Below are 115804 nucleotides of genomic sequence, written 5' to 3'. Positions count from 1 at the left end.
GGTGTATTCCTGATTTAAGCATGGCCTGCGAGAACTCTTCGAGGTCGAGGCGACCGGACACGCTGCATTTTTGAACCAGCCGTTTTACGGCTTTGACCGCCGCCTCTGCATGACCGTTGGACTGCGGGTAATGTAGGGATGATATCGTGTGCGTCACGCCCCATCGCTCCAGGAAGGTGCGGGTGTGGCGGGCTGTGAACTGTGGCCCGCCGTCGGTCTTGAGTTGATTGGGGACACCGTAGACGGCGAACACCTCTCTCAAGTGGCTGACCAAGATCCTGGATGTCGGCTCACCGTCGATGGAAACGGCGATGGGCCATCCTGAGAGTCGGTCGGCGATGACAAGCCAGGACTTTCCCGCATGAGAGAAGAAGTCGGCGGACATCGTTTCGAAGACGCGAGACGGCTCTGGATCACTCAGCATCGGTTCTTTCTGCTGTGTGGGCAGGTACTTGCGACAGGCTGAGCACGCTGTGACGGTCTCGTGTACTTGCTGGTTGAGACCGGGCCAGTAGACAGATTGGCGAGCGCGTCGCTTTGTCCGTTCGATACCTTGGTGTCCGGCGTGGAGGCGTTTGAGCACGTCTCGTCTAAGGCTGCGTGGAACGAGAAGACGTGCGCCACACAGGATGATGCCGTCGTTGACGGAGAGATCTTCCTTCACCTGCCAGTAGGCTCGAAGACTGGATGGCAGGTCGGCTTTCTGGTCTGGGAAGCCGTTGAGGATCGTGTCTGCCAGTGCTTGATATTCCTCATCGCTCCTGGCAGCAGCACGGAGTTCATCCATGATCAGGTCAGGCGTGCCACCGTTTCCGTTGTGGTCCACCTCTTGGGCACTAGATAGTGCAACATTGTGGGGATGATGCCGGACTTCTGCTTCGGCTTCTTGGTCATCCTCCGTCGGGTCATCGATAGGAGCTCTGGAGAGGGCGTCTGCGATGCAGTGCATTTTGCCAGATTTCCAGACAGCCTTGAAGTGGTATGGTACCAGCTTCTCTCGAAGGCGGAGAAGACAGGGGTTCTCGATTTGGGCGAGTGACTTCTGGTTCAGCAGAGGGGTGAGAGGACGATGATCACAGATGATATCGAACTCTTTCAGTCCGGCTAGGTAGATAGTTCTTCTGAACTGCCTAACAGATGGCGGTCATCTCCAACTCAATAACGGCGTAGCGTGACTCTGCGTCAGAGACGATACGTGAGCCACACTGGATGAGGCGCCAGTTGCCGTCCTGGAGCTGGGGCGTTCCACGACAAATCGACAAGTGCCCTGCACCCTCATATTTTATTTTTTGCTTAAAATTGGTCTAATGGGTTGTGGTGGGCGGGGAAGCCAGCTGTGGCAAGGATTTTTTCTTCGAACAACGGTTTCCGAGATATAGCCTCGGGCAATTCCTGGATGTCGCGCTGCAGCCCTATGTTTGGCGGCCTATAACTCAAAAACTATTGGTTTTCTACGATAAAAACTTTATATGGTTCAACTCACAATCAACCAACAAACATTTTGGCTATCTCGGATTTTCAATTTTTGAAAATTTTGATCGCGTGACCTTTTGACCTATTTTTCGAAGAGTGACCTTGATATTTTCCCCACTGAAAGTTGCAACTTAATCTGATGACGAATAAAGCCTTATCAATTGTCATTTATATGCGAAAATAAGAAAGTGGATATCGCCCTGCGTTGACCTCAGGTCAGGTCATTTTTATGACCTGTCCGTTATTACGAGCGGGAGCGACAGCGAGATCTCGAGAATAAAGCAAGATAGCGACAAGCGGTAAACGGTGCAGGGTACAAATGGATAAGGTCTATAATTTTTACTCAGGTCATTTTCAGGTCAGGTCAAAGATGACGTCACAGGAGCAAAAGGAAGTCAAAATTGCGGCACCACATATATATGAAGTTTTTCTCGAATAACTTTCAAGGTATTCCAGCTAGGAACAAACTAATAGCACCATCGTGATCCTCTCGGCGATCCGCATCGAAACATATGTATGTTGACCTCGAAAGGTCGAAAGGTCAAAAGTTGACCTAAGGTCACGTGACCTAAGGCTCTGAAGAAGCGCGTACGACAGGCCATGCAGTCGTGTGGCGTCGGTGTGAAGGGCTGTTGGCAGGCCGGGCTTGAAGAACGCCAGGACCGGTGGTGACACAAGTGTCGCTTTGACGGCTTCAAAAGCCTGTTGGTGGACGCTGGTCCAGCACCAGTGGTTCTGGGGCCGGAGGAGGTCGCGCAGCGGGCTGGCAGCGCTCGCTGTGTCTGTTGAGAATGAGGCTAGCTGGTTGACGAGCCCCATGAAGCTGCGAAGATCGGTGAGGTTCTGTGGTACTGGGAAGTCGGAAATTGCGCGAAGTTTGCGCCGGTCCACGGTGTATCCATCTTTGCTGATGTTGAATCCGCAGTACTCGACTGTTGACTGAGCGAACTGAAGTTTCGTTGGGTTCAGAGTGATGTTGTGCTCCTTGCACCGCTCCAGAACAGTGATGACGTGCTTCAGATGGGATGCGTACGTGTCATCGTGACACAGGATATCGTCCGTCACCTTGCAAGTCCTGGGTATTCCAGCGAGTGCGACATCACCTCGGCGGTTGAACTCATCTCCAGATGAGCTGAGGCCTTGGACACATCTCTCGAAGCGGAATCTGCCCCACGGGGTGATGAACGTGGTCAGATCCTTCGACTCATCGGCGAGCGGTACTTGGAAGTAGCCGTTCTTCGCATCAAACTTACTGAAGAACTTGCTGCTCTTGTCGATGCTGGCGACTACTTCATTGCATGACGGTGGAGGATGAGCGCCACGCCGGACGTGCCTGTTCAACATCGTCAGGTCGACGCAGATCCTGACATCTGATTTGTCCTTGTTGCTGCCTTCTGCGGGTTTTTTGGGTACCACGACCAGAGGGTGGCACCACTCTGTCGGGTGTGTGACCTCAGATGATACCATCACGGAGGAGCTTGTCCAGCTGATCCTTGGTCTTTTCTCTCCAGGCGAACGGGATGGAGCGGGCAGCGGTGATGGCGTAGGGCTGGGCGTCATCGTTTAACACGATCTTCATTGGCCCGCCGATCATCTCCCGAAGTGGGCGGTTGATGTCGAACACCTCGACGAAGGCGTCCCTTAACATGCTGAGGTGCTGTTGCTTGACGTCCTCAGATGGTTCGCCTTGCGCTTCGTGCCAGGTCGGGTACTTGGCTTGAGTCGGCTTGCAAGAGGCTTGTGACAACCGTTCGCTCTGTGCTGATAGGCTGCTGTCGTCTTGATCTGATGAAGCAAGCTGGTGGACGTGTGATCCGGTTGATTCTGCGCTTCTGTCGTCTTCCATGCGATGCGTTGCATCTGTGCGGCTGATTTGCTTCGGGAAGTCGAGCGGCAGAATACCGAGTTCGACACACCGGGTCCACGACAGCAGAGCACCAGTGATGTGGGGGATGACGCAGACGGTGACGACCGATGTGGTCTCCTCACCCAGTCTGAGTGTGCACTGGAACGTTCCTCTGCAATCCAGTTTTTTCCCCAGCTGCTCCGAGCAGCTGATCTGGTGGCGGCGAGAGGCTGCTTACGTCGACGCCATATGCTACGGGCCTGTTGGACACTCATAGCGCAGACCTCTGCACCGCTGTCGGGTATCCATGGGATGACAGCATGTCCACGGGCGTGTTGTACTTCGAGGTCGACTTTCGGCGTCCGTCGCGCTGATAGACCTCGCACGTGGATGCCGTGCAAGTGACGTAGATGCCTTCTCCGTGGTGGTGACACCTCTCGCTGTGTGGTAGGCTCATGCACAGGCGGTTGCTGACGATCTGGTTGCCTGTTTTCATGCTGTCCAGAGCGTGATGTCCGAATCTGGTCACTTCTGCATACGTGGGAGAATGATGTAGTTTGTTGCACTTTGAGCACCGATGGTTACGGGCAGGACACATGGCCAGCTGCTGATGCCATTCGTCTCCGCAGAAACGGCATCGTCTCTCCGGCGTTGTGTCTCGGATCCGGGCCGAACCCACTGGGTCGGCTCCACTGCCGCGGCCCTCTGGTTCAGCTCGGCGGCTGCGGCTCGCTGACCTGGCGCAGCTGTAGCTCCGTGCGCCACGCCGGTAGGCTGACACGGCGTTGAGACGATCACCGGCGAGTGCTGAGGCGTTAACAAACGCGTTCTCACGCGCGCGGCAGATGTCGACGGTCTTCTGCAACGTGAGGTCCTTCTCCGAGAGCAGGGTTTGAACGGCCGTTTCGTCGTGCAGACCTGTGATGATGCGATCACGGAGTCGGTCTTCAGTGCAGTGTCGACAAAAGTCGCAAAACTCTGATATCTCCTTCAGCGCGATGAGGTAGTCGTCGAAGGACTCATCCGGCTGCTGGTTGCGACGGAAAAAGTCGCGTCTGTCCAGGATGACATTGCGCTGGCTCCTCAGGTGGTCTTCCATCGCTCGGATGGTGTCGTTTAGACTGGCTGTCTCTGTGATGTTGAGGCCGAATTTGATGATCCGGTGCCATTCGTCGTCAACCAGGCTGTAAAGTGATGCTCGCTGTTCCTCTTGCGTGAGCTGGTTGACTCCTGTCAGCATGTTGTAACCGGTGAGTCGCTCTTTCCAAGTGCAGAATTCACGGAGGCTGGCACCGCCAGAAAGACGCGGTGCTGGGGTTGCAAATGCCGGAAGCCGAGGACGAATGGTCGGAGTAACATCATTACCATTGTCGGCCGAAGCGGTGAGAGCGGTAGCTTGCGAAGCAGCAAGTGCTTCCAGACGTTCCTCCCGCCGATTAGAAGTCTCCGCTTGTTGGCGAATTAACTCCGTCAGGCTGACCAGGGCAGAAGCGAATTCCTCCATCATGCTGGCGAAAAACAGCGCGGGGCTGCCGGGATTTGAACCCGGGACACACGACTTCGAAACCGTGCGGCTCAGACCACTCGGCCACCGAGACCCCGATGCGCTGATGTGATCCGAGGTGTAACCAGCTCAGCGACGAACAGTCAAGCCGGTGGCGCGCGGCGGTCTTGAAAGCTAGCTGTGCCACGCCGCGACGGATCGAATCGAATCGTGAAGCACTCACTATTCGCCTCGAGACAGCGAAGTGGGTGACATCTGGTGGCAGGAATTTGCATAGGAGGAAGAGTGATGCCGAGCGGCGACGCGCGCGCAGTTACACGGCGAGAGTACGGTGGAGGGGAGTGTGGGAACTTTAGGTTGTAAGGGGTTGATTACTAAGTTTACATAGCAGATATGATATGGTCTATAATGCCTCAAAGTGTCAGACTCTTCGAAGGTACCTACCAAGCAAATGATGTCCGATAGGCCCATCTTCACGCTTGGTGGTACTAAGCTGGAGAACACCAACGAACAAAGAGCCTAGGTGTTATTGTTGACGCCTCGTTGGATTTCAACGAATTTATTAACCCTCGCCCGTTAGTTAAGGGGTCCGTTCGATCTACCCCCGTAGGGAAGGGGGGGGGGTCGAACGAACCCCCTCTCAGTTTCCCGCGAAATACTCGCGCAAAAAGCGGTCGATCGCGACGAAACTTCAGTACCCTCGCGTTAATCAATTTTACACCTATCTTGAAAGTTTCATGACTGATCCAAACGACCTTTGACCTGTGACCTACTTTTCGAGACCACGTTTGGCCGGAATCGCGATTCGGCGAATGTCAGCTCGCATTAGCCGCGCGTTTGCAGTCTTTTCGTGGTTTCAAGCGTTCAGCCATGTGATATGATGTTGGTCCCATGCATTAGGGTGGCTGTCAAGGTCACCTGAAGGTCAGGTCAGGTCACTGACCTTTGATGACCTCGGTTCACTTTTTCGAGTTTTACATGCTTCTAAGCTAGTTTTTGGAGCTGAATTCGAATATAGCAACCATATGAACATTTGCGACATGGGTGTAGAAACGTTTTCAAAGTTGGTGTGGAGTTTAAGTTGGTGGAGACTTTTTTTCTCTTTCTAGTTACATACTCTGTGGTATAACCCTAGTGTTGTATGCCACTGACTAGAATTAATGACAATGAACTACCATTGTTATATGACAAGGTATTTCATCCATTCCAAGATACTGATACTAATCTTGATCATGATGTTAGTAACGAATTCGAATCTATACGAACCAACTGTAAATATTACACTGTCACAACAAATAACAACACCTTTTCTCAAGACATTGAGAAACTTTCTATATTGCACCTCAATACTCGTTCTCTTTTAAGTGTTGAGAAATATGAAGCCCTGAATACCTTTCTGCATTCAACTGGTACACAATGGGACGTGATCTGTGTATCCGAAACATGGTTACACGATGATGTTGATAAATATCGCAACATACCTGGCTATACAGCATTCTTTCAAAATCGCACAGGTCGCACAGGTGGTGGCGTAGCTGTATATGTTCGTACAGCCAGTGTAGTTTCTACCATGCGTGTTCCCATTGACTGTCCAACTGGTACGGAAGCAGTAATTCTGCAGTGCTGTCTACCTTATTCTAAGGTAATTCTTGCACAGTTCTACAGACCCCCTGATACTTGTCCAGCTCTTTTTTGTGAACAGCTGTCAACTATACTCGACTCCATGGATATCTCATCCAGCACAATGATCGTCACTGGTGATTTCAGTTTTGACCTTTGCACGCTGGACAATGATCATGATGCGGAGATATTCTTTAATATGATGTTGTCCTATGGCTTTCTTCCTCTTATATCCCTCCCAACCAGACAATGTGAAACAAGACTATCTCTGCTAGACAACATATATTGTAACAACACATCACTTGCTAACGACACTGGAGTAATTTACGATGACCTATCTGACCACTTCCCAATATATGTCACCCTAAAAACATATAAACCAAGAAATACGAGACCGAAGAAACAAATCACATCATTTAATTATAACAGAATCACTGACCTACGAATGCATCTACAATCTGATTTACTACATCTCACTGATGTAACTGATCCTAACTTAGTTTGTGAAAAAATAATTCGAGCCTACTCAGATGGAATACAAAAGTTCAGCGCAACTTTTGTGCCGTCGCGGAAAAATACGCCTATAAAACCCTGGATCACGCCTGGTATCTTGGCCTCGATAGCCAGGAAAAATGAATTGTTTGTGTCAAAAAACAAAGAGCCGGTGCTTGAAAATACCAACAAGTATCGCAGATATCGCAATTTACTTGTGAAAATAATAAGAGAGGCAAAGAAAGCATATATTGAAGCTAAACTTAAAACATCGGACTCTAAGAACACGTGGAATATCATCAAAGAATTGTCCACGGGCTCCACCGAAAACATTAAATTGCCTAATGCGTTCAAAACCAACAGAGGCGTGGTGCAAGACACTAAAGACATAGTTGATAAGTTTAACACATTTTTCACGAACATTGGAAAGGAGCTGAAAAGTAAAATAAGAGATACTGAATGCAACCCAATTGATAACCTCCCTAACTTTGTGGGAATACCACTTCATCGATTCTCTCCCACGAACGAAGATGAAGTAAAGAAGATCGTAAACAATATGCGTAATGTGGGAAGTGCCATGACAACATAATCTAAGATATTCAAATACGTATGCATCAATACTTACTGAGATTGTACACTTCGTGAATCTCTGCCTTGATCAAGGTGTGTTTTCCCCCACTCTATTAAAAGGGCTGTTGTAAAACCAATCTTTAAGTCTGGGGATAAACAGTTATTCAACAATTACCGACCAATTTCGCTACTCCCGGTTATCTCGAAATTATTAGAAAAAGTGATTTTGCTCGATTAAGTGAACATTTGACTCAAAATAACATCATTTGCGACAATCAATTTGGTTTTAGGCAAGGTATGAGTACCTACATGCCTATCGTAATTCTCCAAGAAAAAATTGTAAGTGCTCTTGAAAACAACCAAAGCACATGTGGAATCTACCTTGACCTCCGCAAGGCGTTCGATACGGTGGATATCGAAATATTACTGTGCAAACTGTATAAATATGGTGTATGCAATGAAGCGCATATGATGTTAAAATCATACCTAAATGAACGCACTCAATGTGTACAAATTGATGATACTCAATCATCTATTCTTCCGATAAACATCGGAGTACCACAGGGATCTATTCTAGGTCCACTTCTTTTTATATTGTACATAAATGATTTTATCTCCATATGTGATGACCACATATCTGTACTTTTATATGCGGATGATACTGCCATTTTATAGAAGGTGAAAATGAAAACGTACTTCAAGCCAGATTAAATATACTAATGCCTAAAGTTGCTGAATGGTTCGCTTCTAACCAGTTGTCCTTAAATTCTGATAAATCGTATTATCAGATATATGCTAATAAACGAACAGATTTTGAGCTAGCAATTCAAATTGATGGTGCTGGAATTGCTCGTGCTAATACTGTTAAATACCTTGGTGTATTTATTGATGAAAATCTAAAGTGGAAATCACATATAGCCAAACTTCAAACCATATTGTCAAGGAACATCGGAATCATGAATAGGCTGAAGTACCTCTTGAGCTCAAAACACCTTTGTTGTTGTATCATTCTCTTTTCTTGAGTTATATTAACTACTGTTGCTTTATTTACACAAATACATATCCAACTAATCTGAGTGAATTAGAAAAGCTTCAAAAACGAGCGGTAAGAATTATCGATGGACAGCCGAGACTGGCACATACTTCGCCAATATTTAGGAAACTCAAACTCCTTAAACTTAGGGATCTTGGACAACAACAAATGCTATTACTACTGTTTAGAAAACTCAATGGAAGCCTGCCTACTGCTATTGCTGAGTTATTTGTAACCTCTGAATCTAGTAGAACAATTCGCTCCATTAAACATTTCCAAGAATCATTTACATATAGAGTCTATAAAACACACACTTTATCTTGGACTGGGCCTAGAGTTTGGAACAGAGTCATGGTGCCTTTGTTTCCTAGACTATCTACGGTACCCAATTCGAAATTCATTATCAAAAAGCTCTCTAAAGCTTTCTTCCTAAGTCAGTATGATTGATTCACTTAATACAGTAGCTTTCATCAATATACGCTTCTAGTAAAAAAATAGTACGCGTGTTTTTTTATGCACATTATTTAGGGATTTATTTTCTCCAACAAAACGATTTGCCTAAAAGAGACAGGTGTTGCGGACAGTGGACGGCAGATGTGGTCTGCTGTGGGGCCAGGCGGGCTCCGCCGGCCTGGCGGAGCCCTGAGTTGCCGAGCATTGGGCCCCCGCCCCTATGACCCATCCGGGCCAACCTGGGTACCGGTCCCACTTGAAAGGGACCGGTCGGCCGCCCGGGCGGGCGGGGTGCCGGCCTGTCGGGTCGGGTCGGCGCTCCCCTCGCCCGGGCGGTGGTTAGGGGGCACCCCCGGGAAAGATGATTTTCCGGGGGTGCGGGCGGGGGCTCGTGGCCCGTCTGGCCGTCAAACATTAAAACTACGTTTATTGTAGGGTAGTAGTTCTCTTGCCCGTCTTTCCTTCCCAACTGTATTCCTTCTCCGTTTTTTTTTTCTCGTTGATGTTACCTCTCATTTTCGTTATATTGCTTAAATTGCATTAATTTTCTACTCCAACCACCTCGGAACTGGCCTCTGTGGGCTGTCTGACAACAAGCTCTGCTTAGTTGGACAGCTTTACAGAGGCTCAGTGAATGACCTTGCTTGAATTTGACCAGAGATGACCATCTACGACCATCTTCCATGTATGTATGACTGCTCCCCCTCTAATCCCTTCCTCCCACTAACAATACCCTGTGTAAGTGTGCATCAGTGGGCGTTTCAGGCGTAGAAGGGCAGTCACCAACTGTTTTCAGTTGTGACTACTTTGCTTCTCTTAAGCTACTATATTAACAGCATGCATACTCCACTGATATCTCTCTCGTTTTTTTGCATTTTTTTGTTTTTTTTTCCTTACTCTTAGCTGGGAGTGCCGCGACTTATCATTTTAAGTTCACTGGTGTTAACGTAAGGTTCTGTGTGTCGATGGGATAGAGGGAGGGGGCACTCCTGGTCACCTGTTCATGGGTGGCGGTGTAGAAAAAAAAAAAAGTTTACAGCCATTCTCGAAAACTACCCCCATTTTTTGCCAACTCCAAAATCTCATGGGATCTGCATCCATCTCAGGGGGTACTCGGTCGGAGGTTGGGGGAGGCAAACTGCCCCGCTTGCCCTCCCCCCCCGTGGCGACGCTAATGGTGTTGAAAACCTTCGCTGGCTATAAGAGCTTAGAGGAGGTTTGAGCAACCACTGGAACAGACCCTATCATGCTCAAGCTCGGGTGGAAACGCCAATCAGCTCGTTTATCGCCTTGCCAATCAGCTCATAGACCCGGGAACAAGGGGGGGGGGAGCAAGGGCGATTGCCCCCAACTTAAGAGCCGAGGGGGTGACGTCTCCCAACATTCATGCAGCGAGGAAGGATCTTTCCTCTTTTTGATGATGACTACACCGAACAGTAGGTAAGCAGAAAACTGAAGTGATCGAATTTCAACTCGAAGAGAGGGTCCGTCATTGGAACAAAGCGTAAATACCGCTCAGTTTTCGGCCCTAAGAAGACCCTATCATCTTGCCCTATCTCTGAACTCATTCATAGTTTCGTCGCAACCGGCAAAACGCCAGAAAAAAGTGTAATATGCGTACAGGGCATGCATATCTTGGCTCCCTGTCCTTTGAGGTCCTGAGGACGATAGCGGAAATTCTGTGACGATAAACCAAGAGAGGTGGTCGAGGATCCTCCACTTTTTTTCTAATGGTATTTTCTCATGGTTCTTCCGCTCGCCGCAGCGCAGCTGTGCCGACACCATCAAACAGCAGTGGTTTCAGCAGGATGGAGACCATGCTTGCACCGTCCTGAAGACCAGGCATTGTCTCAGAGAGTGGATGTGAAAAGTTTTCCTTGCATATTATATCAAAATTTGGACCGAATTTGGAGTGGGAAGGGCTAAAATTAGTCTCGGCTAAATCAGTCCGGGCTCAAAGCCACCCACTCAACCATACGGACAAAATTTCTAAACAAAATAGGCTAACTTTTATTTCATACCAAAACGGCACATTTGGAAACCGTGAATGCTGGTCTTGTGTCTACCAGCAGCAGATTCGTGAATATCAATCCACTGCTAGATTGACGAGCATGCACGTTTCTGCAATGTTTAGGCAACAATATCTTCTAAATAAAAATTATTCACTTTTTAAATGTAGTATATCACAAAAAGGCAAGTAAATAAAGTCAAAATGAAGCCACTGCCAGCTTTTACAAAAAGAAATACCAAATGCATGAAAATTGTCTTTTCCTGATGAAGGAAAACTTTGCTATGGCGGGAATAACAAATTAGGTATCATTGCGCTATTGCAACGATTATGGCGCAGGTCACTTATGCACATGTGCTACAGCCGTCAAACCAACAATACATCATTCTTATTTTTTTAAATCGTAGAGCCAAAGCACATAGAGAAGGTAATTGTGCCCTGCTGAGTGCTGAATGTGAGGTTTGTTCAAAAATTGCTAACTTATTCCCCACATCTCGTCGAATACTGCTGTTTTCAGGCTGGGGATGACACCAGAGCGGGTAAAAAACCAGCATCTTGAGGGATAATTCTTTTACAAATAAAAACCAGGGTGGTTGTCCAATGATAAAGGCTTGATTAATGATCATCATTTTCATCATGCATATTGTGTAACTGTGATATCTAGTGGGTGCATGCTTACATTAAATGCTTCATAAGTTATTGCTTATTGCTGATTAAAAATGACATGCTTTTTGGATATTTTTCTTAAACCTAGAATGTGAAATATTTTTGTGTAGACTTGCAGATTTTGGGGTGCTTCTGCCAGTGAGGGGTGCATTTTTTGGCTCAGGGGATGCTCGAGCATTCCCATACCCCACTCCCCTCCCCCAATTATCCGCCTTTGTGGACTATGAAGAACCCATACTGATTTCTTCTGGCCTTGAATCATATTCTGCTGTTTTTTTTTTTTTTTACTCAAAAGTGCATGAGAAGTGTCACCACTTAAAGTTGGTGTGGAAAATCCACACCAACTTTCAAGTTGGTGTGGAGCTCTCCATACCAACCAAATACGAAGTTACGCCCATGATTTGCGAAGTAGTTTTGGAGCCTTCGTAACATGTTACCAAGATGTCAGAGGCGGTTGACACCTACTACAAATACTTAGCAGGACTTCTACTGGTTGACCTGACCTGACCTGACCCGACCTGGCCTAAATGCATGAAGACATCATCTGTGATCAAAACTAACATGATATTCGTGTGTAGCACCCCGAAAAACCATAACAGCTACCCTTTACAACGTTCTAACGGATCCCAATTTTCCCGACTTGTGGGTCATTGACCTGACCTGGAAGGTCAACGAATGACCTTGATAACCGATGATAACCAACTTGACTTGATGACAACCAACTTGATGACCTTGATAACCAACCGATGATACCCTACCTTAAAGTAGGGTATCATCGGCTTCCTCTCGTCACGGGCAACACGCTCGTTTTTTCCGCGAAGCTCTAGCTCGATCAGGGGCGAAACGGCAATGGGGGTTCAACGGACCCCCCCCCCCCCTATACGTTCGCGGCAGTGGAAAAACACCAATACGGACGAGGGTTAAGCTATGCACTCAACGAGCATATGCCAGCTGGCGCATAGTAAGGACTAAGGAGAACATTTGGAAAGCTGCGTCTGGCATTGTTTAGCCTCGCATACAAAACATTTGTTCGCCCCCACAATTCAAGTTGAATTTTGCCCCCAAGTATGGTCCCCTTATTACCTTATAAGAAATCTAATATCAAGAAGATTAAAGCAGCTCACAGAGCGGCTACCAGAAGAATTGAGTCTTACTGTCTAGTCTTAGTATCTAGAAGGTTCTTTCTTGTGGCACACTTGTTTTATTAGTGCGACGTTATGGGCGCAAAATGACCTTAGCAGTCGGCGCGCCCTAAAGCCTCAATCAACAAACAAACAAGAAGCATTGTGGGAATGCAAGGGTTTAAGTATCCAGAACGGCTGAACCGACTTAAGCTTACCACCCTAGAAGAGAGAAGACAACGGGGAGACGAGACTCACAAAATCCTCCATCAGCTCCATGAGTGTGACCTCACCCAACTATTTACCGTACAAAACCAAACAGAGTGAGAGTAACTCAAATTGTACAAGCCCCACCACTAGACGATGGCGAGGGAAAGGTCCTTCTCACGAATAGTCCTAAATAAATGGAATTCGTTAAGCCACCACATCAAGAAGGCAGAAACATCCAAATTCCAATCTATATAAACCAAGGTATGAGAAACATCAAGCAGACCGACAAGATTGGCCCAAGTGAAACCAGACTGACGCAAAAGAACATGTAATTTAAAAAAGATGTGGGCTACAACATAGACCTCGCCGTCTTCTTCTAGAATCCAAATAAACCTTGACTCTTGATTCTGATTCTTGTCTTGTCCACGCTGTGTGTTGATGAGAGCGGTAGCTATTCTGCCTTAGAAAAGCGCGAATATAAATACTTTTAAAATAAGGATCAAAATGCTGTCAAGTCCCACTCAAACCTCCTTAATCACCCTAAAAAACCAATGTTCCTATCTTGCGCGCCGCACTCAAAACGCGTACAAGCCTGGGTCCTGTTTCACCGGTGATAGCAGCACGCTACTATCAAATTGCGCGAGCTGACGTAATGTGATGACGTCACACTAATGATGTTTCGTGTAATCCGTGAGCTTTTTCATAGCTACGTTTGGAACAGATTGCTGTCTTGTTGAATAGGTTTGATACATTCGCACGGCCGTGAAGATGTTAGCAGCAATATTTGATGACATCATACAGTTTGACGACGCCATGGTTTGTAGATGTTTCCATGGAAACCCAATTTGACACGTGTTTTGACAGCAGCGTGCTGCTATCACCGGTGAAACAGGGCCCGGAATGTCTCATGCGCGCCGGGTTCGCTATCCCTCTTACTACACTAGCGCCACCCTCGCGCAGCGGCGAGTCTCGAGGCGAATAAGCCACTGTTCAACACAATGTAGGTACGTGCAGTGTAGGTACGTGCACAGTCCGACCGCGCCATGTTCTGATGCTTTATCGTGTATTCTGCGCACCACACGTTGATCACACACGAGGCAATCCAAAAACACTCTGCCGCTATCCCGCGTTCAGCTGTTTCGGCAAACAGCTGACTGGGAGCAAACAGCTGACTCGAGAGTCGAGGCCACTAAATAATGGCGTATGGTACACGACTGAGACCCGAACGACGTGGAATCTAGCATCGAAACTTGAGTACCGATTGTGTGACTTTTCGAAGCACAATAGCTGTAAATGTATTTTAAACATAATTATTGGAATTAATCATGAAAGCTTGTTGTCCTTTATCTCCATAAATTGTTTTAATTTCATGCCATTTTGTCAATGGTTAAGACTTTTACGTCACCGTTTAATAAGTAGTAAATGTAAATGTGTTTCACGGATTTCGGGTCTAAGTCTTTGCCCTTCTGTCCCGCTACGCCGTTACATCCCCGACTCGAATCCTGCCCCTGGCTCAGCTGTGACGCCCCAAGACACGACCGACGCTGAAACGCTCAATGACCTGACCCGACCGGTCAGCATCGCCTGTCCGAACAAAGACAGTCGTCCCGATTCAACCCCGTCACCAGACGACACAAAGCCTCCTATTGCGCACCAACCCGACAAGATATGCTTACGCCCGGTTTCCAGCCGGCAGGGTGTGAACGCGGCGACCTCGACCGGATGGCTCCGATGACTGGTTCGTCAGCGCTGGCCTCGCCACCCGAGCCAGCGGCGTTGTTGACAAATGTCAGCGCCGGCCGGCCCCGTGACGTCCGGTGTCAGACTGACTGACACCCCATCACTGCTGACGTCGCTGGGAGCCGCCGAACAACGAACTGACACCGGTCATCTGACATCATCGGGGGGGGGGGCCATCCGTGTCATCGCCGGTCTCCATTCTTCATCGCACGCTTCACCGCTCGGCTGGCACGCGCGCACGCCCGACGTAAGCCTGTAACAAAGTTCATTCCCAGCCCCCTGCCCTTACTAACAATGTCCTTTTATGGTCCTCGTTCCTTACCTGTGACGCCTGTCCTGACCCGCTTCTGATTGGTGTTATGATGTGACGTACATGTGTGACGTATGTATGACGCGTGGTATATGTCGCGCCGGACCGGGCCGAAGCCCCGGCAGTCGAGTGGGAGAGACAGCAACGACTCGGACCGAGTGAGGGCCGCTCCCTCGCCGGTCGCTTATCTTCACTTGTTCTTTTCGGCTCGTCATCTCGATCCAACTCATTATCTCGGACATTCAAATATAACGTGAAAAGTGAAACGCTGTATTTTTATCACGAACTTTATTACAAAATATTTGGTGCCTTACGACCCGGATAACGTCGGGAAAAGACTTTTAAAAGTTTCGCGCGTCATCGACTCTTCATCTCTGGCGGACTTCTGGCCATCTCATCTAGACATCTCTACGGACTACCAGACGGCGAACAGTGAGCCAATCAATCCTTTTCTTTCTTTCAAAACATTCTCGCTTTCATAACGTAGTATTTGTTATTTTTGGTGGTTTGTGTCTGTTTGTTTGTTTCTTTATTCATTGTCTTATTGAAAAATGACCGAGGCGTCAATTGTCACAGCAGCGCTTAACAGTGCACATTGCTTCAACAGACGGTAAATGACTTTTGAAAATACCTATCTCCAATTTTAGTGTTTTCTGAACCAAAATTTTGCGAGGAATCCGATGGTGTGGTCCCTGAAATCTGAAAAATTTCCATTTTGGAGATAGCACCTATTTTTTGAAAAGTAAATATTCGTCATGCACAAAAGTCAAATAAATTGAAAATATAATGAGTGAATATTTATACTAACACTAGAATGTATCGAACATGAATTAGTGATATATTTTAGCTGAGATGATACTATATCTGCTCATACATGTACATGAATTAGTACATTAACCCTCGTCGGCCGAGAAGGGGTGGGGCGGATGCCGCCTCATAGGGGTTTTTCGCGATAGCTCAAAACACGCTGTGGGAAAACAGCTGAAACTTGGCATACCTAATATTTTATTCATGCTGGATCTTTTGACACCAACTGCGTTTTCAGGTCAGGTCAGGTCACTGACCTATGACGTCATAAATGAACCTCTGCACGGTCCTCAGAAGTTGCAACTTTGCAACGCCCTCAGTGCCAGAGGAACTTTCACAGGAAGATGAAACTTACAGGACGTAGTATCCTTTAGAGGTCTCACAAATTGAATATCTCATATTTTTCCCAAATGTCACATGAGGTCAGTTCGGTCACGTGACCTCACCATAATAAGTCAATGGAGGGAAATATGAAAACTGTTATTTTGACGCCGGAAATTGTCTAAAAGCTGTCCCAAGCACATGAAATCGTGGCGTCATGCACTCTTTGTAAGGTCCGATCATGAAACCACGATTTCATGTGCTTGGGATAGTTTTAGATCATTTCCGGCGCCAAAATAACAGTTTCAATATTTCCCCCCATTGACTTATAATGGTGAGGTCACGTGACCGACCTGACCTCATGTGACATTTATGTTAAATCCGAGATAAACAAGTTGTGAGACCTGAGAAGGATACTACGTCCTGTAACTTTCATCTTCCTGTGAAAGTTCCTCTGGCACTGAGGGCGTTGCAAAGTTGCAACATCTGAGGACTTCGCAGAGGTTTATTTATGACGTCATAGGTCAGTGACCTGACCTGACCTGAAAACGCAGTTGAGGTCAAAAGATTAGGTATACCAGGTTTCAGCTGTCTACCCTAAGCGAGTTTTAAGCTATCGCGAAAAGCCCTATGAGGCGGCACCCGCCCCACCCCTTCTCGGCCGACGAGGGTTAATGTACTAGTTCATGTACATGTATGCGCAGATATAGTATCATCTCAGCTAAAATATATCTCTAATTCATATTCGACACATTCTAGTGTTGTTACAAAAATTAACTCATTATATTTTCAATCTATTTGACTAGTTATTATGCCTGACGAATATTTATTTTTCAAAAAATAGGTGCTATCTCCAAAATGGAAATTTTTCGGATCTCGGGGACCACACCATCGGATTCCTTGCAAAATTTTGATCCAGGAAACACTAAAATTGGAGATAGGTATTTTCAAAAGTTATTTACCGTCTTTTGGGGCAATGTGAGTGTAGTTCAGGAGAACATATATGGTTGATGAGTGTAGTTCAGGAGATCAGGATCTCAAGTCTCACCAAACATGTCAGGCCCTTCCATGGGGAAGGGACAGCTAAATTTTATCAATGGCTAACGGATATGGACCAGCTTTCGAACACAGTTGACTCATACGGGATGTGTGTTCTGGCCACCCTTACTCTCGGGGGACCAGCCGGGCTTTTCGTGGCCCGCCTGACAAAAGCTCACGTTTCCTGGACAGAACTACGAGAAAAGCTCAGGAAAAGGTACGGAGAGACGGAGGATCCTCGTATCTCAAACGAAAAAATCCGTCATATTAAACAGAACAAAGGGGAAGCAGTACACAACTTTGCGGAAAGACTTCGAGCCGCCGCGGCTGACATGTTTTCTGACATTGACAGCCCCGACGCCCAGGACGTACAGTGGATCTTATTAGGATCTCCAGACGTAACTAGATGGCGTTGAGCCTTAGTCGAGTCCATGTCAAATTCAAGGAGAGGTCACTACCGAGCTGGGCCCGATGGGGAGGTGGGCGGGGAGGAGGGGGGCGGGTGGCGAGGTCACGGTGCGGGTGACCTGTCAAACAGCCCCGGTGCGGTGGGGCAATGCCGTAGGCAAATGGCGCACTCCAGTGTTGTTCCATATCGCGGTGGTGGGCCGGGCGGCCAGTTAGCTTGGCAGCTTGGAAGGAAAGGATAATGAGGCATGGTTTTGCTGTGGCCGGTTCACCTACTGTTACTTATGATGCACCCAGAGTAATGCAAATGTGGCGTTGATAATGCAGCTGGCAATGGAATGCTAGCGAATGCTCCGAGCGCCTAGCTATAAGGATTAAGATTATTTATGTCTCCTGAAATTTTCATTGAATATAATTCAAGCACTAGAGAGATCGTATTCGTTCGCCAGTTTTTTGACCGGCTTACGTTTTTTGCGTAGAGCGCCCTTGGGCAAATATTTAGGCATAACGCAGGTGAGGTGATTTTTGTTTGCTGGTAAGACGCCCTTAGGGTCAAATCAAGCAGTGGCGGCGGAACACCTTTAATTAATGAAGTGGGGGCACTGCCGACTTTTGGTCCCATTCTTTCCATGCAACGCCCATGGGGCTAATGTTAAAATGCCAAAATCAAACGGGGGCACGGTGCCCCGATGCCCCCCCCCACCCCCTCGTTCCGCCACCACGTGAAATCAAGTCGCTAAGAGACGATGAGGAAAAGTGGACGAACGCCACATTTCTGTGCATGAAGTCTCGAGTTATAAAAAGCTAAAAGTTATTTTCCGTGTAAGCTAAAAAACAATATCAGTTAATAAAAATATTTGACCCGAAATTAACTTCTGTTTTATCTGACCATGATTGCATGTATGACCCCGGTCCAGCCTGGTTCAACTCGGCCCAACCTGGTTCGGCTCCCCCTTTTTTAATATAAATTTGGCCCGAACCTTTTGAATGGAAGGAATCACAAGGACAGAGTCCCCGCTAAGCTGAGCTTGTTAAGCGTTGAAACCTGCCATCTACCCTCCGATCAAGCAATTCCTGGTCTATTGCAGACTATGGTTTTGAGGTTTAGTCTATGCACAGTGGCCCTTTTTCAGAATTAGCACGCATAAATTCAAAATATTTTTTTTCTTCTTTTGAGTAACAAGCAGTCTAATCGTGTGCAAAACATTCCAAACTATCCAATGGTGCCATTTTTACCTCCTAAAAAATAATTATCTTTGGTAAAACTGACCGCAAAATCGAAGTTTGTGGAGAGGCGCGCGGACACCACCGGCGGACCCTAAAAAGTAGGGTGAGATGAACATCAATTTGTAAGGCTTTCGGTGAGAAAATATTAAAAATTAGTGGCATGGCTGTGAAGCTGAGTTTACGTAGAAGCCCTAGAAACCACAATTTTCATTGTGTAAACTTAAATAGACCACTTTTGCCGAATATTGTGGACACAATAACAGGACAATTATTAACTGGAGATGGCGGCATACATATGAAGCTTTATGTTAAGTAACACACTCTGGGACATATCGTATTATACATCGTTCGAATCGCCGATCTCTTCTGACCATGTCCACCAAAGGGCATCGCGCCATTTTGCGCCATTTTGCTTCTACGGTGAATAACGTGAGCCAGTTCAGTCCGCGAGCGGCTGTGGCTCCTATTCGATACGACTAAGCTCATTGACCTGGCTCGAAGCTGGTGTCACCTGGTGGGCGCCTAAATGTGGCTTGACTTTTGCCATAAGATGTGCTTATTGAAATGTCATATAGGCATAACGCTGTGCTCAAGAAAAACTGTCCGATTTCTTGTCGCGTTTGATGTCCAAGCCGCACAAGTCCCGTGGTCGGCTTAAGATCTAACGTCAAAAGCGCCTATGTGTTTGTATTGTTCGCGTCGCGCTGACCTTAGTTGCTGCCCGGCCGGGGCCGATTAACGGTGGCTGGCAACAGCTGCAGATGCGGTCACGTGACGCCCTGAGGCGTCCTGGCGGTCAGTGCAGCGCGGTCGGCTGGCGGGCTCGCCACACTTGCGTTCGGAGCGGCCTGGGCCGGCGGGCGAGCCGTGCGAACGTGCGCCAAATCTTGGGCCGAGCGGCCTGTCGCTGTTGGGCCGAATCTCCTTGGGCAGTTCGTTTCTTTTCTTGTCTTTGCATTGGCAGGGAATACGTCCTTGATCACGTGGTGATGTCTTGCACCACTTTCAGGTAATGTGGGAATTAATGCGTGCTAATTCTGAAAAAGGGCCACTGTGCTATGGCAAAATGGTCTGTGGTTTAGAGTCCAAATTTTAACGTGCGCACATAGCCGCGCACGGCCGGTCCCCTCGCTGACTTCGCCTGGCAGCGGCCTGCCACCAACCACAACCATACCCGGCAGGAGGCTAAAAAACGTCAAGCACACGTCGTGTTTCGAACCCGGACTTTTGCAACCGGGACGTGCGCCTTCACCACATGGCACATGGAGTCCAACGCTCTACCGACCGAGCAACCGGGACGGACATTTACCTTGGGGTTTCGCCTCGTGACATTGACAGACGTCAGACACTTTGGCCGAACTTTAGCCGAAACACTGAGCAAGCTGCGCAGGGCGATAGGTGCTCGTAGCGTTGCTCGTGCTCGTAGGTTGGGTAACCTGTGAGCTGAACGCGATGTCGTGAGTTCGAGCCCCACTCCCGGGTCTGGTTTTATCTAGACACAACCAAAACCTTTCCTTCTACTGCAACACAGCTAAGCACGATGACATCTTTCCCCAATATCTTTCCCCAATATCCTCCCCAAAAGTCAAAATTATCGCTTATAAACGTTTAGCTAAGTTTCATTTTTTAGGAAAATATTTTTGGTCATTTGTCTGGAGCCATTTCAACTCTTTTTTCTTTTCTGATTCTTTTCGACCCGATAAAACCCACCAAAACTGAACGTGCCAAATGAAAAATATCTTACTCAAATAACAGTTTAGAAAAGCCTCATCATGCATCATGAAAAACATCATGCAATTATTGACTGAAAAGTTGCATGATATGAATACGTCCTAGATTGTTTCAATTATCATTGTTCAACATTTTGGCTGGAACTGACGCTGCCTCTGGCTTGCCCGTTTGTTTGAGATAATGATTCCCTTCAGTCGCGTTCTTACCGGTTCCACATGAACAGGATACCACCATACCGGAGTGAAAGCACCCGCAACCATCATCCCCTCCCCTCAGCCTCGGCGCGGTGGCGGGCGGCCCTGGGCGGCCCACTCTCGGCGCTACGCACGACCCATGCGCCGTTTTACCGCGTCACTCCCCCTCCCTCCTTCCCCCACAATGACCGGTGACCTCACTTCCTTCGGGATTTGGACTCGCCCTACCCCGACCGTAGCGCCACGTGGTGGCTCTGGAGATCTTAAATAGACCCACTGTACTAACGGACACCTTTCAGCGGGGCCGAAAAGGCCTCTCCCCGTCCTTTTTTGCTGATATATCCTAAACAACTGCAGATATCGTCACCAAACTTTCAGGACTCCTCCGGGCATCCATTTTACACATTGCAACACAATTTTATTCCAAAGGCTATGATAGGTTGACCACAAATGACGTCAGAACGACGTCAAGTTCTGCCATGTTCATCATTTTCTGTTGATGGATGGGGTGGGGGCGCTTTGCACATGGGTGTGGGCGTATTACCCAGGGTATGGGGCAAAACGCCCTTTTGTAAGGGTATGCCAAAACCGTTTTGGGGGGTTAAATACCACACGCAGGTGTCTTTTCTTGGCCCTCTCAAAGCGTAGTAAAAAGAATGAGCTACATGATGCTGCCCAAAAGTTTAAGTAATCTGTGTTGGGTTGAGTGTCAGAAGGTTTCGCGCTTAAGGGGGGCGTTTTTGACCTACTCACCCTACTTCAGGAGATCAGGATCATGAGCTGTCGGACTTTTACGACGCACCAGTACGTACGCCGCACACTTTGGACCGACGTGACCCACGGGACCAGGCGACTGCTGATGTAGGTGACAGTTCAAATGACTCTATGGCGCCGCAAATTCTTTCGGAACCCCCTGACATTTCTGACAATAATTCAGAGGATTCTTCGGACAACGTACCTCTTGCTGAACTTCAAAGACGCTGGAAACGCCAATACTCTGATTCGGACCCTGAGGACAATATACCTTTGGCAAAATTAGCGAAACAATTATCCGAAGGTGCCACGGAAACACCTACTGAGACTCCGAGGGAATCGGTTAAAAGACCACGTATTCTGTCTGACACCCAAAATTCAGAGGATGAAACTTGGTCACCGCCCGAAAAATCTGGCAAATACGATGTAAGCAGTTCGGAATCTGAAACCTCGGACCTGGAAGGATCTGACGCTGGTGAATGTTGTGTGAGTTGAATGCAACTAACCCCGGTGTGAATGAGTCCAGTACAAAGCAATTGCAATGCAGGTGATTGAGAATTACGGATCCACAATGGAGAGAATGCTGGCTCAACTGTTGAAGTCATAGGATATGTTATAGGTTATATTTGTAGTTTACAGGCTAGTGCGCCTAAGTTTGGAATCTGGCCGTAGTGCCATTGGATTATGAATTATGTGTCATGAACGATGGCTTAGTGAGCCTATGCATTGTGTTATGGTGGAAGCGCCTCATGGATAGGACAAGGAACAGAGAAGTGTTTATGTGTTTGGAAAGATATATTGTGTCATGCTTTTAATGGACAGAGGACCATTTGGTTTATGTTAGATTTTCCCGTGCGTCATTTTGTCGCCAATGCGCTTGTGTGTTAATTATGTCGTTATCCGTCAGTGACTTTCGTTTGTGTGCTTACAGATATGGAAGCGAGAATGTTTATCCTACTGCCTCTTTTGCTGACATCTGCTGCGACACTTCTTCTTCTCACGTGCCTCTACATGACGTTCGCCTTCCGACTGAGACCCGAACGACGTGGAAACTAGCATCGAAACTTGAGTACCGATTGTGTGACTTTTCGAAGCACAATAGCTATAAATGTATTTTAAACATATTTATTGGAATTGATCATGAAAGCTTGTTGTCCTTTATCTCCATAAATTGTTTTAATTTCATGTCATTTTGTCAATGGTTAAGACTTTTACGTCACCGTTTAATAAGTAGTAAATGTAAATGTGTTTCACGGATTTCGGGTCTAAGTCTTTGCCCTTCTGTCCCGCTACGCCGTTACATCCCCGACTCGAATCCTGCCCCTGGCTCAGCTGTGACGCCCCAAGACACGACCGACGCTGAAACGCTAAATGACCTGACCCGACCGGTCAGCACCGCCTGTCCGAACAAAGACAGTCGTCCCGATTCAACCCCGTCACCAGACGACACAAAGCCTCCTATTGCGCACCAACCCGACAAGATATGCTTACGCCCGGTTTCCAGCCGGCAGGGTGTGAACGCGGCGACCTCGACCGGATGGCTCCGATGACTGGTTCGTCAGCGCTGGCCTCGCCACCCGAGCCAGCGGCGCTGTTGACAAATGTCAGCGCCGGCCGGCCCCGTGACGTCCGGTGTCAGACTGACTGACACCCCATCACTGCTGACGTCGCTGGGAGCCGCCGAACAACGAACTGACACCGGTCATCTGACATCATCGGGGGGGCCATCCGTGTCATCGCCGGTCACCATTCTCATCGCACGCTTCACCGCTCGGCTGGCACGCGCGCACGCCCGACGTAAGCATGTAACAAAGTTCATTCCCAGCCCCCTGCCCTTACTAACAATGTCCTTTTATGGTCCTCGTTCCTTACCTGTGACGCCTGTCCTGACCCGCTTCTGATTGGTGTTATGATGTGACGTACATGTGTGACGTATGTATGACGCGTGGTATATGTCGCGCCGGACCGGGCCGAAGCCCCGGCAGTCGAGTGGGAGAGTCAGCAACGGACTCGGACCGAGTGAGGGCCGCTCCCTCGCCGGTCGCTTATCTTCACTTGTTCTTTTCGGCTCGTCATCTCGATCCAACTCATTTTCTCGGACATTCAAATATAACGTGAAAAGTGAAACGCTGTATTTTTATCACGAACTTTATTACAGGCATTTTTTTGCCCCCCCCCCTCTTTAGTTTTTTCGATATATCTCGAGAACCGCTGTGCCGATCGTCACCAAACTTTCATTACCCTCCCGTGAATAGCTATTGCACATTGTGACCAAAATTTTTTCCAAAGGCTATGATAGGTTAGACGCTAATTTCTAATATGTGAGATGGTGCTTTTTGCCATGATGAATAGATATAAATATGTGAAAATGATCAATAACATGGCAGAAATGTAAAACTTTTATTGTAAAATAGGCCAAATATGAGAATGAGCTTTCGCTTTACAGCATCATCAGATTCATTGTTTTATGACATTTAAAAATTCTAGCTACACACAAAGTCTATCACGCGCTCAATGTTAGGTGGGAATATCGCAATGCAGATACATACATTCTTGACACGGACGATTTCGAACATAAATCTTATAGCACATATGTAGAAGTGTACAAAGGCAAACAAATAGGTTAAAGAATCGAGAGGCACGAAAGATATCGTTCACATCTAGATATCTGATTGGTAGAAGAGTGCTGGGCCGACAAGGCTATCACAGGGCTAGCCAGCAACAAATACGAGACTCCAGCCTAGGTACCCTCATGCGTCCGAAAGAATGTGCTTAGCATTACAATTGAGTACCTTTGAGTGTGTTAAGTGTGTGTGTGTGTGTGCGGGTGTGTGTGTAAAGGAGAGGGTTGTAACTTGTAAGGGTAGAGGGTGATGAAGAGTGTGGTCCTGATGTTTGTGTGTTGTGCGGGGCGTGGCGAATGAAATGAACTATCTAGTCAGTGGCCAAGAGCTTTGCATGGTGTTCAAACTAGGTTTAAGATTGCGTATGTGAAGTGATTCTTTAATTTTGATGTCAGCACAGTCCTTACCTCTATCCAGTATCTCAATTCTAAACGCATTGTTGAGATCCTCGTTGGGAAGCTGAGAGTGAGCATGTAGCGTGTGTTCCCCTAATGGTGTGTCTAGTTTACGCAAACGTGCATCGCTCAGGTGCTCGTTAAATCGGTACCGGACTGGTCTGGTGCATTCTCCTATATAAGTTTCGTCGTGTTGGGTAGTTTCGCACAGCTTACAGACTATCCTGTACACTACGCTTTTTGTGGTGCACTTCCCCGGTAGTCCATTTTCACAAGTATGGCACTTTTTGTTGCCGGATGGGCAGGGTGGTCTGGTAAGGGCCGAGGAGATCAGTTTTTGTTTGAATCGAGTTGTCATTAATCCAAATGGGCTTGACAGGAATTTTGGAGCCGCGGATAATGCCGTTTACTCGGCGTACGATCGTCTCATTGATGTAAGGTAAACGCATGTAGATCTGGTTTTCGTTGGCCAAAGTACGTGTTTTCTTGGTTCCTTTGCTGTACTTTTGTTTCCTAATTGAATGTTTGATAAGGCTCATAGGATATCCATTTTTGCTGAACAATTGTGAAATGATCTCGATACTCCGTTCTGTAGCGGGTTTGTCTGAAGAGACTCGAATAGCCCTTTGAATTTCTGCGTTGAGTACCGCTTTCTTTGTCGACATGGGATGAGCAGAGGTGTAGTGTAGGATGATCGGTGCAGCCATCGGTTTGAAATACAGTTCGGTGGTGTAGGTACCTGAAGGGTGTACGGTGATCATAGTGTCTAGGAACGATAGTGTACCTGTCAGTCCTGTGTGATCCATTGTGAGACGAATAGCCGGGTTGTGGGTGTTCATCAGGTTGAAGAAATGGTTGAGGCGGTCGATACCATAAGTCAAGACTCCTAATATGTCGTCAATATAGCGCACATAAAATGCGGGGACTTGTGTCATAGAAGATAGAAATGCGCTTTCAAAAACATGCATAAACGCTATAGCTACTATAGCTATATAGCTACTATAGCGTTTATGCATGTTTTGAAAGCACATTTCTATCTTCTATGACACAAGTCCCCGCATTTTATGTGCGCTATATTGACGACATATTAGGAGTCTGGACTTATGGTATCGACCGCCTCAACCATTTCTTCAACCTGATGAACACCCACAACCCGGCTATTCGTCTCACAATGGATCACACAGGACTGACAGGTACACTATCGTTCCTAGACACTATGATCACCGTACACCCTTCAGGTACCTACACCACCGAACTGTATTTCAAACCGATGGCTGCACCGATCATCCTACACTACACCTCTGCTCATCCCATGTCGACAAAGAAAGCGGTACTCAACGCAGAAATTCAAAGGGCTATTCGAGTCTCTTCAGACAAACCCGCTACAGAACGGAGTATCGAGATCATTTCACAATTGTTCAGCAAAAATGGATATCCTATGAGCCTTATCAAACATTCAATTAGGAAACAAAAGTACAGCAAAGGAACCAAGAAAACACGTACTTTGGCCAACGAAAACCAGATCTACATGCGTTTACCTTACATCAATGAGACGATCGTACGCCGAGTAAACGGCATTATCCGCGGCTCCAAAATTCCTGTCAAGCCCATTTGGATTAATGACAACTCGATTCAAACAAAACTGATCTCCTCGGCCCTTACCAGACCACCCTGCCCATCCGGCAACAAAAAGTGCCATACTTGTGAAAATGGACTACCGGGGAAGTGCACCACAAAAAGCGTAGTGTACAGGATAGTCTGTAAGCTGTGCGAAACTACCCAACACGACGAAACTTATATAGGAGAATGCACCAGACCAGTCCGGTACCGATTTAACGAGCACCTGAGCGATGCACGTTTGCGTAAACTAGACACACCATTAGGGGAACACACGCTACATGCTCACTCTCAGCTTCCCAACGAGGATCTCAACAATGCGTTTAGAATTGAGATACTGGATAGAGGTAAGGACTGTGCTGACATCAAAATTAAAGAATCACTTCACATACGCAATCTTAAACCTAGTTTGAACACCATGCAAAGCTCTTGGCCACTGACTAGATAGTTCATTTCATTCGCCACGCCCCGCACAACACACAAACATCAGGACCACACTCTTCATCACCCTCTACCCTTACAAGTTACAACCCTCTCCTTTACACACACACCCGCACACACACACACACACTTAACACACTCAAAGGTACTCAATTGTAATGCTAAGCACATTCTTTCGGACGCATGAGGGTACCTAGGCTGGAGTCTCGTATTTGTTGCTGGCTAGCCCTGTGATAGCCTTGTCGGCCCAGCACTCTTCTACCTATCAGATATCTAGATGTGAACGATATCTTTCGTGCCTCTCGATTCTTTAACCTATTTGTTTGCCTTTGTACACTTCTACATATGTGCTATAAGATTTATGTTCGAAATTGTCCGTGTCAAGAATGTATGTATCTGCATTGCGATATTCCCACCTAACATTGAGCGCGTGATAGACTTTGTGTGTAGCTATAATTTTTAAATGTCATAAAACAATGAATCTGATGATGCTGTAAAGCGAAAGCTCATTCTCATATTTGGCCTATTTTACAATAAAAGTTTTACATTTCTGCCATGTTATTGATCATTTTCACATATTTAGACGCTAATTTCTGCCATTTTCGACCCAAAAAAGGTTTCGCGAGAAGAGCTGCCAGGCCTCCAGCTTTAGAGATACAAAAAAATATTTCAGACATGAAAGTGGGGAATTCAGAGGGCTACAAAACTGCTATCTTGGATTTCTCAAACTTTTGGATTTGGACCCCGAAAAATAAAAAAATAGATTTTTTTAATATAATAGCAAAAAATCCAAAAAGTTTTTTGAATTTCGAATAAATCGGAAGATATATGATAGTTCCTACCGCCTTCTATCTACATACCAAATTTGAGATCGATACCTCTTTTTTTGGCCAAGTTATAGCGAAAAAAACTGTTCAAAATTGATGACGTCAAATTTTCAAACTCAATGTTTAGCAATTCTAGACATCGTAGTGCAAAACAAAGACTACCATTAGACTCCCCGTGACGAGCTGCATCGAATCAATACCCATTTTATGCAAAATATCAACTTTGAAATTTGACCTTTTTGACCTGACCTTGACCTGAACTCCACCAGAAAGTGACCTAAAACGTACCTGATGGTCTTATAACCAACACCATTGAGTTGAAAATGAAAAACTGGCCATAAAACATGCATCGCACAACCTTAGTAAAGTTGGTTTCATGTGGTGACCCTTGGTGACCTTTGGTGACCTGACCTGTGACCTGACCTGGTATGACCAGTGACCTCTTATAGCAACATATGTACTAGACAGCTAACGCCCTATCGCTGATTTTCGACAAAATGCGTTATACTCGGTGTTATAGCGCTTTCCCTAGAAGCCCCGTGAACGGTGAAACATTTTATCTTTGACCTGACCTGTGACGTCATCGGTGACCCCGAGGTCAATGAAATTTGGTGTCCCTCGACAAATTTCATAGGGCTATCGAGCGCCGTTTGAATTTTCCGGATCCGTCCAGTAGTTTCGGAGATACGGGGGGGGGGGGGGCAAAAAAATGCCCCCACACCGCGTGGAAGGTGGCCGGGAGCCCCACCGCCTGCCGGGTTAACCTGCGCGCCGTAGGGGGGGGGGGCAAACGGTCTCCCTTTCCTTTCCGTCGATATCTCCTAAACGGCTGCAGATATCGCCACCAAACTTTCAGGACCCCTCCGGGCATCAATTCTACACATTGTGACCAAAATTTTTTTAGAGGTTATGATAGGTTGGCCACAAATGACGTCAGAATGACGTCATGTTCTGCCATTTTCGACCGAAAAAAGACCTTCGCGAGAAGAGCTATCAGGCCTACAGCTTTGAAGATTCAGAAAAATGATCAAGACATAAAAGGTGTAAAATTGACAGGGCTTCAAAACTGCAATCTCAGATTTTTTATTTTTTTATTTCTAACCCCAAAATAAAAAAAAAACATTTTTTTATATATTAGCCAAAAAATCCAAAACGTTTTTTTAGTTTCGAAAAAAAGAATATATGTGATAGTACCTACCGTCTTCTATCTACATACCAAATTTCAGATCGATATCTCGTTTTTGGCCAAGTTATAGCGAAAAAAACTGTTCAAAAAAGATGACGTCAAATTTTCAAACTCAATTCTTGGCAATTCTAGACCACGTAGGACAAAAAAAGACCACTATTAGACTTCCCGTGACGAGCTGCATCGAATCGATGCCCATTTTATGCAAAAATATCAACTTTGAAATTTGACCTAATTTGACCTGACCTCGACCTGATCTTCACCACAACGTGACCTAAGCTGGCCCCAAAGGCTGCCGGACCCACATAATCGCATTTGTCATGTAAAATGGACCATAAAACATGCATCACACGACACTTTCATATTGTGACCCCCAGTGACCTGACCTCTGTGACCTGACCTGGTATCAGTGACCTCAGATAGCAAAGTATGTGTTTGACGAACAATGTACCATCGATGGTTTTCAATAACTTACCAATTTACTCGATTTTACAACCCATTTCTTGAAATGCCTGTGAACGGTGAAAATCCCGACCTTTGACCTGACCTGTGACGTCATCGGTTTGACCTATGTCAATGAAATTTGGTCACAAGGTAGTTTCCTGGTGGGGCTATCGAACGCCGTTTGAATTTTGAAAATCCGCCGGTAAACTTTCGAGATCTTGGGGGGGCCGAAACACCCCCCCCCCCCCTACGGGTGGTAGGATCCACCGATAGCCCTACGGGGCGCGGTTAAAGTGCCGTAGTATGAGCACAGCTCTCCAATTCTGCTCAAACATCTGTAAAATCCTGACTTCCCGGAAAATTGTTGGTGGTGATGGTGATTGAGCCCGTCGATGAAAAGTAAGTCAATATTCAAAGGCCTCAAAACGTTATTTCTTGTTGTTCTGTGAAATAGCAATGCAAAGACCGATGATAAGTGTTGAGCTTTCCAATGAAGCTTTCAAATTAGTAGTAAGATAATTATCACCGAAAGAAGCTTCCATCAAATATTATAATTCTGCCAATGTCTTGCTGTAGAACACGGTTTCTTTCAGTCTCTTGGGAACACGATTTGCCGGTTTTGGATAGAAAACACTTCAAAAAGCGGCAATAGACAATGAAATTTCCAATCTGATGGCATCTCGGGTTGTTATGTTTATCCTCTAGAATTTTCATAAAGCATTCGTTAAAATGGCCAATTTCGTAGGATTCCGAATTTTTGCCATTGGGTCCAATGTAAAACATGGCCACTTTCAGTCTCTTGGGAGCAGGATTTGCGTACAGCTCTCCAGAGATTTAGTGGTTGGTCGCTCGGAGAGCGGGAGAGCAACCAGTTCCGCCCCTGTATCGGTGACCCTTTGCTCCGCCCAATTACGCACGAGCGTACTCCATGCCGCATAGTAGCGTGGGGAGGGGAGGGTTAGAGTGGTGGCATGTGTAGAGGCTAGAACCGGTTTCCACCGCTACGCCACCGCCCAGCGACATGGAGCGGGGTCAGTGGGGTTGGTGACCAGGGCACGAGGAAAGGTCAGAGGTCAGATACAGCGTGAAGTGTTGTCTCCCTGCCCTCTGCGTGTCACGACCGCACGCCAGCGTGGCGGCCGGCGGCCGATCAGGCTTGACAGGTCAAGGTCACCCGCAGTCAGCGGGCCCAGAGGGTTGGTCAAGTGCGCATCGTGGCTGACAACAGTCTTGACCACGTGCTGTGATGCCGAGAGACGAGCGTGGGTTTTTGTTCATTTCATGTTGTTGCTCGTTTGCATCATCTGTTATAGTGCTATGCAATGTGCATAATGCGTAATTATGCAGCAATTAAAACCTCGCTGGCCGAGCTGGGGAGGTGGTTGCCGCCCCAATACGTTCTTTTTTTTTGCGCGAGCTCGGAACGCGCTGGCGATAGAGAGCCGACTGTTGGCACACCTAACATTCAATTCAAGCCGTATCTTCTGACACCAACCGCATTTTCATCATGTCGGGTTACTGACCTTTGACACCAGAAGTGAATCTCTGCAGGGTCATAAAATGTCACAACTGCTCTCGGTGCCAGATGAATTTTCACAGGAGAGTAAAACTTACAGGACTTCGCATCTCGTTAGGCGGCACGGGCGGACATCGATAGCAGCGCCTCTATCGGTCACTAGGGAAAGCTGGGCTGTAGGCGACGATATACCGGCTGAGTTGTCACACGTTGAATAGGTTTATAGCCATCCGTCTTGTGAAAAAGTTGAACTTTTGCCTTTAATATTTCTACAGGCAATTTTAGAAGTGTCTTCACATGGATTACAAAACCGTTTAAGATTATTGTATTCACTTCAAGCCTTCCCTATTGTTCTTGATGATGCGGGAATTTCTAATTAGTGTTTCTAGCTTAGTAAAAGAACATACTGTGCAAACGATGAAAAAAGCATAAATGGAAGATTTTAAATGCAATTTTCTCTAACAATTAATGGTAAATTCTCTACATATCAAGGAAAAGGTGAATGCTATTTACCGAGGGGGGTGGTGGCAGCGGGCGGGGATGCCGCGGCAACAGAAGACGGGCCCGTAACAGGCGCTATCACCGCAATCGTGCCCAGCGCAGTCTCCTGCACCTCGTGTGCTGGAACGCGGACGGCCTCCAGACCAAGACTGGAGAGCTCGAACGCTGGCTCCTGACTTCACATGCGGACGTGATAGCGATCCAGGAGGGTCAGTTCCCGCGGGCTGCCCCCCGCCTGCCGGGCTTTCAACCGCCCGTTGTCACAAGACGGGCACGTGGACGTGTCACCGGTGCAGCGGTGGTAAAGGGCGGCGATGTGGCGATCTACGTGAGGTCCGGAATCCACTTCGCCCCCCTGGACGACCGCCCACTCGCGGCGAACGACGACACAACGGAGATCTGCGGCGTCCGGATCCTCGGCCCCCGTGCCCTGGATATCTGGTGCCTCTACAGGCCCCCGATCAGGTCCTCGGCCGTCGACCAACGAGTGGACAACTTCGACCCTGACCTGCTCCCAAGCGACGACAACTCCATCATAGTCGGTGACTACAATGCCCACCACCCCCTGTGGGACTCTGCGTGCGACACGGCGGACTCGGCCGGGGACAGAGTCGCTGACTGGCTGGACCGAACCGGATGGACGGTCCTGAACTCCGGCGAGTCGACGCTCGTGGAACGCCAGTCCGCGCCCGATCTCGCCGCCTGTAGCACGGAGCTCTCTCGCAGGACCACGTGGACATTGTCGGACTCCCTTGGCAGCGACCACAGAGCAATGGTGATGAAGATAAGGAACGGTTTCAGCGCCTCCAGCAGGATCCGCGCCCCCAGATGGGCACACAAGAAGGCCGATTGGAGGGCCTGGTCGAACGAGTGTGAGGCTGCATTGGCCGAGGCGCCCCCTCCGGAGGCTACGGCCCAGCAGCTCTGCACTCGATTCACCGCGGTCCTGCGGCGGGCCAGCAACCGCTTCATACCACGTGGCTCGTACGCCAACCCGAAGCCCTGGGCCTCCGACCCTGAGCTGGAGGCGGCGGTCCGGGAGCGCCGTGAGGCGCAGGCCAACGTGGACCCCGCCGACCCCGCGACCGTTGAGCGGTGGCGAGAGGCCAGACGCCGCGCCGCTGAGATCGACGCCAAGGTCTCGCGGGAACGGTTCAGAGAGGTCGCCTCTACGGAACTAAACCGCCGCGCCAGTCTCGGTAAGGTGACACGGCTATTGAAGAAGTGGGAGAACGCGACGGACGATGAACACAGGGACGGACAGGCGATGAAGCACAACGGCCGACTCCTGGTCAAGGACGAAGAGAAAGCTGAAGCCTTCTGTGCGACCTACGCCTGGGTCTCCAGGAGTGTCCGCTCCCCGAAGATCGACCGTCAAGCGAAGGCTGAGCACCGCAGGCTCACCCCACCCGTGTGTCGGGAATGCGACGGCCGCCGTCGCGGCTGTTGCAGCCCGTTCACCGAGGAGGAGCTTACCCGCCAACTTCAGCGACTGAAGATGAAGAAGACCCCCGGCCCTGACGGCATCAGTAACGAGATGCTCAGGCATCTGGGCCCGGTCAGCACGGCTGCACTCCTCCTGGTCATCAACTCCAGCTGGCGCAGCGGCGAGGTCCCGACGGAGTGGAGACGGGCTACCATCTGTCCAATTCCGAAGGCCGGCAAGGACAAGTCGAAGGTGTCGTCCTACCGCCCCGTCGCCCTTACCAGTCACCTGGCTAAGCTGGCGGAGTGCCTCATCCTAGCGCGCCTGAACTACGTGGCAACGGAGCGCGAGCTGATCCCGCCAGAGCAAGTAGGGTTCCGCGAGGGACGCTCCGTAGAAGACCACCTCGGCCGCCTGGTGCAACAAGTGCAGGACGGCTGGCAAGTGCCGCGCTCTCGGAAGAAAAACCCACAAGAAGGCGAGTCGGCCCAGCGCTATGTCCTCTCGGCATACGACTTTGCCCGAGCGTACGACACAGTGGACCACCATCTCCTGCGAGTCGTACTGCTCCGTCAGGGTATCCCGCTCTGTCTGATCAGCTGGGTCTGGTCCTACCTGCGTGACCGTCGGGCCCATGTCACCGTGAACGGCTGCAGGAGCCGCGATCGCGTCTTCCGCGCGGGCCTGCCACAGGGAAGTGTCTTGGCGCCGTCCTTGTTTTTGTTGTGGGCGGCGCCGCTGGTGGCGGCCCTCAAGGAGATACCCAGCACGACCGTGTTTATGTACGCGGACGACACGGCCACTCTATGCGCGGGTAATGACATTGAAACGGCAAGGCGGCGAGCGCAGATGGCAGCGGACGCCCTCGTTCACTGGGCCGGAAGGGCCAAGATGCAAGTGGCGGGCGAGAAAACGCAAGTCCTGGTCCTCTCGCAGTCCCCCAGAGACGCGGCCGACTGCTCCATTCGTGTGGCAGGGGAAGCTGTGTCCGCCGGGGACAGCCTGAAGCTGCTGGGAGTGACCCTGGAGCGCACACTCCACTTCGGCGCCCACTGCAAGGAGCTGCGAAGAAAGACGCGCCCACGCATCGCCCAACTCCGAAAACTCACCGGCCGAAACTGGGGACTGGAGGAGGAGCAGCTCCGGGCGGTGGCGAGCGGCTACGTGCGAGGCCCGCTCGAACACGCCGCCGCCGCCTGGCTACCTGCCACGCCTCCCTCCCACGTGGAAGTACTCGAGAGAGAGGTACGAGCCATCTCTAGAGTGGTCACCGGCTGCCCCGTCTCAACGAGAAAACACGCAGTCACGGCGGAGGCCGGCCAGGTGCCGGTCGAGGTGCGCCGCCACGCTCTCGCGGCGCGCTTCCTGGCCAAGGCGAGGTCACTCCCCGACTCCGATCCGCTCCGAGCCGTCGCCGACGCGGTCGTTGCCCGGCGTCTCTCGTCGGTCACCGGCTGGCGCGACGTCGGCCAGGCCGTGTGGGCGGCCGCCGGAGTCACGGCTCCGATCGAGCCGGCGCTGACGCGCCGCCCCCCACCCTGGGCCGAGACAGGTGATATCACCTTCTGTCTAGATATCGGCCCCGGCCTTCCGGTGGGTGCGGGCGCGGAGCTGAAGAAGTCAACGGCGGAGACATTCCTGGCGGGTCTGCCCCAGTGCGCCACCTGGGTCTGGACAGACGGCTCCGTCGTGGGTGGCACCAGCAGCGGAGGCGCTGGTGCCCTGATCGTGTATCCCGACGACGAGACGGTGGAGCTACGGAAAGCAGCTGGCAGCCTATGTTCCAGCTTCCGGGCTGAGCTGGTGGCGCTCAGAGAAGCTCTAAGGCACCTACACGAACATCCAGCACACACCGGCGACCCTATCGTGCTCTGCACCGATTCTCAGGCGGCACTCGCGAAGCTCCGCGGGGGTCCATCAGAGCAGGAGTCGCCGATGGGAGCCGAGATCTGGAAGCTGCTGACAGATCTTGCCTCCGGGGGGAGACCGCTCCGCCTGCAGTGGGTCCCGTCGCACTGCGGCATTCCCGGCAATGAGCGCGCTGACGCCCTGGCCGGAGAGGCGTCGGCACTCCCCCAGGAGGAGGCACCAGTCGATGTGCGGACCGTCCACCGTGCGGCGGCGAGGGCGGCCAGCTCGCGGGCCCTAGCTCAGTGGCCTGTGGGCTGGTACCGCTCGCTGATGGCCGGCCACCTCCCGCCGCCGGTGCGAGACTACCCGAGAGAGGTCGCCATCGACATCCACCAGGTGCGAGCGGGTCACTGGTCCGGTTCGGCGGCATACCTGCACTGCATCGGCCGTAGCCCGTCGCCCCAGTGCGAGCAGTGCATGGATCCGCGCTGCCGGGCGAGCTGGTGCCTGGCCTGTGGCGAGGCGTCGGATACGTCTGAGCACCTGCTGCTCCACTGCCCTGCTTTGATGGTGCGGCGTTTCCGGCTCCTGGGTACGCTGCACCCCGCTATCGAGGAGACCAGACGGGACGACGTGGTGGCGGCCCTGGTGGGGGCCGCCAGATCCCTCCAGAGCCCAAGAGCTACGGTCCGCCCGGCGGGCCGGGGGGACTGACGACGACGACGACGACATCACGATTTGAGGTCAATGTGTAAGGGGGATATAGAAACGGTTTCTTTGACGCCGGGTATAATATAAAACTACCTCAAGCGCATTGGGTCGTGATATTATACAATACTTGCAATGTCCTATATTCACTTTTGCATCGTTTACCATGTGTGACGTCTTTTACTACGTCACTAACGTCATAAGAGGCTTCCACCAATAACTCCCGGTCAATTTGAGCTAGCGAGTAAGTAAGCTACCAGTGGACTTCAAAAGATCTACCAAATCGACTGATATTCGGTATTACTTCTTGAGACCAGCTTCGTGACCTGAATGGTTCTGCCCTGATCTTGACCTGAGATCAACACTCAACACCTCAAATTGACCTCCACCAAACAAAACGTTTACAGTTCGACACGCCTGGGCATGGAGGCCTCACGGCTGCCAAAATCGCGACTCTGCGACGATTTATGGTGAAGCTATTTACCAAAAACCGAGCCGTGTCTGGGGCACTTAGTTTGACCCCAGAGTAATTGGTTTATCTGAGATCTTCAACTCGGGCACCAGTCACTGCGTCTCAAAGCGATGCACACGCTCGTTTTTTCCGCAACGCGCTAGCTTCATTAGGCGCGAAAAGATGAGGAGGGGTCGCACTCGCCCCCTCCTCTGGTAAAAGGAAGCATTAATACGAGCGGATGTGGTTGATATGAATTACCTTATTATCTATGCTTTGCTTGTTGCAGACTTGATTCGCTAGATTTCTTTGGCAAGATCTAAGACCCAAGCTTATACAAAATGCATCAAAATGATAGATGAGCGCTCCGGAAGAAAAGCTGATGCACTCAACTGGTTCTCGAATTTAAGGTCTTAAGTCAACCGGGGACCTCTGAGGTCAGGTGAAGTGCTCCAAGGTTGGGATGGAAAATGGTTGCAGCGTCCCAATTTTGGTATCATCGTGTTCGTCATGCTTAGACCGCCGTATGAGATACTTTTTGTTTAGTTGGGTCAGCTTAGATTGCTCACCTTCGGTCAAGGTCAGGTCGAACCCACGTAGGTCACCAAAATTGTCGATTTACGCCCTAATGAATGTCTTTCATTTCGGCAAACATTTCCAGAGCCAATATTACAGTTCCCTTATTTCTCCATTGACATATAACGTTCAGGTTGCGTGATCGACCTGATCCCAGTTGACCTTTTAAGGAAAATACAAGAATTAAAGGCTTTGAAACCTTAGATACATACTAAATCCTGTAAGATTTATTTCCTTGTAAATGATCATCTAGTATAGGGGGCTTGCAAAGCTGCGGCATTTTAAGACCTTGCGAAGACTAGCTTATGTTGGTCAGTGACCTGGTCTGGCCTAAAATTCGGGCTTTGTGTCATAAGATCCGACCTAATCAAAGGTCGGGAGTGCTAACTTTTATCTTGCTATCGGCAGCGCGTTCAAAAAAAAAAAAAATCTAGATAAAGATCATCGCCTCCCCCCCCCGCCCCCGGACAGCTCCCGTCCCTTCTCTCGGCCGAGCGTCCTTTCCCTTTTTGTAAGTCCTAGCATAATCACGAATATTATATCACAGGTTGTGAAGGTAATACATCCGCTCCGCTATACGCACTATCCACCATCCCGTTCTGCGCTCCCCTTCCGCTCCACACACATCAGCACAGCTACAAGTCAGTCGGGCTAGCGCTATCCTCCCCTCCCTTCCTGACTGCACAGCGCTAAAACCCAGAGCCGAGACTTCCCGAGCGCGACCTCTGACCCCACGCGGTCCAAAGGGTCAGCCGGTGCCTATGGGCACGCTGCGCGCCGGCCACCCGGATAGCCTCTGCTGAGTCTCCCTTTCATGCTCCGCTTACTACGCGCTCGACTCATTCATGATTCTGTGTTTCTCCGTCCCTCTCGCTAGGTGGCACCACGGATGTCATAGGCGATTCCAGGAAGACTGCTGCCAGAATGCACAGTGGGGATTTCTCCGATCTAGCACGTCTTTATTCGTAGAGGGCAAACCATAAGTAGCATTGCAGCCAGATTGTGCACAGATGTTGGCTGGTGTGTCCTGGTGAGAATTTAACCTGTAAATTTGCATAATCAACATAGTATAGGGGGTTCAATTGGACCCCCGGCTCAGCCGTTTGGCCCCTGAGCAAGCTAGAGCTTCGCGGAAAAATCAAGCGTGCTGCCTATGACGAAATGAGGCCGAATATATCCAATTTCAAAGTCCAAGGTCATTAGTTGACTTCCCAAGTCAGTTTAATGACCCAACTAAAGTTGGGAAATCGAGACCTCTTGAAACTTCGCAAAGTTAGGGTGCTACGGAGTATTTTGGGGTGCTGATCACGAATTTCATGTTAGTTTTGATCACAGACGATGTCTTTATGCATTTAGGCCAGGTCGGGTCAGCCGTCAGGTCAGGTTAGATCAACCAGTAGGCGTCTTGCCGGCCATCCATAGTAGGTGTCACCTACTGAGAACATGGTACGAAGACATGGTACGAAGAACATGGTTTCGCCAGCTTCGTAACATGGCACGAAGGCACCAGAACTACTTCGTAAATATTCAATTGGCTGCTAAATTCGAAATCAGCACTAAAAACTACCCTAGAAACAAGTAAAACTCGAAAAAGTGAACCAAGGTCATCAAAAGGTCAATGACCTTGACTTGACCTTCACGTGACCTTGACACCCACCATAATGCATGGCACCAACATCATTTCACATATTTGAACGTTTAAAACCACAAATATACTGGAAACCGCGGATAATGTGAGCTGGGATACGCCGAATCGCGATTCCGGCCAAACTAGGTCTCGAGAAATATGCCACAGGTCAAAGGTCAGTTGGGTCGGAGTCATGAAATTTTCAAGTTAGATGTAAAATTGATGATCTGGAGGGCACCGAAGGTTTCGTCGCGATCGGCCGCTTTTTGCGCGAGTAATTTGCGGAAAACCATAGGGTTTTATCCGACCCCTTCACCCTCCCCCTCCCCACAAGTGCGATGGTTAATAAGGTTACGGTATGTATAATTTACGCTTGTCATCCTATTCCTAATGAATGTGTCTCAGAGAATATGCATCATATAAATCACGAAGTAAAATTATTCGCCTATGTCCGGAACATACCTATATCGTGCTGTTTGCCCTAGCCCGTGCGGGGCTGGGGTCTCCAGCCGAACGCGCGGGGCTGGGGGGTAAATTTTACCCCCCCCCCTGTTATCTCCCGAACTAATGGTCCGATTTAGAAAATTCAAACGCCAATCGAAAGATCTCATGACGAACAACTAGAAACATGTACTTAATTTAAAGTTTGAGGTCAAGGTCAAGGTCAGGTCAAGGGTACGAATTGCAAGTGTTTACAGTATCGGCCTTGCACCGTAGTTGCCGAAGAATGGAGTCATGGACTGAGACTGATTGCCCAAAACGTGTTCTTAGGCTACCAAGACAATATTCGTTGCATACAATATCATTCAGAGGTCAAGGTCAAGGTCAGGTCAGGTCAGGTCAGGTCACCAAAAACAAAATATAGAAAAGGGCATGTGCGACACATGTTTTATGGGTCATTTTACTCATAGAATTCAATAGGCACACTCAATAAGTGATATGGACCACCTCTGGATGACTTTCAGGTCGAGGTCAGGTCAAGGTCAGGTCAAGTGAGGTCAAGTTTTGAAGTTGGTTGTTAAGGCCTAAAAAGGTGTCTATCTGATGCAGTTTCTCACGGCGAATCGAATGGTGCTATTTTTGTTTCCGGACGAGGTCTAGAACTTCCAAAAAATCATTTTTTTTCAAAATTTTTGTGTGTCCTGACGTCATACAATTTTGAATAACTCCCACATTTTTGAACCGATTCTCTAAAAATTGGTATGTAGGTGCACATAGACCACTTCTCTGACATATATTCCGGTTTTTTCGATACACTCAAAATTTTGGATTTTATAATTATTTTCCCAAAAAAGTCAGTTTTTCGAAAAAATTTGGGCCAAATTCCAAACTTTTCAAAAAACCGAGATAGCCATTTGATAGACAAAATAGAATTACGTATAACCTTTTTTGTTACGTCTTGATGCCTTTAAAAATGAAGATGTTAGCGGCGTTTGAAATTTTGCCGTTTATGAGGCGAAAATGGCGAACATGACGTCACTAAAACGTCAATTTCTCAAAAAGTTTCCGACGGATTTCGCTCAAATTTTCAGAGAATGTGTCAAATTAATGTAAGAAAAGGTACTCAAAGTTTGAGATATTGCAAATATTCGCGAGGGGAGGGGGTAATATTTACCCCCCAGCCCCGCGCGGGCTAGCGCTCCTCGAGTGGGGTGCTAAGATACTCTAATGTGAATATTCCGTGTTCAGGCAAGTTTCGGCAGCCAAACTAGGCGTTGTCTTGTGCAGGAGAAAGTAGCGAATTCGATAGGATATATTTCGGAGTGGATAAGTGTGGAGAACATTGTTGATTTCCTACATTTATTTAGTATACCACTAGGGTTACCCGCGTGCTCCGCAACGCGAAGGGGGATTTTTTGACCCGTGGGTATTGGGTTGGTCTGTGTCGATTTGGTTGGTAGATATCCATTTCGTTCGATTGCTTTTTGACGGCCAAGCATTTTGTAAGAAACAAAAAGATACATCGCATCGAGGTGCCCGTGTCGTATTATCATGCGTTCTACTTTAGAATGATTCGAAAACTGACGTGAAGTCTTTTGAGGGCCATCGATGAATTTCGCTAAAAATGACAATGTAATGGTTTGGAACATTTACATTTTTAAGGATACTGTTGCTAATCATGCAAAAATGAAGAGTGAATATTGGACAGAATTGAATGCTCTATCCAATGGTACCATATTCAATTGCCAAAGGTATCAGGTTATGCAGCAAACCCCGTGTGATTAATAAAGTGGCACAAAATTGACAAACACCATTTTCTCCTGTGATTTGCACCACCTTGATTTGGATCAATCAGCTTTTCACAATTTTTATATGAGAGGCGGTACCTTTCTCTTGCAAATAAGCGTTGATTCAACTCGCTCCATTTAACGGTCACCTAAAAATAAAATTAATTCCAAAATCCCTCAAAAACCGCAATTTTTCAAATAAAAGTGCCCTCTCCGGTGCACGTGGCGCGTGCTATCCTCTGCATTGCACACCATTCAATAGCCCGTTCAATTCTGTACACGATGCTGTTTTCCCCGTGCCGGTCGGACCCCTGGTCACCAAGATATTGCACGGGAACTGGACCCGTGTCGGCCAATATTAGCCGTTTTCGCCCGATTTTGCAAGCCGATTTATACATGTAAAGTCTATGACGCGAATTTGCACTTTTTGAGCACGCGCCACGCGCTCCCTATCGACCCGATCGAGCTGAGACCCCCCAAAGGCACGTCGCGCATCCTTGATCTATAAGTTGTGCAAATTTCACCGGGCTAGGTGCAACGGTCTGGCCTGTAGTCCACGCAAAGCACCACCAAGTCGGGACCTCGGTAACGGACAGACGCACCCTCCTCAAATAGTGATATAGATTCCTTCAATATGGTGTCTGTAAGGTTTTTTTTGTAAATGACATTTTTGTGACCTTAGTAAGGTTGTGGATGGTTGTGGCATACTTTCTGTTTGCCATTCCATTCCTAATAAAGGTGCCTTTCAGAAGATATGCAACTTTATGACCTCGCAAGCTTAAAACCAACAGGACAGGACAATGAAATTGAGCTATACTTTCGGGCCTTGCTGAGCCAATTGAGTAATCACCCATGAGTGTGAACTTTGGGAGCATTTTTCCTAGTTTTGCTGTGGACATATAGATAAAACAATGCCATATATGAAAAATTCAGACATTTCTGAACCCCACTGACACAAAAAATAAACAAAAATCCAAAAAAAGATTTTTGGAATTAAGAGGCGCTAGATCGGAAAAATCCCCAATGTGGAATGCCCCAAACGGCAGAAAATGAGGATTTTGCTAAATATCTCAGAAAGTATTTGGCTTACGACGATGCAATTTCAGTGTCGTGACAAATGTGCATACCCACAAGTTGGGTTAGGTAATACTTATGCATTTGCGCGTGATATAAGACCAGATGTAAGCTAAAAAGCAAAACCAACCACTGTTTTACAGGAGAGCCGTACCTCGGATTGAAAAACACTTCAAAAGGCGCAGATAGAAGACGATTTAAAGTACAAGATAGCATCTCGCTTTTTTCCGTGTGTGGCCATCTTTCTTCATAAACCCTTCTCAAATATAGTTAATTTAGCATTAAAGTCTATGGATTTAGTAGAATTTTCATATCCGACTAAATTTGAGCTACCATCTCTGTTGACCGGGGGCCGGAAAAACCGATTCGACGCATAAAACGCACGTGATAAAAACGCAAAGTGTAGACAGTCCTTAAGGCTCAAAATGAGCGTAATGTGCTTAATAAATCGACTGGAATGGGAATCGTATGGCAGGTATATTTGTGATTGTTTAGAGTACATTAATGCTGAACTTCTTTTTAAGCAAGCATGACACTAATGGTTGTTCTACTGTGTAACGCGTGCCTACTTCGTAATATGAGCGAATAGCAGTACTCTACAAATCGCACTGGACCATGCCGGCCTGGTAAGCCATCGGATTACGCCTGTCATGCGTTGAGCCCGGCCACAGGCGTACAGCAGCACAACATGAAGAGCGGCGGCCGCGGCTGCCACTAGAGCAGCACCTCGCTGGGCCAAGCCGCCGCCGCCGCCCCCTATCAAATGGCCGTCTGGTGACGGGCCGGCAGCTCTGACAGCTCGTGCGCCTGGCTGCGGTTGGGCTGGCCCGCCAGTGTGTTGTTGTTGCCGTTGGGGGTGCACCGTGGCCGGCCCAGCAGCGGACAGTGACTGTTTGTGTCCGAGTCGGACGCGTTGGCCGGTTCGTCGATGACAGGCCGCCGGCCGCCGCCATTGTTGTTGTCCTTTGTGATGTGGTTGGCGGTTGGCGGTGCCGCGCTGGCTGCAGTCTCGGCGCGATCCACCGCCGCTGCCTCGCACTGCAACACCTTTATCTTTTGAATCATTTCTCGGATCTCACAGCGCAACAGGCCTAGGAAGCAGAGCTTGAGGAACGCTATCACACAGTAGCCGAGCACGAAGAGAAGGTCTGCGCTGCGCTGGTACCAGCCCATAAGCAGCCGTCGACAGCCGCGTCCGTACGGAGCCGACTGCCGGCCGCCGGCAGCGGCCACACAAGTGCCGTTGTATGGAGGTAGCGGCGTGGTGGGCGGCGGCTCAAGCGTCGGTGGCGGTCGCTGCAGGAAGCGCGCGCTCCACTTCCTGGAGCGGTACGCGGCGGCCTTGGGCGGTGGCGCGGCGGCCGGACGGCCCGGACAGCACGAGGCTGGCAGCAGCTCGGTGCCCGCGTCGGCGCCGTCTCTGACGCCGTTCCGCCACCTCCAGGCAGATGCATTGAAGTCGGCGGGCGATTCGAGTCCGCAGCACCGCTCCGACCACTGGACGTGGTCCCAGAGCGCCGTGAACTCGGCCTGCACGCCGTACTCGTTGGCCAGTCTGCGCGACAGTTGGCCGGGGAGCTCGGCACAGAGCCGCTGGAAGCGCACCACCCACACAGTGCCCACGGCCAGGTCGCCGCACAGCAGCAACAGTAGCAGCAGCCAATAGACGTTCAGCAGCCGCTCGTTAAGCCGCAGCGCACCCACGCAGCCGATCACTTGGACCACGCCTCCCTGCAGCACCGTTGCCGCGTACGCGTACAGGAACGTCGGCTGGTAGTACCGCACACCACTCACCAGCGACATGCGCGCGTCACTGAAGATGGAGCTGCCGACGGCGACAAACAGTAGCACCGACACCAGGAGCACCAGGTTGCACGCGTATATCCATAGCCGGTAGTAGCGCATTGCCTTCATACGAAACATGCCGGCGACGGCGTAACGTCAGCGTGTGGAGCTACGCGCCGGGTGCTCATGGGCGCCTGTCCGCGCCACCACACTAGGCGCCAGGCAGCCACAAAACGGGCTGCTCTGGTGTGAGACGTTACGGACCGTGCCGCATGTGATACCACCCACAGATGACGCCACGCAGGTGAGCTCTCTGATCTGTGGAAAAAAAAGAACAGTCGTGAGAAACATTAAAGAGACACTAGTGCTGTTAACAAGTTGATTCATAGTCGTGTGACCTATCTATTTGGTCTCTCTCACTGAACTCTATAATGTGGAAGGCGCATCGGCCGCCAAATGGTGTCCAACGGTGCCGCCATGTTGCGCAGACCAGAAAGCGGCCGCCGCCTGTGCTGGGGAATAGGGAATTCGGGACCTCGATTTACGTTTGCGGCCGCTGCATCCGTTACGTTCAAGCTATGTAGACACGGAACCCGGCATTTTACGCAGAATTGAGTGGAGAACAAGATGAAAACTTAACCAATCCTCAGATACAGGGAACTTATACGTTAAACCCTTATAAGTCAATTGGGACATATGGAAATTGCTATTTTGGCGCCGAGAATGATCTGAAACTATCTCAGGCATATAAAATCGTGATTTCATGCACTCTTTGCAAGGCCCGATGCTTCACATTTGCATTGTTGCCCTTGCATGACGTCATTTGTGACGTCACAAGGGTCATAAGCTTTTCTTCAATAACTCCCGATCAAATTGAGCTAGTGAATCGGGAAAGCCACAAATGGAGTCAGAAAGACCTGCCGAATCGAATGTCTTTTTTACTACGCTTTGAGACCAAGACAAGACACCTGCGTGTGGTATTTAACCCCAAAAAGGTTTTCACATACCCTTACAAAAGGGCGTTTTGCCCCACACCCTGGGTAATACCAGCATCTGCGATGCTGGGCTCCGCATCGCGGGACCGCAGGTTGTTTGAGCAAGCACCTCTGTAACGCCGCAAAAACGCCCGCCGCCAAACGAGAGGATGAGCCTTGCACGTGCAGACCGGAATGGGTGTGCTACGAACTGACATGCACTGCACTCTACTAACCGGTCTCTAGCGGTGTGTAACGCCGCAAAAACGCCTGCCGCCAAACGAGAGGATGAGCCTTGCACGTGCAGACAGTTTGTTTTCAACATGTCGGCTGTCGTGAGAGCCTGCAGTCAGCTGTTGCGAAACCTCTACGCAGAAATATAGTATCCTTTTTAGCCCAACACGATAGGGGAAATGTGGGGAATCGGGGTTTTGGGTGGGGGAAGGGGAATATTTTTACATGACGGTGATTTTTGAAAAAAAATATTGGTTGCTAAACAACAATTCAACTTTTGCTTTTAATGAGATAGTGCTGGACCTGGTAGTGCTGGTAGCACTTTATTCTGATAATTGATATTTATGTAATCGGCAAGCTTTGCGCCGATTAAAGTTTAACTGTTTCACCGCGGAGAGGAGCCCGGTGACCATGTCACCATATGATGTCTGGACAGCAATTTAATTCAACGGTTTTGCGCGTGATCGTCTGCTAATCAATTGTTGCTTCAGAGTGCCAGCTCCTTGGCCCGTACTGCCAGATCCGGCTCTCCCTTCTCCAGCAGCCGCATGCTGGTACTATTCAATCTCTTTTGGACTCAGACGGGCGAGTCGGGAGAGCTCCATATTCAGTTCGTCGTGTCCGTCATCATCAATCTGCAGCTTTGTCTAAAACGGTTCCACATGTGTGCACCAAGAGCATCTGATAGTGTCGAGCCGCATGCATGTTGAAGGTGTCACCAAGCTTCAACTTTATAGGGCAATCACGAATCCATGCTCCTTTGATACAAATGAATTTTCACTTGCAATGTAGTCCCAAGAAAATGCACTTCACACAAAACAGGTTTACGAGGAAGCATTCGGTTGTCAGATCATTTTTGTAGGTACTGCTTTGTTCCTGCATCGTCTATCGTGTGGTCTCGCTTCAATGTTAGATTGTTTTCCTCAAATATCCAAGATATTTCACTTTCTTACAAAGGTGATTTTTGCCCTTTTTGATGAACCACAGCTGTTTATTTTCTTTCCCAGTCTTCATGACAAGCACAATTCTGGATCATTTTTTATCGCTTGCCAAACGCGCGTAACGACTAGGCTGAACCCACGCTGACTTTCCGTTATTCATAGGAATGGATATTTAGGAACTTGAAATAAATTAAAAAAAATATACAATTTGAACCATGGGTGGAGCTTTTCCAGGAAAGTTGGTGGGGCAAAAAGTTGTCAAACCTACAATGTCCGATTGTTAAGTTAGATAAAATTCAACAATGAATCAATTCTTTTCATTACAGAGATAATATTTTGCATAGTATTACACATAGCATAGTACAGCATAGTATTACACAGACATTTCAAAGCTCCTCAATGCGAAAAACATAGGTTTGCTAAGCAGTAAAGTCCTGCAAATCGGCTTAAGTTGGTGGGGAAAAACGTTTATTGGTGGGGCAAAATGGCAAGTTGGTGGGGCAGGCGCCCCACCAAGTGAATAGGAAGCTCCACCCCTGATTTGAACTATAAATAAGACCAAAGGAACTATATTTAGTCAATTCAACGCCAACAGCATTTTGATTTAAATGCCGTCGCAGCGCCAGAACACGGTAAAAATCAAAAATGATATAAAAATATCCTGCTTCACGTGATTTATCAATCTGCTCTACTACTTCATCCAGTTTGACCAAATCTGTCAGGATGTGACTTAGACTGTCACGTTCTCAACGTGACTCATATGTACCTCTGCAAAAACGATTTTTAGCATGATCCGACTCAGAAATGTTCATAGATCATGTTTGTATATGTTTTAGTGCTTGTTGGAGGATCATTATTAACCCGCGCCCGGCTGGGGGTCGTGGATTTCCACGCCCTGCTGGGGGGGTGTTTGAACATCCCCCTTCTAACTCTGCTCCTGGTGCCACGAAGCGATACGCGGAAGGCGGCGTTCGAAAGAGCGTTAAAAATAATGACGAAATCACTTCTGTCAATTTTTTGGTCAGGTCAAAGGTCAGGTCACCAGAGGTCATTGAAGGCAAAATTTCGCCGATTTCCAGGTCGAATGTCGACAATTTCCAAGAAGCCAACGCATAACTCGGGAACCAATAGAGCTACAGCGCCGCGGAAAAGCGCATTCGATAGCCCTATTAACGCCCTTTCTGAGGAATTTTCTCAGATTTGACCTAACGTCAACAGTTTTGCCTGCAGGGGGCAAAAACCGCAAAAATAGCCGATTTTTTCGGAAACAGTTTTTCTGCAATAACTTTTGACCCAAGCCTTGTACGAGCTTATTTTTACCGGCATCGTGTTCCTGTTGTCAAGACGCATCGAATGAACTATAACTTGACCTTGAAAGGTCACCTTCAAAATTTGACCTCAGGTCAAGGTCATGACCTGACCGGAAAGGGTCATGTTGCATATCAGTCAATCCGTATCGTTGAGCTGAACACACCTAAGGCGTTTTCATCGCTCTAGCATGCCTCTATCAAAAGTTATTTGCGAAAAACTGTTAGATACCATTCGTGACCTAAGATGACCTCAGGGCATAAACAGGGGTCACGGACACCATTTTCATGTTCAGTGTGTCTAAACCACTTGCAATTCAGTGTTTGGGAGTGTTTATAATGTCTTACGCCCAAAAGAGGCGCATTTCAATTTTCTCCCATTGACTTATAATGGGGAGGGCCATAATTATATTGTTTTAGCGTTTTCAAATATATCGGCCACAGGCCTTCATCAGTGAAGTATCCAAAAGAACACTTAAGCATCTTTTTTCCGATTGCCGCATTTCAAAATATCTTTTTAAAGGTCGTTCGTGCTACGTTGCCTGATCCTACCACTATGGACAGACACAGTTCACAAATGTAGCATTGGCGATAAATCGCAGCGGTTCCTATATATGCACATCACAATCGGTATGTGTACATGTATCACTGTCTATCAATAACATTGAGCGTGTGGTGCAGCCCTCTGCAAACTGCGTGTTAGGTATTCTTTCTTCGTCAAAATCGAGAACAACGCGGATACTATGCTATCGGTCACTCGGAAATCATAACAGTAAGACGCGCGAGACTTCGCACCTTAGATTGGCATTACCATCGCATTCATTTTCCATCCAGTTTGGCAACAAAACCCAAAAGTTTATATTTGCCCCCAAAACAAACTTTTGCATTTTGTTGCCACACAAGGCATCCTATACTTTGTTTAGTGATATACCCAATCGAAGGAGTAGAGCATGGCGCCTCTATTTTCAGTGAGTTCCGACCGACTGACAACATAGTCTTTGAGTTATTACTGGTTTTGTCGAAAAAAAAGAATACCTACCACGCAGTCTGCTGAGGGCTGTACCTGGCAAATATCGTTCGAGATAGTGGACATAATCCATACAAAATACAAGAAACCTATATACTATCGAGCGGATTTTGAAACAGCTCTGAAATTGTTTCCAATCGTAAACTTAAACATATCATAGTATAAATGCAGATAAGAACTTTTTCGGCATAGAATACGTTTCAATGTCTAAGTTCCCGGCCTCGGCTCTATCTCCCTCTTTTTCGCTTTTATCTCTCTCTCTCTCTCTCTCTCTCTCTCTCTCTCTCTCTCTCTCTCTCTCTCTCTCTCTCTCTCTCTCTCTCTCTCTCTCTCTCTCTCTCTCTCTCTCTCTCTCTCTCTATCGCTCTCTCTCTCTCTTTCTTTCTTTCTTTCTCTTTCTCTCTCTCTCTCACTCTCTCCATAACTCTCACTTTCTCTCACTCCCTCGCTTTTTTCCTCTTTCTGGATGTCATACAAATGCTCCCACATGCACTTACACCACCAGACATATAACTTACACACAGACATTAGTCAGATATGTCGATGACTACGCGGGTATCTGGACCCATGGTGAGCAAGCTTTGCTAGATTTTGTGGCTCACATGAACACGGTACACGAGACTGTCAAGTTCACCCTTGAGGTTTCCAAAGAGGGATCAGGGGTTCCATTTTTAGACACTCTTAGTCACAATCGAAGAAAGCAATGGCAGGAAGAGCATAGAAACAGAGCTGTACAGTCTGTCTTAAAAGTACCGCGCAAAGTGACGGTGGATCCATCGAGCCTGACTGAGGAAGGGCCTGCTAAATTTGGGTCACCGAAGCAATTGACATCCTCGTCCATTCCCTAGGTCAATTGGTCGGTGACTTTCAAACTAAAGCATGCCCTTTCTCGGTCAGGCCTGATGGATCCACCGTCACTTTGCGCGGTACTTTTAAGACAGACTGTACATTAAACCTACGAATTCCGGCATCATCTTGCACTACGATTCAGCACACCCGAAAATGACCAAGCACAACGTAGCTAGGGAACAGTTCAAGAGAGCTATTAGAAACTCTTCTACCTCAAACAAAGAGAAAAAGAGCATCGAAAAAGTTCGGAAACTTCTCTTAGAAAATGGTTACCCAAAACATGTCCTATCTCGAGTTTTAAGAGAGGCCAAGGTGCCAAAGAACACCAAAAAGCACCCAAAACAGAAACATGTAGATGGTTTCCTCTGTCTCCCTTTCATCGATGATCACTTGTTATGCAAAGTCAAGAGAAAAGTAGCCAAGTCAGGTTTGAATATCAATGTAGCATGGCAAAACAAAAGCAAACTTAAAGGGAGATTATGACCTTTCCCACTTTATTGGAGTTTGGACCATTTTTTAGTAGAAAATGTATAAATATAATGTAAATTCATTACATTTTGCCGAAATCACAAAATTACGATGTTTTTTTAAGTTGAAGTAGCTCAAGCGCTCCGCGCTTGGTAGTGATGGGTGAGCAAGTACTTGCAGGTTTAAGTAAAATCGGTGAGTAAAAATTAAATAATACTAGATGGCCATGTTTGCGCGATAACTGTATGGTATTTAATTGATTTTACGATTTCTGTAGTGTGTACCAAGTTTGAGAGAAATTGGCCCAGCCGTTCTTGAGATAACGAAACTGCTCCTTTCCAGGTGTGCACGTGCATTAGCATTTAGCACCCTACATATGGTAATGTGTCGTTCGATACGTGCCCGTTGACAGTCCCAAAATTCAGCACAATCGGCCCGGTAGCGGCTGAGTTATTGCAAGAATAAATTTATTACGAGCGAGCGAGCGCAGCGAGCGAAGTGAGTCTTTTCAATATAACGGAAAAATATCAGTATGAGCGGCCCGGCCCGGCCCGGCCCCGCCCGGCCTGTAACGCTTTTGAGAGGCTTATATCTCAGCAACCGCTGGACCGATTGGCCTGCGGTCTTTTTTGTTGGGTAGCCCCATCCCTTCTACCCCGTAATTGACTACTTTTGATACATCTCAGTGACCGCCGTGGCACGTGCCACGTGAAAAGTCAAGGGTGTTCAAGCCAGGACTGCGGAGTCGGAGTCGGAGTCGGAGTCGGAGTCGGTCGGAGTCGACAGTTGTGACCGGAGTCGGAGTCGGAGTCGGAGTCGATATTGGAAACCCCAGCCGGAGTCGGAGTCGGAGTCACCGAAAATCTGTCGACTCCGCAGCCCTGCCAGGTGTGCGGAGTCGGAGTCGGGAGTTGGAGTCGATCGGAGTCGACATTTCTGCCCGGAGTCGGAGTCGGAGTCGGAGTTGGTTTTGAAAGCCGGAGTCGGAGTCGGAGTTGGAGTCGCCGTAAATCCATCGACTCCGCAGCCCTGGTTCAAGCAGTTTTGCACAAAAGTAATGATTTTGAGAGGCCCATATCTCAGCAGCGGCTTGAGCGATTGTCTTGCGGTCATTTTTATAGGGTAGCTGCATCCCTTCTACCAAAGGTCGGATACTCTTCATCTATGTGAGTGACCCCCACTGCACGTGCAAAATACAACAATAAGAGGTGCCAAATTTGTTCCCATTTCAGTAGCTCGGTAATTACTGGGGCGATTTCGCTGAAACTTGGCATACAGGTAGGCACCCACCAGGCAATGCATTCCCATGTGTTGCGGTTAGGGTGCTACTGCACGTGCGCACGTGCAGGGGGCGTTTCCAGATCTCGAGAACGGCTGGGCCGATTGCGCTCAAATTTGGTACACGGTTGGGGACCAGTTAGTAGGGTGCCGTGCAAAAGTCATTTTGGACCCCGTTTGCACGTGCGCACGTGCAGAATGCCGCTTCCAGATCTCAGGAACGGCTGGGCCGATTGCGTTCAAATTTGGCACACCGCTAGCGACCGGTTAGAAGGATGCTTTGCACAAGCCCGTTGGAAGCACCCTCTCGCCCTTCCGCACGTGCAGGGCTCACTATCTCGCTCGCTCGTTCTTCGCCCAAAAGGCGTTTTACTGGTTTTATTTACTGGCGAATTCCCATGGCGAGAGGTGCCTTCCGCTACCGTTTGTTGTCAACGGTTCAATGGCCTGCCTGGGCCTGCCTGCCGAAGCCACCGATCCGATTTCGTCGGAAAATACGCGTAACGTTATCAAAACACGGTCGCATACTTGAGTCATTTTCACAAAAGTTTATTGACTTTTCGATAATATTTTGGGTGGATATTGGTCAGAAATGAATGCTCTTTCCGAATATGTAGGTTTCATAACGATTGATCATCGTTTTCAATACGTTTTGGTGTTGTAAAGGACATCGCGCTCCGTGCAAATCAAATTTTCAAATTAATTTTTCATTATTAAAGAAATGGTACGGATCAGCAGTTTTTATTTGCTTTCCTATTAGTACACGTACATTTGTCTGCAAAATGATAAAACACCGATTTCATTCCGTCAAGCCGTTTTCCAGCGGCATCGGTTTTCTTCCCACAATGCATGAAATCGGTCATTTTTTAACAACCGGGGTGCTGTCTTGCACGTGGCGCGTGCTATACTATGAAACCATATCAATACGCTAGGCCCATCTCTCTTCTATCCAGCGGTGGCAACCCCACCTCGCTACGGTAATCCGTCGCCGAGTTTTGGGCCCGGGAAGTGGGCGCCGCAGGCCGGTTTTCGCCCGATCTTCGATTTGACCGTTTCCCGTGTTAACCCTATGGCGCACGCGAGCGCGTGCTGACGGCGCGCCCCCGGCCCGATCACGCCCAAATTTTGATACAAAGGCCGCCCACGCCCACAGATTCGGCATGCCAAATTTCACGCCGCTACGCGGCGCCGTTTCGGCGCAATAAGACACATAAGTCCTGACAGACGCAGGCACGGTCGTACAGACATCTTATAATTTATAATATAGACTAGATGGCATGTTTTGCGCTATAACTGTGCGTTTTGATAGAGGCGTTTGAGGGGGCATTAGTTTGGGTGTGGGAACTTTTGATTTTTATTTGTCTTATTTTGTCGGACTTGGATATTTGTTTGTACGGCATGGTATGCTGGTGCTGGTTGCGGGTTGTTAGAGCCTTTCTCATGGTTTGCCTTTATCGAACTCAAACCCACCCTACCCTACCCTAACCTAACCATACCCTACCTTACTAATAACACATAGTTACCCTTCTCATACTCGATTAAAGTAACGTACCAAGTTTGAGCGCAATTGGCCCAGCCGTTCTTGAGATATAAAACTGGCCCACTGCACAGTGGCGTACGCACATACAGGACATTCCGTGCATGCCCTGTCCCTTTGGCTCATCGTCCCCGGCGCCCTCAGTGACTGGCGCCCCTCTGTCCAGTGTTGGCGCTCCTCCAGTCGATAGCGGCGCGCTTCTAGTTGATGGCGAAGCCCCTCTGTCCAGTATTGGCGCTCCTCTGGTGATAGTGGCGCCCTCCTAGACGATATGGTGGGCCGGTGGCGCCCCTTTGTCCAGTATTGGCGCCCCTCCAATCGATAGCGTCGCGCTCTTAGATGATGGTGGGTGGCGCCCCTCTGTCCAGTATGTCAGTTATGTTCGTTCCGCACGTGTACGAACATAACTGACACATTCAAGTTTCAGATATGTGGCGCCCTCCTTGTTGTTGGCGCCCTCCTTGATTGGCGCCTTCTCGTCCAATGCCCTGGTCCTTCGCAAATTCCTGGGTACGCCACTGCCACTGCACGTGCGCACGCGCTAGCTGAGACTCCAGATGACTTGTGCCAGCCACCCTTCTAGATTGTCCCCAACAGTGAACAAAATTTGAGCGAAATCGGCCCAGCCGTTCTTGAGATGTAGAAGCGGACCCCTCACGTGCGCACGTGCAGTAGATCCACCCTACCTGTCACAAATGACCATACATCGCTAGGTTAGTGCCCCCTCCAACCACAGTCCAAGTTTCAGCGCAATCGGCCCAGTAGTAGCTGAGTTATTCCTAGTTCAATAATGTGCTGTTTACTGGTAGGCGCTTATTTTCAGTGTTTGGAATTCCCCTTGGCGGGTGGTGCATTGCAGCCCATGCTTTGATAGCTATTGTCAAAAGTTGAATGACTTGCCGGCCATCAGCCATCGATCGGATTTTGTCGAAAAATACCTGTAACGTTAACAAAACACGGTCGCTTGTTTGAGTCATTTTCACAAAAGTTTATTGACTTTTCGATAATGTTTTGGGTGGATATTGGTCAGAAAAGAATGCTCTTTCCGAATATGTAGGTTTCATAGCGATTGGTCAGCGTTTTCAATACGTTTTGATGTTGTAAAGGACATCGCGCTCCGCGCGAATCAAATTTTCCAATTAATGTTTCATTATTAAGGAAATGGTACGGATCAACACTTTTTATTTGTTTTGCTATCATTACACGTACATTTGTCTGTAAAATGGTACCACACTAATTTCATTCCGTCAAGCCGTTTTCCAGCGGCATCGGTTTTCTTCCCACAATGCACGAAATCGGTCATTTTTTCACAACCGGCGGTCCTGTCTTGCACGTGGCGCGTGCTATACTATGAAACCATGTCAATACGCTAGGTCCATCTCTCCTCTATCCAGTGGTGGCAACCCCACCTCGCTACGGCAATCTGTCGCCAAGTTTTGGGCCCGGGAAGTGGGCGCCGCAGGCCGGTTTTCGCCCGATCTTCGATTTGACCGTTTCCCGTGTTAACCCTATGGCGCACGCGAGCGCGTGCTGACGGCGCACCCCTGGTCCGATCACGCCCAAATTTTAATACAAAGGCCGCCCACGCCCACAGATTTGGCATGCCAAATTTCACGCCGATACGCGGCGCCTTTCAGGCGCAATAAGACACATAAGTCATGACGGATTACGCACGCACGCACGCACGCACAGACATGTTATAAATCATAATATAGACTAGGCAGCTTTACCACGCCATTTGTAAGCTCCCCTCCCGAAATCACTATTCGAAACCGTTATCGTGACGTAAAATAATTACATTTATAGAAAGAACACCTTCCTAATTTTTTGCATACTCCTTAACAATGAGCCAAATACTTTTTTAAAGAAATAAAAATTCAAAAAAATTTGGTCCCAAAGTCCAAAAAATACAAATGAAAGAAAACTCGATATGTGATATATCAAAAAAAAAATATGTTTGCGCGATAACTGTATGGTATTTAATTGATTTTACGGGTTCTGTAGTGTGTACCAAGTTTGAGAGAAATTGGCCCAGCCGTTCTTGAGATAGGAAACTGCTCCTTTCCAGGTGTGCACGTGCATTAGCATTTAGCACCCTACATATGGTAATGTGTCGTTCGATATGTGCCCGTTGACAGTCCCAAAATTCAGCACAATCGGCCCGGTAGCGGCTGAGTTATTGCAAGAATAAATTTAATTTATTTACTGGCGAATCCCCCTGGCGAGAGGTGCCTTCCGCTACCGTTTGTTGTCAAAGGTTCAATGGCCTGCCTGGGCCTGCCTGCCGAGGCCACCGATCCGATTTCGTGGGAAAATACGCGTAACGTTATCAAAACACGGTCGCATGCTTGAGTCATTTTCACAAAAGTTTATTGACTTTTCGATAATATTTTGGGTGGATATTGGTCAGAAAAGAATGCTCTTTCCGAATATGTAGGTTTCATAGCCATTGATCAGCGTTTTCAATACGTTTTGATGTTGTAAAGGACATCGCGTTCTGCGCGAAATAGATTTTCAAATTAATTTTTCATTATTAAGGAAATGGTACGGAGCATCAGTTTTTGTTTGCTATTCTCTGATTACACATACATTTGTCTGCAAAATGATACAACACCGATTTAATTCCGTCAAGCCGTTTTCCAGCGGCATCGATTTTCCCGTCACAATGCACGAAATCGGTCATTTTTTCACAACCGGGGGTATTGCCTTGCACGTGACGCGTGCTATACTATAAAACCATATCGATACGCTAGGCCCATCTCTCCTCTATCGAGTGGTGTAAACCGCTTCTCGCTGCGACCCTTCGTTGCCGATTTATACAGCCGGGAAGCGGGCGCCGCAGGCCGGTTTTCGCCCGATCGTCGATTTGACCGTTTCCCATGTTAACCCTATGGCGCACGCGAGCGCGTGCCGACGGTGCACCCCTGGACAAATCAGCCCCAAATTTTAATACAAAGGCCGCCCACGCCCACAGATTCGGCATGCCAAATTTCACGCCGATACGCGGCGCCTTTCAGGCGCAATAAGACACATAAGGCATGACACACGGATGGATGGAGATCGTACAGACAACTTATAAATCATAATATAGACTAGAATACAGGTTTACGCGATAACTGTACGTTTGGATAGATATGGTTGATGGGGCATTAGTTTGGTTGTCAAAACTTGTATGTTTTTATAAGTAGGGTTGAGTTTGATATTTACTTCATTTAATTGTATAGTAGGTAGGTATGTTTTTTCGAGGAGCACTACGGATCCCAAAGTTTGGACACGGAATCATTAAAAAAAAAACGCCCGCCCGCCGCCAACCGCAAACGCCGCAAAAATAAAAAACGACCGCCTCCAACCGCAAACAACACCGCATACGCCACAAAAAAACCGCCCGCATCGCCCGCCCGCCGCCAACCGCAAACGCCGCAAAAAAATAAAAAACCGCCCGCATCGCACGCCCGCCCGCCGCCAACCACAAACGCCGCAAAAAATAAAAACCGCCCGCATCGCACGCCCGCCCGCCGCCAACCACAAACGCCGCAAAAAAAAAAATGGAAACCGCCCGCCCGACCGCCGCCAACCGCAAACGCCTCGAAAAAATGAAAACCGCCCGCATCGTGCGCCCGCCCGCCCGCCGCCAACCGCAAACGCCGCAAAAGTAAAAATGACCGCCTCCAACCGCAAACAACGCCGCAAACGCCGCAAAAAATAAAAACCGCCCGCATCGCGCGCCCGCCCGCCGCCAACCGCAAACGCCGCAAAAAATAAAATGCGCCCGCATCGCACGCCCGCCCGCCGCCAACCACAAACGCCGCAAAAATAAAAACCGCCCGCATCGCACGCCCGCCCGCCGCCAACTACAAACGCCGCAAAAAATGAAAACCGCCCGCCCGACCGCCGCCAACCGCAAACGCCTCGAAAAAATGAAAACCGCCCGCATCGCGCGCCCGCCCGCCCGCCGCCAACCGCAAACGCCACAAAAATGAAAATCGCCCGCATCGCCCGCCCGCCCGCCGCCAATCGGGAACGCCGCAAAAAAGCGCTATTCTACCCATATACATGTCCTACCCTACCTATACGCTACCTACACCCTACCCATACCCTACTTATAGGCTCTATTCCCACCTTACTCTAGTGCATTCCTATAACCACCAGTAAGTCGTAACATAACATACCTACGTTCTTAACATGAGCACTGTAAACTACTCTAATTGTATTCTATCACATTCGTTTGTTCAATATCTTGGGTATTATTAATGCTGTAAATGGTGAAAGGTTGTTCTCTTGAAGATTGCCAGGTAGGTAATCGAGTGCGCATACCTACCCAATAAGTGCGGCTCGCAAAGCCGCCCAAACATTCCTTTTTACTCGCTAGATGGCAGGAGCGTCAAGCGCCTGAATGGACGCTGTGCCGCAGTGCCGCGTCTGCCGTATCACCGCCTGAATGCACACTGTACCGCAATACTGTCTCTAGGGCATATGCACACATACAGATGGACACATTTGTTTTGAAATTATTTTTGTTTTAAGTGTGACCAGATTTACCCCCGAGAAACTGATCCTGAATACGCCTCTAGCTAAGGAAAAGTCGCCAAATTTCCAACCCCTAAGGCGATTTTCACTCGACAGCAAAAATACTACAGGTGGGGGCCGATGCCCCCCCCCCCCCACCAGTAATAGGGTTGATCGATAATAATGTCTAATACTATGAAAAAGCAGGAATAGCTATAAGCAATTAATGTAACCCTAGCTGATAGCTGCTAAGAAACACACTGAATCTAATCGCACGAAACCTGCACCAAATTTGTACTTACCAGATGGCCGTCGTGAACCGGCTACTATCCATTGCGTGGCCACCCCACCTTTCCTGTTTCGCGCTAGATGGCAGAGCCATCAAACGCCTGATTGCATACTGTACCGCAATGACGGTGCTGGCGAATAAAGCCGCCTGAGTGCATACTGTACCGCAATGTCGTGTCCGCCGCCCCACCTTTCCTTTTACGCGCTAGATGGCAGAACTATCGAACGCCTGATTGCATACTGTACCGCAATGTCGCTCCTGGCGGTTATAGCCGCCTGAGTGCATACTGTACGGCAATGCCGTGTTGAAAGTTGGTTCGCTACTCTTAAATGAAAACACAGATTAGGGTGGATAGTGACGGAGAATAAGCGGCAGAGGATTTAGAAGCATTGAGACACATTATTAAGTAAGACTACATGCCAACTTTCAGCGCAATCGGCCCAGTAGTTACCGAGATATTGCCATTGTTGCAAAACCAACACCTCTTCGTTTTGCACGTGGCACGTGCATAAGTGGTCACCCACGTACATCGGGAATAGTCCAATACTTGGTAGAAAGAATGAAGCTACCCTACAAAAATCACCGCATGTAAATCGGTCAAGTGGTTGCTGAGATATAAGCCTCGCAAAAGCGTGACCACGGCCGGCCGGCCTAGAATACAGGTTTACGCGATAACTGTATAGATTCGAGATATATGTTTAAGGGGACTAGGTCACCCTCCCGCGCCTACCGGCGCTAATCGTCGTTTTAACATCTATATAGAAATCCCTGCCCGTCCTAGGTCACCCTCCCGCGCCTACCGGCGCTAATCGTCGTTTGAACATCTATATAGAAATCCCTGCCCGTCCCGTCCATAATGCCCGCTTTTCTCTCTTTCTTTCTTTCTCTCTCTCTCTCTCTCTCTCTCTCTCTCTTTCTTTCTTTCTTTCTCTCTCTCTCTCTCTCTCTCTCTCTCTCTCTCTCTCTCTCTTTTCCTTTCCCTTTCTCTTTCCCTCCCTGCCTCCATCCCTCTTTCCTCCCTCCTCTCCGCTCTCTGACTTTGTCGATCACTGATCCAATCGTATGCTTACTTACCCCTCCCCATCCGTCTCTCTCCCTCCTCTCCCCGTCTCCTTCATCGCACTTCTTCGCTCCCCCCTCCCTCCCTCCCTCCCTCCTTCGATTTCCTCCCCTTCCCTCCACTCCCTCCCTTCCTCTCCTCTCCCTTCCTCTCCTCTCCCCTCCACTCCAATCCGCTCTTGGTACTGAAAAAAGTACTGGCTAGTGGCTTCTTCCCCGCCCGCGCCGCAGATACATATAGGTTTTTACATATGTCCCAGTTCAAGACGCTATATTGGTTTTGGTACGATCCTTATACTAAACATGATCGTTAATTTTTCAGTATTTCGTGGAATTCTGTAACTAACCTATCCCAAATCTGAGTGACTCGCCCCGACCCCCCCGACCCCTTTCCTTCCCTCCCCTCCGAGCTCCCCCCCCCGAGCCAACACTCACGATCGGTAATGTTTTCAGTGCTAAAGATATAATAGTGCCTGCTCTGTTTCCGTCTCCGTCTTCCCTCTCTGTCTTAGTGTCTCTGTATCTGTCTCGTCTCCGATTCCATCCCCATCTCGGTCCTGGTTCCTGTCCCCGCTCCTGCTCCCGCTCCCGCTCCCGCTCCCGATCTCTGTCTCCGTCCCCGTCTTCGTCCGCCTCCCGCTGACCACTCCATCTCCGTCTCCGCCTCTGTCTCTGTCTCTGTCTCTGTATCTGTCTGCTCTCCGATTCGTCCACGTTTCCGTCCCCGTTCCCGCGCTCCCGCCCGCTCCCGCTCTCTTTGTCTCCGTCTCCGTCCCCGCTCCCGCTGGCCGCTAAATCTCCGTCTCCGTCCCCGTGCCCGTCCCCGTTCCCACTAAACATAATCGATAATCTTGTCACTATTTTGTTGAATTCTGTAACCAACCTATCCCAAATCTGGGTACCTCGCCCCCCCCCCCGCCATTTAGGATCGGTTATGTATTCATAGCGGCCGAGTGCCGCAACTAAGCTACATTTTAAATACGTCTCTCGGCTCCATCCTCTTCACTTTTTCTCTCACCGACTTAGTCATTTGCTCACTTACCCTTCCTTCTTTCCCACCATCATTTACTTTATCCGTATTTCCGCTGTCCGGCAGCGGCCGCTCTGGCGGCACCGCAGTTACCGCACCAACCCCTCCGCCCGCTCGCCCCACACTGCGCCGCCGCCGGCCCGTGACTGCGGCCGGTCGGTCACGTGGGGACCGCAGCGACCTCTACGGGGTCGCGACCCTAGCGGCCGGGTACTGCAACTAAAGATGTAAGTACGTTTTAAAAACATCCCGAGGTGGAATCGAACCAGCGACCCACGCCACAGAAGTCCTCCACTCAACCAACTGAGCCATCAAGGACGCAAACCTCATCCCTTTGAATAAGCCGTGGTACTCTGCACGGCTTGATGACATGGTCTGGTGCGTATTGCGGTGTTTTACGGCGAAGTGGTTGGGAGCAAATTTGGTTTTAAATGAAGGTTATACGCCGTGTTTCTTGACCAAATTTTCAGAACAAGAGGGCAAAAGCAAGACAGTAGGCTGGAATTGGTTGTCCAGCGGCGACATGCACGTTTTATGATCGGCGATCGCCGGTCGTGTGAGCTGACGTCACGCAGACAGTCAGCGCCATCTCTGGAGCGTCGGGCGACATAGTTGAGGGGCCGAGTTTGGCTATTTGGGGGGTGCAAATGCGATTAAAAATGTGCCGCGCACATAGCCACGATCGAGAGCTGTCGATTGGTGGTTGAATCGTGTCTGTAGGTGGTGTGGTTTGGGCGGGTATTCCAAAAAACTGAAACGCTTCACGTATTATTTATTGTCGACGATTACGATTATTAGTTTGGTTGTTAAAACTTGTATGTTTATGCCAGTAGGGTTAAGTTTGTTTACTTACTTCATTTAGCTGTATGGTAGGCATGTAGGTATATGCGCTTTTCGAGGAGCGCTGCAGATCCGAAAGTTTGCTCGCTTCGCTCGCACTTTGCTCGCTTCGCTCGCTTGATGATAAATTTATTTTATTTATCGGTGAAACCTCTACCAAATACCTGTACCTGCGCCTATACCCGATCCTAATCGCAAACCTGTATTCTTGATATCCACAGAGTTGACTTCCCGAGCTGGCTCCCATCGTTTTCACTCAGTTTTGCAAGCGAAGAAAATGAGCCTACCGCGCGTGCTCTCTGCTCGGCGCCGGCCTCGGCCAGCCTGGGGCAGAGATGCACGCGCTGACGCCGCACCCCTGGTCCGATTGCGCCCATCTTTTGATACGATCGTCCGCCCCACCCAAAGTTTGTGCCCAGTAAATTTCACGTCGATACGCGGCGCCGTTCCGGCGCTTTAAGACACATAAGGCTGACGGATGGACAGACAACTTGAAATTTATTAAGTAAGACTAGAATACAGGTTTACGCGATAACTGTACGTTTGGATAGATACTGTTGATGGGGCCATTAGTTGGGTTGTCAAAACTTTTATGTTTATATAAGTAGGGTGGTGTTTGGTAGTTACTTCTCTTAATTGTATAGTAGGTAGGGATGGCTTTTCGAGGAGCACTACGAATCCAAAGGTTTGGACATTGAATTATTAAAAAAACACGCCCGCCCGCCGCCAACCGCAAACGCCGCAAAAATAAAAACGACCGCCTCCAACCGCAAACAACACCACAAACGCCGCAAAAAACCGCCCGCATCGCGCGCCCGCCCGCCGCCAACCGCAAACGCCGCAAAAAATAAAAACCGCCCGCATCGCACGCCCGCTCGCCGCCAACCACAAACGCCGCAAAAAATAAAAACCGCCCGCATTGCACGCCCGCCCGCCGCCAACCACAAACGCCGCAAAAAATAAAAACCGCCCGCCCGACCGCCGCCAACCGCAAACGCCTCGAAAAAATGAAAACCGCCCGCATCGTGCGCCCGCCCGCCCGCCGCCAACCGCAAACGCAGCAAAAGTAAAAATGACCGCCTCCAACCGCAAAAAAACGCCGCAAACGCCGCAAAAAATAAAAACCGTCCGCATCGCGCGCCCGCCCGCCGCCAACCGCAAACGCCGCAAAAAATAAAAACTGCCCGCATCGCACGCCCGCCCGCCGCCAACCACAAACGCCGCAAAAAATGTAAACCGCCCGCATCGCACGCCCGACCGCCGCCAACTACAAACGCCGCAAAAAATGAAAACCGCCCGCCCGACCGCCGCCAACCGCAAACGCCTCGAAAAAAATGAAAACCGCCCGCATCGCGCGCCCGCCCGCCCGCCGCCAACCGCAAACGCCACAAAAATGAAAATCGCCCACATCGCCCGCCCGCCCGCCGCCAATCGGGAACGCCGCAAAAAAGCGCTATTCTACCAATATACATGTCCTACCCTACCTATACGCTACCTACACCCTACCCATACCCTACTCATAGGCTCTATTCCCACCTTACTCTAGTGCATTCCTATAACCACCAGTAAGTCGTAACATATATTGTATTGTATTGTATTTACATTTAAGAGCGATCCACATACAAAGTGCGTGGCGATTACTGCTCCTATATAACATACCTACGTTCTTAATTAACATGAGCACTGTAAACTACTCTAATTGTATTCTATCACATTCGTTTGTTCAATATCATGGATATTATTAATGCTGTAAATGGTGAAAGGTTGTTCTCTTGAAGATTGCCAGGTAGGTAATCGAGTGCGCATACCTACCCAATAAGTGCGGCTCACATAGCCGCCCAAACATTCCTTTTTACTCGCTAGATGGCAGGAGCGTCAAGCGCCTGAATGGACGCTGTGCCGCAGTGCTGCGTCTGCCGTATCACCGCCTGAATGCACACTGTACCGCAATACTGTCTCTAGGGCATATGCACACATACAGATGGACACGTTTGTTTTGAAATTATTTTGTTTTAAGTGTGACCAGATTTACCCCCGAGAAACTGATCCTGGATACGCCTCTAGCTAAGGAAAAGTCGCCAAATTTCCAACCCCTAAGGCGATTTTCCATCGACAGCAAAAATACTACAGGTGGGGGCCGATGCCCCCCCCCCCACCAGTAATAGGGTTGATCGATAATAATGTCTGATACTATGAAAAAGCAGGAACAGCTATAATGTAACCCTAGCTGATAGCTGCTAAGAAACACACTGAACCTAATCGCACCAAACCTGCATCAAATTTGTACTTACCAGATGGCCGTCGTGAACCGGCTACTATCCATTGCGTGGCCACCCCACCTTTCCTGTTTCGCGCTAGATGGCACAGCCATCAAACGCCTGATTGCATACTGTACCGCAATGACGGTGCTGGCGAATAAAGCCGCCTGAGTGCATACTGTACCGCAATGTCGTGTCCGCCGCCCCACCTTTCCTTTTACGCGCTAGATGGCAGAACTATCAAACACCTGATTGCATACTGTACCGCAATGTCGCTTCTGGCGGTTATAGCCGCCTGAGTGCATACTGTACGGCAATGCCGTGTTGTAAGTTGGTTCGCTACTCCTAAATAAAAACACAGATTAGGGTGGATAGTGACGGAGAATGAGCGGCAGAGGATTTAGAAGCATTGAGACACATTATTAAGTAAGACTACATGCCAACTTTCAGCGCAATCGGCCCAGTAGTTACCGAGATATTGCAATTGTTGCAAAACCAACACCTCTTCGTTTTGCACGTGGCACGTGCATAAGTGGTCACCCACGTACATTGGGAATAGTCCAATACTTGGTAGAAAGAATGAAGCTACCCTACAAAAATTACCGCATGTAAATCGGTCAAGTGGTTGCTGAGATATAAGCCTCGCAAAAGCGTCACCACGGCCGGCCGGCCTAGAATACAGGTTTACGCGATAACTGTACAGATTCGAGATATATGTTTGAGGGGATTATTAGTTTGGCCGTTAAAACTTGTATGTTCATGCTAGTAGGGTTAAGTTTGTTTACTTACTTCATTTAGCTGTATGGTAGGCATGTAGGTATATGCGCTTTTCGAGGAGCGCTGCAGATCCGAAAGTTTGCTCGCTTCGCTCGCACTTTGCTCGCTTCGCTCGCTTGATAATAAATTTATTTTATTTAGCGGTAAAACCTTTACCGAATACCTGTACCTGCGCCTATACCTGATCCTTATCGCAAACCTGTATTCTTAATATCCACAGAGTTCAAAGTTTAATGATCTCCCGAGCTGGCTCTCATCGTTTTCACTCAGTTATTTAAGCGAACAACTGAGCCTAAAGCACGTGCTCTCTGCTCGGCACCGGCCTCGGCCAGCCTGGGGCAGAGATTCACGCGCTGACGCCGCACCCCTGGTCCGATTGCGCCCATCTTTTGATACGATGGTCCGCCCCACCCAAAGTTTGTGTCCAGTAAATTTCACGTCGATACGCGGCGCCGTTCCGGCGCAAGAAGACACATAAGGCTGACGGACGCAGACACGACTTATAATTTATTAAGTAAGACTAGAATACAGGTTTACGCGATAACTGTATGTTTTGATATGTATGTTTAACGGATGCATTAGTTTGGGTGTAGAAACTTGCATTTTTATTGGTATTATTTGTGTAGAACTGGGTAACTGCTTTTAATTGAACTGTAAAGCATGATGGTGATGCATGCGAGTTGTTCGAGCCCTTTGTAAGTTAGGATGTTACTCAATTCAACCCTACCCTACCCTACCCTACCCTTGCACTACCCTAACCTACCCTACCCTACCCTACATTACCCTACCCTACCCTACCCCACCCTACTCTACCCTACCCCTACCCTACCCTACCCTGCCCTACCCCTACACTACCCTACAATAACCTACCCTACCCTACCCTACCCTACCCTACCCCTACCCCTACCCCTACACTACCCTAACCTACCCAACCCTACCCTACCCTACCCTACCATACCCCTACCCTACCCTAACCTACCCTAACCTACCCTACCCTACCCTGCCCTACCCTACCCTACCCTATCCCTACCCTTACCCCTACACTACCCTACACTAACCTACCCTACCCTACCCCTACCCTACCCTACCCTTACACTACCCTACCCTACCCTACACTACCCCTACCCTACCCTACCCAACCCCTACCCCTAGTCCCTACCCTACCCTACCCTACCCTACCCTACCCTACCCTACCCTACCCTACCCTACCCTACCCTACCCTACCCTACCCTACACTATCACCGACAGTCCAAGTTTCAGCTAAATCGGCCCAGAAACGGCTGAGATAACAAATTAATTGTATTTACTGGCGAATCCTCTTGGCGAGCGGTGCCTTGTGTCGGCCTTCGTTGTCAAAGGTCAACGACCTCCCGGCTCTGATGCTTTTCACTCAGTTTTTTAAGCGAACAACTGAGCCTAAAGCGCGTGCTCTCTGCTCGGTGCCGGCCTCGGCCAGCCTGGGGCAGAGATGCACGCGCTGACGCCGCACCCCTGGTCCGATTGCGCCCATCTTTTGATACGATGGTCCGCCCCACCCAAAGTTTGTGCCCACTAAATTTCATGTCGATACGCGGCGCCGTTCCGGCGCTTTAAGACACATAAGGCTGACGGACGCAGAGACAACTTATAATTTATTAAGTAAGACTAGAATACAGGTTTACGCGATAACTGTATGTTTTGATATGTATGTTTAACGGATGCATTAGTTTGGGTGTAGAAACTTGCATTTTTATTGGTATTATTTGTGAAGAACTGGGTAACTGCTTTTAATTGAGCTGTAAAGCATGATGGTGATGCATGCGAGTTGTTGGAGGCTGGAGCCCTTTGTAAGTTAGGATGTTACTCAATACACAATTCAACCCTACCCTACCCTACCATACCCTACCCCTACCCTCCCCTACCCTACCCAACCCTACCCTACCCAACCCTAGCCCTAGTCCCTACCCTACCCTACCCTATCATACCCTACCCCACCCTACCCTACCCTTACACTACCCTACCCTACACTACCCTAACCTACCCTAACCTACCCTACCCCTACCCCTACACTACCCTACCCTTACACTACCCTACCCTACCCTTACACTACCCTACCCTACCCTACCCTACCCTACCCTACCCTACCCTACCCTACCCCTAGTCCCTACCCTACCCTACCCTATCATACCCTACCCCACCCTACCCTACCCTTACACTACCCTACCCTACCCTTCCCCTACCCTACCCTACACTACCCTAACCTACCCTAACCTACCCCTACCCCTACCCTACCCTACCCTTACACTACCCTACCCTACCCTTACACTACCCTACCCTACCCTACCCTACCCCTAACCCTACACTACCCTACCCTACCCTACACCTACCCTACCCTACCCTACCCTACCCCTACCCAACCCTACCCCTAGTCCCTACCCTACCCTACCCTACCCTACTCTTACACTACCCTACCCTACCCTACCCTACCCCTTCCCTACCTACCCCTAACCCTACACTACCCTACCCCTACCCTACCCTACCCCTACCCTACCCAACCCTACCCCTAGTCCCTACCCTACCCTACCCTACCCTATCATACCCTACCCTACCCTTATCCTACCCTACCCTACCCTACCCTACCCTACCCCTACTCCTACCTTACCCTTACACTACCCTAACCTACCCTACCCTACCCTACCCTACCCTACCCTACCCCTACCCTGCCCTACCCTACCCTACCATACCCCTACCCTACCCTACCCTACCCTACCCTACCCTACCCTTACACTACCCTACCCTACCCTACTCTACCCTACCCTACCCTACTCTACCCTACCCTACCCTACCCTACCCTACCCTACCCTACCCTACCCTACCCTACCCTACCCTACACTACACTACCACCGACAGTCCAAGTTTCAGCTAAATCGGCCCAGAAACGGCTGAGATATTGCAAAAACAAATTAATTGTATTTACTGGCGAATCCTCTTGGCGAGTGGTGCCTTGTGTCGGCCTTCGTTGTCAAAGGTCAACGACCTCCCGGCTCTGATGCTTTTCACTCAGTTTTTTAAGCGAACAACTGAGCCTAAAGCACGTGCTCTCTGCTCGGCGCCGGCCTCGGCCAGCCTGGGGCAGAGATGCACGCGCTGACGCGGCACCCGTGGTCCGATTGCGCCCATCTTTTGATACGATGGTCCGCCCCACCCAAAGTTTGTGGTCACCAAATTTCACGTTGATACGCGGCGCCGTTCCGGCGCTTTAAGACACATAAGGCTGACGGATGGACAGACAACTTGAAATTTATTAAGTAAGACTAGAATACAGGTTTTCGCGATAACTGTACGTTTGGATAGATATCGCTGATGGGGCCATTAGTTTGGTTGTCAAAACTTTTATGTTTATATAAGTAGGGTTGTGTTTGGTAGTTACTTCTCTTAATTGTATAGGAGGTAGGGATGGCTTTTCGAGGAGCACTACGAATCCAAAGGTTTGGACATTGAATTATTAAAAAAAAAACACACACCCGCCCGCCGCCAACCGCAAACGCCGCAAAAATAAAACGACCGCCTCCAACCGCAAACAACACCGCAAACGCCGCAAAAAACCGCCCGCATCGCGCGCCCGCCCGCCGCCAACCGGAAACGCCGCAAAAAATAAAAACCGCCCGCATCGCACGCCCGCTCGCCGCCAACCACAAACGCCGCAAAAAATAAAAACCGCCCGCATCGCACGCCCGCCCGCCGCCAACCGCAAACGCCGCAAAAAAAAATAAAAACCGCCCGCCCGACCGCCGCCAACCGCAAACGCCTCGAAAAAATGAAAACCGCCCGCATCGTGCGCCCGCCCGCCCGCCGCCAACCGCAAACGCCGCAAAAGTAAAAATGACCGCCTCCAACCGCAAACAACGCCGCAAACGCCGCAAAAAATAAAAACCGCCCGCATCGCGCGCCCGCCCGCCGCCAACCGCAAACGCCGCAAAAAATAAAAACCGCCCGCATCGCACGCCCGCCCGCCGCCAACCACAAACGCCGCAAAAAATAAAAACCGCCCACATCGCACGCCCGCCCGCCGCCAACTACAAACGCCGCAAAAAAATGAAAACCGCCCGCCCGACCGCCGCCAACCGCAAACGCCTCGAAAAAATGAAAACCGCCCGCATCGCGCGCCCGCCCGCCCGCCGCCAACCGCAAACGCCACAAAAATGAAAATCGCCCACATCGCCCGCCCGCCCGCCGCCAATCGGGAACGCCGCAAAAAAGCGCTATTCTACCCATATACATGTCCTACCCTACCTATACGCTACCTACACCCTACCCATACCCTACTCATAGGCTCTATTCCCACCTTACTCTAGTGCATTCCTATAACCACCAGTAAGTCGTAACATAACATACCTACGTTCTTAACATGAGCACTGTAAACTACTCTAATTGTATTCTATCACATTCGTTTGTTCAACATCATGGATATTATTAATGCTGTAAATGGTGAAAGGTTGTTCTCTTGAAGATTGCCAGGTAGGTAATCGAGTGCGCATACCTACCCAATAAGTGCGGCTCGCATAGCCGCCCAAACATTCCTTTTTACTCGCTAGATGGCAGGAGCGTCAAGCGCCTGAATGGACGCTGTGCCGCAGTGCCGCGTCTGCCGTATCACCGCCTGAATGCACACTGTACCGCAATACTGTCTCTAGAGCATATGCACACATACAGATGGACACGTTTGCTTTGAAATTATTTTGTTTTAAGTGTGACCAGATTTACCCCCGAGAAACTGATCCTGGATACGCCTCTAGCTAAGGAAAAGTCGCCAAATTTCGAACCCCTAAGGCGATTTTCCATCGACAGCAAAAATACTACAGGTGGGGGGCATCGGCCCCCCACCAGTAATAGGGTTGATCGATAATAATGTCTGATACTATGAAAAAGCAGGAACAGCTATAAGCAATTAATGTAACCCTAGCTGATAGCTGCTAAGAAACACACTGAACCTAATCGCACCAAACCTGCATCAAATTTGTACTTACCAGATGGCCGTCGTGAACCGGCTACTATCCATTGCGTGGCCACCCCACCTTTCCTGTTTCGCGCTAGATGGCACAGCCATCAAACGCCTGATTGCATGCTGTACCGCAATGACGGTGCTGGCGAATAAAGCCGCCTGAGTGCATACTGTACCGCAATGTCGTGTCCGCCGCCCCACCTTTCCTTCTACGCGCTAGATGGCAGAACTATCAAACACCTGATTGCATACTGTACCGCAATGTCGCTTCTGGCGGTTATAGCCGCCTGAGTGCATACTGTACGGCAATGCCGTGTTGAAAGTTGGTTTGCTACTCCTAAATAAAAACACAGATTAGGGTGGATAGTGACGGAGAATGAGCGGCAGAGGATTTAGAAGCATTGAGACACATTATTAAGTAAGACTACATGCCAACTTTCAGCGCAATCGGCCCAGTAGTTACCGAGATATTGCAATTGTTGCAAAACCAACACCTCTTCGTTTTGCACGTGGCACGTGCATAAGTGGTCACCCACGTACATTGGGAATAGTCAAATACTTGGTAGAAAGAATGAAGCTACCCTACACAAATTACCGCATGTAAATCGGTCAAGTGGTTGCTGAGATATAAGCCTCGCAAAAGCGTCACCACGGCCGGCCGGCCTAGAATACAGGTTTACGCGATAACTGTACAGATTCGAGATATATGTTTGAGGGGATTATTAGTTTGGCCGTTAAAACTTGTATGTTCATGCCAGTAGGGTTAAGTTTGTTTACTTACTTCATTTAGCTGTATGGTAGGCATGTAGGTACATGCGCTTTTCGAGGAGCGCTGCAGATCCGAAAGTTTGCTCGCTTCGCTCGCACTTTGCTCGCTTCGCTCGCTTGATAATAAATTTATTTTATTTAGCGGTAAAACCTGTACCGAATACCTGTACCTGCGCCTATACCTGATTCTTATCGCAAACCTGTATTCTTAATATCCACAGAGTTCAAAGTTTAATGATCTCCCGAGCTGGCTCTCATCGTTTTCACTCAGTTATTTAAGCGAACAACTGAGCCTAAAGCACGTGCTCTCTGCTCGGCGCCGGCCTCGGCCAGCCTGGGGCAGAGATTCACGCGCTGACGCCGCACCCCTGGTCCGATTGCGCCCATCTTTTGATACGATGGTCCGCCCCACCCAAAGTTTGTGGTCACCAAATTTCACGTCGCTACGCGGCGCCGTTCCGGCGCAAGAAGACACATGAGGCTGACAGACGCAGAGACAACTTGAAATTTATTAAGTAAGACTAGAATACAGGGTTACGCCATAACTGTACGTTTGGATAGATATTGTTGATGGGGCCATTAGTTTGGTTGTCAAAACTTGTATGTTTATATAAGTAGGGTTGAGTTTGATAGTTACTTCATTTAATTGTATAGTAGGTAGGTATGGTTTTTCGAGGAGCACTACGGATCCCAAAGTTTGGACACGGAATCAGTAAAAAAAAAACGCCCTCCCGCCGCCAACCGCAAACGCCGCAAAAATAAAAAACGACCGCCTCCAACCGCAAACAACACCGCATACGCCACAAAAAACCGCCCGCATCGCCCGCCCGCCGCCAACCGCAAACGCCGCAAAAAATAAAAACCGCCCGCATCGCACGCCCGCCCGCCGCCAACCACAAACGCCGCAAAAAATAAAAACCGCCCGCATCGCACGCACGCCCGCCGCCAACCACAAACGCCGCAAAAAAATGAAAACCGCCCACCCGACCGCCGCCAACCGCAAACGCCTCGAAAAAATGAAAACCGCCCGCATCGTGCGCCCGCCCGCCCGCCGCCAACCGCAAACGCCGCAAAAGTAAAATGACCGCCTCCAACCGCAAACAACGCCGCAAACGCCGCAAAAAATAAAAACCGCCCGCATCGCGCGCCCGCCCGCCGCCAACCGCAAACTCGGCAAAAAATAAAAACCGCCCGCATCGCACGCCCGCCCGCCGCCAACCACAAACGCCGCAAAAATAAAAACCGCCCGCATCACACGCCCGCCCGCCGCCAACCACAAACGCCGCAAAAATAAAAACCGCCCGCCCGACCGCCGCCAACCGCAAACGCCTCGAAAAAATGAAAACCGCCCGCATCGTGCGCCCGCCCGCCCGCCGCCAACCGCAAACGCCGCAAAAGTAAAAACGACCGCCTCCAACCGCAAACAACACCGCAAACGCCGCAAAAAATAAAAACCGCCCGCATCGCGCTCCCGCCCGCCGCCAACCGCAAACGCCGCAAAAATAAAAACCGCCCGCATCGCACGCCCGCCCGCCGCCAACCACAAACGCCGCAAAAAATAAAAACCACCCGCATCGCACGCCCACCCGCCGCCAACTACAAACGCCACAAAAGATGAAAACCGCCCGCCCGACCGCCGCCAACCGCAAACGCCTCGAAAAATGAAAACCGCCCGCATCGTGCGCCCGCCCGCCCGCCGCCAACCGCAAACGCCACAAAAATGAAAATCGCCCGCACCGCCCGCCCGCCCGCCGCCAATCGGGAACGCCGCAAAAAAAGCGCTATTCTACCCATATACATGTCCTACCCTACCTATACCCTACCTACACCCTTCCCATACCCTTCTCATAGGCTCTATTCCCACCTTACTCTAATGCATTCCTATAACCACCAGTAAGTCGTAACATAACATACCTACGTTCTTAACATGAGCACTGTAAACTACTCTAATTGTATTCTATCACATTCGTTTGTTCAATATCATGGATATTATTAATGCTGTAAATGGTGAAAGGTTGTTCTCTTGAAGATTGCCAGGTAGGTAATCGAGTGCGCATACCTACCCAATAAGTGCGGCTCGCATAGCCGCCCAAACATTCCTTTTTACTCGCTAGATGGCAGGAGCGTCAAGCGCCTGAATGGACGCTGTGCCGCAGTGCCGCGTCTGCCGTATCACCGCCTGAATGCACACTGTACCGCAATACTGTCTCTAGGGCATATGCACACATACAGATGGACACGTTTGTTTTGAATTTATTTTTGTTTTAAGTGCGACCAGATTTACCCCCGAGAAACTGATCCTGGATACGCCTCTAGCTAAGGAAAAGTCGCCAAATTTCGAACCCCTAAGGCGATTTTCCATCGACAGCAAAAATACTACAGGTGGGGGCCGATGCCCCCCCCCCAAATAGTCTAATGCTTGGTAGAAAGAATGAAGCTACCCTACAAAAATTACCGCATGTAAATCGGTCAAGTGGTTGCTGAGATATAAGCCTCGCAAAAGCGTGACCACGGCCGGCCGGCCTAGAATACAGGTTTACGCTATAACTGTATAGATTCGATATATGTGCTTAAGGGGATTATTAGTTTGGTTGTTAATACTTGTATGTTTATGCCAGTAGGGTTAAGTTTGTTTACTTACTTCATTTAGCTGCACTGGCGGATCCAGGGGGGGGGCCACCGGGGCCATGGCCCCCCCCAAAAGCCTGAAAGGGGGGGCCAACATATCTTTTGGCCCCCCCCAAAACGCTTGAAGAAAAATTAATGTGAGATGGTTGCGTAGTAGATACCTACTAGAATCAGCAGCGTGATTCAATAGCGTAGAGAAAGTCAGGGGTGCGGGAACTACTTTCAGACTGGGGGGGGCACACCATAATAGAGATCAACCTAGGGTCCCCCCAAATCTAGTTTCTCACCGGTTTTAGGCCACTTATTTTTCATCTCTTGGCTTTTTCAACAAAAAAAGAAAACATTTGCAAAAAGGGCGGTATTCCGTCTGAAAGTTGTGGTGGCACCGCCCCCCACTGGTGGATTCAGGGAGGGGGCCACCGGGGCCATGGCCCCCCAAAAGCCTGAAAGGGGGGCCAACATATCTTTTGGCCCCCCTCCCAAAACGCTTGAAGAAAAATTAATGTGAGAAGGTTGCGTAGTAGATGCCTAAAAGTTAGAATCACCGGCGTGATTCAATAGCGTAGAGAAACTCAGGGGTGCGGGAACTACTTTCAGACTGGGGGGGGGGGCACACCATAACAGAGATCAACCTAGGGTCCCCCCGAATCTAGTTTTCTCACCGGTTTTGGGCCACTTATTTTTCATCCCTTGGCTTTTTTCAACAAAAAAAGAAAACATTTGCAAAAAATGGGGTATTCCGTCTGAAAGTTGTGGGGGCACCGCCCCCACGGCCCCATAGTTGGGGGGTGGGCAAGCTGTCCCCACTGCCCCGGTTCCCGTGCCTATGGAGAAACCACCGGGTTTTCTAGCTTCCTTCATAAAGTTTCGTCATGTCTTGTCGTCACCCGAGAAGGTCTTATTGCATGCATATCGATTGAACTGTCAAGTTAACAAACTTGCTCTGGCAGCCTGACCTGACATGACCCGGCAATTTTTCATTCACGGAATATGCGCAATAATTTTTTTAGGAACACTCACTGAGTTGGCGTTGAAAAGCTTGTTTTGTTTGGTACTTGTACAAGAAGCATATCAGGGACCTTTTTGTCCCTTCCCGTGAAACGGTAAAAGACTTATTTCGGTCAGAGCTCAGGCCAATCTCTAAGGGGTCAGTCGGGTCACTTATTTCTTAAAAGGGTCATTACGGCATCCAAGGACCAATTCCGGCTTTTGAGTGCATCACATCAGCATTTGATGCTGCGACAGATGGTGAAATATGAATATATGTTACAGGCCGTATGAAAATTGTCCGTTTGCAAACGGCCTGGCCCAGTCAGGGCATATGAAACAGCCTGAAAACACCGGCCGTTTGCAAACCATGACCTGAAATATCAGACCGTTTGAAAACGGCCTAGTTAGTTTCGGCCTAGCGGATCCAGGGGGGCCACGGGGTCATGCCCCCAAGCCTGAAAGGGGGCAACATGTATTTTGGCCCCCAAAAACACTTCAGAAATATGAATGTGAGAAAGTAGCGTAGTAGGTAGAAACTACCGTATCATTAAAAATATGTGAGCTTGAGTGTTGGTCTCGTCTTCACCCAAGAAGTTCTTATTGCATACTTTACCTCTCGATCGACGCGTGAAGTTATCGTGTAAGTTATCATGAATCCGATCGCGACGAAACTTTAGCACCCTCATGTTGACAAAGTCTGAAAATTTCATGACCCTGACCCAAGTGACCTTTGACCTGTGGCCTATTTCTCGAGACTATCCGTGCGTTCGGAGAGCATGGAATATTCACCGTCCCCTGGAATATTCCCCGTGCCGCGTTCGGAGGCGTATCTCTCTGAACGGCCAATCTCCGGGAATGTTCCGCGCGCATGGAGTATTCCACGGATTCCACGTGGAATGTGCCTCTCCGAACGCACCATATGTTTGGCCATGTTTGAGGCCATGGTTGGCCGGAATCGCGATTCCGCGTATGTCGGCTCACATTATCCGCTCGTTTACAGTCTTTTCGTGGTTTAAAACGCTCAAACATGTGAAATGATGTTGGTCCCAACCATTGTGGTAGGTGTCAATGTCACCTTAGGGTCAAGTCAGGTCATTGACCTTTGTTGATGACCTCGGTGCACTTTTCCGAGTTTAACATGTTTCTAGGATAGTTGCGTTTAGCTGATTTTGAATTTAGCATTTAGCAACCATTTGAACATTTACGAAGTAGTTTTGATGCCTTCGTATCATGTTACGTAGCTGCCAGTGGTAGTCGGACACCTGCTACACGGACGCCCATAAGTACTGGTTGACCTGGTTGACCTGACCTGGCCTGCCCCGACATGGCCTAAAGGCATGAAGACATCATCTGTGATCCAAACTAACATGAAATTCGTGATCAGCACAAAAAAATCTATTACAGCCTTACTTTAGGAGGTTCTGACAGGCCCTGATTTTCCCGTCTTTTGGGTCTGTGACCTGACCAGGGCCTCGTTTCATAAAACTCTGCCGTAACTTACACCTTTCCGTATTTCACACCCTTTCAAACTACGGAGCGTAAATTAAGCCGTTTCACAAAGCCAAAACTGGAATTGTTTACACCTCCGTAACTAAGCACATTTGCGTAGTTACCGTAATTTATCAAGTGTCCTACAAATTACAATTTCATGTCAACACTTATTTTTTTTACGAGAAATTATAAGACAATTATGTTGAATTTAAATCTTAAAAATTATTTATGAAAAAACAAAATTGATATTGATGACCATCCTTTATTAAAACAATATATTAAAAACAGCAGAAAGCCAGCTAAGCAGAAGTGCCTAACTACGAAAGTGGCGCGGCGCGGCGAATAAACAAAATTCCGCTAGTGGCCACAAAAAGCGACTGGTACAGAAGATTTGCAGTTTCTTTTTCTCATTTTGGCTGTTCTTTCTTCCTCACCGGGCTCAACATTATAAAATATGTTAAAAATTAGCTTCGAATCTTCACATCAATTCAAAATCACGCAACATTTTTGTGCGTAGTTTACACCACTGATATCAAGAGCTTGATAAAATATTTGGCGTTAATTACGTCGTTTTATGAAACCCAAATGGCATCAATTGGTCCGGAATCGAGCATTTGCCGTAAATGAAGCTCCGTACTTTCGATGACGTGAATTACTCCGGTCTCCGGCTTTATGAAACCGAATTGGCATCAAATACGCCAAATCTGGCATAATTGACGGAACGCCGTAAGTAATTCCTTTTATGAAACGAGGCCCTGGGCGGTGTTTCACGGCACGCTGCCAGCGCTGTTGGCACTTTTGGTTTCCATGGAGACATCAACTAGCCTATACCTACAACACTACCGAAGGTTGACCTTAGCTCGCGGAATGCGCTGGCAGCGGCTGGCAGCGCGACCGTGAAACACCGCCCTGGAAGGTCAACCAATGACCAAGGACCTTAAAATCGGGTATCATCGGCTTCCTCTCGTCACTCACAGGCAACACACTCGTTTTTTCCGCGAGCTCTAGCTTGATCAGGGGCCGAACGGCAGAGAGGTTCAACCGACACCTCCCAGCCCGCGAAGGCTGCGCCAAGCACCGACCCGGAGCGGTGGTCGACAAAAGCAATGTGAAGTGTTTTCAAAGTAATATTAAGGCACGGGTTGAGTGGGCTACCATTTCTCTCTCTATTTTTTTTAGTTTAAAAAAATTATCGTTTCAGGGCTGTGACGAAAAATAAGTGGCCTAAATCCGATGAGAAAACAGGATTTGGGGGTACCCTAGGTTTGGCTCCTTGCACGAGTTGGCCCCCCCCAAAACGCAACTCTGGATCCGCCAGTGTTTAGCTGTATGGTAGGCATGTAGGTATATGCGCTTTTCGAGGAGCGCTGCAGATCCGAAAGGTTGCTCGCTTCGCTCGCACTTTGCTCGCTTCGCTCGCTTGATAATAAATTTATTTCATTTACCGGTAAAACCTGTACCAAATACCTGTACCTGCGCCTATACCTGATCCTAATTGAAAACCTGTATTCTTTAAATCCACAGAGTTGACTTCCCGAGCTGGCTTTTATCGTTTTCACTCAGTTTTTTAAGCGAACAACTGAGCCTAAAGCACGTGCTCTCTGCTCGGTGCCGGCCTCAGCCAGCCTGGGGCAGAGATGCACGCGCTGACGCCGCACCCGTGGTCCGATTGCGCCCATCTTTTGATACGATGGTCCGCCCCACCCAAAGTTTGTGCCCAGTAAATTTCACGTCGATACGCGGCGCCGTTCCGGCGCTTTAAGACACATAAGGCATGACACAGCGATGATGACTAGAATACAGGTTTACGCGATAACTGTACGTTTGGATAGATACTGTTGATGGGGCCATTAGTTGGGTTGTCAAAACTTTTATGTTTATATAAGTAGGGTGGTGTTTGGTAGTTACTTCTCTTAATTGTATAGCAGGTACGGATGGCTTTTCGAGGAGCACTACGATTCCAAAGGTTTAGACAGCCCGTTTTCACGACGGAACTTTCGCAGAGGAACTTATTTGATACCTAAAAAGAACCTACCCTTAGAGGCCTTAACATCCCTCAAACTGAAATATTTTATGTTCAAAATAATTTTAGAAGTTTAAATCCGGGCATTTTTTGCCCTCAAATCACTTATTTATTTACAAACACAGCAATTTTTAGTTCTAGTAGCCCACCTTTCGACTATGAGGTATTAAATCAGCGTGGCAACTTGCTCCCTCTTTGCTCCCTCGGGTATCTAATTCCGGAATTCTTAAAAACAAGGAAAGTATATATCGAGTTCTCTTTTATACCTATTCAGTTATGTTATACGTTAGGCGGCACGGGCGGACATCGATAGCAGCGCCTCTATCGGTCACTAGGGAAAGCTGGGCTGTAGGCGACGAAATACCGGCTGAGTTGTCACAAGTTAAATAGGTTTATAGACATCCGTGTTGTGAAAAAGTTGAACTTTTGCCTCTTATATTTCTACAGGCAATTTTAGAAGTGCCTTCACATAGATTACAAACCGTTTAAATTATTTTATTCACTTCAAGCCTTCCCTATTGTTCTTGATGATGCGGGAACTATTTCTAATTAGTGTTTCTAGCTTAGTAAAAGAACATATTGTGCAAACGATGAAAAAAGCATAAATGGAAGATTTTAAATGCAATTTTCTGTAACAAATAATGGTAAATTCTCTACACATCAAGGAAAAGGTGCATGCTAACTGATAATTTAAAGTTCTTGGGGCCAGTTGGTTTCTTCTTTTCTTACGTCGCCCCAATGGCCGCGAATACACTTGTGATAACGCCTATCGAATGGTGATTAAAATATGACAATTTTTTTAATTACATTTCATATAAGAAAACACGCAAAACAATGAAACAAAAATAACTACGGCAGATAATTACCTTCAGGTATCTAATTCCGACCAAGCAGCACCTCAGTAGGATATGACGTCATACAAGAATGGTGGTGATGGCCGTTTGCAGTCCCGGCCGGTAGGTCACGTGACCGCCGGGCGCCTCGGGTCACGCGGCGGTCGGGAGTCGGACGCGGGGCGTGGTCGCGGGCGGACGCGCGGGGCATCATGCTTTGCTTTGCTTGCTTTGTCAACTTCATATAACTTACTATCGCATTCGTGTGAAAGCCAAACACTGCTCAGTGCCCTTAGAAATTGAGTTTTGGAAAGCTCAAGTCCCTATAGCTCCTCAGGTCGGCAACAGTTGAAGCCTCATCTGAACCCATGTGAAAAAACGAGGGTAAGGAACCTTGTGTTGCTTTTTCTTTTACCGTCATAATTATCTCAAACCATCACAATTTTGAGTTGCCACATTGTCTGCTTCACTACATTCGTGTAAAACTTGGGTGAAGGCTGGTGGCTCAAAGAAAGGTGAAGATATTTCTTTAAATGCCTAATCCGTGAAATTGAAATATCCCGGCTTTACAAATCTACACTTTTCATTTTCTCCACGATACATTTTTTAAAATTGTTTAAATTTTATCTACATTTGTTAAAATCGGGGCTTTGGTTTTGTGTAAACTAGATCATAAAGTTTACTATAGTTTTGTGTAACCTGATGGCTGAAGAAAATAGTAATTTTGCTAAAATGATGTGCGGAAATTTGTTGCTTTCCAAATCAAATTACTCATACCTATATTTCATTCAAAATTAGGAGGCATTATTACTGTTTTTTCTTGTAACATGAACTGAGTTTGGGTACGGTGCTCCGGAAACGTTGTGGAACTTTAAGCTAGCTAGAGCAGTTTCCATAAGAATTGTTTAGATAGTTTACATGGCTTGTTGACAACTCTTGCTGTTTCTAAAAAAGTGAAAAAAATATTTTCCTGCATTAAGCACACAAGGCATGTTATTCTCATAAGCTATCGAATGTGTGTGTGTGTTTTTTTAAGCTGTTTTTTTTAAGCTTTTAAGCTGTAACTTCAGTTACTTCACTTTAGAACATATTGCCCAGAATGCGTCACTGATCATGAGCTGGTATATCATATCATATGTAGCAAATACATAAATGAGAATAGTGTGTCATGAATTTTTGTGCATGCTTCTGGATCATCTGTAATTACATCAAAGGCTCGGCTCAAGAGTGTCCTGCCGACCAGCTTATGCCCAACCCTTTCTGTCCGCAGAACGTCGCCTGCGACTCCCGCACGCCGTTTGCCCCGGCCGTCCGTACTGGTCTTCGCGCTGCGAGCCGCGCTGGAGTTCGCGGCGGCGTCGTGGAGCTCCCATCGGGACGGCGTATGATGCCCGCGTCGAGCTTATAAGCCGTGAGCTTCGATTGGCGGCTCACGCGGTCACCAGCTGTATGTACAGCCTCGGCCCCGACGACCCCGCTAATGGCCGAGACCGGCATACCCCCGGCATGGGTCCGCTGTCCGGCGCAGCGCTGGCCGCCCGCATGCTATGCTACTTTTGGCTGTATCGCTGCCCAGCGGGAGCGCGCTCCACGCTGCGGAAGAGGTACACGTTGCGACCCGACTGAGGACTGCAACCGGATGGTGACACGTCGGCCTCTGCGCCCTGGCTGGGGCAGGCGTGACCGACGTCACAGTGGAGGAACGCCCAAACAAGACCAGCCCACCGTCGGAGCAGCATGGAAATATCATGTTCTGCCTGGACGTCGGACCCGGCGGCCGCAGTGCACCTGCACACGTGCGGAGAGGGGCGCTGGAGGCTACTCTGGAGCTTCTGCCATTCCGCGGCGCGACTGCTGGCAAAACGGCGGCGATTGAGGCGGTTGGGAACAGCTGCAGCAATGGTGATGGCGGTGATGGCGACATGGCGGTTTGGGACTTCATCTCAGTGCGGCCGCCGCCCAGGCGCCGCTGCGCCCGGCTGCTCAGCCACCTACCGGATGGCGGGGTGGCCCTTACGGCCCTCCAGGGGCGGATCCAGAAAATCTCCAAGGGAGGGGCCATTAGAAACCAGGAGGCCCCCCCATAATCCCACCTGTTGGAGGCCCCATCTTCCCACTTGTTGGGCCCCCCCCAAAAAAAAAACTGCGTCTATTGAGCTTATCTAGCTGTTCAGGCAACATCTCAACATCTGTGCAGGCTTGGAGGCCCTCTGTGCAGGTTAGGAGGCCCTGTAAAAGTGGTCATCTCTGTGAGTATAAGAGACCTCCAAGTTATGAAAAGCTTTACCAATCTTCTAACAAAGAAGTCTTCTCAGCTAGTCTTCTAAGAAATAACTAAGTGGGTAGGTTAAAAAAAAAACTCATCGGATTTCGGCCACTTTATTTTCAGGAGGCCCCCTTTTCAGCTTCTTAACTTTTTAACTTTTTATTTTATTTTTGAAAAAAATCGGCCAAGGGGGGCGGGCCATGGCCCCCATGGCCCCCCCCCCCTTGTATCCGCGCCTGCGGCCCTCACGCCCGTTCGGTCTGCGGCCACGTTGTGGGGTGGCGGTCGCGGGGTTAGCGGCGTTGGACTTCGTCCTTTATCCAGACTGCACCGTACCATCTGAACGGATGGATCTGCCAAGAAAGATGACATCCAAGGCGGCTATGAGGCGATCACAAAGCTTCACCAAGAGCTTCTCCTTCATGGGGCCGGCCGGCCGTTAAGTCGCAACACCGGCTGCCGAGTGCCAACAGCTGCGTGCGCTGGCGCCGACGCGTTGTGGGCCGCGCTGCTGACGCCCAAGCTGCGATATCAACCATCTATGAATAAGTGGCAGCGGTGGCGGCTTGTCAGTTGTTAACGTGCCTTAACAGACGTTGTGAATAGCCCGCGTTGGAATCGCATGGTTGGCAACACAACGCAAGTAAAAATGGGCTTCCTTGATGAACCTACTTTTTAAGCATTGTAGCCTTTGTAATTTTGGATGTTTTGCTGTAGATATTATTTTCTACATATATACTATATAGGCACTCACGTGCTTTAAATCGCGCAATGCAATTGAACCATGGTAAGTAAAGACAATGATAAATGAACTGAGAGCTGACATGCCCCATGCTTTGTGTGTGTATGTGTGTGTGTGTTTTTTTTTTGGCGAGTCGATAAAAGTGGTTTTGGACACTGGATGAGTTTTTAGGGGTGTGGTGAGGGGGGATGTAATTCCACAGACCTTCTGTCAGATTCACTAATGCAGTAGGTCTGTGCGGTGTTTAGTTATCGGAGCATTCTTTGAAAGTCGTGAATAGGGCCACCGAGTACCTAAAGCCGTGATATTCCCCCACAAAAACTTCTTTTAAATAACCGGGGATAGGTACATGAGCAGAGTAAATGCTATTACGAACGCCTATCACAATGCTGAGCGAATAGGAAAATCCATAGATGGAGAATTGTGCCGCGTTACGGGTGCTCGGGCGCAGCCAATCCACCGTTACCCCAGCGGTGACCTTGACCCGCATCGTCTGTCTCGGCTCCAAAGCCAAACCGGCGTGGAATTGGGAGCGTTCGAGCACTCATGGTCCAGCGCAATTCTCCACCTAAATCCATTCCTGATACACATTTGCTTGCTCATAGTCATGTAACCCCGGTAAATTCACCCAACTTTCATATTGGTCGCTCCATAGACAGATGGCCACAGAGATCAACTTAAAAGGCCATTGTTGCATTCATTTAGTGGAGATCATTAAAGAGCCGTGACAGGCCACAAGTCGCGTGACATCATACGTGTAACGACCAATGACGTCGGCCTGCAAAACCCAATGGAAGCGGCTAGCAGCGTGCAATAAAACAGGGCGCTGCTTTCTAAATGTCTGTCGTGCGCCATAAATGAATATATTCTTTGTAGCCTGGCAACTCAGTATCTTTTTTTAACTATTGTACTAGTATTTAATAATTTCATAATTTTATAATTGTGCTTACGCTTTATGTTGATATTAGTGATAAATCCTTAGATAAAGTAAATCGATGTGATATTTAATAGAAAAATAGCAAACTAACGCACCATTCATTCGAAAGCTGGGGAACCTACTAAAAAGAACTACTAAAATTCCTGAGGAACCAAAGGATCAAATGGGGATTAAATAGATGCCTGCTATTCCGTCGTGAAAACGGCCAAATTGAATTATTTAAAAAAAAAAACACACCCGCCCGCCGCCAACCACAAACGCCGCAAAAAATAAAAAACGCCCGCATCACACGCCCGCCCGCCGCCAACCACAAACGCCGCAAAAAATAAAAACCGCCCGCATCGCACGCCCGCCCGCCGCCAACCACAAACGCCGCAAAAATAAAAACCGCCCGCCCGACCGCCGCCAACCACAAACGCCTCAAAAAAATGAAAACCGCCCGCATCGTGCGCCCGCCCGCCCGCCGCCAACCGCAAACGCCGCAAAAGTAAAAACGACCGCCTCCAACCGCAAACAACACCGCAAACGCCGCAAAACATAAAAACCGCCCGCATCGCGCGCCCGCCCGCCGCCAACCGCAAACGTCGCAAAAAATAAAAACCGCCCGCATCGCACGCCCGCCCGCCGCCAACCACAAACGCCGCAAAAAATAAAAACCGCCCTTATCGCACGCCCGCCCGCCGCCAACTACAAACGCCACAAAAAATGAAAACCGCCCGCCCGACCGCCGCCAACCGCAAACGCCTCGAAAAAACGAAAACCGCCCGCATCGTGCCCCCGCCCGCCCGCCGCCAACCGCAAACGCCACAAAAAAATGAAAATCGCCCGCATCGCCCGCCCGCCCGCCGCCAATCGGGAACGCCGCAAAAAAGCGCTATTCTACCCATATACATGTCCTACCCTACCTATACCCAACCTACACCCTACCCATACCCTACTCATAGGCTCTATTCCCACCTTACTCTAGTGCATTCCTATAACCACCAGTAAGTCGTAACATAACATACCTACGTTCTTAACATGAGCACTGTAAACTACTCTAATTGTATTCTATCACATTCGTTTGTTCAATATCATGGATATTATTTTTTTTTTTTTATAAATTTAGCTCGAATGTTTGAATGGACGGATTGACAGAGCCGAAGCCCACGCTAAGCAGAGCTTGTTGCGTAGACCCCGACCCCTACCGTCCGATCGCGCAATTCCGGGTAACGGGAGAATTTATATGCCAAAGTTTAACGTGCCCTTCAAAGCCGGACACGGCCTGTCCCACTCAACTGACTTCAACTGGCTGCGGCTGCTCCCACCAACCGCAGACCATCCCCGTCAGGAGTCTCAAATATCGAGCGCCGGAGCGTCTCGAACCCGGGCTCTCACTACCGGGAGTCCAATGCTCTACCAACTGAGCTACGGGACAGGCAAAAAAATTAATGCTGTAAATGGTGAAAGGTTGTTCTCTTGAAGATTGCCAGGTAGGTAATCGAGTGCGCATACCTACCCAAGAAGTGCGGCTCGCATAGCCGCCCAAACATTCCTTTTTACTTGCTAGATGGCAGGAGCGTCAAGCGCCTGAATGGACGCTGTGCCGCAGTGCCGCGTCTGCCGTATCACCGCCTGAATGCACACTGTACCGCAATACTGTCTCTAGGGCATATGCACCCATACAGATGGACACGTTTGTTTTGAAATTATTTTTGTTTTAAGTGTGACCAGATTCACCCCCGAGAAACTGATCCTGGATACGCCTCTACCTAAGGAAAAGTCGCCAAATTTCGAACCCCTAAGGCGATTTTCCATCGACAGCAAAAATACTAGGGGAAGTTGGGGGAACGCCGAATACTTTTTTTCTGACGCCCGTAGCACGCAAGGTAGACAACATAAGCTATTCTTGTTGGCGTCATTCGAGAGGCCAGTCTTTTGCCTTTCAAACTACCAGGCGCATTTGATGAATTCGCATACCGTTAAGCGCACAAACTAAAAATATCAAAGAAGTGACTTTTTCGGCGTTGCCCCGGACTGCGGGGAAAGCCGAAAATGGGAGAAATGATCTACGGGGAATGCCGATATTGATGTTTTGCCACTTTATCTCAAACTTTATCGAGAATTTATCAAAACTGACACGCGTTTTAAGAGCTTGAGGACGCTTGGTGCACACTGGAAGTTATAATTGTGTGATATAATAAGAAAATGCCAGGTAAATAATTCCTTATAGGTAACAGGCCGTTGTGTCGGTTGAAAGTGTAATTTGTGTGACTAAAAATTCGCGTTGCTATTCTACAGCAGTAAAGTCCACGTAGCGTGCTTTAACGTGCGTAATTGCACGTTTTCGGCATTACCCCAGCCAGCCATACTTTCATTTGCAGGCCCATAACTTTTCAACGTGCCGTATAAATTTCAAATAGGCAGCACACTTATGCAAAGACATGCTGAAGATTACTTGACCGAATTGGCCAGACAAACGGTAGCATAATGAGTAAGAAATGAAGCTTCAAAGGCGCATGTAGTACAAGGAACGCGTACCTTGAAAACGCTCTTGGCGCCCTCACAGCCGAAGTATTCCGAATGACGACTCGTAACAAACATGCGATAATTGTAGTCACTTAAGCTTCAGAGCATCACTGACAGGTGGCATCCATGTCTTACGGTTTTCGAAAATTCTCGAATTTCGGCTTTGTCCCAACTCCGGCATTGCCCCAACTTCCCCTACAGGTGGGGGGCCGATTCCCCCCCCCCCCACCAGTAATAGGGTTGATCGATAATAATGTCTGACACTATGAAAAAGCAGGAATAGCTACCAGTATAGCGCCTTATGGGGCGACTAACGGAGCGAGCGAGAGGGTGGGCCTTGCACGTGCGAAATTGCGAGGGGGTACCTCCAACTGACTTGTGCACAACACCCTACTAACCGGTCTCTAGCGATGTGCCGAATTTGAGCACAATCGGCCCAGCCGTTCTCGAGATCTGGAAGCGGCACCCTGCACGTGCGCACGTGCAAAATGGGTCCCAACTGACTTGTGCACGGCACCCTACTAACTGCTCCGTAACCGTGTACCAAATTTGAGCGCAATCGGTCCAGCCGCTCTCGAGATCTGGAATCGACCCCTGCACGTGCGCACGTGCAGCAGCATCCCAACTCTGGCACATGGATATGCATTGCCTAGTGGGTGCCTACCTACATGCCAACTTTCAGCGCAATCGGCCGAGTAGTTACCGAGATATTGCAACAATTACAAAAGTGACACCTCTTCGTTTTGCACGTGGCACGTGCATAAGGGGTCACCTACATGCATCGGGAATAGTCCAATACTTGGTAAAAGGAATGAAGCTACCCTACAAAAATTACCGGGTGTAAATCGGTCAAGTGGTTGCTGAGATATAAGCGTCGCAAAACCGTGACCACGGCCGGCCGGCCGCTCATACTCAGAAATTTCCGTTAATCTAAGGAAAGACTCCGCTCGCTTCGCTCGCTCCGTAATAAGCAATTAATGTAACCCTAGCTGCTACCTGCTAAGAAACACACTGAACCTAATCGCACCAAACCTGCACCAAATTTGTACTTACCAGATGGCCGTCGTGAACCGGCTACTATCCATTGCGTGGCCACCCCACCTTTCCTGTTTCGCGCTAGATGGCAGAGCCATCAAACGCCTGATTGCATACTGTACCGCAATGACGGTGCTGGCGAATAAAGCCGCCTGAGTGCATACTGTACCGCAATGGCGTGTCCGCCGCCCAACCTTTCCTTTTACGCGCTAGGTGGCAGAACTATCAAACGCCTGATTGCATACTGTACCGCAATGTCGCTCCTGGCGGTTATAGCCGCCTGAGTGCATACTGTACGGCAATGCCGTGTTGAAAGTTGGTTCGCTACTCTTAAATGAAAACACAGATTAGGGTGGATAGTGACGGAGAATGAGCGGCAGAGGATTTAGAAGCATTGAGACACATTATTAAGTAAGACTACATGCCAACTTTCAGCGCAATCGGCCCAGTAGTTACCGAGATATTGCAATTGTTGCAAAACCAACACCTCTTCGTTTTGCACGTGGCACGAGCATAAGTGGTCACCCACGTACATCGGGAATAGTCCAATACTTGGTAGAAAGAATGAAGCTACCCTACAAAAATTACCGCATGTAAATCGGTCAAGTGGTTGCTGAGAAATAAGCCTCGCAAAAGCGTGACCACGGCCGGCCGGCCTAGAATACATGTTTACGCGATAACTGTACAGATTCGAGATATATGTTTGAGGGGATTATTAGTTTGCCGTTAAAACTTGTATGTTCATGCCAGTAGGGTTAAGTTTGTTTACTTACTTCATTTAGCTGTATGGTAGGCGTGTAGGTATACAGGGTCTTTCATAGAGGTCTGCACCGGCCGGCTGCAGCCGCGGCTGGCTGCAGCCCCACGGCTGTGGGCCGGGGCGGCTGCAAATATCTCCAAGAACACGGCTACGGCTGTGGCCACGGCTGTGAGATTTCAAGCTCAATCTTAAGTGCTCAAATATAAAATTTTAAATCCTTAATCTTACATGTATGTATGTATGTATGTATTGATCTAAAATCCATCCACATAACATGGTTTTTCAGGATTCAGCGTCATGCACAATACAGTAAAATGCAAGAAGGCAATAGGCACTGGCAGATAAAATAAGACAACTAATTGCACTAAAACCGGAATAAAACACAGCACCCCAAGACCTCAGGCTTCGCTGGCCGCCACTGCGCGGCGAAACGCGGTCAGCGTGGGCTGCTCCCTGACGGCCGGCGGCAGCCGGTTCCACGCGGCAGCAGCGCGGTAACTAAACGTTCTCTGTGTGGAAGAGAGCCTACACTTCTGCAGCTCCAGGGCGCCAGCTTCTACAGAGCGTGTGACCCGGCCAGACACCTCAGAGCGGGACACAAACATGCGGCGGATGGAGAGAGGGTAAGCTGGTATGTGGAGCGCCTTCCACACCTTCAGTAGGTCCCTCTCCCACACCAACCGCTCCACTCTGGGCCAGCCCAGGGATGCCAGAGCCGGCCCGATCCTCTCCCGACGCCGCACGCCTGTCACGATCCGAGCACTGAAGTTGATGAGTTTTTGGATCCGAGTGAGTTGATTTTTTGTGGTTCCGCCCCACACCGAAATGCAGTACAGAATGTGAGGGAACACGTGGGTCTCAATGAGTAACTTTAGCGTTTCCTGGTCAAAATGGTGGCGGAACTTGGAGAGGGATATGAGGAGGGCATTGCACCTCCTGACGATGTGACTGATGTTGGCGTCCCAGGCCAAACACGAGTCGACAGTCACCCCCAACAATTTGATGGTTGGTGACGGTTTTAAGACTGACTCAGCTATGCAGATATGAAAGTTTTCGATCTTGCTGAGAGTCTGGCGGGTTCCGATGAGAATGAAGTCGGTCTTTTGAGGGTTCATTTTAAGAGAATTTGAGCTAAACCAGTGTTTCATGACATCCAAGGAGTTTTCGACACGTTGTTTTAGTGATGCTAAATTTTGAGGGTCAGGACGCGAGTGATCGAGCAGCTGGGCATCGTCAGCATATGCGATCACCCGACAGTCCGGTAGATGGCAGTGCAGGTCGTTCGTTAGCAGGCTGAAGAGGATCGGCCCGGCTATGGATCCCTGCGGAACCCCGCAGGGGACAGGCAGGACTGTTCTGCCGCCCCTGACCAGCTGCCCCCGGCCGCCAAGATAACTACCAAACCAGGTCGGGTCGATCCCGTACCACTCCAGCTTGCGCAGGAGGACGCCGTGGTCGACGCTGTCGAAGGCCTTGCTGAGGTCAGCTGCCGTGACTGAGGAGACCTCTCCCCGCTCTGAGTTCTGGCTGATCCATTCGACAGCGTCGAGCACGGCGTCCTCCGTGCTGTGACATGATCGGTAGGCGTACTGGTTGTAAAATAAAATGTTGTGGTCCGATAGGTACCGCGACAGTTGGTCACACACAACCTTTTCAACAACTTTTGACAAGTGAGATAAAAGTGAGATCGGTCTGTGGCTAGATGGTTCGTGTACATCACCGCGTGGCTTAAGGATCGGCACCACCTCGGCAGTTTTCCACGCCTCAGGGAAAACACCTTTGGTTAGGGACACATTCACAAGTCGCAGCAGGTGGGGGCCAATCACATCAAAACAGCGCTTCACCGCACCGAGTGGCACCCCGTCCAGCCCCCCCCCCCCCTCAAAACTGGCGCTACATTCTGATGATAAGCAGTCTAGCCTGTAAAAATCATGCAAAGGATGCCCAGCAACATTGAAAGTGGTGAAGCCCTTGAAAACCTGTAATGGTTTTACCATTTGCTGTAGGGGAGTTTGCACTCTGGTACAGAATACTAATTATAGGTATCAATTGTTCCTTCATCATCAAGAGCTTGACAGTTTCAGAAAATGCAACATGTTGCATTGTCACATCCCTCTCGGCTCTCAAATCAATCTCACCTGGTCATTAGGAGAGCACCTTACAGATATTGAAGACGAGCGTTCAATAATTCTTTCAGGTAATAGAAAAAGAAATCACTCCTAGGTAAAGGCAGGTAAAGGCTTCATAAAATATTATCTAAAATAACTCTTAGATGTATTTCTGGATTTTCGGCAAGTCCAATTACATAATATAAAACTGGCGCTTTATGTTCTAACTGGTGTGTGAGTGACCGCTAACAGAAAATGCTGATCAACGAAGCCAATGGAATTAGATTATAAGTGAGCATGAACCTTACTTACGGTTAATTCACATGATGGTGAAAACCCTGAACACGTAATTCACATGACGGTGAGAACCCTGAACACAATATTTCTTACGCGAGCTGTTGACTTTACTAATAAAATGACGTCTTCTTCTGGAAATGTAATAATTTGATACTTAATCTTTGTTTGAGAACAACTTTTTAACTGTGTAGCATAATTATTTATTTATTATGATTTTCATGGCTGTTTATAGTGACACAAAACAATTTATTGCCACTTCTTTGCTATTGACGTCATCAAAAACTCAAGTAAAATTTTTGATTGAAAGAGGCAATTGTGGCTCGCACGTCCTTGGGGATTTGAGCGAAGATCATTATTTGGAAAAATCAAAATAGATGAATGTTTTTCTTTCTTGGATGCTCACTGGTGTTTTAATGCCTTGCATATCAAATTAGTTTGAGACTTGCTCAGAAGGCTGCTTCAAGCCTGGCATATCACACCCCAGAAAATATGTAAGGTAAGAAAGAAGCAAGAGTTTTGACTAGACAATCACTGTTTGACAGTCCATCAACTTCAGTTTCATTTTCCATACCTAACATTAATAATGAAAAGCATCACATTATCAGGGTCTGTTTTTCAGACCCTGATAACATCAAAACAGACCCAGGGTCTGATTTGATCAGGGTTTGTTTTTCTGTCCCACAACCATGCTTCAGGATTTGGCATTAGATGTCTACACTGCTAGTGCTTCTATTCTGGTTCGCTGCTTATGTTTTCTGTTGATGTAGGTACCTACCTACCCATCTTTCTTAACCCCTTGCAAGGGCTTGTGTAGGCATGCGTTGCGCATCAGGCTTCAGGCCTTCGGCCTAAAGCCATATACACAACCACTTAACCTATGATGCTTCATGAGCTTGAGAATCTATAGCCCATTGCAATGTGCTTTTTGTTATATGTTTCAACTAAAAACAACTTATTATATACTATTTGGTTGCATTTCATTGAAAGTATCCACGGCCGGCTGACGGCTGGCTGCCCACAGATTGCCACGGCTGTGGGCGGCTGTGGCTGTGGAGCCACGGCTGCGGGGCGGCTAGGCTGTGGAAAATTGCAGCCGTGCAGAACTCTAGTCTTTCATAATGAATGTGAATTTTAAAACGCGAAGTTAAAGGTGTTCGTAAATAATAAAAGCATACATTTTATATTTACCTTGTTGCAAATTTCTTGGAATTTCTGTTGATGTAATTAAAACTGTCACACTTCACCAAACTTCCCTTTTGTGCGGACATGAAATGCCTCCCCCTACAACACGGGTCAGCTCTTTTTTTCACGTAGGCGTTTGGGTGGTCGTGGGAAACGGCTCACTGAAGCGCACGGCTGTCCACCGTAAGATTTGGGGACACTTTTAAAAGAAGCACAATGTCCGCTCTAAAATGATCACAGGCTTGTGGTCAGATTCCAGAATGTCACGGTTGACTGCAAGGAACAAAACGCACGAAAGGTCATGTTTTGGGCTGCCGTGGTCGACGGGCGTGTCTTCGTCCACTGGTTCGCTTCCTGCTAATCAGTGACCGGGCCAACTTATCTGAGGCAGCTCAGTGCTCAAGAAAGAATTGTGGCCTCATGTGCCTGGCGGGGTTCAAAGACAAGGCCGCTGGTTTCAGCAGGACGGCGTTGAAGTGACACAACGGCGGCTGGGCGCCAGTGGTTGGATGGCAATTTTGACAGACGAGTGATCAGCCGTCTCACTGAGCGGCCATGGCCAGCTTGGAGCCCTGATCTCTCGCCGATGGACTTCTGATTTTGGGCAGTCGTCTTGGAGGCCCCAAGCAGAGGCCCTTCCAGTGACCCTCATAGAGCTACAGGTCACAGTGGAGAGGTTTGCTGCAAGGAGGATGCGCTGAGAATGTGAAGCGCGTGGTGCGCCATTTGCGTCAGCGGGCCAAAATCTGTGTCCGAAAGCGAGGCGACACAGTTCAAAATCCATGAAGGGTACCTAAATGCGAGTCATGTGTAGGGGAGAGTGGGGCAAAGCGGCCACCTTAACGCTTCTCACGATGCCAACGCTTGATTTTTAAACTTGGAAAGATTCTTTCTATACCAATGTGATCCCTATTAAGTTGCCTTTTATTTCAACTGCGTTTTATTTCCAAAGGCGTTCACATATGAAAGATATTGACAAAACTTTAAACCTATGCATATTGGCCACTTTGCCCCATACCCTGGGGCAAAGCGGCCACCGGCGTCTTCTCAAGTCCCGATATGAGAAACAAAATAGTTGCCTCGTGTACGACTAGGGTATTTGATGGTGACAAGGTTAAGCAAGGATGGATGTTTACTTTATCATCTTCCACCTGTAGGTAAACAAAGAAAGGATTTTCATGAAAATAAACATTTAATTGCATTATATGGTAGCTCATGCAACTGAAAAGTGGCCAAGATGAATGCATGACGACACATTTGAATATAAATAATGTTTTTTATCAGATGGAAGCAACTTATGGCCAATTGGGGGGGTGGCCACTTTGCCCCGGCCACTTTGCCCCGCGCATACCGTCCGAGACAAAAATATTCCAGCTTAGCTATTAGTGGGGTAAAAAACATTAAAATTGGTAGAATACATGTACGATAACCATGCAATGCATGGACAAGAACGCTTATAAAAATTACAAACGGTTATGGAATAACATAACATTTAAAAATTGTAAACATAGTTGGTAACCTGGCAAGAAATGCTTTTCCGGTTTTCACAGAACAATGTGATGGGCCTGAAACCCCGGTCTGGCTCATTCGAACGACCGTGAAGAGAAGCATAATTAGAAACCATAAATTGGAGCTGACGCCAGCTATGAAGGGCTAAAACGATGGGTGGCCGCTTTGCCCCGGGTGGCCGCTTTGCCCCACTCTCCCCTACATAATTTCCCATGATTTGTTATTTCATTCGGGTATTGACAATAACTTTGTGATGTTTATCACCTGAACTATGGCTATTTTAAAAATAACATTCATTATGAAAGACCCTGTATGCGCTTTTCGAGGAGCGCTGCAGATCCGAAAGTTTGCTCGCTTCGCTCGCACTTTGCTCGCTTCGCTCGCTTCATAATAAATTTATTTTATTTACCGGTAAAACCTGTACCGAATACCTGTACCTGCGCCTATACCTGATCCTAATCGCAAACGTATTCTTAATATCCACAGAGTTCAAAGTTTAATGATCTCCCGAGCTGGCTCTCATCGTTTTCATTCAGTTTTTTTAAGCGAACAACTGAGCCTAAAGCGCGTGCTCTCTGCTCGGCGCCGGCCTCGGCCAGCCTGGGGCAGAGATGCACGCGCTGACGCCGCACCCGTGGTCCGATAGCGCCCATCTTTTGATACGATGGTCCGCCCCACCCAAAGTTTGTGGTCACTAAATTTCACGTCGATACGCGGCGCCGTTCCGGCGCAAGAAGACACGTAAGGCTGACGGACAGACAGACAACTTATAATTTATTAAGTAAGACTAGATGGCATGTTTTGCGCTATAACTGTGCGTTTTTATAGATGCGTTTGAGGGGGCATTAGTTTGGGTGTGGGAACTTTTGATTTTTATTTGTCTTATTTTGTCGGAGTTGGATATTTGTTTGAACGGCATGGTACGCTGGTGCTGGTTGCGGGTTGTTAGAGCCTTTCTCATGGTTTGCCTTTATCGAACTCAAACACACCCTACCCTACCCTAACCTACTCATACCCTACCTTACTCATAACCTACACGTAGTTACCCTTCTCATACTCGATTAAAGTAATGTACCAAATTTGAGCGCAATCAGCCCAGCCGTTCTTGAGATATAAAAGCGGCGCGCTGCGCGTGCGCACGCGCTAACTGAGACTCCAGATGACTTTTGCCAGCCACCTTTCTAAATTGTCCCCAACAGTGTACAAAATTAGAGCGAAATCGGCCCTGCTGTTCTTGAGATGTATAAGTGGACCCCTCACGTGCGCACGTGCAATCGATCCACCCTACCTGTCACACATGACCATACATCGTCAGGTGAGTGCCCCCTCCACCCACAGTCCAAGTTTTAGCTCAATCGGCCCAGTAGTAGCTGAGTTATTCCTAGTACAATAATGTGCTGTTTACTGGTAGGCGCTTATTTTCAGTGTTTGGAATTCCCCTTGGCCGGCGGTGCATTGCAGCCCATGCTTTGATAGCTATTGTCAAAAGTTGAATGGCCTGCCTGCCGAAGCCACCGATTCGATTTCGTCGAAAAATACCGGTAACGTTAACAAAACACGGTCGTATGTTTGAGTCATTTTCACAAAAGTTTATTGACTTTTCGATAATATTTTGGGTGGATATTGGTCAGAAAAGAATGCTCTTTCCGAATATGTAGGTTTCATAGCGATTGATCAGCGTTTTCAATACGTTTGATGTTGTAAAGGACAACGCGCTCCGCGCGAATCACATTTTCCAATTAATTTTTCATTATTAAGGAAATGGTACGGATCATCACTTTTTATTTGTTTTCCTATCATTACACGTACATTTGTCTGCAAAATGCTACAACACCGATTTCATTCCGTCAAGCCGTTTTCCAGCGGCATCGGTTTTCTTCCCACAATGCACGAAATCGGTCATTTTTTAACAACCGGGGGTATTGCCTTGCACGTGACGCGTGCTATACTATGAAACCATGTCAATACGCTAGGCCCATCTCTCCTCTATCCAGTGGTGGCAACCCGACCTCGCTGCGGCAATCTGTCGCCGAGTTTTGGGCCCGGGAAGTGGGCGCCGCAGGCCGGTTTTCGCCCGATCGTCGATTTGACCGTTTCCCGTGTTAACCCTATGGCGCACGCGAGCGCGTGCTGACGGCGCACCCCTGGCCCGATGACGCCCAAATTTTAATACAAAGGCCGCCCACGCCCACAGATTCGGCATGCCAAATTTCACGTCGCTACGCGGCGCCTTTCAGGCGCAATAAGACACATAAGGCATGACAGTCGTACAGACATGTTATAAATCATAATATAGACTAGATGGCCATGTTTGCGCGATAACTGTATGGTATGTAATCGATTTTACGGGTTCTGTAGTGTGTACCAAGTTTGAGAGAAATTGGCCCAGCCGTTCTTGAGATAGGAAACTGCTCCTTTCCAGGTGTGCACGTGCATTAGCATTTAGCACCCTACATATGGTAATGTGTCGTTCGATATGTGCCCGTTGACAGTCCCAAAATTCAGCACAATCGGCCCGGTAACGGCTGAGTTATTGCAAGAATAAATTTATTTTATTTACTGGCGAATTCCCCTGGCGAGAGGTGTCTTCCGCTACCGTTTGTTGTCAAAGGTTCAATGGCCTGCCTGGGCCTGCCTGTCGAAGCCACCGATCCGATTTCGTCGAAAAATACCTGTAACGTTAACGAAACACGGTCGTATGTTTGAGTCATTTTCACCCAAGTTTATTGACTTTTCGATAATATTTTGGGTGGATATTGGTCAGAAAAGAATGCTCTTTCCGATATGTAGGTTTCATAGCGATTGATCAACGTTTTCAATACGTTTCGATGTTGTAAAGGACATCGCGCTCCGCGCGAAATAAATTTTCCAATTAATGTTTCGTTATTAAGGAAATGGTACGGATCATCGCTTTTTATCTGCTATCCTCTGATTACACGTACATTTGCCTGCAAAATGGCACCACACCGATTTCATTCCGTCAAGCCGTTTTCCAGCGGCATCGATTTTCCCGTCACAATGCACGAAATCGGTCATTTTTTTCACAACCGGGGATGCTGTCTTGCACGTGGCGCGTGCTACACTATGAAACCATATCAATACGCTAGGCCCATCTCTCCTCTATCCATTGGTGGCAACCGCTTTTCGCTGCGTCCACCCATTGCCGAGATATCAAGCCGGAAAGCGAGCCGTGTCGGCCCGATTTTCGGCCGACCGCCGCTCTCGCCGACACCATGCTATCCCTATGAGAGCGCCCTTTTGCACGTGCCGACGGCGCACCCCTGGTCCGATCACGCCCAAATTTTAATACAAAGGCCGCCCACGCCCAGAGATTCAGCATGCCAAATTTCACGTCGATACGCGGCGCCTTTCAGGCGCAATAAGACACATAAGACATGACACACGGATGGATGGAGATCGTACAGACGACTTATAAATAATAATATAGACTAGATGGCATATTTTGCGCTATAACTGTGCGTTTTGATAGATGCGTTTGAGGGGGCATTAGTTTGGGTGTGGGAACTTATGATTTTTATTTGTCTTATTTTGTCGGAGTTGGATATTTGTTTTAACGGCATGGTATGCTGGTGCTGGTTGCGGGTTGTTAAGAGCCTTTCTCATGGTTTGCCTTCATCGAACTCAAACCCACCCTACCCTACCCTAACTTACCCATACCCTACCTTACTAATAACCTACACATAGTTACTCTCCTCATACTCGATTAAAGTAACGTACCAAATTTGAGCGCAATCGGCCCAGCCGTTCTTGAGATATAAAACTGGCCCACTGTACGTGCGCACGCGCAAACTGAGACTCCAGATAGCTTGTGCCAGCCACCTTTCTAAATTGTCCCCAACAGTGAACAAAATTTGAACGAAATCGGCCCAGCCGTTCTTGAGATGTAGAAGTGGACCCCTCACGTGCGCACGTGCAATCGAACCACCCTACCTGTCACAAATGACCATACATCGCCAGGTTAATGCCCCCTCCACCCACAGTCCAAGTTTCAGCGCAATCGGCCTGGTAGTAGCTGAGTTATTCCTAGTACAATAATGTGCTGTTTATTGGTAGGCGCTTATTTTCAGTGTTTGGAATTCCCCTTGGCGGGTGGTGCATTGCAGCCCATGCTTTGATAGCTATTGTGAAAAGTTGTATGACCTGCCGGCCATAAGCCATCGATCGGATTTTGTCGAAAAATACCTGTAACGTTAACAAAACACGGTCGTATGTTTGAGTCATTTTCACAAAAGTTTATTGACTTTTCGATAATATTTTGGGTGGATATTGGTCAGAAAAGAATGCTCTTTCCGAATATGTAGGTTTCATGGCCATTGATCAGCGTTTTCAATACGTTTTGATGTTGTAAAGGACACCGCGCTCCGCGCAAATTAAACTTTCAAATAAATCTTTCATTATTAAAGAAATGGTAAGGATCATCACTTTTTATTTGCTTTCCTATCATAACACGTACATTTGTTTGTAAAATGATACAACACCGATTTCATTCCGTCAAGCCGTTTTCCAGCGGCATCGATTTTCTTCCCACAATGCACGAAATCGGTCATTTTTTCACAACCGGGGGTGCTGTCTTGCACGTGGCGCGTGCTATACTATGAAACCATGTCAATACGCTAGGCCCATCTCTCCTCTATCGAGTGGTGTAAACCGCTTCTCGCTGCAATCACCCGTTGCCGAGATATCAAGCCGGAAAGCGAGCCGTGTCGGCCCGATTTTCGGCCGACCGCCGCTCTCGCCGACACCATGCTATCCCTATGGGAGCGCCCTTTTGCACGTGCCGACGGCGCACCCTTGGTCCGATCACGCCCAAATTTTAATACAAAGGCCGCCCACGCCCACAGATTCGACATGCCAAATTTCACGCCGATACGCGGCGCCTTTCAGGCGCAATAAGACACATAAGGCATGACAGTCGGATGGAGAACGTACGGACGACTTATAATTCATAATATAGACTAGATGGCCATGTTTGCGCGATAACTGTATGGTATTTAATTGATTTTACGGGTTCTGTAGTGTGTACCAAGTTTGAGAGAAATTGGCCCAGCCGTTCTTGAGATAGGAAACTGCTCCTTTCCAGGTGTGCACGTGCATTAGCATTTAGCACCCTACATATGGTAATGTGTCGTTCGATATGTGCCCGTTGACAGTCCCAAAATTCAGCACAATCGGCCCGGTAGCGGCTGAGTTATTGCAAGAATAAATTTATTTTATTTACTGGCGAATTCCCCTGGCGAGAGGTGCCTTCCGCTACCGTTTGTTGTCAAAGGTTCAATGGCCTGCCTGGGCCTGCCTGCCGAGGCCACTGATCCGATTTCGTCGGAAAATACGCGTAACGTTATCAAAACACGATCGCATGCTTGAGTCATTTTCACAAAGGTTTATTGACTTTGCGATAATATTTTGGGTGGATATTGGTCAGAAAAGAATGCTCTTTCCGAATATGTAGGTTTCATAGCGATTGATCAGCGTTTTCAATACGTTTGGATGTTGTAAAGGACATCACGCTCCGCGCGAATCAAATTTTCAAATTAATTTTTCATTTTTAAGGAAATGCTGCGGATCATCACTTTTTATTTGTTTTCCAATCATTACACGTACATTTGTCTGCAAAATGCTACAACACCGATTTCATTCCGTCAAGCCGTTTTCCAGCGGCATCGATTTTCCCGTCACAATGCACGAAATCGGTCATTTTTTCACAACCGGGGGTGCTGTCTTGCACGTGGCGCGTGCTATGCTATGAAACCATATCTATACGCTAGTTCCATCTCTCCTCTATCCAGTGGTGAAAACCGCTTCTCGCTGCGCCCACCCGTTGCCGACTTATACATCCGGGAAGCAGGCGCCGCAGGCCGGTTTTCGTCCGATGTTCGTTTTGACCGTTTCCCGTGTTAACCCTATGGCGCACGCGAGCGCGTGCCGACGGCGCACCCCTGATCCGATCACGCCCAAATTTTAATACAAAGGCCGCCCACGCCCACAGATTTGGCATGCCAAATTTCACGTCGATACGCGGCGCCTTTCAGGCGCAATAAGACACATAAGGCATGACAGTCGCACGGACAACTTATAAATCATAATATAGACTAGATGGCCATGTTTGCGCGATAACTGTATGGTATTTAATTGATTTTACGATTTCTGTAGTGTGTACCAAGTTTGAGAGAAATTGGCCCAGCCGTTCTTGAGAAAGGAAACTGCTCCTTTCCAGGTGTGCACGTGCATTAGCATTTAGCACCCTACATATGGTAATGTGTCGTTCGATACGTGCCCGTTGACAGTCCCAAAATTCAGCACAATCGGCCCGGTAGCGGCTGAGTTATTGCAAGAATAAATTTATTACGAGCGAGCGAGCGCAGCGAGCGAAGTGAGTCTTTTCAATATAACGGAAAAATCTCAGTATGAGCGGCCCGGCCCGGCCCGGCCCCGCCCGGCCTGTAACGCTTTTGAGAGGCTTATATCTCAGCAACCGCTGGACCGATTGGCCTGCGGTCTTTTTTGTTGGGTAGCCCCATCCCTTCTACCCCGTAATTGACTACTTTTGATACATCTCAGTGACCGCCGTGGCACGTGCCACGTGAAAAGTCAAGGGTGTTCAAGCAGTTTTGCACAAAAGTAATGATTTTGAGAGGCCCATATCTCAGCAGCGGCTTGAGCGATTGTCTTGCGGTCATTTTTATAGGGTAGCTGCATCCCTTCTACCAAAGGTCGGATACTCTTCATCTATGTGAGTGACCCCCACTGCACGTGCAAAATACAACAATAAGAGGTGCCAAATTTGTTCCCATTTCAGTAGCTCGGTAATTACTGGGGCGATTTCGCTGAAACTTGGCATACAGGTAGGCACCCACCAGGCAATGCATTCCCATGTGTTGCGGTTAGGGTGCTACTGCACGTGCGCACGTGCAGGGGGCGTTTCCAGATCTCGAGAACGGCTGGGCCGATTGCGCTCAAATTTGGTACACGGTTGGGGACCAGTTAGTAGGGTGCCGTGCAAAAGTCATTTTGGACCCCGTTTGCACGTGCGCACGTGCAGAATGCCGCTTCCAGATCTCAGGAACGGCTGGGCCGATTGCGTTCAAATTTGGCACACCGCTAGCGACCGGTTAGAAGGATGCTTTGCACAAGCCCGTTGGAAGCACCCTCTCGCCCTTCCGCACGTGCAGGGCTCACTATCTCGCTCGCTCGTTCTTCGCCCAAAAGGCGTTTTACTGGTTTTATTTACTGGCGAATTCCCATGGCGAGAGGTGCCTTCCGCTACCGTTTGTTGTCAACGGTTCAATGGCCTGCCTGGGCCTGCCTGCCGAAGCCACCGATCCGATTTCGTCGGAAAATACGCGTAACGTTATCAAAACACGGTCGCATACTTGAGTCATTTTCACAAAAGTTTATTGACTTTTCGATAATATTTTGGGTGGATATTGGTCAGAAATGAATGCTCTTTCCGAATATGTAGGTTTCATAACGATTGATCATCGTTTTCAATACGTTTTGGTGTTGTAAAGGACATCGCGCTCCGTGCAAATCAAATTTTCAAATTAATTTTTCATTATTAAAGAAATGGTACGGATCAGCAGTTTTTATTTGCTTTCCTATTAGTACACGTACATTTGTCTGCAAAATGATAAAACACCGATTTCATTCCGTCAAGCCGTTTTCCAGCGGCATCGGTTTTCTTCCCACAATGCATGAAATCGGTCATTTTTTAACAACCGGGGTGCTGTCTTGCACGTGGCGCGTGCTATACTATGAAACCATATCAATACGCTAGGCCCATCTCTCTTCTATCCAGCGGTGGCAACCCCACCTCGCTACGGTAATCCGTCGCCGAGTTTTGGGCCCGGGAAGTGGGCGCCGCAGGCCGGTTTTCGCCCGATCTTCGATTTGACCGTTTCCCGTGTTAACCCTATGGCGCACGCGAGCGCGTGCTGACGGCGCGCCCCCGGCCCGATCACGCCCAAATTTTGATACAAAGGCCGCCCACGCCCACAGATTCGGCATGCCAAATTTCACGCCGCTACGCGGCGCCGTTTCGGCGCAATAAGACACATAAGTCCTGACAGACGCAGGCACGGTCGTACAGACATCTTATAATTTATAATATAGACTAGACTACAGGTTTACGCGATAACTGTATGTTTTGATATGTATGATTAACCCTCGCCGGCCGAGGGGGGGGGGCGGGTGCCGCCCCCCCATAGGGTTTTTTTCGCGATAGCTCCGAACACGCTGGCGATAGAGAGCTGAAACTTGGCATACCTGACCTTTGATCCAAGCCGGATCTTTTGACACCAACCGCATTTTTGGGTCAGGTCAGGTCACTGACCTATGACGTCATAAGTGAACCTCTGCACGGTCTTCAGATGTCGCAACTTCGCAACGCCCTCACTGCCAGAGGAGATGTCACAGGGAAATGAAACTTGCAGGATCTAGTATCCATTATGAGTCCCACAATTTGTATATCTCGGATTTTTCCTAAAGGTCATATGAGGTCAGGTCATTTTCGTGACCTCACCATTATAAGTCAATGGGGAAAAATTCAAACTGCTATTCTGGCGCCGGGAACGATCTCCAACTATCTCAAGCACACAGAATCGTGATTTGATGCACTCCTTGCAAGGTTAGATGCGTCACTTTTGCAATGTTGACCTTGCGTGACGTCATTTATGACGTCATCAAGGTCATATTAGTTTTTCGTCAATAACTTTTGATCAAATTGAGCTAGCGAGTCGGGAAAGCCACCAATGGACTCAGGAAGACCTGCCGAATCGAATGATATGCGACATGACCTCTTTCGACCAACTTCGTGACCTGGGGGTGTTGACCTGACCTTGACCTGAGGTCAACACCCCAAGTTGACCTGACCCGGACAAAAAGTATATCATTCGACGCGCCTGAGCGAGACAAACACGATGCTGCCAAAATCGGCGCTCTGCGGCCGTTTTTTGCGAAGTTATTCACCAAAAACTGAACCGTACCTTGGGGCACTTGACCTGACCTCAGAGGTCACCGGTTGACCTAGGACCTTAAAATCGGGTACCAATCTCTGCGTCTCGTAACGGCGCACACGCTCGTTTTTTCCGCGACGCGCTAGCTCCACCAGGGGCGAAACGGCGAGGGGGGGTCGTACCCGCCCCCCCCCCCCCTCGGCCGGCGCGTATGTAGAAAACCAATAGGTCCGGCGAGGGTTAACGGATGCATTAGTTTGAGTGTAGAAACTTGCATTTTTATTGGTATTATTTGTGTAGAACTGGGTAACTGTTTTTAATTGAACTGTAAAGCATGATGGTGATGCATGCGAGTTGTTCGAGCCCTTTGTAAGTTAGGATGTTACTCAATTCAACCCTACCCTACCCTACCCTACCCTTACACTACCCTACCCTACCCTTACACTACCCTACCCTACCCTACCCTACCCTACCCTACCCTACCCTACCCTACCCTACCCTACCCTACCCAACCCTACCCTACCCTACCCCTACCCTATCCTATCCTACCCTACCCTTCCCTACCCTTACACTACCCTACCCTACCCTACCCTACCCCTACCCTACCCTACCCTACCCTACCCTACCCAACCCTATCCCTAGTCCCTATCCCTACCCTACCTTACCCTACCATATCCTACCCTACCCTACCCTACCCTTACACTACCCTACCCTACCCTACCCTACCCTACCCCTACCCCTACACTATACCCTAACCTACCCTACCCTGCCCTACCCTACACTACCCCTACACTACCCTACCCCTAACTCTACACTACCCTACCCTACCCTACCCCTACCCTACCGTACCCTACCCTACCCTACCCTACCCTACCCTACTCTACATTACCACCCAAGATTCTTACACTACCACCGGCAGTCCAAGTTTCAGCTAAATCGGCCCAGAAACGGCTGAGATATTGCAAAAACAAATTAATTGTATTTACTGGCGAATCTTCTTAGCGAGCGGTGCCTTGTGTCGGCCTTCGTTGTCAAAGGTCAACGACCTCCCGGCTCTGATGCTTTTCACTCAGTTTTTTAAACGAACAACTGAGCCTAAAGCGCGTGCTCTCTGCTCAGCGCCGGCCGCGCCCAGCCTGGGGAAGAGATGCACGCGCTGACGCCGCACCCCTGGTCCGATTGCGCCCATCTTTTGATACGATGGTCCGCCCCACCCAAAGTTTGTGGTCACCAAATTTCACGTCGCTACGCGGCGCCGTTCCGGCGCTTTAAGACACATAAGGCTGACGGACAGACAGACAACTTGAAATTTATTAAGTAAGATTTTGATATGTATGATTAACGGATGCATTAGTTTGGGTGTAGTGTAGAAACTTGCATTTTTATTGGTATTATTTGTGAAGAACTGGGTAACTGCTTTTAATTGAACTGTAAAGTATGATGGTGATGCATGCGAGTTGTTCGAGCCCTTTGTAAGTTAGGATGTTACTCAATTCAACCCTACCCTACCCTACCCTACCATACCCTACCCTTACACTACCCTAACCTACCCTACCATACCATACCATACCCTACCCTACCCTACCCTACCCTACCCTACCCCTACCCTACCCTGCCCTACCCTACCCTATCCTACCCTACCCCTACCCTACCCTACCCTACCCTACCCCTACCCTACCCTACCCTACCATACCCTACCCTACCCTACCCTATACCCCTACCCCTACACTACCCTAACCTACCCTACTCTACCCTACCTTACCCCTACCCTACCCTACCCCTACCCCTACCCTACCCTACCCCACCCCTACCCTACCCTGCCCTACCCTACCATACCCTTCCCTACCCTACCCTACCCCTACCCCTACCCTACCCCTACCCTACCCTTACACTATCCTAACCTACCCTACCCTACCCTACCCTACCCTACCCCTACCCCACCCTGCCCTACCCTACCCCTACCCTACCCCTACCCCCACCCTACCCCTACCCTACCATACCCTACCCTACCATACCCTACCATACCCTACCCTACCGCTACCCCTACACTACCCTAACCTACACTACCCTACCCTACCTTACCCCTATCCTACCCTACCCCTACCCTACATTACCCTAACCTACCCTACCCTACCCTACTCTACCCTAACCTACCCCTACCCTACCCTACCCTACCCCTACCCTACCCTACCCTACCCCTACCCTACCCTACCCTACCCTACCCTACCCTACCCTACCCTACACTACCACCGACAGTCCAAGTTTCAGCTAAATCGGCCCAGAAACGGCTGAGATATTGCGAAAACAAATTAATTGTATTTATTACTGGCGAATCCTCTTGGCGAGTGGTGCCTTGTGTCGGCCTTCGTTGTCAAAGGTCAATGACCTGCCGGCTCTGATGCTTTTCACTCAGTTTTTTTAAGCGAACAACTGAGCCTACCGCGCGTGCTCTCTGCTCGGCGCCGGCCTCGCCCAGCCTGGGGCAGAGATTCACGCGCTGACGCCGCACCCCTGGTCCGATTGCGCCCATCTTTTGATACGATGGTCCGCCCCACCCAAAGTTTGTGGTCACCAAATTTCACGTCGCTACGCGGCGCCGTTCCGGCGCAAGAAGACACATGAGGCTGACAGACGCAGAGACAACTTGAAATTTATTAAGTAATAAGACTAGAATACAGGTTTACGCGATAACTGTATGTTTTGATATGTATGATTAACGGATGCATTAGTTGGGTGTAGAAACTTGCATTTTTATTGGTATTATTTGTGAAGAGCTGGGTAACTGCTTTTAATTGAACTGTAAAGTATGATGGTGATGCATGCGATGCAGCCGGTCTTGAGATATAAAACTGGCCCGCTGCACGTGCGCACGCGCTAGCTGAGACTCCAGATGACTTGTGCCAGCCACCTTTCTGAATTGTCCCCAACAGTGAACAAAATTTGAGCGAAATCGGCCCAGCCGTTCTCTAGATGTAGAAGCGGACCCCTCACGTGCGCACGTGCAATCGATCCACCCTACCTGTTACAAATGACCATGCATCTTCAGGTTAGCGCCCCCTCCACCCACAGTCCAAATTTCAGCGCAATCGGCCCAATAGTAGCTGAGTTATTCCTAGTACAATCATGTGCTGTTTACTGGTAGGCGTTTATTTTCAGTGTTTGAAATTCCCCTTTGCGGGTGGTGCATTGCAGCCCATGGTTTGATAGCTATTGTCAAAAGTTATATGACCTGCCGGCCATAAGCCATCGATCGGATTTCGTCGAAAAATACCTGTAACGTTAACAAAACAGGGTCGTATGCTTGAGTCATTTTTCGAAAAGTTTATTGACTGTTTGATAATATTTTGGGTGGATATTGGTCAGAAAAGAATGCTCTTTCCGAATATGTAGGTTTCATAACCATTTATAAGCTTTTTCAATACGTTTTGATGTTGTAAAGTACACCACGCTCCACGCGAATTAAATTTTCAAATAAATATTTCATTATTAAGGAAATGGTACGGTTCATCACTTTTTATTTCCTTTCCTCTGATTGCACGTACATTTACCTGCAAAGTGGTACCACACCGATTTCATTCCGTCAAACTGTTTTCCAGCGGCACCGATTTTCTTCCCGTAATGCACGAAATCGGTCATTTTTTCACAACCGGAGGTATTGCCTTGCACGTGACGCGTGCTATACTATGAAACCATGTCAATACGCTAGTTCCATATCTCCTCTATCCATTGGTGGCAACCGCATGTCTCTGCCACCTCGTTTCGCCGAGTAATAAGCTCGAGAAAGGAGCGCTGCAGGCCCAATTTTCGTCCGATCGGCATGTCAGCCAGCCCCGTGTTATCCCTATGGAAGCGCCCTTTTGCACGTGCCGACGGCGCATCCCTGGTCCTATTGCGCCCATCTTTTGATACGATGGTCCGCCCCACCCAAAGTTTGTGCCCAGTAAATTTCACGTCGATACGCGGCGCCGTTCCGGCGCTTTAAGACACATAAGGCATGACACAGCGATGATGACAACTTATAATTTATTAAGTAAGACTAGATGGCATGTTTTGCGCTATAACTGTGCGTTTTGATAGATGCATTTGATGGGGCATTAGTTTGGGTGTGGGAACTTGTGATTTTTATTTGTCTTATTTTGGCGGACTTGGATATTGGTTTGAACGGTATGGTACGCTGGTGCTGGTTGCGGGTTGTTAGAGCCTTTCTCATGGTTTGCCTTTATCGAACTCAAACCCACCCCACCCTACCCTAACCTACCCATACCCTACCTTACTCATAACCTACACATAGTTACCCTTCTCATACTCGATTAAAGTAACGTACCAAATTTGAGCGCAATCGGCTCAGCCGTTCTTGAGATATAAAGCTGGCCCACTGCACGTGCGCACGCGCTAACTGAGACTCCAGATGACTTGTGCCAGCCACCCTTCTAAATTGTTCCTAACGGTGTACAAAATTTGAGCGAAATCGGCCCAGCCGTTTTTGAGATGTAGAAGCGGACCCCTCACGTGTGCACGTGCAGTCGATCAACCCTACCTGTCACAAATGACCATACATCGCCAGGTGAGTGCCCCCTCTACCCACAGTCCAAGTTTCAGCGCAATCGGCCCAGTAGCAGCTGAGTTATTCCTAGTACAATAATGTGCTGTTTACTGGTAGGCGCTTATTTTCAGTGTTTGGAATTCCCCTTGGCGGGCGGTGCATTGCAGCCCATGCTTTGATAGCTATTGTCAAAAGTTGAATGGCCTGCCTGCCGAAGCCACCGATTCGATTTCGTCGAAAAATACCTGTAACGTTAACAAAACACGGTCGTCTGTTTGAAACATTTTCACAAAAGTTTATTGACTTTTCGATAATATTTTGGGTGGATATTGGTCAGAAAAGAATGCTCTTTCCGAATATGTAGGTTTCATAGCCGTTGGTCAGCGCTTTCAATACGTTTTGATGTTGTAAAGGACATTGCGCTCCGGGCGAATCAAATTTTCAAATTAATTTTTCGTTATTAAGGAAATGGTACGTACCATCACTTTTTATCTGCTATCCTCTGATTACACGTACATTTGCCTGCAAAATGGCACCACACCGATTTCATTCCGTCAAGCCGTTTTCCAGCGGCATCGATTTTCCCGCCACAATGCACAAAATCGGTCATTTTCACAACCGGCGGTCCTGTCTTGCACGTGGCGCGTGCTATACTATGAAACCATATCAATACGCTAGTTCCATCTCTCCTCTATCCAGTGGTGGCAACCCCACCTCGCTACGGCAATCTGTCGCCAAGTTTTGGGCCCGGGAAGCGGGCGCCGCAGGCCGGTTTTCGCCCGATCGTCGATTTGACCGTTTCCCGTGTTAACCCTATGGCGCACGCGAGCGCGTGCTGACGGCGCACCCCTGGTCCGATGACGCCCAAATTTTAATACAAAGGCCGCCCACGCCCACAGATTTGGCATGCCAAATTTCACGTCGCTACGCGGCGCCTTTCAGGCGCAATAAGACACATAAGTCATGACGGATCACGCACGCACAGACATCTTATAAATCATAATATAGATTTGGAAATTTTATCTTAATTGATTGCTGCCTTTATGGTCGATTCGTGAATAAAAGGTTTTCTTATACATTTGCTTTTTCGACGTGTACGAATGCTTTTAATTATTAGGTAGGGGAAGGTGGGGTAAGACGGCCCAGCGGGGCAAGAAGGACCACCAGCCCTCCCGGCTGAACCGCTGCTGGTATCTACTGCTTTATGCACTCACTATGTTTGTTTTCCTTCGTAACAAAGGCCACCCTGAGCTCATGCTGCTAGGATGCATTGCTTTTGAGTTATTGATAAAAATGTTGTTTTTCGTCAAACCGATCTAATATAAGAGGTCTACGGGTGATTCCATTCCGGCGCCTTTCTTGCATGATTAGTTTCTATTTTGCACTTAACTGTGAAGAACAAAGTTATAAACTTAGTTATAGTCACACTTTAGGAAAGGCAAGTTTTTGCAATGTTGGGCTATTTGACATATACGTCATGATAATGACAATTTAGATTTGGGGCAAGACGGACCACTGTGGTCCATCTTACCCTGTGGTGGTCCATTGTACCCTGCATATGGAAAGTTCTTTTCCAAAACATTGACACAAGTTTAAGTAAGCTAATTTTTCAGGAAGGAGCCTTTGTTGCATGTTAGCCATGCATGCAAGTGCTCAGTTAGCATGCATTCATGCCAGACGACAATCAACACACATGTTCCCAGCTTTTAGCTGCACTTCCATCACACATGAGTAAGGAATAAAGGCCCATTTTGTTATTTTACCATTCTGGTTACTTTTTCTTACAAGAGTACAGAGCAGAAGTGTAACACACATGAACGGATAGCAGGCACTGCTCCGTCTTACCCCACGTTTTTTCTTGTCTGAATTTTTGACATGTCCCTCTTTAAGAGCATCCACCACCTAGAGGTCTTTAATTTGAAATTTAGTCTTTACACATATCAACAGAGGAAGGATTGAGCATTCCGAAGACTATAAATAATATGAATTACGAGAGCAGTGTAGCAAGATATGCGGCCTCAAACCTTAGCTGGTCCGTCTTACCCCACCTTCCCCTACCGTACAATACATAATTTAGTTGCAGCATTTCTCATTTTAAATCAGGAACGAATGAGAGAACAGTCTTGCTCTTTATTTTCGGAAGAATTTGATTTAAGTTATTTCATTAGTCAGTATGTCAAAAGATTCTTTTCATATATTGATACAAATACATTACCTTTCTTAGAATACCAGTGAGTCGAAATACATGTGTACCGGATGACATAAATTTCGTAGCTGCGTTCCATCTGATTTGAATGGCCACAGTACCTACACACGTTGGTTGTAGGGTACTATGCACCTACAACCAACGCCCTACACATGACACTGACAACCAAGCTAACAACATAAACAAACGGTAACATAAACAAAAACCCAAGCGTCGCTGTTTGAAACAAAAGCGCCATACACTGCGATTTTTTTTATAGAGAAGGGCAGCGCATTTCGGTGGGTGTTGCAAGTACTGCAAGTACTGCTTCTTTTTGCAATAATAAAAATCATTTTTCACATACGAAAATGTGCTAGGAAATTTTCATATTTTATAGAAACCACAGTAAAAATAGCATGGATGTCGTATAAATTTTATTTAAGAAAAAAGGAAGCTCATTATCTCCCTTTAAAGGTAGTGTGCCACCTTCGAATGATTTCCCATTTTATTTTTCCTAGGATAAGAAGCTTCTGATTTTACCTAATATCGCAAAAAATCAAAAATGGGCCTAAAATAGTGCTTTTTTCGCCTAAAAGTTTATCGGTTTTCGATATGTATGTATAACAACTGCAGTGGGCTGACCTGCAAACAGGCGTCGGCAACAATGACGAATGCGGCGCACATGTGACAATAAGCAAAGGTCATTATAGAGTTACGACGTACGGGAATGAGTTATCAGCTGTCTAATCGTAGACAACACAATGTCGAATTTAAACTGTAAGCCTGTATTGGTATTGTTTCTTTAATTTGGCTGTCAAACATTAATTTATGGTTTGAAATATTATTTTATGCAAAATAATTGATATGAAACAGCCGTCTCTAAAGTTATGACCCCATCTCACCACATGAAAGTGGCAGAAATGACAATGATCAGCTGACGCATTTTTCTTGGCCGAAGTCAGAGCGCGCGGCCCGACGCACCACCACCGCACCACAAAGTATGAGCAGAAGCCGCGCCCAAAGCCAGGGCCCCGGTAACGTGAGGTAGCCGAGTCGGGGCAGCGTGCGCTGACCCAAGCCGGGCCGCGGCTTTGAGCGCGGTCTACCGCATTCCCGCGGGCAGCCCCGGGCTATCACATGACACCGGGAGGACGCGCAGCCCCGGCTTGGGTCAGCGCACGCTGCCCCGACTCGGCTACCTCACGTTACCGGGGCCCTGGCTTTGGGCGCGGTCTACCGCACCACCTAACAGGCGTGTTCGGAACCGCAGGAGATGATGGTGAACGGGTTTATCGAAACTTGATTGGATGAGCCTATCGGTAATAGCGATTTCAGTGTGTGCATTTATTGTTCATAGTGGTGTGAAATGTGGTTGGGGTACGACCGACAACCCGTCGGGGCGAATTTCGCACTGAGGTACTCAAAATTTGAAGAATTTAAGACGTTTCCATGAGTTTTGAAGGTATGGATAAGTTCTAAAAATCCGGTTCTCCTTATCTGGGCCAATAACTCCATACGGTCCAGGAAAGCTGGCACACTACCTTTAAGAATATGTTAGTGCACTCTTCATTCTCGAAGCCCAAATGCCCGGGCGGACAAAGATGTCATACTTGCAACACTGGATTCAAAGGCGACTGCTCACAAAAGAACATTGTGTACAAAATCTCGTGCAAACTTTGCCAGGAGAAAGGAGAGGAAAGCATCTACATTGGAGAGACAAAACGCCCCTTACGACTTAGGTTCAACGAGCATATCAGAGACGCAGCCAACCGTACGCCAGAAACCCCCATGGGCGACCATTTTCTAGAGCACCATACGTCACACCCTCAAAATTCTAGCATTCCCCTAAACATCCAAGTCTTGTATAGAGCCAAGGATCACCCCGACTGTAAAATAGCCGAATCAGTGTTTATCAAAAAGAGACGTCCGCAACTGAATAGAAACAGCACTTTCTGGCCAATCTTATGAGCCTACGTATTGGACTATTGATAGGTGTATGAGGGAAGGTGCGTGTACATAGATGTACGGTAGGGATGTGTATGTAGATGTGGGTGTGGGGGTGTGGCGCCGGGGGGGGGGGGGGTTATATGTCTGGTGGTGTAAGTGCATGTGGGAGCATTTGTATGATATCCAGAAAGAGGAAAAAAGCGAGGGAGTGAGAGAAAGTGAGAGGCAGGGAACTTAGACATTGAAACGTAGGTATTCTATGCTGAAAAAGTTCTTTCTGCTTTTATATTATGATATGTTTAAGTTTACGATTGGAAACAATTCAGAGCTGTTTCAAAATCCGCTCGATAGTAGGTATATAGTTTCTTGTATTTTGTATGGATTATGTCCACTATCTCGAACGATATTTGCCAGGTACCACACGCTCAATGTTATTGATAGACAGTGATGCATGTACAGATACAGATTGTGATATGCATATATAGGAACCGCTGCGATTTATCGCCAATGTTACATTTGTGAACTGTGTCTGTCCATAGTGGTAGGATCAGGCAACGTAGCACGAACGACCTTTAAAAAGATATTTTAAAATGCGGCAATCAGAAAAAGATGCAAAAGTGTTCTTTTGGATATTTCACTGATGAAGGCCTGTGGCCGATATATTTGAAAACGCTAAAAGAATATAATTTTGGCTCAGCATATTTTTGAAAAGAAGGAAAGGTCATGCTAATAAAGAAATACTTGATTTTTAGATCATGTTTGATTATTTTCCCTTCTCTGATTTGCATACGACGGGAATAAAGTTAAATGCTTTAAGGACAAGACGACTTTTTGAACTCATTTATAGGTAAATGACGTCACGGTGACATCATCGGCTGCCCGAACATAGCAATTCAGCTTTCAATTACGCCATGTGTTTTTAGCACAGGGACAAAATCTCAAAACAATATCTCAAATATCAACGACGCTACACTGCAATGCATTAAAAAGGTACCATTCTCCAAAAAAGAACTACGCAGTTGCACGTGCTCTGGAAGTGGTGCAACATTAGTTAGAGGAGCGCACCTGTCAGATTCGGATTCACTGGTCATTTTTGTCCCAGAAACCATCCTTTGCTAAGCTCTACCCAAATTTGCGTCATTCGGCCCAAAATTGGCCCTCCTTCCCCTGACTATTCAGTTGATAGAAATTAACTAGTACCTAATCAACGCAATTGAATAAATCACATCAGTTGGTAGCATGGTAAAAATTATAAATTTGTTCAAAGGACAGCTTCGACACTAATAGGCGAGGATGATGCTAATGGACGGCGACGAGGCGAAGCTGGCCATTCTGTGTCTGTCTGACCTTGGAGGCGCCGCCATCGGCGCGACCGGATCGATGAGAGTCGCAGCGGCGGCAGGGCGGGTTCCGACGGTCGACCGACACTACTGGCCGCTGATTCACTGGCCGATGCATCTACCAGCGCGCCGGTGGACACATTTACCACGGGCGGACACATGCACCACTGACGGACATGTAGCGAGGCTACATCTTGGGACGTCTTAACATTTTTCAGATCGGGACCCAGCCGCCCGCCATACTCCCCTCCCCATACTCAGCAGCAGCAGTCATCATACCGTGGCGTACTGGCCACATGCCTTCCATCCCCGCACCTCAACCCCACCAGTGTCAGCGCCGTCGGGACAGAGAGCCGGTCGGCCGCCGCCGCCGCAGCGTCAGCATTCTCATCTCGAACAGGTGACTGTCTTCAACGACCCCGCACGATGAGCGACAGGGCACATCACAGGCCGAATGAGCCACTGTGGCGCAATGACCACAGTCCGCTGTCATCGCCACATGCCTGCCCTCTCTGCGACTCATCCCAGCCGAGTCAGCACCGAACACCGGCCGCCGTCGCCGCAGAGTCAGCAGCCTCATCCGAGTCGAGTGACTGTCTCCAACGACCCAGGGGCGGAGCCGCGAGGGTACGTCACCAACCCCTCCCCGAAGAGCCCCAAATGGTCACCAGGGGACCGCACAGGCGCACAGGACCGAAGCCGCAAAATCTATCAGCCATGAATGGGGACGTGGAAAACACTCAAGTAAAAGGTTACATCAAACGCTGGACGTCAAATCGTAGTAGGGGAGAGTGGGGTAAGATGCCCAGGGTGGGAAAGACGCCCCACCCCCTCTAGCGGCGAAACAAAGAATCGAACCTGGAAATTAATGTTCTTAGCGTAAAGCGGAAGCCTGCCTTGTTAACTGCACAAAAATTTGCGAAGCTCAGTTGGGCAACGGCTGGCTGGTGATTGCATGCTTTTTATTTGCTGCTTTCAAAAAATATTTTGGTGTCAAAACATTGTAAATATCAAAGAAGGTAGATAATTTTTGCGTCCCTTGCTATAGTCGTGATACACTAACATGCGTGTACTGTGTCCCAAACAGTTTTTTTTTCAGGGTGTAGTTTTGTGGCTAACAAATTGTACTGATTTAATGTTACTTCGGTACCTTTGGGTAAGATGCCCCCTGTACTGATGGGGAAAGACGCCCCCCTAAATCACTAGGCTGTCCTTCAAGCAGCCCGTCAAATCATTTATTACATACTTGTGATGAGAGACAAAAGCCGATCTGGGACTATTGAGAGTCCAGTACGGTCGGGTGCTCCCCCTGCCGGTCTCTCGGCCCACACAGCGACTTTTTGGGCGGCATCGGACTCTGAGAGCCCTCACGACGGCCTCTGTGGGCCCCATTATTGGCTCCAGGGCCCCTCACGACATCCTTTGAGGGCTCCCACGTTGGCTCCACGGGCCGCGCTGGCATCTGAGGTCCCCACGATGGGCTCGAGGGCCCTCAAGCATCATGAAGACCTATAAGGGCCCCACAGTGGTCTCCGAACGCCACCACGGAGGCTTGTTTGGCCGCGCTGGACTATGATGGCCCTAACGATGACCTCTGAAGCCCCTTTCGACTACTTTTGAGGGCCCTTGCGATGACGTTTGGTGTCTACTGCAGGCTCGAAGGGACTACTGATTCATTCAGGCGATTCACGTGCCCATTTATGTCACTTATAGTGCAGGGGCATCTTCCCCAACGCCAGGGGGCGTCTTTCCCACCCTGTGGGGTAAGATGCCCCCTTTCACTTCTTCAGGAAAATGCTTAATAGCAAAAAAAAGTTATCATATTTCAGGCACGAAAGTGTGATATTTTTGGAGAAAAATGATGTCAGCTTCCGTTGAAACTCCAAATTTTTGCTTTCCGATCGTCATTTTCGAATAATATATGACATAGTAAAACCCTGGGCATCTTTCCCCACTCTCCCCTATGTCAAATCGTAAAGGTAAATTTCACTACAATTTCGTAAATTTCAGTACAAGGGAACTACAACAAACCAGTAAAATTTCAAGACATAAATTGCATCCCAGATGGTACCCTATCAAGTGGACCAATCACAGAAGAGATGATAATGACGTAGTAGAGTCGTAGAGAATCCCTCGCCGGAGGCTGACGGACAGATCCCTGGGGGACTCCGGCCGAGTGACACACGCCCGATCCCTGGGGGACTCCGGCCGAGTGACACACGCCCGATCCCTGGGGGACTCCGGCCGAGTGACACACGCCCGATCCCTGGGGGACTCCGGCCGAGTGACACACGCCCGATCCCTGGGGGACTCCGGCCGAGTGACACACGCCCGATCCCATCATGTAAGTTCCTAAATAATCCCGGCGGCTGAGTGGGATAAATTTAACTGGGTTTTAAGAAATTTACATTATAATTTAACAGCGTAAATAATACAGCTAAATTTCAGTACCGTACAGGCTGGACGCAGTAAGATAACATCTGTTTATTTTTGTTGGTTGGAGAACACGTGAATAACTAAATGTTAGGTAACAATTATCAATCCAGAGTATGATATCAGTTGTAAAGGAAATGGTTCATTATTGATTCATTGTTGCTGGCGGAGAAGCTAATTGTTTTCTTATTTATTTTTATTGTCACGCATGCTCGCGTTGCTTCGCTTCACAAATATATCAACCTGATATTTCATAAAGAGTCTTGAGGGAAATTTCGGGAAGGGTAGGAAGTTAATTATCAGTACAAAATGAAAGGACGGAAAGAGAGGGAGAACACCAGGGTAAATCGGGACGATCGGAAAAAGGGAGAAACATGGGCGGCAGCAGAGAAAGACGGTAGCTACTGACTCATCCGTGGACTGGTCGGAGACTGAGGAGCTGGCCCGGAGAGGTTCCAGAAAGGCGAGTGATTTTCTTTCAATGCTAAGGTGTTCCGAAATCAGTAGAGGGTTTTCTGTAAAATCTCCGAAGGTTTGTTTAAGTACATACATAGATATCAGGATAGGATTCGGGAAATAAGATTAAAGATATAACGTACACCCGTTCGTTAGTTTATGGGATCAACGACTAAAAGATGTCCCGCATTCCTTCCATCATATACCCAACCTAACCCCGACGAGTTACTGGTATGCAGTTCTTGTCGTACCCCGTCCAAGTGTTCATCCTATAGCCCCGACGAGTTACTGGTCCTAGTCAGCACACGTGATGAGGGTGAATGCGTGAATGATTGCGGTGACTGTTGTCATGTCCCATTCGATTTGTATATGTACAACGACTTGGACATAGAATAGCCGTGTTTCCACGGACATGTCTGTAATGTGAAATAAATAAATAAATATGCAGTTCTTGTCGTACCCCGTCCAAGTGTTCATCCTAGCCCCGACGAGTTACTGGTATGCAGTTCTTGTACCCCGTCCATCTGTTCATCCTAGCCCCGACGAGTTACTGGTATGCAGTTCTTGTACCCCGTCCATCTGTTCATACTAGCCCCAACGAGTTACTGGTATGCAGTTCTTGTACCCCGTCCATGTGTTCATCCTAGCCCCGACGAGTTACTGGTATGCAGGTCTTGTACCCCGTCCATGTGTTCATCCTAGCCCCGACGAGTTACTGGTATGCAGGTCTCGTCGTAACCCGTCCATACGTCCAACCTAGCCCGTCGAGTTGCTGGTTTCTTGTCGTGCCCTGTCCGAAGGAGAGCCCCAATCTGGACCCCCCTGTACTAAATACATTATCCTTCAGTCTTCCCATTTATAGTCGTTATTTTTCGTTGAATAAGTAAATTATTGTTTGAGTGGGATCAAAGAAGGAATGACAACGAGCAACTAAATTTGTGAGTATTCACCGTAGTCGAGCTGTATCTTGTGAGCAGTTGCTGTTTAGGGTGAGAGAAGAGGATATAATTTGACAAAGGAATTTCCGGGAAACGGGTTAAGACGGGTTAAGAAACGCCATGCGCTGAGCTGAGCTGGGTTGATGTCGGATATTAGCCTTGTCGGGAAAGTGATTATTCAGTTAAACCGTTGTTTTACGTTATTACGATTATCCAGTGGGACGTAAGGAAAGGATTGCGAGTGCGAAGTAGGAATAAGGCAAGAAGTTCGAGGCGAGGTGTTATTGACGCGATGGGTAGGAATTCATCGGGAAATGTAAGGGAATCGAGAGTCAGTCGAGGTGGGAAGGTTCTAGGCGTTTTTTGTCTCTGAGGTATTAGGCAGGGTAACGTTAGGGCAATCGTTTTTTTTTCTGAGGCTAGACGGCTTGTGTGCCCGGCTTCTATGTCGATATTTCTATTTATACAGCTGCCGGACATTGGTCACGTGACCACATTTTCCGTTTGACCTTGAGTTGGCACCAGATTTTGTCGACGGATGTGGCGCAGCTTATTTTACTGCATTATTTTAGATACTAAATATTTAGACGTGTGGTGGTTAATGATACCGTGCAAATAATATTGAATCATCAGTGACATAGTTACCATTGAAACTTGAATAGCATCAATAAAATACAATTAAACTATTATTACTCTTCCATTGATTTTATTGTGTTTGTAGGCATTGGTAGAAACTGAAGAGCTGAATCTGCCGCTTACAGTTGTTCTATTTAACGCATAAATCAAGGCTACTGAGGGCTGTAAATTTGTTTCACTTATCTTTAATAACTTATACCCTACCTTTATCAACCATTATCTGTAAGAATCTTGCATCAATCATCACCAGACTTAGGAGTTTTTTTTACATACCTACGGCCCGGCCGCGAGTGGGTGGGTACGACTCCCTCGCCCTAATTGAGCTAGCCTCGCGGGAAAAACAAGCATGTGTGCCGGCACGGGACCGGGGACGCAGCGATTTATGCACGGTTTAAAAGTCTCAGGTCAACTGGTGGCCTCTGAGGGTCAGGTCAAGTGCCCCCGAGGGCCAAAATACGATTTCGTGTTTTGAGAAATTACTTTGCCAAAAAACGGCGCCGAGTCGCGATTTTAGTACCGTCATGTTTGTCATGCTCCGGTGCGTCAAATGGTACACTTTTGTTTGGGTGGGGTCAACATAAGGGGCTCACATCGGGTCAAAGTCAGGTCAGGGGTACTCAGGTCACGAAGTTGGTCGGAGGAGGTTATATCGTATATCATTCGATTCGGTAGGTCTTCCCGAGTCCATTGTCGACTTTTCCGACTTGCCAGTTCAATTTTATCAGGAGTTATTGACGAAAAAAAACTTGTGACCTTTGTGACGTCATACATGACGTCAAGCTAGGTTAAAGATCCAAAAGTGAAGCATTGGACATTGCAAGAAGTGCATAAAATTGCGATTCCATGTGCTTGAGCTAGGTTTAGATCATTCTCGGCGTCAACATTACAGTTTCCATATTTTCCCCATTGACTTGTAATGGTGACGTCGCGCGATCGGCCTGACCTCATGTGACCTCTAGGAGAAATCCGAGATATACAAGTTTTGAGACTTCTAGAGGATACTAGGTCCTGTAAGTATCATCTCGCTGGGACAGCTCCTCTGGCACCGAGGGCATTGCGAAGTTACGGTATTTTGGGACTATTGCAGAGGTTCACATGTGACGTCATAAGTCAGTGATCTGACCTGAAACGGAAATGCAATTGGTTTCCAAAGATGCATATGGAAGCAAAGATAAGGTGTGCCAAATAGCAGCCCTCTAGCTGTAAGGAGTTTTGAGCTATCGCCAAAAGTCGTGGGTGGAGCGCTACTGACTCCTCCGGTCGACCACTGGGGGTTAGGAGGCGTGCAGGGTATCGGAAAACCACCTGGTACTTAGCGAATTTTGCCGATAAAAATACGCGTTAGGCGGCACGGGCGGACATCGATAGCAGCGCCTCTATCGGTCACTAGGGAAAGCTGGGCTGTAGGCGACGAAATACCGGCTGAGTTGTCACACGTAGAATAGGTTTATAGCCATCCGTCTTGTGAAAAGTTGAGCTTTTGCCTTTAATATTTCTACAGGCAATTTTAGAAGTGTCTTCACATGGATTACAAAACCGTTTAGATTATTGTATTCACTTCAAGCCTTCCCTATTGTTCTTGATGATGCGGGAACTATTTCTAATTAGTGTTTCTAGCTTAGTAAAAGAACATACTGTGCAAACGATGAAAAAAGCATAAATGGAAGATTTTAAATGCAATTTTCTCTAACAATTAATGGTAAATTCTTTACATATCAAGGAAAAGGTGCATGCTAACTGATAATTTAAAGTTCTTGGGGCCAGTTGTTTTCTTCTTTTCTTACGTCGCCCCAATGGCCGCGAATACACTTGTGATAACGCCTATCGGTTTCTTATGCCGACGTATAGCCAAAAGACGACTAAATCTCAAACCAGTCGTATCCTTGCACTAAATGGCTTGGTTTAGACACGATAGGTTTGAAAAGAAAAGGTCCCATGTATTCTCTATGGGCGCCGCGAGGCCGTTGGCACCAGAGTTTCGGGAAGTGCCCTCGCCACAACCGCACGTGCAGATTTGGTCACGTGACCAAGCGCATTTGCCGCCACTGTATTTATATACACTGTGGATATTTCCAAGATACCTAAAAGAAACAGGTAGGTCGGGTGTTTTGAGTAAAGCCCTGGTGACGTCACGGACATTTCTTATATGGAGAATTTCGCCTTTAAGGAAAATATTCTACAAACGAAAATTTGTATTTTATAAGCAAAAATACAGTCTTTCAATTTCAATATGAAACTTATATAACTTAATTACAAAACTTGAAATCGGTAATATTACTAAGTGCTCGAGCGAGGAACATATTGAATATAATTAGATAAATAAAAGAAGTTGACCTTTTCCTCGACATCAAAAATGTAAAAAGCCGAATAATATATTTTAAAAAACGGTGAGCTTTCGGCCACTGGCCTTTATCAAACCAACGTGATAACAATGTTAAAAGACGATCCTGTGAATAATCTGTCTGCCATTTTTCAAAAACCGAAGATCGTGATATTATTCGGCTTTTTACATTTTTGATGTCGAGGAAAAGGTCAACTTCTTTTATTTATCTAAAACTTGAAATCCTTTGAGTGTTTGTCCCAACCCCCTGCTATACCCTTGGTCACGTGACTAAAATGATAAACTTTGCGTTTTACAATGTTGTGACTTAAACAGAAGTAATAAATATTAAAAGTGTACTATTTATGATGTTTTAGGCAGAAATCGTGTAAATATATCCTTAAATTATATATAATCTGTTGAAAAGAAGTCACGTGATGTTACCAGATTGTGCTCGGACAGAATCTTCTTGAACTTCGATTTCGAGGACTTTGTACCTCCATAGAGGCCTAATAACGGACGTTTTCAGTTATAAAATGAAGCGCTGAATCTAATAAGGGCAAAATGTAATCATTTGTTGCCCTTCAGGCTTGGCTATCCAGGCATGAACTTTGGCCAGTTTGTGTGCAAAGCCTATGGTGAAGGGAAAACTTCACGCCCTGCTGACGTCACAGACCTCGGCTACCAAATCGTGTCCGGTGGGGGTCGGATATTTCTACCAACATGGCTTTTGTACAGTTGAATGCGTACAGCGAGAAGTCTGCATTGCCAGGGCGGTGTCAACAATGTCTGAACGTCTT

At 48.3% G+C, this 115804-nt stretch overlaps 2 protein-coding genes across 3 annotated transcripts; both read right to left on the bottom strand.

Moving 5' to 3' along the window:
* Window positions 1-88: 88 nt before the first annotated feature.
* Window positions 89-2817, bottom strand: LOC122363472 (uncharacterized protein K02A2.6-like; the record flags this gene model as incomplete). Its single annotated transcript, XM_043332764.1, has 2 exons — window positions 2066-2817; window positions 89-761 (listed from the first exon to the last, which is right to left on the bottom strand). Coding segments are annotated over exons 1-2 (1425 nt in total), but the record flags the coding sequence as incomplete, so codon positions are not given.
* A 38292-nt stretch (window positions 2818-41109) lies between these two features.
* On the bottom strand, window positions 41110-108333 carry LOC122363475 (leukocyte antigen CD37-like). Of its 2 annotated transcripts, none has more exons than XM_043332767.1 (2): window positions 108229-108333; window positions 41110-43120 (listed from the first exon to the last, which is right to left on the bottom strand). In XM_043332767.1, exon 2 carries the CDS (start codon window positions 42938-42940, stop codon window positions 41777-41779), a length of 1164 nt encoding a protein of 387 aa, XP_043188702.1. In that variant the 5' UTR covers window positions 42941-43120; window positions 108229-108333; the 3' UTR covers window positions 41110-41776. The 2 variants fall into 2 exon arrangements, with proteins under 2 accessions (XP_043188702.1, XP_043188701.1); XM_043332766.1 differs by lacking the exon at window positions 108229-108333 and adding an exon at window positions 58314-58574 and having other exon boundaries at window positions 41119-43120.
* Window positions 108334-115804: the final 7471 nt, after the last annotated feature.

This window comes from Amphibalanus amphitrite, unplaced genomic scaffold (genome assembly GCF_019059575.1).
Source record: "Amphibalanus amphitrite isolate SeventyFive unplaced genomic scaffold, NRLGWU_Aamphi_draft 000622F_arrow, whole genome shotgun sequence".
In the NCBI taxonomy this organism is placed as follows: domain Eukaryota; kingdom Metazoa; phylum Arthropoda; class Thecostraca; order Balanomorpha; family Balanidae; genus Amphibalanus; species Amphibalanus amphitrite.
This window is presented reverse-complemented; position numbering and strand designations above follow the sequence as displayed.

Coding starts and splice junctions, on each gene's coding strand:
- LOC122363475 (XM_043332767.1), bottom strand. CDS start 42,940: ATGTTTCGTATGAAGGCAATGCGCTACTACCGGCTATGGATATACGCG.